The sequence below is a fragment of the Strix aluco genome, chromosome W, assembly GCF_031877795.1.
Source record: "Strix aluco isolate bStrAlu1 chromosome W, bStrAlu1.hap1, whole genome shotgun sequence".
Taxonomy (NCBI): domain Eukaryota; kingdom Metazoa; phylum Chordata; class Aves; order Strigiformes; family Strigidae; genus Strix; species Strix aluco.
This window is the reverse complement of record NC_133970.1, coordinates 41,247,084-41,391,262: the sequence shown is the minus strand read 5'-3', so window position 1 is coordinate 41,391,262 and position 144,179 is coordinate 41,247,084. Positions and strand designations below refer to the sequence as shown.

Here is a 144,179-nt window from a genome sequence, read left to right as displayed (position 1 = left end):
ATGAATCTGGCCCCTTTATTACTGCTTCAGTCTCAATACCCTTATTTTTGTGCTTTTCAGTTGGCACAAGGAAATGCAGCTTGTCTTTTTTCTGTGAAGCACCCTGCAGAAATACCCTTTCTTGTAAATGAGATGTTTTATACCCCTAAAGAGATACAATTTTAACATAAATTTGCCCTGGTACAGCACCAGAAATTTTGTTTCAGGGTTTACAGTTCACAGAGCTCAGCCTGCCAATTTTAAGGGCAAATATTCTACTTTTTAAAAAAAAAAAAAAAAATGTGGCATTAAGGAATTGAGTTTTAGATCTCTTTTCTGAAGGTTTTTGTTTCTTTGTTTTGTTTTTCTTTTTTTTAATGAAATTCAGAGAAAAATGTGAGACAAAACACAAAGGAGCTAGAAAATGAAAGTGTTACAGGTGAATGTTTCTTAAAATTCATCAAAGACTGTAACAGACAGATCTGCCTGCTTTATGAAAAGCTTGACTAGATGAATAAAATGTTAGCTGTGTTGCTAGAGTTTTGGATTTGTGAACCCCAACATCTTGAATAAAAGGACTATGGCCATTTTCTCAACCAGTTATTCTATAGGAAACCTATATAGTCCCATGCACAAGTATAGCATGAGTTTTATTATGCTACTAGACACCTGCTACATTTCTCTTTACAAGCAGACGCTTCACAGAAGCTAAGAGGTTCTCAGTGTACCAGCCTGGAAGCTATCAGAGATAATGATTACTTAGAGACTATGCCAGATGCAAGGTTAATTAGGAGTTGAGAACTTCAACATAAATTACATAGTGAACTCATCAGTTGCAGCTGTTCATTGTCAATAAATGAACTGCAGCTGCAGTCCCTTCATTTAAAACTGCTGGTCTATAGGGAGTGCATCTTGTGAGGTTTTGTGGTTGTTGTAATTGTTCTATTGTGGTGGTTTGACCTTGGCTAAATGCCAGGTACCCACCAAGTTGCTCCATCACTTCCCCCCCTTTCCCCTTTTTTTCTCAATAGGGCAAAGAAGGGAAAGAAAATAAGATAGGAAAACAAAACAACCCTTGTGGGTAAAACAACAGCAGTTTTAATATAAGCAAAGCGAAGCAAAGGTCCGCACGCGGAAGCAAAAAAAAGAAAACAGATGTATTCTCTACTTCCCATGAACAGGCGATGTCGGGCCTTCTCAGGAAGCAGGGCTCCCATACGCGTAGCGGTTGCCTCGGAGGACCAAGGGTGACCCCACCCCCTTCCTCCTTTCTCCCAGCTTTATACTGAGCAGACGTCATATGGTCTGGAATATCCCTTTGGTCAGTTGGGGTCAGCTGTCCTGGTTGTGTCCCCTCCCAAGATCTTGCCCACCCCGTCCCACTGTGGGGGGGGGGAAATGTCGGAAAGAGCCTTGGTGCTGTGTAAGCACTACTCAGCAGTAGCCACAACACCAGTGTGCTATCAACACCCTGCCAGCTCCCAGCATAAAACACAGCACCATGAGGGCTGCTACAGGGGAAAACCAATTCTGGCTCAGCCAGACCCGATACAGTCTCCACCCCTTATTCCATACCATTTACGTCATGCCCAGGTCCCACATAACACTCATTTATTCATTCCGTAAGCTTTCTTCACTCCTCCAGATGTTCAGTGACTTGGCTGCCATCTGTCAAGATGGATGTTCAGGACAGGAGCAGTATGTTTGACTGTTGGACTCCAGCACCGGCTAGGTTTGGGTCATCATCGCATGTATCTGGTTCACTCTTCGTCGTTCCTACTTCCTCCATCACTTCCTGCAACATACAACTCACCCCACAGATTATTTCCCCCCCAAGGTTAAATCTCCTTGAGGCACACACTGAGTAGCCCCATTCTCCCGCATTACCCACCAAGTACATCCAGGTCCCTGAGCAAAAACAATCCCACGAGTGGGCTTGCCTTTTCCCAAGGGAGGAGCAATCCACACTGCCTTCCCCAGCCATTTCCCTGTGTGTACTACAGGGACCTTATCTCCTCCCACAGTATGAAGGGGTTTTGTTTGGGCAGGACCAGGACGGTTAACAGATCCTCTGGTATTAATTAGCCAAGTGGCTTCTGCTAAATTTATATCCCAGTGCTTCCATCCCCCATTGTCCAATGCTCTCAACATAGTCTTCAACAGTCCATTGTATCTTTCAATCTTTCCAGACGCTTGTGGGTAATAAGGGATGTGATACACCCACTCAATGCCATGTTTCTTTGCCCAGGAGTTTATGAGATTATTTCGAAAATGGGTTCCATTGTCTGATTCGATTCTTTCAGGAGTACCATGTCGCCATAAAATTTGCCTTTCAAGACCTAAGATGGTATTTCGGGCAGTGGCATGATTTACAGGGTACGTTTCGAGCCAACCAGTAGTTGCTTCCACCATGGTGAGTATGTAGCGCTTGCCTTGGCGTGTTCGTGGCAATGGTCCAATATAGTCAATTTGCCAGGCCTCACCATATCGAAAACTCAGCCATCGCCCTCTGTTCCAGGGAGACTTTACTCGTGTGGCTCGCTTGATTGCAGCACATGTTTCGCATTCATGAGTGACCTGTGAGATGGCCTCCATGGTCAGGTCCACCCCTCGATCACGAGCCCATCTGTACGTTGCATCTCTCCCGAGATGCCCGGATGTTTCGTGGGCCCATCGAGCTACAAATAGCTCACCCTTGCGCTCCCAGTCCAGGTCCAGCTGAGCTACTTCAATTTTAGCAGCCTTGTCTACTTGCTCATTGTTTTGATGTTCTTCGGTGGCACGGCTTTTGGGCACGTGGGCATCTACATGACGTACCTTTAGAGCCACGTTTTCCACTCGGGCAGCGATGTCCTGCCACAGTGCAGCAGCCCAGATGGGTTTACCTCTGCGCTGCCAATTGGTCTTCTTCCACTCCTGTAGCCACCCAGGGACAGGCCGCCTCAGGGCACATTTTGGTATTCTCTCACCCAAAATTTGCTTTCTCTTACACCAAAAACCTAACGAGCTCCACACAGCCCACAATAGGCGAATAGCATTAATGAACAGTATCAAAGAGCTAACATAAGGATTAATAAGTACTTCGGGAGCCTGCAGAATAAAACCACTCATGATGTTCCCAATTTCTTCCAGCATGTTCCCGAGCTTAGCAAAATAAAGATAAGCAGAGCAATAAACAAACCCGTGACCAGCACAAGAGCTTGTCGCTTACTAACTGCTATAGCTATAGCACAATTAATATAAAACTGCCGTTGTCGAGCCCCACGTTGGGCGCCAAAATAGACTGTGGTGGTTTGACCTTGGCTAAATGCCAGGTACCCACCAAGTCGCTCTATCACTTCCCCCCCTTTCCCCTTTTTTTCTCAATAGGGCAAAGAAGGGAAAGAAAATAAGATAGGAAAACAAAACAACCCTTGTGGGTAAAACAACAGCAGTTTTAATATAAGCAAAGCGAAGCAAAGGGCCGCGCGCGGAAGCAAAAAAAGAAAACAGATTTATTCTCTACTTCCCATGAACAGGCGATGTCGGGCCTTCTCAGGAAGCAGGGCTCCAATACGCGTAGCGGTTGCCTCGGAGGACCAAGGGTGACCCCACCCCCTTCCTCCTTTCTCCCAGCTTTATACTGAGCAGACGTCATATGGTATGGAATATCCCTTTGGTCAGTTGGGGTCAGCTGTCCTGGTTGTGTCCCCTCCCAAGATCTTGCCCACCCCGTCCCACTGTGGGGGGGGGGGAAATGTCGGAAAGAGCCTTGGTGCTGTGTAAGCACTACTCAGCAGTAGCCACAACACCAGTGTGCTATCAACACCCTGCCAGCTCCCAACATAAAACACAGCACCATGAGGGCTGCTACAGGGGAAAACCAATTCTGGCTCAGCCAGACCCGATACATCTATATAATGTCTTCTCTTTCTATTATTTCTAGGTGGTTGTTTTTTTTTTTTCTTAAAACGATGATGAGGGTGTTTATTATGCTAATTAAGATCTGTAGTCCACATATATCAAGCACTGCATACTTATCTTTTGGAGAATGTTCCTTATTCCAGAGATCCTGCAACTGGTAGTAGAAAACAACAGGTTATTACAACTAAGAAGTGAAATGTATAGAAGGAACCAATGGGATTATTTTGATTAATGTAATCAAGACTGGGAAAGCATTGTTTGGATTTTGTTTAGGCCACTTCAAAATTTATATTTTAGTAGTATGTGCTTATTTTTTTTCTTTAAGCACAGCCCCCTTAGTATCTCAATTTGATATTTTCAGAGTTGATCACTATACTGCATCTTTCAGCAGATCTGTTTGGTTTTTTTTTAAAAAAGGACAATATAAAGAAGTAGAAATAAACAAATATGTACTTTAAGTTTACATGTACTTCTTTGTTTAAATTTAAAGAAATGCACTCTTGTTCAAAAATTGCTTAAAAATGCATTCAGTGTATTTGTGATTTAGTCTAGCTGTTTAATTTGTTTTTTAGAAGTGTTCACTGGTTTTGGTTATGATTTCAATGAATGGTAGTATTTATTACATTTCAGATTTGTGGACAAGCAAAGGGTAAGTGAATCTGACCTCTTTTTCTCTCTCTCACTGCATTAGAAGGGTTTCTGTTTGTATGAATGGCCTTTTAAGATAAATGTTTTCCCCATTTTTTTCCAGTATTCATGCTTAGCCACTTGAAACTATTGATGTCAAGGTTATAAAGAAATGGTAAACATCATATCATGATGGGAATACAATTGTGTCTGGAGTCCCCGGTTTGGTCTCAGTCTCCTCTGAGCTATACCCAGACCAAACACATAATATGGCACCAAGGAGTGTGAGGTGGCACCAAGGAGTTTACAGCTGAAGTAGAATTTACTATTGCTAGACCTTATCCAAAGGCCATCAATTTCTACAGGCACAAATCTTTGATATAAAAGGGTTTAGATCAGGATTTCAATAAGAATTTACAATTACAAGCTTTCCTTTTGTGAAAAGTCTGTGCCATGTGGAGCCTCAAGAATATATTTTCAAAGTACTAAAGCTTAGACTGAAGAGGGGAAAAAAATTTGAAGGGTGATGAATGTTATCAACAATTTTTTATTCAGTTTTGTTTAAATGTCTCAGGATTTTCAGTAGCACTGGAAAACACTTGAATCGGTTTCTCCTTCTTTCTATCCCGTTTCACTTTATAAGCCTTCAGGGGGTAAATTTTCTGAGGACTAAGGCACACTCAGTGTGTTCCTGAAAAATAAACAACTAGTTTAAATCTGAGAACTTCTGCCTGAGATTACCTATGCTGCACCAATCTGATCTGAAACCCTTTGAATTGCCTTGAAGAGAACAGGATTATGCTGGGTTTGTGTGGCAGGGTTTTTTGATAGAGGGGGAGGGGGCTAGAATGGTGGACCCCTGTGAGAAGCTTCTCGAATGGTCCCCTGGCTCCAAGTCGGACCTGCCTCTGGCCAAGCCAATTAGCAACAGTGGCTGCACCTCTGCAATAACTTATTTAAGAAGGGAAACCTGAGGGAGGGTTGGGACTTTGAGGAGGAGTTATGAGAAGGATACCTATGTGAACACCGAGGTCAGTGGAAGGAAGGAGGAGGCATGGGATGAGGTGCACTGGAGCAGAGACCCCCCCTGTATCCCATGGTGAGATGGCAGGGCTGCCCCCCCTGCCACTCATGGAGGTCACTGGAGAAGCAGAGATTCACCTGCAACCTGTGGAGGACCCCCAGGACTCTGTGTGGGAAGAAGCAGCCCCCGCTGTTGTAGTTTGGCACTGGGAGGACTGCAACATGTGGAGGTGACCCATGCCGGAGCATCTCAAGAAGAATGAATCCTATGGGGAGGACTCACAGCAGAGAGAGTTTGTGGAGGACTGTCTCCTGTGAGAGGGACGCCACGTGGAGCAGGGGGAAGAATGCAGAAGAGTGCTTCCCCCCACCTTGGAGGAAGAAGTGGTGGACTGATTGCACCCCCCATCCCCTGCCCCTGTGCCGCTGGGGGAGGAGGTAGAGATATTGGGAACAAAACTGAGCCAGGGAAGAAGGAAGGGGTGGGGGGAGGTGTTTTTTTTTAAGATATGATATGGCTTCTCACTGTCCCATTCTGTCTGTTAAGTGTTGGTTTTGTTAGTGTTTGAATTAAAGTGATCTTGTTTTTTTTTAGTTCCCCTAACAGATCTGTCTTTTGCCTGTGGCTGTTAAATGGCTGAGCGACCCCTCTCTGTCCTTATATCGATTCCTGAGCTTTTTGATTCTTTTTTTTTCCTTCCCAGCCCTGGAGGGGAAGGGGTGAGTGAATGGCTGCATGGTCCTCAATTGCCCTCTGGGCTCAAACCATGACAGTGATGAAACCATATACACTTCAGCAAAAATTTGCCTAGAATGTTCAATTTTATGTGCTCTCCAAATAAATAAGAGAAAGCTTTATAATAGTATTTTTCTTTTTTATTTATTTTAACACATCATTCACTTTATAAAATGCGAGAGCATCTAAGAACAGTCTGTACAGGGGATTGTGGAACTACTTCTATTAATCTTAAATTTGATTTTAAAATATATTAGAAAATAATAACAAAATAATTGAATTACAATAATTTGACAAAGTTTCTTTTACAAAGATTAACTTTTATTGGCAGTAGCAGGTACTATAACAAGCAGAACAGCTTCAAGGTGAAGTCGGGCAGTTCGGGCTGGACAGTGGGGAAAATGTCCTCTACTGGGGATTGTGCAGCCCTGGAGCAAATCAGCCAGGAAATTGAAGGAGACTCCATCCTTGGATGCTTTCAAGACCAGGTAGATAAAGCTGTGCCTGACCTAATACAATGCTGGCAACTGTCCTACTTCAAATAGGCAGCCAAACTAGAGACCTCAAAAGATGTTTCCCAACCAATATTGTTATGATTCTGTAAGTAGATAAATAATTGTAACATGTAATGGACCACATCTTTTTTCAAATTAATTCTGTTAATCAAGGCCCACTAAGTGATCCAAAATGATACATAAGAACACCATAATTTGTATATTAAAGACTCTAAGCTTTTTCAATTCAGTACTCCATCTCTTATATTGCTTCATAGAAAGCATCAATATTTTTTCTGATCAATTACTAAATAATTTGGATTTACAAGGAATTTTTAACACCAGTAAAAAAACTTTTTATAGAATCATTATGTTGGAAAAGACCTTTAAGTTTGTTGAGTCCAACAATAAACCTAACACTGCCAAGTCCACTAATAAACCATCTTTTAAATACCTCCAAGGATGGTGACTCAACCACTTCCCTGGGCAGTCTGTTCCAGTGCTTGATAACTCTTTCAGTGAAGAAATTTTTCCTAATATCCAAACTAAATTTCCCCTGGTGCAACTTGAGGCCATTTCCTCTTGTCCTATCACTTGTTACTTTTACATGTGTTTGGTTTATTATATTTTGGTTTTACAAAAAAAAAATTGTTGTCTGAATAAAAATAAAGTTTTAGTGTTAATTTTATTATGATACCATATTTTGACATACTTGAGAATGAAACATTATGGCTTTCCATTTCCAAAATATCATTTTCTGTAATTCCCTCTGAAGATTAATCTTCTCCTTCCTGCTGTGTCTTCAAATGAAAGAAAGTTTAATGTTTTCATTTGAATATTTTCTTCAATCTTCAGTTTGCAGTTCTTTTTGGTTTGTGTATGTATATGTGAATGAAAATAATGAAAACAGTTTCACACTGATACTTTTTCATCCTTTCCAACTCTGTAGTTTTCTATTTCAACCTTCAAGTAAAAAACAGAATAATGCGTATTCTTACTTTTTTACCAATCAGTTACTGACTGTGTTAATCCAAAATACTACTTATTGACCTAAATTTCACAAAGACTAGTTTCTTTACCAGATCGACTTGGAAAGTGACCTTTAAGCATCTGTATCCATCTTTAAAAACAAAAAAATTTTATACTTTCCCAGCAGAATCTTACAAAATTTTCTATGTATAGAATGCTTAATACTATATTGAGTTATTTCTAATTTACAGCAGTAAGACTCCTAAATACTTTTACTGTTATTGATAGAGATATTGAAAAACTAACTAAAAGACTAATAATATAGGGATATGGAGAAACTAAAATGACTAATAATATTAGGCCTAAGAATTGTATGTTTAACCAAAGAATTGCTGAACCTTAAAGAACAGAGATAGAGGCACCAAGGACGAAGGAGGTGAAACCATGGCAATGGAAGATAATGGACAATTTATTATGCAGAGGACTAAGACTGGGCCCAAGGATGCACCACATTCTACAGATAAGGAGGCTAATGAGCAATTTGACCAGAAAGAACTGATTCTGTGACCTGGTGATGTTGCAACTGGGGGAAAGGTGATGAGGAAGACTGCTGGCCTTCCTCCCGGAGACCCCTGAAGATGACCACCAGGAGGCAATGTGCAGGCACAAGGATGACACAAACATTTTAAAACTGCTGACACAAGTCTTTTGAATTAACCCCACCTTAGTTGGTCATATGTATGTTTGTATTGTGTAACTCTATGAATATGTATAAGATACCTGCATTTAAGAAGTAAGCTAAGGAGCTTGTGTGTGCATGATAGGTGGAGCTATCCCCCGTGCACCCAGCACTGCAATAAAGAATGCCTGCTTTCTAAAACTCTAAAACTTTGAGTCTTAGAGAGTTCTTCGACTGGCTTTTTTGGTTTCATTATTTACACCACTGTTGCCGAGTTCTGAATCACAGCCATGGCTATATTTATGGTTTACACAGTCCCTGTGGTTGTATGTAATTTTTACAGTTGAATAAAAATAGCAGATCTCTACTTAAAGGACCTTATCATAGATCCTTAATTACAGCTATGTTAAAGTAAACTCCATGGTAGCCCATGAGCCAAAGTAATAATAAATAAAAGGGACTGTAAAGTGAGTAGTTTCTTCCAAAGGGAAATGTCAACCTGCACATGGAAATGTCACCAGTGCAATAACATTTCCTGCTGCAGCACAGGGCACTGAGTGGAAACTGAGCAGAAAGAAGAGCTGGTGTCTTTGTGAAGGGTGTACAAGGTGAGAGGCTGTGGACAGAGCGAGCTGTCTGTCCTCTGGGCAAAGGAGGAGAAGCTGCCAGGTGGGTGATCAGAGCTACCCATGGAGGAAATGGATTTTCAGAGTGAGCCAAACTGCAGACCCTGGGCTTGATTGCTGGAATAAGGCTATTGCGCTGCTTTGACATCAATGCCCCTTTTAGGAACTATTTATTTTAATTTAGATCCTGCACCCTCTTCTCTGGAAGCAGGAGAGCTTTTCTTTCCCCAGATGATTTCCTGTTTCTGCAGCAGTTGCCTCAGTGCTGTCAATCAAAAGAGAGTGGATTTACAAGAACTTCACATCCCTCTGTCTTCTGGTTTAGGTGGTCTCAGACAGTTTTGTTTGGTAGGATGAGAATACAGTAGCAGAAACTTCCTGCAGTGGAAGCCTTGTACAAAAAAAAGGAGCAGGAAACCTCATTTTCCTGCAAGCAGTGAGTGTATCTGCATTATTTTGTTTCTTTCTAAAACCCTCCTTGCATCCCCTATAAACTCTGAATGGTGACTTTGATTTTGCTTTGGATCCACTTTGGTTTTGCCCAGCCTCCAGACACATCGGCTGCACACACAGCCCTTTGGTCCTGGATTTGCAGAACACCACCCTGGGCCAGTCAGCTTCCCCCTTTTGCCTCTCATGCATCCACCTCTTGGGACTTCAGATCTCTAATCCCTTGTTATTTTTATTGCAGAAAGAGGTCTTCTTGCCTCATTTGTTGAATCTGAAAGACCATGCCTAAAGCAGTGTCTGCCTTTAATGAACTTGGTGATTATCTCTGTTCTGAGAGCAACTGTAAGAGCTCTTGGTATAGTAATACCAATGTACAGACCACTCAAACCTCAAAGACAAAGGGAATCTGCTGATTCTAAGCATTCATTAAACTTTAGTACCTGTAAAAAGCAGTAGCAAGGCAGGTGAAATTTAGGTAACCATCTATGATGTGGACTGAAACATGCTAAGCCACAACCCTAGGGATGTTTGTTAGTTTAGCTAGTATGGGGGAGTAGGACTTACACAAGGATTTCCAGGCTGAAGATGTGAATCTGCATAGTGAAACCTAAACTGTATTGCATTATATATTGCATGTAAATGACAAATAACACACCCCAACCTCTGAGCAACTGCATAAGGCATATGATTCTCTCTGCAGATGGTTTTAGCAGCAAGTGTGAAAACGTTTGCTGGGCCTTTCTTTCCCTCCACTAGCTGAACTGGTTCAAAGGTGTAGTGAGAATCAGACCCTGTGCTTAAGGGGAAACCAAACCCAGCAAATGTTTTTGGCCCTACTCCTCCAGTCTGTACCACATCATGTTACTAAAAGATCCCACATTATATCTGAGAAGAACTAACCTTCTAATGTTGCTCACAGATGATATCTGCTACCAATGATGTTGTTTACCAATTTTAACTGCCAGACTCCTAAATCAGAAAAAAAGGGTTTCGTTTTCCCAGCAGAAGTGAAACTTTTTTTTTCCCTTCCTCCTCCTCCTCCCCACCCCCAACCCCGCCCCCGTCCCCCCCGCCCCCGCCAGCTCCTTTGCATCTTTTCAATTTACAGAATGCTTTGGGATCATTCTGGGAGAAAAGCTCCATGCAGTATAACCACTTAGCTTGTAAAGCAAACAGAAAAAAATGGCCTGTTGGTCATAAACGAGCTGTCTGCAAATTTGTCATATGCAATCTATGCACTGAATCTTATTCAGGACTGCAAGATGTGGTGGTTTGTTTTATACTGATGGGCACTGTTGCCAGGGATTCCATCCCAATATAAATGTTTGTAAGACACATCATGTGTCAGCCTCTTCAGTCAGTTGTCAGTAATAGAATTTGAAAGGCATATAGTGACAGTATAAATGCACATGGTATATCTGACTATTTTGTTAGAAGACTGATGGGTCCTGGCTGCTTAGGATGCTACACGGACTCCCAAGCAACCTGCATTTTTAAAAGCTCTTTCTCCCAAACTGGAAACAGAGACTAGCCGTACTGAGCTTCCTTTATTGTCAGCTGAGAGAAATATGGAAGGCAATTCATCTGACCTATCTTTGACATTTACTTTAGAATGGGATGAACTTCTTCCTGTATTTCTCTCCACTGACTATGCAAACAAGCCTCAGGTGATTAGCTTAACACTTAGAGTTCAATTCAGTTGCTTAACCATAGGCCCTGGGGTATTCTGGCTGACCTCTAGCTTCTGGGTGCAGCATCCCTTTAATCCTATATGGTATCTGCCAGCCTTTTTTAACTGTCTCAAATAGTCTAGAACATCTCAAGTGGCATTAGATACATGTGCATGGGCACCTGAAAGTATTAGGACTCATCTAGGCTAAACTCAGTGACTGGGGGACTTTTTTCAGTAGACCACAAACAGGCAGTTAGTGTCACCTGAGTTGTGGTAGGGCATGACAGAATCACAGAATCACAGAATCATCTAGTTTGGAAGGGACCTTGAAGATCATCTAGTCCAACCGTTAACCTAGCACTGACAGTTCCCAACTACACCATATCCCTAAGTGCTATGTCAACCCGCCTCTTAAACACCTCCAGGGATGGGGACTCCACCACCTCCCTGGGCAGCCCATTCCAACACCTAACAACCCGTTCTGTAAAGAAATACTTCCTAATATCCAGTCTAAACCTTCCCTGGCCCAACTTGAGGCTATTGCCTCTTTGTCCTATCACTTGTTACTTGATTAAAGAGTCTCATCCCCAGCTTTCTGCAACCTCCCTTCAGGTAGTTGTAGAGGGCGATGAGGTCTCCCCTCAGCCTCCTCTTCTCTACACTAAACAACCCCAGTTCCCTCAGCCGCTCCTCGTACGACATGTGCTCCAGACCCTTCACCAGCTTCGTTGCCCTTCTCTGGACACGCTCGAGTAATTCAATGTCCTTTTTGTAGTGAGGGGCCCAAAACTGAACACAGTCATCGAGGTGCGGCCTCACCAGTGCCAAGTACAGGGGTAAGATCACTTTCCTGTCCCTGCTGGCCACGCTATTGCTGATACAAGCCAGGATGCCATTGGCCTTCTTGGCCACCTGGGCACACTGCTGGCTCATGTTCAGGCAGCTGTCAATCAACACCCCCAGGTCCCTCTCTGACTGGCAGCTCTCCAGCCACTCCTCCCCAAGCCTGTAGCGCTGCTGGGGGTTGTTGTGGCCCAAGTGCAGCACCCGGCATTTGGCCTTATTGAAGCTCATCCAGTTGGCCTTAGCCCATCGCTCCAGCCTGTCCAGGTCTCTCTGCAGAGCCTCCCTACCCTCGAGCAGATCAACACTCCCACCCAACTTGGTGTCATCTGCAAACTTACTGAGGGTGCACTCGATCCCCTCGTCTAGGTCATCAATAAAGATGTTAAACAGGAGTGGCCCCAAAACCGAGCCCTGGGGGACACCACTCGTGACTGGCCGCCAAGTGGATTTAACTCCGTTCACCACAACTCTTTGGGCCCGGCCATCCAGCCAGTTTTTTACCCAGCGAAGCGTGTGCCCATCCAAGCTGTGAGCAGCCAGTTTTGCCAGGAGAATGCTGTGGGAAACGGTGTCAAAGGCCTTACTGAAGTCGAGGTAAACTACATCCACAGCCTTTCCCTCATCCAGTAAGCAGGTCACCCTGTCATAGATGCCAGCAAAAAAGACGGATGCCTCCTGGAACCCTCGCCAGCGGGATCAGTGCATAAACCCAGACCAGTGATCTGTATTTCCCCATTCCCTCTATCTCCCTCTTTTCCCTTTCCTATTAAGCAATGCAAGGCTGTCGGGGGAGGCAGCGGGTCTGCCTCTAGTCTAACTGAAGAAGAATTTAACCTTGATGAGATTCCAGTGTATCCATGAGAGGCCAGAAAGTCCCGAGAAGTGCCATGGAAACAAGATTAGAGAACTAAGATAAGAAGAACTGTCCTGACGATTCAGGCAAGAAACTATCACCCAATCGTGAAGTCTTAGTTACTAAAGTAAACCAATCCTGTATGAACACCTACTTTGAAGAAGGTTATAAAAAGGCTTGAATACGGCATAGGAGTCTGTGTAAATAAATACTGGTTCTGTAGTCTTAGTTTCTTTAACAACCATGCTCCATACCGCTGTTAACTCTCCCACATGAGCACTTCCCTCACCCTCTGTTATGATTCGGTCCCCCGAGTCAACATGCAGTGCTACTGCTCGGTATTTCTATACCTTTTCTTCTCTTCTAGAAGATGCATCGGTGAACCATACATTCTTTAGATGGGTTTCAAATGGGGGAGCAGGTTTTATGTATGAGGGACGGGGTTCAGGGTGATTGGAGGGTGGATCTTGTATTTTGAGCACTTTGGGTGCCCCCTCCTCTATCTGATACATGTGGCAATAATGATCTAATTGTGTATACCACTTCCTCACTGTGTCTCGCTGTGTAACCCCCACAGGAGGGGGGGTTCTGGACAATACTGGTTTCAGGACCTTAAAGGGTCCTCGTAGAATGATTAGTTGCTGCCTTATGATTTTTTCAGCTTCCTGCAAAGCTAGGGTAACCACAAAAAGACCCTTCTCCCAGATCGAGTAACGCTTTTCTGTATCTTTGAAACTGCGCGAATGAAACCCTATAGGGTGGGTGGTACCCTCCGGCCCACGTTGCCACATATGTATGGATAGTCCATGAATTGCAAAACCCCACTCAATTTGGAATGGATCTGTTGGATGTATCGGCCCTAAAGCCTGATATACTCCAGCCTCAAAGATTAACAGCTTTAAGGTTTCTTCATGGACAGGAGTCCAGTCCCAAACAGACCTTTTGTGTGAAATCATATAAAGGATGAGCTATGATGGAAAAATAGGGGGTATGTTTCCTCCAAAATACTAGCAAGCCTAAGGCATATTGCAGCTCCTTCTTATTTTCAGGGCTCTTTACTTCTTCCAGGGTAGTTAAAGTTTTGGGGGGAATACACACTGTTCCTCCCTGCCACCAAATACCCAGATACTTTACCTCGGAGGATGGGAGTTGTACCTTTTCAGCTGGAATTTGGAGCCCTAAATTTTCTAGGTGGGTGATTATCTCTGTCTGGGTCTGTCCCACTGCAGCAGCATCAGAGCCACCAATCAGAACATCGTCAATATATTGATATACCATGACCCCTTCCCTTGGAGGGATTTGAGCAAGCTCCTGTGCTAGTGCATAATGAGCGATGGTCGGCGAATGGCAGTATCCATGGGGGAGACGTGTAAAAGTAAATTGCACGCCTTCCCATGTAAAGGCAAAGCGATCTCTGTCTGCCTCCTGTATGGGGACCATAAAGAACATATCTTTCACATCAGTAGTTGCTAAGATCTGGTGGGCTTGTTCCTGTATGGTTGCAATCAGTTCAGCTATGTTAGGCATTGCAGCTGTTAGAGGACCTGTATTGGCATTTAATCGCCGATAGTGAATTGTCAGATACCACTTTCCGTTAGGTTTACGGACTGGCCACACTGGGGAATTATAGGGTGAGTGAGTTGGAACGATTATCCCTTGCTCCCGCAGCTCTGCTATTACCAGAGCGATCCCCTCCCTTTCACCTAACGGTAAGGCGTAAGGTTTCACATTAACAGTTTTAGAAGGAGGAAGCGCAGGTGCTTTCTGTAAAAGTCTTATAGAGGCAGTTGGGGACCCAAATTTCCATTCCCTTCCTTTTGAATCCACCCAGGCTTGTCCCTTCAATAGGTCAAGTCCCAGGATATTTGTGGGGAAATTTCCCAGGATCATCATAGCCTCTGTTGCAGTTTCATTCCTGGGTAACCAGCATTTCACCCGAGCAGTCGGCTGTGGCTTAGAGTCCCCGAAAACATCTGTAACCCAGATCTGCTTTTTGTCAGCAATTATGCCATTGCGCTTGGCAACATCAGCTTGGAGTGCTGAAATCTGAGCACCCGTATCTACTAGAAATGTAACTGGAGTTTTAAAGGGACCGAGCAGAAAGGTAATCAACAAGTCTCCTTTAGTATTCTCTGTGAGCCTCCTTAAGTGGACCCACCCGCCATCCCCCGGCTCACTTACTGGGGATGGCGCATCCAGTTTCCCGACCCTAAATCAATCAAGTCCTCCTCAGGGGCAGTTGGTGTTTGAGAAGCAATTACCACCATCTCGTTAGTTTCCAGCTCTGTCCCTCCCTTTGCCCGAAAGGTCCACTCGGTTGGGGAGGGCAGCTTTCTTTTGTCTTTCCAGGCTCGAATGAGCTTTTCTAAAACTGTAGCAGGCATACCATCCATTAACTCTCGGGGAATCCCCTGTCCAATTCCCTCGGTCCACAAGAGGTTTCTCTTTGCTTTTAAAACTTGCGGAGGGGAAGGAGGCGGATTTTCCTGCTGTTCCACTCTGCGTACCGAGGGCTTAGGTTTACCCGTTCCCCTGGTAAGGCCCATTCTCCCATCATATTTTATTAAGTCCTGAGCTATCTCTCCCCAGGTCATGGCTTCTCCCCCCGCCCGTCTCCCCCCTCACGGGGCTAATGCATTCCGCAAACGATCTTGTAATTGTACTGCATGTGATTTCAAAGAGTCCAGCAAGCCCCGAATTAGGGGAGTCATTTGATCAGGGTTAGTAATTAATAGCATCGAGGAAGGCTGCTGCGGAACCAAACGCCTGTCATGCATTAATTGGAGACAAGCAGCCTTCTGCAGACTTTCAGTCAAATGATTTATGGTTGGGGTCTCAATACATACTGGATCCCCCCTTTCCAAGGGGTCCAGACCCCCAGCCCAATAAGCAGCTCGTTGAGTTAATGACCACGGCTCTCTCTGGTCATCAGTAACTAAGAAAACCCCTGGCCCCCAGTACCCCTGGGCCTCATCTTCTGATAACAAAATTCGGTCGCCACCAGTCAAAGATACCCTCCACACGTATTCAGTCTCAGTTTTCTGAGCTCGTCTGGTATATTTCTCCTGAATTTTCACAAGCTCAGTCGCTGGATATGGTGTAGTTCGAATGGTGACCTGCGGAGCTCTTCCACCCTGACCCTCGGTGGTCTCCGTTTTAATTAATGGTCTTAAATTTGCCCCTGCATTTTTGGGGTAAAAACTTTCTCGGCTTATCTCTAAATCCTTTGTTGGATACAAGGGTCTGGCTGCTGTTTTTGCCAGACTCGTAACTCCCTGTTCACTATCCGGAACAGAGCCGAGATCTGTCCGGTTGCAGGTTTCTTGTTCATTCCCTTCTTTTTCGGACCGTGAGATATTTTTCGATCCAAGGCATCTAACAGAGCCGTGTAAAGTCGCTGAGAGGTGCTACGCTCATCAGCTAATTGGCTTTTCAGAACTTCAGTTTGCTCTTGCCAGAGTTTAGCTTTTTTTTCAGTAACTTTACGTTCCTCAACCAATTGATCCTGGAGAGCTTTTACCAGATCTTGTAAGGATTTGATCATTTCCCCTTCTAATTGTTTCTTAACATGTTTCTCTTTTTGGGCTGCCGTCAGTGCTGCCCCTAATACAGCGCACACTACAGCTTTTCCTTTGCCTGGTCACGACCCTTGCACCCCCGCAAGTGCACTGATATAGCTTGCCACTGCTTCTGGATTATGCCAATTATCGTGGGCCCAAACCTCTACTAAAGGAGGAGGACAAGCCTTATACTCCTTCAGTTTCTCAAAAATAGGGGAGCAGTCAAGCACCGACATTTCCTGGCCAGTCATGGCTTGCCACTGCTTGAACCTCTCCTGGCTTAGAGTTGAGAGGTCACTTCCCAATTCTCCCTGTCCTTATCGGATAGAGAATCGGTATCCCTCCAACCCTTTCCCAGCATATAGCTGAGGGGCCAATTCCCAGTTCTCCCTGTCCGAGTTTGTCGGATAGAGAACCACTATCTCATAAGACTTTCCGATACCGAAGGGGATCCTGCCGACTACGCCAATTTTAATGTCACGTCCCGCTCAGACGAGGGGGACAAGTGACTCAGATTCGCAAATCCCCAATGGAGCGGACAACAAGTCTCCAAGTCTAAACATTTATTAACTACCCACAATGTACTAATTGAACACACGATAGTTGGCTAAGTATATAGCAAGTTGTGGCAAGCAATATAATATGCCTTGCATTGCTTAATAGGAAAGGGAAAAGAGGGAGATAGAGGGAATGGGGAAATACAGATCACCGGTCTGGGTTTCTGCGCTGATCCTGCCGACGAGGGTTCCGGGAGGCACAGGAGACATCCATCTTTTTCACTGGCATCCATCTTCTTCGCTTCATTGCACTCTCTCTTGGGCCCCGGCCCCCCCCCCCCCTTCTTGATTTATACCCACTTTCCTTGGGTCCGTCCCCTAGGTCAACCCACATACCTACGTATCCCATGTACGGGGAGGGGTAGGGTGTTTCATGGGATGATGTAATTAGCATGATCATGTTAGCCCTCGTTAGCATATTGAGGGGTGTTAACTTTAATATGCATTTCATGGATAATGAAGCAAAGGGCATTCACCGGACAGATGGCCCTTGAATTTTTGGCCAGGTGCACCAGAGTAGAGACGTCCTGTCTCCACAGGGCTCTCTCCTCCAGTCCCATCTTGTGTTATTCGGGCAGCCTTATCAGCTTCGACCTCCACAGAATACACCTTGTGACTCATAGTTTTGTCTTGCGAGTGTTTGAGGCATTTCTTTGATCAGCCTCAACTTTTGCTTTCTCAGGCTGTTTTTCTTAGTTTCTCGCAGGCCTGGTTTCTCGTCTCTCACATCCTACCCCATGACTCAAACACTCCAAGTTCTTCTTTGACTGTTGTGATCTCAAAAGGTATAGGGAAAAGGAAGACAGAAGGTGAGAGAGCATATAGTTAATTGCTGCAAGGTATAATATTAAAAGTAAAAATTTGCATAATATAACAATACTAGTATTTAAAAGCCATCTTTCCCACCCTGTGAGTCCTGAGGATCCCAGTGATGTGACCCATGACCCAGGGTTCCATCCATCAAACTAGTCCATCAGTCAAAAAAAAGTTTCTCACTTCTTGTTGGTGATCATCTTCATCATGGCACGGTCTCCTCTATAGAGGTGGTGGCATTGTGGATGGTGATGTAGCATTCTCCCTCAGTTAGATTCAGCACACCGCACAGTCCATGTTCCTTCAGCAATGCTAGCCGGATTCTGCAACGCCATCTTAGATGCTTGTTGGGTCTGTACCTTTAATTCCTTAAAGGTATACCTTGTTAATATATATAATTGCCAAGTTAAATTTTCTAAAACTTAAGTGGTCTTTTAACTGATGTTGATAGTGTCAGACATGCTACGTTACAAAATAGAGCTACGATTGATTTTGTGCTTCTAGCGCAAGGACATGGCTGTGCTGAATTTGGAGGAATGTGTTGTATGAATCTATCCGATCATTCAGAATCTATTTTTAAAAGCATTCAGCAATTGAAGGATGGAGTCAAACGCTTAACAGAAGATGATGGCTTGGACTGGCTGACAAGGATGTTTAAAGGTTGGGGATTATCTGGTGGGTTGAAAATGTTAATCAAAACTGTCGGAGTAGTCCTTTTGAGTGTAGTGACTGTGCTCTCAACGTTGCCTTGCCTTATAGGCCTTCTGCAAAGGGCCCTGCAGAGGACTGTCGGTGCAATGTTTTTAGCACAGGAACACAGGGGGATCTGGATCACTCAAAAACAAAAAGGGGGATTTGTGGAATCGCTGGAGAACAATGAACATGTTGTGAGCGATCCAGACCAAGGGGCCTCACTGTAACAGCAAGCTGCAGCTGTGTTCAAGGACATAAGCAAGGCCGAGATAGATTTAGAAACTACATTCCTGGCCAAAAGATAAAGAAGTTGGACTGTTGAAAACAGGATGCCTACCTAGTGGGAGAGCAGCGCGTGGACACCACACCGGGACCAATCATAGAGGGCAGAAGGGCGCGTGAACAAGTAGCTTTAGCCTATTAGCAATAAGATAGCAGTGCGTGAAGCTTTGTGATAGTGTATAAATTACTGTGTATCCTTTAATAAAGTGGCATCAACTTGATCACATTGGTCGTCTAAGTTGTGTCCGGGACTTCCACGTCAGCAGGGACTTGCCCATGCTTACCGTGTCATCTTTAACGCTACTCACTGCCCTCAAGGGGGAGAAAGGGCTGCAGGATCTGAAAGTGAACTTACTGGTACAGCAACTGGGCCAGGGGGACAGGCAGTGCCAGTATCAGTCGCCCTGATACAGAAAACCAAATACACCAAAAAGTCAGCTCGCATAGTAAGGGATGGTGATGAGCCAGGCCCAGCACGAGAACAGGAGGAAGAGCCAGAGGTGATCACCTGATCTCTATCCCTGAGTGAGTTGCGAGATATGCAGAAGGATTTCAGCCGCCTTCCAGGAGAGCAGATTTTCACCTGGCTGCTCCGATGCTGGGATAGTGGAGCTGGTGTTTTGGAATTGGAGGGGAGAGAGGCCAAGCAGCTAGGATCTTTGTCCAGGGAGGCTGGTATTGACGAGGCAATAGGGAGACAGACTCAAACCCTCAGCCTTTGGAGGCGACTCCTGCTCGCTGTGAGGGAGAGGTACCCCTACAAGGATGATGTCCTATGTCGGTTAGGCAAGTGGACCAACATGGAGAAAGGCATTCAGAACCTCAGGGAATTGGCTGTGTTTGATATGGTTTATGGTGATCTGAATGATGAGCAGTCACCAATGGATCCAGACCAGGCCCCTTGCACACAGTTGATGTGGCGGAAGTTCCTGCAAAGTGCAACAGAAGCACATTCCAAAGCATTAGCAGTAGCGTGGCGAGACACCCAGACTCAGACAGTGGATGAAGTGGCTGGCCAGCTCCGGCAATATGAGGGAAATCTCCCTTCCTCCCAACATGCCTGGGTTTCAGCTGTAAGGGAACTGTCTCAGAGGCTCCACAAAGTGGAAGAGGACATGTCCTACATTCCACCTGCACAGGCTGATGTCTCAGCCATTATGTTGGGAATGGCACTCGGAAGATCTCGCGATGTACGGAAAGAGTAGTTACAACCTCCCCTCCTTTCCTTTGTTACTAAATAAGGTAATAGGTAATCCTGTAATGCCGAAGGCACACCCACGGAGGAGGTACTTAGTGAATGTATATAGGTAAGATACACAGTTCAATAAACGGACATTTTGTAACCACCACATTGGTGTCTGTACTGATGTCCCCGAGAAGGTCTTAACCCCCTGCGGTATCTGGCCCTGCGACCGGAGCGCCACCAACAGGTGGATAGGCAGGCTTAAAGATGCAGAGCCAGCTACAATAAGTGGTGACCCCGACGTGATCTACAGTTACTATCGTCGGTGCCCAGCAGGGGGTGAAGGAGCTCCATGCAGGACGGGAGACTCCGCGGTGCGCCATGGATGCCATAATTAAGGTACTGAAAAGATGGGGCAAGCAACATAAGACTTCTATGAAGTCGAAGACACTGAAAGCTATGCTACAAAATTTGATAGGGCTCGGCATGTTGCCGGAGCCAATAGACTGCATGAAGCCGGAGCTCTGGCCACAGATAGAGGCGGTGCTGATGGAACAGGCGAAGCTAGGAAGGCCCTAGCACTTAGTGGCTTGGGGGAAGGCAAACGCGATGATGATAGCTATCCGGGAGGAGCAACAGGCGTGGCGGGATGTGAAGAAGGGTCTGCGGGGTCTTGCGGAGGAGACCACCCAAACGGAGGAGCTCACGGAGAGCTCCGACGATGAGGAGGGGGAAGACATAGTAGGGAAGCTAGAGGCGTGGCCCATAGAAGGCAAACCATCGGGGGGAGACGGTGGCGGAGAACAGAGGAAGAAAGGTGCGATCCTGTCTGCGCCCCTGGCACCCCCCCCCCGTGTACCCTTGGGACGAGATGCAGAGGGTGGAAACCGACGTGCGTAAACAAGAATCAGCAGAAAAGGGGTGCGCGAACATGCAGCGTTCGGGGGTGGATATGGGGGCGGTCCGGCAACCACAAGAGCAGGGGCAAGTCGCCCAAGGGCCGGGCCAAGGAGGGCAACCTGGGCAGGACCCGCTCCTTGATTGGTTGCCGGGCGCTCCTCAAAGCCCTGTGGGTGCTGCGCCATGGAGTGCAGTGAAGCCGGCAGAGCCTCGCCATATAAGGGAACCGAGCGACCCGTTCACTCATTGGTGGGAGCCAAGGACCCGGATAGGGTCGGATGGCGAATCGGAGAGCAACGAAGCAGAACATGACCAAAAATGGAAGCATGAGAGAGGTTGGGGGGGCACGGCCCAACCAGCGGGAGGTCCACCCACCGTTAGAGCCGCCTGCGGAGGGAATGAAAGGGCTGATGACGGAACTCGCTAGGGCGGTGCAGGAACTATCCGCTGCAGTTAGAGAGAACAGGCGGCTGGTGGGGGGGGGCTTGGCGCCATCCCCTGCACCGAGGACACCCACAGATTGGCAACTTATAGCCAAGGAGTGCATTATGTCGGGGGTGAAGCTTGAGCCTGCAGCAATACATGCCTACCCAGTCAGGGTTACCCCCACAGGGCAGCAGGAGTGGTATCCACTTGATGCGAAAGCCGTGCAAACCCTATTTAAGGCAGTTGCTGAACACGGCTTAGGACACCCAGAAACAACTTTGCTATTAGAAACCATTTTAGCATTGCCACTGACCCCCTCTGACATGCGACAGCTGGCGAAAGCGGTGTTAAAACCAGCAATGTATTTGCTGTGGAAGGAGGCATGGGGAAGCCGAGTTAATGCTGCAGTCCATGCGGCCGCCAATCAACAGCACCCCTTACGTGGGACTACCCATGACCGCCTATTAGGGCGGGGCGCCTTTACAACGATGCCGGCTCAGTTACAACTGCGGCCCAGAGAATTCACGGCCACTACCGAAGCTGGCAAACAGGCCTTTATGGACGTAGCCAAATTGGAGAAGAAGGAGCCCGCTTGGACCTCCATCAAGCAGGGGCAGAATGAGCCATTCTTGCAGTTTGTCGACAGGCTTCACGCTGCGGTTTTAGAGTCAGATCTACCTGATGGTGCAAAAGAGGCCGTGCTAGTGGAGTGTATAAGGCAACAATCCAATCTGTTAATCAAAGGCATTGTAAAGGAAAGTCCCCTAAACACACCCGTCGCCACCCTCCTCCGGCAAGTAGTACAAAAGGAGGCCTTAGTACATTCCCCAGGGGACATTCATTTCACCGAAAGACCCGTATCCCATAGGAAAGGCAATATGCCAGGCGCCGATAAAAAGCCTCAGCAGGCAAACCGACAGGGGCAGCGGTCCTCAGGGATAGGGCCATGCTGGGTGTGCGGAAAACCTGGTCACTGGGCATGAGACTGCTGGCATAAGCGGCTACAGCCGGGAAACGGGAGCGGGGGAGCCAGGGATGGGGGCAGGGCTCCTCCTATGCGTTACAGACAGCCCCCACAGAACAAAGGCAACTCCTTTTATACTCCCTGAGTGATGGTGAGATATACCCAGGGATACCCTCCGGAGAGCGACCCAGGGAGGGCCCCTCAAGCGATGGGTACACCAGAGCAGGAACAGTGGCTCTGGTCTTAGACTGTAGTGACAAACCCATGGTCACCGTTTGGATAAGTCAGCCCCGCCCCGAAGGAACCGAAGAGATAGTAGTGCAGGCCATGATTGATTCAGGAGCTGACGTGACAGTTGTGGGCTAGAGATGGTGGCCAGGACAGTGGAAAACCACGTTTGGAGGGTTTGTGACAGGAGTAGGAGGGGAAAAGCCGGTGTACAGAGCCATTACCGTGACAGTATTTAAGGTTCGAGACCAGAACAAAGGGACCCTAACCGCGACACTAAAGCCCATTGTATTGACAGAATTCCACGGGGTCCTGCTAGGCCATGATTGTATGCAGCAAATGAAAACTGGCATCACAAATTTAGGGTAAGGGCCACTGCCGAGCACATACCGCCTCTAAGGCTTATGTGGTTGACAGCCACACCAGTATGGGTCGAGCAGTGGCCACTTAACTCAGAAAAATTAAACGCACTCTGTCAGTTAGTGGAAAGAGAAGCGCAGGCGGGTCACTTAGAACCCTCTACAAGTCCCTGGAATACTCCCGTGTTTGTCATCCAAAAGAAGGATAGAACCAAGTGGCGCTTACTTCACGACCTCAGGGCCGTGAACCAACAGATGCAGGCGATGGGTGCCTTACAGCCGGGGTTACCCTGGGGCTCCGCTACACCAAAAGACTGGCCCATTGTGATCATTGATATCAAAGATTGTTTTTTCAGCATTCCCTTACACCCTGCCGACAAACAGAGATTTGCCTTTACCGTGCCATCCGTGAACATTACTCAACCAGCTCAGCGCTGGCAATGGACCGTGCTACCACAGGGTATGAAGAACTCGCCTGTCATTTGCCAGCTATACGTGGCCAGGGCCATCGCACCCTTGAGAGAAGGTGAGCCTAACCACCATGTAATACACTATATGGACGACATACTGCTAGCGGCACCTACAGAACAGCAGGTAGAACACCTGTTTCAACGCGCCAAGGCCTTACTTCAACGACATAATCTGAGCATTGCCGAAGCAAAAATTCAACGTGGTACGCGATTACAATACCTGGGCATGACGTTGACAGGGAACAACATAAGTCCGCAGCCAGTGGCTCTCACCCCGAGCGTTGCCACTCTCCATGACGCTCAGAAATTAGTTGGGGCCTTACAGTGGCTCTGCATCTTTGTCTGCATCCCCTTGGGATTTATGAAACCCTTTTATGAACTACTAAAAGGCGAACACCTGTGGGAGCCCAGAACACTCATGAAAGAATGTCAAAACAAATTGGAACTCATACAGGCTATCTTACGACAGCAGCAGCTGTTGCAGCGATGGGACCCGACACAGTCAGTCGCAGCAGGCTGCTTCATTTCTGAACATGGGACAGTAGGCATCCTTTTCCAAGGCACAGATGGTAAGCCCGTGCCCTTAGCCTGGGCTTACCAAAATACCAACAAAGCTGCTTTTGTCACCATTGTTGCTGTTTTGGCAGACCTCATAGGACGCTTACGCAACATGGCTGTTACACTTTGGAAAGGAACCTGATACGATCCTCGTCCCCTGGAAGCAACAGGTATGGGAAAATATGGTTGCTCGTTCTGAAGATTTACAATGTGCCATCTTTGACTTTCCGGGCTCCATAACAACAGGAAAAGGCCTACAATGGATTACCCACCTGAAAACGATCCAATTACAACTTACCCTACCTCTATCAATGCGCCCTCTCCAAGGCACAACATATTTTACAGACGCCTCGTCGCCATCTCAGACAGCTGCAGTTGTGTGGAAGACTGAGGGACGCTGGGAAAAGAGGACGTGGACCCAGACCGACAAGTCTGTACAGTGGCTGGAAGCCAAAGCGGTCCAAATGGCACTCCAACAGGAGCCAGAAAACCCTATTAATGTTGTTACAGACTCTTTGTATGTCTATAAGCTCGTGCACAAAATGACAACAGCGGGGTTCGTGCAAACGGAAGCCTCGACTCTACTTTATGAGGCTCTACAACAACGCACAGGACAGGCCTTTATTACCCATGTAAACAGTCACCAATCCCTACCGGGTCCAATTATAGAAGGCAACCATCAGGCAGATCAGGCGGCGCAGGGTGTGTGGTCAATAGACGCCGCAAAGAACCTACATGCCTTCCTACACCTTGGAGCGAAAGCCCTAGCAAAAACATGCCAGATTCCCCTGTCACAAGCAAAGAACATAGTGGCACTTTGCCCCTATTGCCAAAAAGGCCCACTGTGGGAGGCAGGCATCAACCCGCGAGGCCTCTCCTCTAACCAGATTTGGCAAACCGACATAACGGAATGTGACTTGTTAAAGCCAAATAAATACCTTATAGTAACTATTGACACCTTTAGTTTAGTTCCACAATACTAGCCACGATGAGTCGTAAACAGACAGCCAGACACGTCATTGTTCATTGGGAGGGCGTTATTGCATTATTAGGAAAACCACAGGAAATCAAGACAGACAATGGCCCTTGCTTCATTGCTAAGCACACAAAAGAATGGTGCGTGTTATGGGACATTAAGTTAGTACACGGCCTCCCTTACAATAGTCAAGGTCAAGCCATAGTGGAGCGTGCACATCGCACCCTAAAAACGAAACTCCAACAGCTTGGGGAGGGGGAAGGCCACAGAGGAACAATACCTGTAGACCGCCAACAAGCTCTCTTGTCACGCGCCCTGTATACTCTAAATCATTTCGTTAGGGGTGAGGAATCCACACCTCCCCTGTGGAAACACTTTATGCCAACGCAGGAGACGAAAAACTATCCCTGAGTCCAAATCAGGGAACCAGGCTCGATAACTTGGGAGACGGGGTGGTCGCTGAGAGTGCTTGGGCGTGGGTACGCGGCAGTGGAAAAAGATGGTATAATTAAGTGGGTACCTGCACGGTGTGTAAAACCTCATCTAACATGAGATGGAGCTTTGTTTTACAGCATTGGTGGTGGATCACCCTCCTTGGCTGTGCATTGCTGAGTCACGCAGGATACTGGAGGGAGTGGGCGCGAGCACATCACCGCGAAGACGTCTGCTTTCCCATAGATACGGGAGCGGAATCCTGCTATGTCTTCATCACAGCCGCCTTTCATAACGGGTCTAGAGAGCCAGTGCCCATATCCGAATCTAAGTATGTAACCGAACTCATGCATAAGGATGTACAAGAGCTGTGGTGGTTTGACCTTGGCTAAATGCCAGGTACCCACCAAGTCACTCTATCACTTCCCCCCCTTTCCCCTTTTTTTCTCAATAGGGCAAGGAAGGGAAAGAAAATAAGATAGGAAAACAAAACAACCCTTGTGGGTAAAACAACAGCAGTTTTAATATAAGCAAAGCGAAGCAAAGGGCCGCGCGCAGAAGCAAAAAAAAGAAAACAGATTTATTCTCTACTTCCCATGAACAGGCGATGTCGGGCCTTCTCAGGAAGCAGGGCTCCAATACGCGTAGTGGTTGCCTCGGAGGACCAAGGGTGACCCCGCCCCCTTCCTCCTTTCTCCCAGCTTTATACGGAGCAGATGTCATATGGTCTGGAATATCCCTTTGGTCAGTTCGGGTCAGCTGTCCTGGTTGTGTCCCCTCCCAAGATCTTGCCCACCCCGTCCCACTGTGGGGGGGAAATGTCAGAAAGAGCCTTGGTGCTGTGATAGCACTACTCAGCAGTAGCCACAACACCAGTGTGCTATCAACACCCTGCCAGCTCCCAGCATAAAACACAGCACCATGAGGGCTGCTACAGGGGAAAACCAATTCCAGTTCAGCCAGACCTGATACAGTCTCCACCCCTTATTCCATACCATTTACGTCATGCCCAGGTCCCACATAACACTCATTTATCCATTCCGTAAGCTTTCTTCATTCCTCCAGATGTTCAGTGACTTGGCTCCCATCTGTCAAGATGGATGTTCAGGACAGGAGCAGTATGTTTGACTGTTGGACTCCAGCACCGGCTAGGTTTGGGTCATCATCGCATGTATCTGGTTCACTCTTCGTCGTTCCTACTTCCTCCATCACTTCCTGCAACATACAACTCAGCCCACAGATTATTTTCCCCCCAAGGTTAAATCTCCTTGAGGCACACACTGAGTAGCCCCATTCTCCCGCATTACCCACCAAGTACATCCAGGTCCCTGAGCAAAAACAATCCCACGAGTGGGCTTGCCTTTTCCCAAGGGAGGAGCAATCCACACTGCCTTCCCCAGCCATTTCCCTGTGTGTACTACAGGGACCTTATCTCCTCCCACAGTATGAAGGGGTTTTGTTTGGGCAGGACCAGGACGGTTAACAGATCCTCTGGTGTTAATTAGCCAAGGGGCTTCTGCTAAATTTATATCCCAGTGCTTCCATCCCCCATTGTCCAATGCTCTCAACATAGTCTTCAACAGTCCATTGTATCTTTCAATCTTTCCAGACGCTTGTGGGTAATAAGGGATGTGATACACCCACTCAATGCCATGTTTCTTTGCCCAGGAGTTTATGAGATTATTTCGAAAATGGGTTCCATTGTCTGATTCGATTCTTTCAGGAGTACCATGTCGCCATAAAATTTGCCTTTCAAGACCTAAGATGGTATTTCGGGCAGTGGCATGATTTACAGGGTACGTTTCGAGCCAACCAGTAGTTGCTTCCACCATGGTGAGTATGTAGCGCTTGCCTTGGCGTGTTCGTGGCAATGGTCCAATATAGTCAATTTGCCAGGCCTCACCATATCGAAAACTCAGCCATCGCCCTCTGTTCCAGGGAGACTTTACTCGTGTGGCTCGCTTGATTGCAGCACATGTTTCGCATTCATGAGTGACCTGTGAGATGGCCTCCATGGTCAGGTCCACCCCTCGATCACGAGCCCATCTGTACGTTGCATCTCTCCCGAGATGCCCGGATGTTTCGTGGGCCCATCGAGGTACAAATAGCTCACCCTTGCGCTCCCAGTCCAGGTCCAGCTGAGCTACTTCAATTTTAGCAGCCTTGTCTACTTGCTCATTGTTTTGATGTTCTTCGGTGGCACGGCTTTTGGGCACGTGGGCATCTACATGACGTACCTTTAGAGCCACGTTTTCCACTCGGGCAGCGATGTCCTGCCACAGTGCAGCAGCCCAGATGGGTTTACCTCTGCGCTGCCAATTGGTCTTCTTCCACTCCTGTAGCCACCCCCACAGGGCGTTAGCCACCATCCAGGAGTCAGTGTAGAGATACAGTACTGGCCACTTTTCTCGTTCAGCAATCTCTAGGTCTAGCTGGATTGCTTTTACTTCTGCAAACTGACTTGACTCGCCCTCTCCTTCAGTGGCCTCAACGACTTGTCTTGTGGGGCTCCACACAGCAGCTTTCCACTTTCGATGGTTTCCTACCACACGACAGGATCCATCAGTAAACAGAGCATACCGCCTTTCATCTTCTGGTAACTCGTTATATGGCGGTGCTTCTTGGGCACGAGCCACCTCCTCAGGCAGTGCTCCAAAATCTCTACCTTCTGGCCAGTCCATGATCTCTTCCAGGATCCCTGGACGGTTGGGTTTTCCTAGTCGAGCTCGTTGCGCGATTAACGCTACCCATTTACTCCAGGTAGCACTGGTTGCATGGTGTGTAGAAGGGATGTTTCCTTTGAACATCCAATGTAGTACAGGCAATCGCGGTGCCAAGAGGAGCTGTGCTTCTGTACCAACAACTTCTGAAGCGGCTCGAATCCCCTCATATGCTGCCAGTATCTCCTTTTCAGTCGGAGTGTAGTGGGCTTCTGATCCTCGATATCCCCGGCTCCAAAATCCTAATGGTCGACCCCGAGTTTCACCTGGTATCTTCTGCCAGAGGCTCCATGTGAGGCCATGCTCCCCAGTTGATGTGTAAAGTACATTTTGCACACCTGGTCCTGTCCGAACAGGCCCAAGAGCTACCGCCCGAGCTATCTCCTGTTTGATGTGCTCAAAGGCTTGTTGTTGCTCAAGACCCCACTCAAAATTGTTCTTCTTTCGGGTTACTTGATAGAGAGGGCTCACCAGCTGACTGTAACCTGGCATGTGCATCCTCCAAAATCCCACAAGTCCTAAGAAAGCTTGTGTTTCCTTCTTGTTGGTCGGTGGAGACATAGCTGCTATCTTGTTGACAACCTCCATAGGCACATGGCGGCATCCATCTTGCCATTTTATTCCCAAGAACTGAATCTCCTGTGCTGGTCCCTTGACCTTGCTTTTCTTTATGGCAAACCCAGCTCTCAGAAGAATCTCAATTACTTTTTGTCCTTTCTTGAACACTTCTTCTGCCTTGTTGCCCCACACAATGATGTCATCGATGTATTGTAGATGTTCAGGGGCATCACCCTTTTCCAGTGCAGTTTGAATTAGTCCATGACAAATAGTGGGGCTGTGCTTCCACCCCTGGGGTAGTCGATTCCAGGTATATTGGACACCCCTCCATGTGAAAGCAAACTGTGGCCTGCACTCTTCTGCCAAAGGAATTGAAAAGAATGCATTGGCGATGTCGATTGTGGCGTACCACTTCGCTGCCTTTGACTCTAGTTCATACTGGAGCTCTAACATATCTGGTACAGCAGCACTCAGTGGTGGCGTCACTTCGTTCAGGCCACGATAGTCTACTGTCAACCTCCACCCTCCGTCAGACTTTCGCACTGGCCATATTGGGCTATTAAAAGGCGAATGTGTCTTACTGATGACACCTTGGGTCTCCAGTTGACGGATCAGTTCTTGGATGGGAGCCAGAGAGTCTCGGTTCGTGCGATACTGCCGTCGGTGCAGGGTCCTCGTAGCAATTGGCACCTGTTGTTCTTCAACTCGCAACAGTCCTACAACAAAAGGATCTCCTGAGAGGCCAGGCAGATTAGACAACTGTTTGACCTTCTCTGTGTTCACACTGGCCACACCAAAAGCCCATCGGTATCCTTTTGGGTCTTTGAAATACCCCCTCTTGAGGTAGTCAATGCCCAAGATACAAGGGGCTTCTGGGCCAGTTACAATGGGATGTTTTTCCCACTTATCCCCAGTCAAGCTAACCTCGGCCTCCAGTACTGACAGTTCTTGACATCCGCCTGTCACTCCTGAGATCCAGATAGGTTCTGCCCCTCTATAACTTGATGGCATTAATGTACACTGTGCCCCGGTATCGATTAAAGCCTGGTACTTCTGTGGATTTGATGTGCCAGGCCATCGAATCCACACTGTCCAATACACCCGATCATCCCTTTCCTCCTCCTGGCTGGAGGCAGGGGCCCTCTATTCCTGTTCTTGGTCAGAGTATTCACTGTCTGACCCTTGCTGTGCCAGGCCGGAAACTCCTTCATCAGGGCCAAGGGAGGTGATCTCAGTCTTCCTGTATCTGGGAGATCGCTGATTACTTTCTTGTGGTTTCACGCCAGCTACATTAACAACCTTCTTGGATGTCTTCTTCTTGGCAGGGGACTTTCCTCGCAATTCATGTACACGAACTTCCAATTTGAAGGTGGGTTGACCATCCCACTTCCTCATGTCCTCCCCCTGGTCACGCAGGAAGAACCAAAGTTTGCCACGTGTCATGCGCCTACGTTTCCCTTTCCCTCTGACTGGGGTGGAAGAGAACTGATTTCTTGGGGTGCTCCTGACATCTAAGGCACTCTCCCGTAGAGATGAGGAGGTTCCAAGACTCTCTTCAAAGTTCTGAAGCCAGGAAGAGACTGCCTCCACAGTTGGCGTACATCTTAGTCCTCCCATATCCATTTCTGGATAGTACATCGCAGCCAAGCCCGCAGAATACGAGGATGGTGCACCTTTAATCACCTTCCTCCACATGGCCCGTGTGCACAGGACATCCTCTGGATTTTTAGGGGCTTCATCATTATCTGGATCACTATAGATGACTTCCAGCACTGCTAATTCTCTCAGGTACTGGACACCTTCATCCGCAGTAGTCCACTTCCCTGGGGGGTTGTCCGTAAGATCTTCCTTGAAAGGATATCTTGCTTTAACACTTGAAAGGAGCCGTCTCCACAGACTGCAAATTCCTGTTTCTTTTCCAATTCCCCTTTCAATTCCTCAATCTCTAGCAAGGGAACCCAGCTGTTGGGCTTCCTTACCTTCCAGCTGCTGAGCATCAGCCCCATTATCCCAGCATCGAAGCAGCCAGGCAGCAATCCGCTCACCCGGCTGGCGGCTATAGTCTTTCCACAGATCTCGCAGTTCTGATGACGTCAGGGACCGGGTAGTTTCTGCCTCCTGTTTGAGTTCCGTTATTCCCTCTTCTGACCCCTTTGCTGAAGGACCTACTTCTTCCTCTTCTTTCTCCTCCCTTATTAATCGAGGGTATGGGCCTGTTGTTCTCCTTGTCCACTGTTTCTTTTTTACTACTGGGGCAATCTCTGCTGTTGTTGTTTTTGTTTGAGTCCCCATCTCTACCACAGTCCTTTGAGAGCACTGAACTGCAGCTCGATAAGCATAGGCCAGGCCCCAGTACAGCGCTAGGAGTTGCTGATTTTCATCGGGATAGACAAGGCACCCTTCTATCAGGTGTTGTGTCAGTTTTGCAGGGTTGCTTGCCTGTTCAGGGGTAAGATCCCAGGCTACAGGAGGTGATAACCATCCTAGGAATCTGCCCGAATCCTTCCACTCCCCCTGCCACCCAGGGACAGGCCGCCTCAGGGCACATTTTGGTATTCTCTCACCCAAAATTTGCCTTCTCTTACACCAAAAACCTAACGAGCTCCACACAGCCCACAATAGGCGAATAGCATTAAATGAACAGTATCAAAGAGCTAACATAAGGATTAATAAGTACTTCGGGAGCTTGCAGAATAAAACAACTCATGATGTTCCCAATTTCTTCCAGCATGTTCCCGAGCTTAGCAAAATAAAGATAAGCAGAGCAATAAACAAACCCGTGACCAGCACAAGAGCTTGTCGCTTACTAACTGCTATAGCTATAGCACAATTAATATAAAACTGCCGTTGTCCCGCCCCGCGTTGGGCGCCAAAATAGACTGTGGTGGTTTGACCTTGGCTAAATGCCAGGTACCCACCAAGTCGCTCTATCACTTCCCCCCCTTTCCCCTTTTTTCTCAATAGGGCAAAGAAGGGAAAGAAAATAAGATAGGAAAACAAAACAACCCTTGTGGGTAAAACAACAGCAGTTTTAATATAAGCAAAGCGAAGCAAAGTTCCGCGCGCGGAAGCAAAAAAAAAAAACAGATTTATTCTCTACTTCCCATTAACAGGCGATGTCGGGCCTTCTCAGGAAGCAGGGCTCCAATACGCGTAGTGGTTGCCTCGGAGGACCAAGGGTGACCCCGCCCCCTTCCTCCTTTCTCCCAGCTTTATACTGAGCAGATGTCATATGGTCTGGAATATCCCTTTGGTCAGTTCGGGTCAGCTGTCCTGGTTGTGTCCCCTCCCAAGATCTTGCCCACCCCGTCCCACTGTGGGGGGGAAATGTCAGAAAGAGCCTTGGTGCTGTGATAGCACTACTCAGCAGTAGCCACAACACCAGTGTGCTATCAACACCCTGCCAGCTCCCAGCATAAAACACAGCACCATGAGGGCTGCTACAGGGGAAAACCAATTCTGGCTCAGCCAGACCCGGTACCAAAAAACGCAGTATGTCTTAGAGACCATTAACATGCTGATTGACATAACTGCGCAGGGAGGCTGTAAAAGTGTGATGTTTAGAAACCTAACCTTTTGTTGCATACAAGACAAAGATTATGATAAATTTGGGAGACAAAATGTACTAATTACACAGCTGTTGGAGAACATCAAGAAAACAGCTACCTTTATGAAACCTGAATGGTTTGGGCAGCTTGACAACGTGTGGGCTTGGTTCACTGGTTGGTTTAGTTGGGATTGGCTCATTTGGGGAGTCATTGGGGTATGTAGCATACTCCTTGTTATTTGCATTGCTTTTACCTGTATTAGCGCTATGGTTTGTAAGTTGTTTAAGAAGGTTAACATTTTATTAAAAAGATAATGTTATAAAGCATGGGGGGGGAAGCGTAGGGAGTGGCACTCGGAAGATCTCGCGATGTACGGAAAGAGTAGTTATAACCTCCCCTCCTTTCCTTTGTTACTAAATAAGGTAATAGGTAAGCCTGTAATGGCGAAGACACACCCACGGAGGAGGTACTTAGCGAGCATATATATGCAAGTTGCGCAGTTCAATAAACGGACATTTTGTAACCACCACATTGGTGTCTGTACTGATGTCCCCGAGAAGGTCTTAACCCCCTGTGGTATCTGGCCCTGCGACCAGAGCGCCACCAACAGGTGGATAGGCAGGCTTAAAGATGCAGAGCCAGCTATAATACCATTAGAAGCAGACGCTTCCCCACCCAAGAGAAGGACAGTGGAAGGTACACACCACAGGGCACCCTGTGGTTCTTCCTCTGCGACCATGGGGAAAACATGAGGAGGTGGCATGGACAGCACACTTAGGCCCTAGCTGCATGAGTATAGCAGCTGAAAGGGAAGACCACCATGAAAGGGGAGTCTTCCAAGAGAAACGAAGCTCCCGTGTCCAGTCGGAAATCCCCCAGACAGAATAGAATGGCCAACATTATGCTTGACCCTCTTGAGGGGACCAGGAAGTCATTCTTGCAGGAGTCACTCTTAGATCAAGTGAGTGATGGTGAGCAGGATTAGAGGGGCCCTGCCTCCAGCCAGGTGGAGGAAAGGGATAATCGGATTTACTGGAAGGTGTGGATCCGATGGCCTGGCACATCGGACCCACAAGAATATAAGGCCTTGGTAGACACTGGCGCACAGTGCACCCTGATGCCATCAAGCTACAGTGGGATTGAACCCATCTGTATCTCTGGAGTGACAGGGGGATCCCAACCTCTGACCCTATTAGAAGCTGAAGTAAGCTTAACTGGGAAGGACTGGCATAAGCACCCCATTGTGACTGGCCCAGATGCCCTGTGCATTCTAGGTATAGACTATCTCAGGAGAGGGTACTTTAAAGACCCAAAAGGGTACCGGTGGGCCTTTGGTATAGCTGCCCTGGAGGAGGTTGAGCAATTGTCCACCTTACCCGGCTTCTCAGAGGAACCCTCAGTGGTGGGGTTGCTTAAGGTTGAAGAGCAGCGAGTGCCAACTGCTACCAAGACGGTGCACCGGCGGCAGTACCGCACTAACCGAGATTCCCTGGTCCCCATCCATCAGCTGATCCATTGACTAGAAAGCCAGGAGGTGATCAGCAAGACTCACTCACCTTTCAACAGCCCTATATGGCCAGTGAGAAAACCTAATGGCGAATGGAGACTGACCGTGGACTACCGTGGCCTGAATGAAGTTACGCCAGTGATGAGTGCTGCCGTGCCGGACATGCTAGAGCTCCAGTATGAGCTGGAGTCGAAGGCAGCCAAGTGGTACGCCACGACTGACATCGCTAACGCGTTCTTCTCCATCCCAATAGCACCAGAGTGCAGGCCACAGTTTGCATTCACTTGGAGGGGTATCCAGTACACCTGGAATCGATTGCCCCAGGGGTGGAAACACAGCTCCACCATTTGCCATAGACTGGTCCATACTGCACTGCAGAAAGGTGGGGCTCCAGAACACCTGCAGTTCATTGATGATATCATTGTATGGGGGGACACAGCTGAGGAAGTCTTTGAGAAAGGAAAGAAGATAATTGAAATCCTCCTGAAGGCTGGTTTTGCCATCAAGCAACAGAAAGTTAAGGGGCCTGGAAGGGAGATTCAGTTCCTAGGAATAAAATGGCAAGATGGGCGTCGCCACATCCCAATGGAGGTGATAAACAAGATAACAGCCATGGCCCCACCAACCACTAAAATGGAGACTCAGTCCTTCCTGGGCGCTGTGGGGTTCTGGAGGATGCACATCCCAAACTACAGCCTGATTGTGAGCCCTCTCTACCACGTAACGGGCAAGAAGAACGATTTTGAATGGGGCCCAGAGCAACAACAAGCCTTTGAACAAATTAAGCATGAGATTGCCCAGGCAGTAGCCCTTGGGCCAGTCCGGGCAGGGCAGGAGGTTAAGAACGTGCTCTACACTGCAGCCAGGGAGAATGGCCCTACCTGGAGTCTTTGGCAGAAAGCACCTGGGGAATCCCGAGGCCGACCTCTAGGCTTTTGGAGCCGGGGATACAAAGGCTCTGAAGCTAACTATACCCTGACTGAGAAGGAGATACTGGCAGCGTACGAAGGAGTTCGAGCTGCCTCAGAAGTGGTCGGCACTGAGACACAGCTCCTCCTGGCACCCCGACTGCCGGTGCTGGGATGGATGTTCAAAGGAAAGGCTCCCTCCACACATCATGCAACAGATGCCATGTGGAGTAAATGGGTTGCGTTGATAACACAACAGGCTCGAATAGGGAACCTCGACCCCCAGGATTAGTAGAAATGATCATAAACTGGCCAGAGAGCAAAGATGCTGGGTTATCACCAGAACAGGAGGTGAAACGTACTGAGGAGGCCCCACCATATAACGAGCTGCCAGAGGAAGAAAAACAATATGCCCTGTTCACTGATGGGTCTTGCCGCATTGTGGGAAAACATCGACGATGGAAGGCTGCAGTGTGGAGTCCCACATGATGAGTCACTGAAGTTTCTGAGGGATAAGGTGAATCGAGCCAGTTTGCAGAGGTGAAAGCTACCCAATTGGCTATGGAGATTGCTGAGCGAGAAAAGTGGCCGAGGCTCTATCTCTACACTGACTCGTGGGTGGTGGCAAGTGCCCTGTGGAAGTGGCTGCAGCAATGGAAACAGAGCAACTCGCAACGCAAGGGTAAACCCATCTGGGCTGCTGAAGTATGGCAGGATATTGCAGGCCAGGTGGAGAACCTCGTTGTGAAGGTGCGCCATGTGGACGCCCATATACCCAAGAGTCGGGCCACTGATGAACATCAACACAACCAGCAGTCGGACCAGGCTGCTAAGATCGAAGTGGCTTAGGTGGACTTGGACTGGCAGCGTAAAGGTGAACTGTTCATAGCCCCGTGGGCCCATGAGACCTCGGGCCACCAAGGCAGAGATGCAACATACAGGTGGGCTCGAGATCGAGGGGTGGACCTCACCATTGACACCATCGCAGAGATCATCCACGGATGTGAGACGTGTGCTGCAATCAAACAAGCCAAGCGGGTGAAGCCCCAGCGGAATGGAGATCGATGCCTGAAATATAAATATGATGAGGCCTGGCAGATCGACTACATCACACTGCCACAGACCCGCCAAGGCAAGCGCCACGTGCTCACAATGGTGGAAGCAACCACTGGATGGCTCGAAACTTATCCAGTGTCCCACACCACCGCCCAGAACACCATTCTGGGCCTTGAAGACTGAGTCCTGTGGCGACACGGCACCCCAGAGAGGATTGAGTCGGACAATGGGACTCACTTCCGAAATAACCTCATAGATGCCTGGGCAGAGGAACACGGCATCGAGTGGGTCTACCACATCCCCTACCACGTACCAGCCTCTGGGAAGATCGAGTGCTACAATGGACTGTTAAAAACTACGTTGAAAGCAATGGGAGGTGGAACCTTCAAACACTGGGACACACATCTGACAAAGGCCACTTGGTTAGTCAACACAAGAGGATCTGCCAATCGAGCTGGCCCAGCTCAGTCAAGACTTCCACGTGCTGTAGACGGGGATAATGTCCCTGTGGTGCACATGAGGGACCTGCTGGGAAAAATGGTCTGGGTTAGTCCTGCGCTGGGCAAAGGCAAACCCATCCACGGGATTGCTTTTGCTCAAGGACCTGGGTGCACCTGGTGGGTGATGCAGGAGGATGGAGCGGTCAGATGGGTACCACAAGGGGACTTGATTGTGGGTGAGAACATACCGTGAATTATACTGTGCTTTTGTTAATTGTTTTTTGTTATTGTTAATTGCTAAATGGCAGCTGGGCATGACGCACATGGTATAGAATAAAGGGGTGGATTATGTCCTGGTTCAGCTAGGATAGGGTTAACTTTCCCCAGCAGTGGGGGGAAGCTCTAGCCGGGTTATTTGATACCATGCTGACGTCAGGTCCGGGCGCCCAAGCGCGGGAAGAGCAGGAATGACTTTTGTCCGGGTTGGTCCCCTCAGTGCTGTATCCGTGCAGTATATCTCTTGTTCTGTTCATTGTTATTACTGTTATTGTTATTGTTATTGTTGTTGTTCAGTTTGTGTGGGAGACCGCGGCCTGTCAGCCTTACACAGCCTCTGAGAAACAGCCAGGCTTTGATGAAAAACAGGCCTTGGGAGAAAGTTAAGAAACTGTCGAGTTGTGCCAAGGTGGCAGGGAAAAACAACGGCCAGCTGCAACACTGAACTGAGAAAAGTACTGAACTGTGAGAAGTTACTGCTGCGTGAACAGCGCGTGAACAAGAAGTTGATTGGTCTGCACAGCGCGTGTTAGAGTGGCCTTATGCTGATAGGAGAAAAGGTTGATAGCTGTCTAATTGCTGATTTGCTAATTATGAAGTAAGAGCTTTGGCGAGAGCATAAGTATGTACTATTGGAAAAATAAACGGCTTTGCTTGTTATAACTCTCATAGAGTTGTGCAAGTCTGATATCCTTCTGCAACAGGTTTGTTGTTGTTACACTGTTGTATTAAATTTTTCCTTATCTCAACCGTGGGGTTTGTATTTCACTCCCTGCCCCGTCCGGTTTGAGGGTGGGTGAGGGGCAGCAGCAACGTGGTCTCGGGTCCTGGCAGGGCCTAAACCACCACAGATGCCTTTAGTTTGCTGTGGTAATTTTTTGTACTTCTTTATTTGTCCCAAAAAACATATTCATCTTTTTGATAGAGATGGAAGAAGGTAAAATATGAAAGTACTGAAAAACCCTATCCCTAATGCTCAAACATGTACAAAACCATGTAAGTAGTAGTCTGAATAGGCATTAATTATAACTCTTTGAAATGTTTGCATGGCATGTTTCTTCTTTCCCTATGTGCGTACATGTGCATATTTATATTTATATGCATATATTTGTATATATACACACAAAAATATGTACATGCATATAAATAAGTACAGATTGAATGTGCATCAATCTGATATTTGTCTCCTCTCCCTGTTTCTGCATGAACTATTGGGAAATTCTAACTTTTCTTGGTTAAAATTACCTCTATTTATTTATTACTTAAATGTATATTCTGATATGAGTAGACAAACATCTGTTTTCCTGAGTGAACTTTTATTACTTATGCTTCTCAGATTGCTCAGGGAAGACTATAAAACCTGGGTGTCTTCCAAACTGTCCTGGTCCATATGAAGGGCTGTCCACATTGGCAAAGTAACAAGTGAAAGGATATGAAATGGGCAGTGAGACAACAGGCACAGAAAGTATCTATCATTTTACTTTACAGAGTGTCTCTTGATATTTTTCCTCTTTACATTCTCAATCTTACCATGGTTTGAATTTTGTGGAAAAACCTATGCAAAGTGGGATCTTGCAGCATAGATCATGTAATAAATGGGATGCCTCTCAGGAAAATAAATCTGTGCTGGTTCATCCTGATGCAGAATTGGTGTTGATGCTAACATGTCATTTTTCCAAATGCTTCAGAGTCCTTTAGGCTTGCCATGAAGGTAAGGATTTATCTTCTAATCTCAGAACCACTTTTCTCTGTCTGGATTAGCCATGAGCAGAAAAGTCATTAACATTGATGAACTGGGGACTAATACCACTCCAGAGCATATTATGTGGTCTGTTTATACCCTGCCCAGCCCCTTAACCTATGTCTCAGGTAGAAAAAAAAAAATGGTAGCACAAGCCCCTACTCACTTGGAAACAACTGAATCACAAAATAGCTGAGGTTGTGAAGTGCTAAGGCTTGGACAATAGGCCCAAGCCAGAGTTGACCTATAGATGAATCCTGTACATTTTATAACTGATAACCATTGTGCTAATAGGTATTATACTAAGTTATAACAAACCAACTATTCTGATGTAAAAGGTGGGAATACTGAAGCCTGAGCAACAGGCCCTGAACCAAAACTGCTAACTCCGTATGTAGTCATTAGTGAAATATGCATAGAAGACGTAGCTTAAACATCATAAAACATGTCTATCTTGAATGTATCCTTATCTTTCTTTATGTGTGAGCAAGATAACAAGGCCACAGAAACAGTTGTCTGGCCTTGTGACCTTGCTCATAAATCAACTAGATAAGCAGGGAAACTCCCTTAGCTTCTCCCTTGAGCCCTGGCCAGGCTCTGGGGGAACCTAATGTGAGAGTGAAACCAGATATTTCTGCTCAAAACAAAGGTGCCAGCTATTCTGGCTTACTGATTTTTAGGTATATAAGGCTGGACCCGCTCACAGCGACTTTGGAAGCCTCACCTACGGGTGGACGCACCGCGTAGGATTTCCCACTTGCCGGGACAGGCTCTCCAAATCCTCGCTGTAACCGGGGCTGCCCAGCGCCTGCGGATCTGGATGATGGTAACGTATGCAAGTGGTGATGGATCTTTCTTAATCACTATTCTCTCTCTCTCTCAGGTAGTAATGATTTGATGCATTACCCTGTATTTTCCTATTTGTTTAAGTGCACTGTTCTGTCTTTTCTTACTGTATGTTTTCTGTATTATTCTGTTATATTATTTAGTTATTTCTAGTAAAATACGCCTGCTCTTTTCACTCTGGTGTCTGAGTTTAATTGATATCCCTGATCAGCAAAACATAAATTGGTGTCAGAAGTGGGATACAACAAAAAATGCCATTATTTAAATTTAAAGGTAATTTCTCAAGTCCACCAGAAAATCCTCCCTATAGTTCACTGGCTCAGGAGTGGGCTAGGGTCGGAGGACCTTCCGAACAATGGGAGAGCTGGCTGAAAGTAGCCGAGCCATTAGATGTTTTAAATTGTATGAAAAAGATACCTATTGAAAAAGGAAAAGAAACTACAAATTCCATTAAACAGGGATGGGTTTTGTTAACTGCATATAGAAAACAGCACCAGAGTAAAGAGAGGCTGTTGTTAGAGCGCTCCCAGATGGAGTGACAGATGTGTGATTTACAGAGTCAAATAGTGATGTTGCAATGCCAGAATAAGTTGCTTGCTGATAAGCTGGATACTTATCAGACAGTGGTGGAGAAAGCTGCAGTGCGAGTAGCACAATATAAGTATAGGAAAAGGAGAGGGCAAGTGAAGCATAAGAAAGTGCATGCAGTGATTGCAGATGCAGGTGTGCAATGGGACCCAGAGAAATGGGATGGTGATATTTGGGATTCTATGGATTCTGACAAGGCTGGTTCCACAGATGAATTCATAGATGCGAAACCTGTGTGGAGGCGAAAGATAGAAGTGGATCCTAATAGTATGCAACCTGTGAGGAAGGATACCATAGAGGATTATACAGAGCATTAAGTAAATTATATAATTGAGAGATTTAAGCAGAAACCGGGGGAACCCCTGCTCGCTTGGATGGTGCGTTTGCATGATCAGGGAGCTGCAGGGATAATCCTAGATGACAGAGATGCTAAAAAGTTTTTGATTTTAAGTTCAGATTCATTTGTGCAAGATGTATTTCAAAACAATAATCAGGATATCAATTTGTTAGCACTGGCTGCTCTGGGATGTAATACCAAATATCCTCCAGAGAATGATTGGCTGGCATCTGACCGTCAGTGGTATACTTTGCGAGATTGTATACAGCGAATGAAAGAGGAAGGGATGAAAGCAGCTATATTTTTAGGAAACACTGACCTTTTCATGCAGTATCCTTTGTCGTTCACTATGAGAAACAGAGTGATTAAAACTGCTCCACCAGCATGTAAAAAATGTCATTATGACCCTCCTCATTAATGAAACGGGGAGTCCCCTCACTGAAGTTGTGGGAGGCATTGGCCTGCCAGCCTTGCACAGCCTGTGAGAAAGTGCTAGGCTTTGATGAAAAACAGGCCTTGGAAGAAAGATAAGAGGCTGTTGAGTTATGCCAAGGTGGCAGGGAAAAACAACGGACAGCTGCAACACTAAACTGTGGAAAAGTACTGAACTGTGAGAAGATGCTACCGCAAGAACAGCGCGTGAACAAGCAGGTGATTGGTCGGCACAGCGCGTGTTAGAGTGGCCTTATGCTGATAGGAGAAAAGGTTGATAACTGTCTAATTGCTGATTTGTTAACTATGAAGTAAGAGCTTTTCCGACAGCATCCGAGAGCATAAGTATGTATCATTGTAACAATAAACTCTCTCTTTCTCTCTGGATTTCTTCGGGAGTCCGTGCCTCAGTTGCCACAGAAGTAATTGAAAAGGTGCAACAATTGCATGACCTTGGAGAATGGGTCCCCCAAGGGAGTGCAGGGAATCGGGACATTCGAGGCAGCCCCAAGAGCAGTGAAAACAGGATTTCTTGTAAGGAAATGTTTACTGCTTTACTAAGAGATGGTATGTCCGTGATAAAATAGATGGAATTTCGACTCCAGAAATGTGGAAAATATATAAACAGAGAGGGTTGAATAAACCCGGCAAAAAGGTGCAATATTCACAGGCCAAGAAGGCAGGGACAACTCAGCCTACGGCGCCACCTCTCGACCCTCAACGGGACCTTCCATCTGCTCACAGAGGGCCCCCCGTGAGTGGATCATCGGTTCCGGGGGCGAAAGAGGATTGGGCACCATTCTCTGACTTGTACCCTTTACAGGAGGCAAGGGAGGTGAGTCAACATTATGATCAGCACAAATGAATTAATGGCCAAGCTCCAGTGCGGTGCATACGGAAGGACCGACGGCCCCATGTGGAGCTTAAAATTTTCTGGAACAACCGGTCCCCGCAAACAGTAAATGCCCTAATTGACACTGGAGGGGAGGCCTCTTTAATATTTGGAAACCCAAAGAAGTATAGGGGACAACCTGTAGTTATTACTGGGTTGGGAGGAAAACAAATTGAAGCAGTGCAAACACAAATAGAAATGAAAATAGGGAACCTTCCAAAGCGATTGTATCTGGTAATGATTGTTCCTATTCCTGAATATATAATCGGTATAGACATTTTGAAAGGACTGACTTTAAATCTCTCTGATGGTCAGTATCAATTTGGAATCAGATCCTACATTAGTGCCAGACCTGTTATGGTTGGCAAAGTAAAAATGCCTCCTGTGCAGATCCCGGCTGCAACTAAGTTGGTTACAATGAAGCAGTATAGAATTCCAGGAGGACATGAAGAGATATCACAGACAATTAAAGATTTATTAGATGTAGGAGTTTTAAAACCAACCACCACTGCTTGGAACAATCTGATATGGCCTGTCAAGAAAAGTGATGGATCCTGGAGAATGACGGTGGATTTTAGAGAGTTAAATAAACACACTCCACCGCTCACAGCAGCTGTGCCAGACACTGTCACTTTAATAGAAAGGGTGCAGAAACATCCAGGAACTTGGTACGCTGTAATAGATTTAGCTAATGCATTTTTTACTATCCCAATTGCAGAAGAGCACTGGGACCAGTTTGCTTTCACGTGGCAGGGCCGGCCATACACTTTTACCAGATTACCACAAGGGTGTTTGCACAGCCCCACCATCTGTCATAGAATTATAGTTGAACACTTAGATGAAATACAGCTGCCTCCTCACACACAATTAAGTCACTACATAGATGATATTTTGATTCAAGGAAATAATGAGGAGGAAGTACAACAAGTTCTTGAATTAATAGTAGATCATATGAAACAAAAGGGGTGGGAAATTAACCCTGAAAAAAATCCAAGGACCGTCTCAGACAGTGAAGTTTCTGGGAATTCAGTGGCATTGCGGGCATCGAGAAATACTGCCTAAAGCCCGACAAAAGATTTTGGATTTTGCTGTACCACAAAATAAAAAAGAAGCTCAAGATTTATTGGGTTATTCGGTTTCTGGAGGCAACATATTCCCCATTTAGGACAAATTTTAACCCCTTTGTATAAGGTGACAAGGAAAAAATATGAATTTGAATGGGGAAATGAACAGCAAGCTGCTTTTGAGTTAGCTAAAGAAGCCATTCAAAAGGCTTTAGATTTATGGCCCCTGCAGGAAGGGGAGATAGAATTGAATGTGTCAGTAAACAAATCACACGCTAACTGGAGTCTGTGGCAGAAACAGGGAAAGAAAAAGGTTCCTTTAGGATTTTGGGGCAGAAAGCTGCCAGAGGCAGGAAACAATTATACTCCTTTTGAGAAACAATTATTAGCATGTTATTGGGCATTAGTTGAAACAGAACAGCTCACAATAGGCCATGAAGTGGCTCTCCGTCCTGAGATTCCTATCATGCAATGGGTAAAAAGTTCTCCAAAAACTCATCGACTTGGGCATGCTCAGGAATCAAGCATTATAAAGTGGAAACGGTATATACAAGATAGAGCTAAGGTAGGAGTGGGTGGAGTAGCCACCCTCCATGAGCGAGTGGCTACTATTCCCACAAAGGATCAGGAAATAAATTCTGATTTTACAGCTGATCAGGAATCCCCAGTACAGTGGGGAAAGGCTTTGGACCAATTAGAACCCTCTGCAAAGGAACATGCCTGGTTTACTGATGGATCAGCAAAGTACATAGGAGGGAAAAGGTTTTGGAAAGCAGTAGCCTATCATCCTCATTCAGAAAAATCTTTAGAAACCACAGGAGAAGGGAAAAGCAGTCAGTATGCTGAATTGTATGCAGTGTATATGGCTTTGAGACAAGAAGACCTAGGTGAATGTCATCTATATACTGACTCTTGGTCAGTAGCTAATGGATTAACAACTTGGCTGCCGACGTGGGTAGCAAAGGACTGGAAAATATATTCCAAAGAAGTTTGGGGAAAAGAACTGTGGAAAGATATTTGGGAAATAATACAAAGAACTAAGGTTACTGTGTTTCACGTGGATGCTCATAGTAACACTGACACTCTAGAAAGACTTTATAACTCTGTTACAGACAACCGGGCAAAGATTTCCCAAGATGGATTGGAATTGTTACCGAAAACTCGGAATAAAGCTTATCAACACCAATTTGATGCAGATAAGCAGACACTTCTTTACTGACGGCCGGGTGCGCGGGTGAATGTTTTCACTAACGACGCATACCAAGCACCAAAATCATACATCTTATATTGAACTTATTCATACATATTCGTTAAGTATTCATGCATAAACATAACAATTCCTGGAAATCATTATCATACTCTCCTCCTATTTCCAATTCTGCGCAGTAGAGTCCAGAAGCCTCTGGAAATGGGTCTGGGGTGTAATGTGAGTCGGTGGTCAATGAGTCGGTGGTCGTGATCTCCCCCTGCCGGAATTACCTATTGCCTGAGGACACTGTTTCTTGGCTTAAACTTGCATGTTGCTTCAGTCGATTTCCCCATTTTCTCATTAATCTGGATTCTGACATCTCTCTGCATTCTTTTAAGTTATAAAATACCTTATAAGTAAACGCTATATCCAAATTATCTTGAATCTTAAGCCTGTTATCTATAGTTCTAAATGTTCCTACTAGGTGATTCTGACCAATTCCTTCGGCCTTGGTACAGGGCTGTACAGGGGAGTTCGTAGTAGCCTCGGTTCCTGTATAATGTGGAAATGCAGCATATGATTTCTACTAAATATCTCCTATAATTCTATATTCTTATTAAAATTAAACAAAATTTATTCTAATCAATAACAAATCAGTAACAGAATTCCCTCAGAAGGAGGATCATGAAGACTTGGTGAAATGGGCACACCAAAAGTGTGGGCACCTCAGAGAAAAAGCCACTTAGAGGTGGGCTCAAGATCGTGGCATAGTAATGTCACTTGATATGATTAAAACCATAATTGCTCAGTGCCCTGTGTGCCAGCACACTCATAAACATCCGGTACCACATGTGATAAAGGGACAACTGGGGAGAGGGAAGTTGCCAGGACAAATTTGGCAAATGGATTATGTTGGACCCCTACCCCAAGATCGAGGGTGCAAATACATTTGCACAGCTGTAGATACTTACTCTGGATATTTGATTGCTCATCCCTGTAAGAGGGCCACCCACCATAGCACTATAGACCTAATAATCTTATACTATGGAATTCCACTGCAAATTCAAACTGACAATGGCTCTCATTTTCGAAACAAGTTTGTACAGCAATATGCTGAACAACAAAACATTCAATGAGTTTTCCATATACCATATTGCCCACAAGCTGCTGGATTGATCGAGCTAATGAATGGGTTGCTAAAAGACCAATTGAGAAAATTGGAGGATGGGAACCTATCCCGATGGAGGACCCATCTCACAGATGCATTGCACATTCTCAACAACAGGCCTATTGGGGAGATGGAAACCCCCTTAATGCGTATGACTACACCCAATCTGCAAATAAAACCTTTGACAGTAAATGAGACTTTAACTTACTGGGAAATTGTCCCAGGTGCCCTGGCCCCTTATCGGGCCACTCCAGAAGCTGCAGGGTTAGATCTTTATGCATTAAAATTGACAAAAGTGACCCCGAAACAGATAAGGGTCATAGATACCGGTGTAGGAATTCAGATTCCTACTGGACATTTTGGACTAATAACAGCTCACTCGAGCCTAGCCCTGAAAGGTGTTCAAGTCATGGGAGGGGTGATTGATGCAGATTATCAAGGTGAAATTAAAGTAATCTTGTTGAACAACGGTGATCAAGATTTGACTATTCAACCCCGTGACCGAGTAGCACAATTGTTGATACTACCTGTTTGCAAGCAGGGGTAAAGAAAGGGGATCCACTCCCAGTCACCACAGTCCAAGGAAGTAAGGGGTTTGGATTGACAGATATTAACAATGGAGCCAAAGTATGGGTCCAAAGGCCAAGCGGCCCCCCTGAAGCGGCTGAAGTAATAGCCATGGGGAAAGACAATACCATTCTGATTATGAAACCTGGGCAAGAAAAATGGGAATATGTCCCTGCAACAAAATGTTATTTGCGAGAATAACTAGATGGTATAGAATTTTGTTTTATAGATTCTACACATTGAATCTACCTGTCTACTGCAACGGCCCCTTCAGGAGAAGATGTTATCCACGTAACCTGATCTAAGAAACTGATCTTCGAAGAACAGAGGATATAAGGACAATGAAATTGTTGTTGGTATTACTAATTAGATGCTGTTATTGTCATCAAATTGCAAATTGGGAAAACATGCTCTTGTCCCTCGGAGAAACAATAGCAAAAATATTCGACCTGCACAACTGTTGGGTCTGCGGGAGCCCAGGCGGATTTGAGGATTGGCTTTGGACAGCCCAACCAGTGTCACTTAGATGGTGGATCAGCACACGAAGCGACATACACGAAACAACAGGATTTTGGACTGATGACAGCGACCCTTGGCGACTGCATTTTCCCGGAAAAGGTCTTTTCTGTCTCAATCAGACATGAGAACATGGGGTTCAAATGGGGAAAAGTGTTTGTGAATGGACCTTGTCTCTTGGGTTTGATTGTTGGACTCCTAATTGTCCTCCTTATGATTGTTTTAAATATCGGAACAGATGGAATCAAACACATGTTAAACTCACTAATGGTAGCTGGGTAAGATGTTCTTACCACAAGTATAAGCAAGATTTTGAAGGTTGTAAAGCTGTAGGACAGGACAGTTTCTTTGACCACCTATTTCTAAGCTGTCCCAGAGATAACTCTACAAGTAAAGCCCATGTTGTCCGAGATTATCAGTGGAAGTGGCAACACCAAAATGGCACCCGAGCTCATTTTAATACATTCTGGTCCAAATCTAACAAAACATCTCGGGGATGCAATTGTAAATGGAAATCCCCTGTGGGAGCCTGGAGATGCACCTATTGTGATTCTTATGGTGCATCAGCTGTGGTCGGAGGACCACTAGGCCCTGGAAACACATTATATTTTGACCCACCAATTGATGACGAAACCTGGGAAGGTCCCTTTGCCAATGGAACTTGGGCTTTAAAGGGACATTATTGGATTTGTGGCCAACATACTTATCGGAGGCTACCCCCAAATTGGTCAGGAATATGCTATATAGGATACATCCGACCCCTATTCTTTCTACTGTCACAAGATCAGGGAAAGGGGCTTGGAGTCAAAGTATATGATGATTTGGTTAGAGAAAAACGGTCCATTGACACTTCCCTAACCAGGGGAAGTGCTCAAAAATGGGGACAGGATGAATGGCCACCTGAAAGAATCACAGAAAATTATGGACCAGCTTCTTGGAATCCTAACGAAATAATTGCAGGTGCCAGGGAACCCATTTATAACTTAAATCGGATAATTCGGTTACAAGCCGTTTTAGAAATAATAACTAATCAAACAGCTATGGCTCTTGACCTTCTGGCTGACCAATCCACTCAAATGAGGAATGCGATTTTTCAGCATCGCATGGTCTTAGATTATCTGTTAGCAGAAGAAGGTGGGGTTTGTGGGAAATTAAATGAATCCAATTGCTGTTTACAAATTGATGATAATGGGAAAGTAGTAAAACAAATAACTCAAGAGATGAGAAAACTAGCTCATGTACTGATCCAAACATGGAAAGGCTTGGACCTGGATCCGTTCTCATGGCTGCCAGGGGGTCCCTGGATCAAACTCGCCCTTTTCTTTTTCCTTTGTGCTGTCACTAGCCTAGTGTTTATTCCTTGCTTAATCCCTTGTGGTATACAGTTGATTAAGCGCGCAGTAACAGAAATGCAATTTGTAGTTGTACCTGACAAGACATCATCAACTGATGAACGAAAACTAATGTCACTAACCATAGAGATGGTTTGAGAACCATGATTCACCTATAGGTCAAAGGACCGATTGAAGTGCTAAGGCTTGGACAATAAGCCCAAGCCAGAGTTGACATATAGATGAATCCTGTACATTTTATAACTGATAACCATTGTGCTAATAGGTATTATACTAAGTTATAGCAAACCAACTATTCTGATGTAAAAGGTGGGAATACTGAAGCCTGAGCAACAGGCCCTGAACTGAAACTGCTAACTCTGTATGTAGTCATTAGTGAAATATGCATAGAAGATGTAGCTTAAACATCATAAAACATGTCTATGTTGAATGTATCTTTATCTTTCTTTATGTGTGAGCAAGATAACAGGGCCACAGAAACAGTTGTCTGGCCTTGTGACCTTGCTCATAAATCAACTAGATAAGCAGGGAAACTCCCTTAGCTTCTCCCTTGAGCCCTGGCCAGGCTCTGGGGGAACCTAATGTGAGAGTGAAACCAGATATTTCTGCTCAAAACAAAGGTGCCAGCTATTCTGGCTTACTGATTTTTAGGTATATAAGGCTGGACCCGCTCACAGCGACTTTGGATGCCTCACCTACGGGTGGACGCACCGCGTAGGATTTCCCACTTGCCGGGACAGGCTCTCCAAATCCTCGCTGTAACCGGGGCTGCCCAGCGACTGCAGATCTGGATGATGGTAACGTATGCAAGTGGTGATGGATCTTTCTTAATCACTATTCTCTCTCTCAGGTAGTAATGATTTGATGCATTACCCTGTATTTTCCTGTTTGTTTAAGTGCACTGTTCTGTCTTTTCTTACTGTATGTTTTCTGTATTATTCTGTTATATTATTTAGTTATTTCTAGTAAAATACGCCTGCTCTTTTCACTCTGGTGTCTGAGTGTAATTGGTATCCCTGATCAGCAAAATAGGTTGGAAGGGATCTCGAGAGATTGCTCAGTCCAACTCCCCTGATCAAATAAGGGTCACCTATAGCAAGTTTCTTAGAACCATGTCCAGAGGGTATTTGAGTATGTCCATGGATGGACACTACGCAAACTCTCTGGGCAATTTATTGCAGTGTTTGATCACCCTCATGGTTAAAAAGTTTCTTCTTATGTTTAAATGGAAGTTCTTGTATTTCCATTTGTGCCCATTGCCTATCACGTGCAAACTTGCTGAGGGTGCATTGTCCCATCAGTCAATATACAGTTTAAAATACAGATTTTAAACAGTATTGACCCTCGTTATAGACTCTTGGGATACACCACTAGTAACTGGCCTCCATGGACTTTGCTGATCACAAACCCTTTAAGAACAGCTGTTAGGCAGTTTTCAGACCACATCACTATTTAACCAGCCCATATTTCATCAGCTTGTCAATGGGAGTCGTTGTCATAAGCCTTGCTACAGTCAAGAGAAACAAGATCCTGTGAGAGACTGAAATGTCCTATGACTGTCTCAAAGCTTACTTGTGTCTGTGAAAACCTCCAAGGCAAGCTGCTGAGGCCTGTGAATTGGTCTGGGGGATGTCAATTGGTCTGGGGAATGTCGCCCAGGGAATCTGGAGTGTATTGAAGGATGCACCTCCCCACTTCTTTGCGGCTGCATTGTCGTACTCCTTAGACAAGCCTCAAAGAGGCAGACATGTACTGAGCTGGCCCCATCCTGTAGACATTTGTGGCTCTATTGTGTAGGCCAGACCCCATACATGCATTGCTAATGAACTGACAAGAGGCAAAGGTTCCTGCCCTGAAGCCAGATGCAACAAAACCTGTTGGACCAGAGAAAAAAAAACTAAAGGCGAGCAGATATGGTAATCAGCGGATACGATGAACTTAAAAAGGCAGCAGAAAATTTTGCTCAGTGTGCATCCACCATCGAAGCCAGATCCATGTGCACCCACCGCCGAAGAACTGAAGACTGAGGACCAATGGGACGCCACTGGATCCATGGTGGTGACTATTCTTGCAGCCCTATCCTGCATCCTTGCTTTATTTCTGTCTTTTCCTTCCATTCTGTCCTATCGCTACCCCTCTTCACTTCTTTAATAATAATAAAAAACATTTTGGGTGTATGGCATTTGACCTCATTTGTGTCTTAATCTCGCTCTTGGGATCATATCGAAACCTCCCCCGACATTGGATCAGGATACAAATATAGACTAGTTTCTGGTCCTATTTGCTAATGTGTGAATCCAAAATCATTACAAAGTAGTTTTGTATTATTCCAACTGAGGTCAGAATCAGGATCACGTAGGAGGTGTGAATAACGCATGGCCTCTTGTACTCTGAGACTCTTTCTTGTTCTGCCTGCTCTATTGGCTGAGGATAGGAGTGACATTTTCATTTGTATTTAGTATGTACTAAATGGTAAAACTAAATCTAGCTGAGGTTTCTGAAACTGACACTGTTACCTGGCAATTCACACAGTTGTCATCTGGCATTGTACACTTTTAATGACAGGGTAACAGCAGTCTGATCTCTGTTATACAGCACCAAGCAGAGTGTAGGGTCTAGTCCAGAAGAACAGCACTGGGTACTCAGGAATACAAGTAATGTAAAGCTTGTTGAATTTTGGGAAGAACTATAACAAGAGAAGAACCAAAATAAAATACACAGAACCCTTCCTGTCCTATATTCTTATTAAAAAAAAAATCTTTCTCACTTTTATCCTTTCTTTGCATTTCTGTGCTGAAGAAACAGAATATATACCTGGTAGCTGGACGGTGAGCTTCCTCTCACCAGAACTTCGTTCTGTTCTAAGACTCATGAGATGAATCCTCTGGTGGCACCTGTTTTTCTCCACAGATCACAAAGATAGTCCTAGATACTTTCTTAGAACTATTCATGTCTAACAGTAGGTGACATGAACCCTATTTCATGTATCTACAAAATTGTCCACTCATATTTTCACCAATCTACTTTTAGAAGTAGAGCCTGGCTGTAAATGTATTTTCTGTTTCACAGGCAATTACATTATTTCCATAGTTTTCACTCTTTTTAACTGGATAATTGTCGTGGTTTAACCCCATCTGGCAACTAAGCCCCACACAGCCACTCGCTCACTCCCTCCTGCTGGGATGGGGGAGAGAATCGAAAGGGTAAAAGTGAGAAAACTCATGGGTTGAGATAAAACCAGTTTAATAGGTAAAGCAAAATCCACTCATGCAAGCAAAGCAAGACAAGGAATTCATTCACCACTTCCTATCGGCAGGCAGGGGTTCAGCCATCCCCAGGAAAGCAGGGCTACATCACGCGTAACAGTTACTTGGGAAGACAAATGCCATCGCTCCGAACGTCCCTCCTTCCTTCTTCTTCTCCCAGCTTTATTTGCTGAGCACGATGTCATATTGTATGGAATATCCCTTTGGTCAGTTTGGGTCAGCTGACCCAGCTGTGTCCCCTCCCAAATTCTTGTGGACCCCCATCCCATTCGTTGGTGGGGTGATGTGAGAAGCAGAAAAGGCCTTGACTCTGTGTAAGCACTGCTCAGCAGTGACTAAAACATCCCTGAATTATCAACAGTGTTTCCAGCACAAATCCAAAACATAGCCCCATACTAGCTACTATGAAGAAAATTAACTCTATCCCAGACAAAACCAGCACATTCTCCACTGGTGGTTCCACTGGAGCTCGAACCCAGGACCTTCTGTGTGGAAAGCAGATGACAATAATAATAATAGAACAAATGTGAAATTTACTCAGGAATGAGAGTCTGAAATAAAATAATAATGTTTTTTATTTTAAACTTGCTTTTTCAAAGAAAGTGAAATGATTCATTGCAATGCTCATGCTTGATTTTATACACTATAAGCAGCTTTAAAATGATTCAAAAAAGGTTGTACTGGAATGGAAACATTTAAACATTCTGTTCCATTACAAGCTCATCAGAACAATCTTCTCAGATTTCTTCATAATGAAATTTTATTAGAATTGATAGATTTTCACACAAGCATGCAGTTTTGACAAGCATTTTCTGAAAGAAAGAAAAAAAGGTTAGTAGAGGACATCCTGCTAGCTTTATTTAAAAATCTTTGCATTATATTAAAATAAAAAATAAAAAATAAAAAAGCAACCCCACCAAAAAATAGCTAATCAGTTCACTTGGGTTCTCTCTAGAGACTTATCTACTATGGTTCTTCCACAGAAAGATTTAATTACTTTGTATCTAAAGAATATTTTTTAATTCAAGAATCTTTAACTTACATACAAACTTTTATTCTCAAAACAGCTCCAAAGGGTAATCTAATATAGATGTTCTTATTTTCCCATTCATATACTAAGATATAGAGATTTTAAATGATTTGCAAAACTGAAACTTGAGTTTGATGCAAAATCCACATTGAGGTATTGCCACATTAGACTCCACTAGGCACCCCTCCCTCTCTTTTTTAAAAATAAAATATAAGAAAATTCATATTCTGTGGATAAATGTTACAGCTCAGCCATATGCAGTATGAAGGGAGAGGTTGCTCTATCATGTTGAAGAATCAAAGAGTTATGAAGAAAACAAAAAATAGTGGAACATCTCACTTTTGCTTTTCCTGCATAAATAATGCAACCCAAGGAGAATTAGCATTTGGACAGTGGTTTCTTGTCATATGAAGCACCACTTCAGAAGCTTAATAATATAGACAAGTCCCTATTACGGTGGAAAACACAGTGGGACAAAGGAAAATATTTCGTTTCACTAGGTAAAATCCTTTATTTAAAGGCCAGCTACAAAGAGACAATGATCTTTGCTCCTGGACACCTACTAGCCATTAATGGGAAAGTTCCTCTGAAAACATAAACATGCACTTACAACTTGGGCTCTAATAAGGACTTTGCTGTTTGATGATGACACATCTGGCATGCTTTCAGAACTCTGCAGTCCCAATTATAAAGCTGTCCAGCAGGAAAACCCGCTACAGATCTGAGCTGCCAGACCTTTGAAATGAGGTTGAAGAAAAAAAAAAAAAAAGAGGCAAATAAAAGGGGTTAAAGATAAAAAAAAAAAAAAAGGAAGAAAAGAAAGGAAAGGAAGTCTTGATTTGGGAAAAAAAAAGAAAAAAATAAGAAAAAGGTAAAATGCCTTTAAAGAAAAGTTGTTCCTAGAGTTCCCTATAATGTGACAGAGCTAATTTGTGCCTTCAAAGATCTAGAGCCTGCTAGCTGTAGGTGGCAAAGAGGTTACTTCTGGTATGGACTGTGGGCATCAGATAACATAACACAGAAAATGTCTGTCCCCCATGGAAAAGTTAATGATGAGATCAACTCTTTTAGGATCCCCTAAAAGAGTTCCTTCAACCTCACCGCATCCACATCTCATTCTTGCAGCCAAACAAAGTGTCTGGTTGAGTTTAGTTGACCAACCAATGCTTTGATAGCTGGGGTTTTTTACTTGCCCCTGGGGTTACTCAGTGTAGCAGACTTAGGCCAGCCTATTGAAACATGAAGGTCAATTTTCATCTATTTTTTTGTTTTGTTTTGGAGGGTGTGTGTGCATTTTTATTGCTATTGAAAATCTAGGTTTGATAATAAATTTCCATAAATAGCAAATCTTTTAAATCTGTCAGCTTTCTCAGTGTGAAGTCCCATCATTCTTAGTGAGGTCCAAACATTCTCCAAGCTATCTCTAAGCAAAGTAGACATAGAATGAGAAGTGGTACATCTGTTTCACAATGTGGTATTGTCTAATTTATGTATGTAAGAGACACAGCTTCAGTGTTATAGGACTCAACTATTACGTCCACAATGCATTAAACATGCAAGGTATGGATGTGGGGGGATGACTGCATTGCATGGAACTGTGCCAAGATACCCTTTTTGTAGTACATGTATCAAACAGTAGTCTCCGCACAGAAAAACTGTACAAATATTCAGCAAATTTATTCCACATTCCAGAGGCCACAATACTGGTCTCTTGTCACAGAACAACAAAAGATCAGATATATAAAGCTAGAAGGAGTCTACATAACCTTAAATATTGGTCTCATGTAGAACTGCTATCTCAGTAGTGTCTTTTAGCATACTGATCACTGGGACAGTTGGTCTTCCCACTACTAGTTTATGTCTGTAGCTTGAGCTCAAAGCATATAAATTGACTAAAAAAGTCTGAACTCAGGACATGCACGGAAAGGATGGGTTGCAGGGCATTTGGTCCCGACTGCATCTTTTCTGTTCAGCCAATGTGTCTTCCTAGAGCTTGCTTTGAGAGAACAAAATATTCTTGGATGCTCCCTAACATCCAAGTTAGGGAAGTTGGAAGTGTGGGAAAAGCAAAACAGTGAAAAAACTGCAAAACACACATTTCCTTAACACATGGTGCCCAGAACAAACACAGGACCGGATGGAGATCCAGTGATTTGTGTTGCCATGGCACCAAGGAAGAATGCAAAGCGAGGCGAAGGCCGCGCGGTCCCATTCTGCCACTTTTCTCAAGGAACATTTGACATGACTATGCAGATTTATCTCCTGCTCTTCCTCTTCTCTCAAGGACTGTTTTGCAGTACTTTGCAGACCTTATCTCTCATTCTTCCTCTTCTCCTACAAAAACAGTGCACACCTTGCACCAAGGAATGTGCTGTGTCATTACTCAAGAAACAATGGCTTGACCACAGTCCCACCCACTCACACATACATACTTAGATAAATACTACCCCGAGTTTGTATCTAACTTGGAGGGACAATAATCCAATACCAAATAGGAGGGACAGATCGATAGGTTTGTGCTCCTCACTCCCCTCACCTCCAGAAGGGACGTCTTCTGGTAAGATTTGGGCCCTTGACTATGCCGAGTGATTACCCGGGAATTAAGTGTGTGTGATTGCAATGGGTTTTTTGTGTGTAGTGCTATATAAAACCTGCAGTTTGTGCATTTATTGTAGGCAATCTCAAAGAATCTGTAGATGTTGCATAAGAATAAACTGTACTATTTGTGAACCTGAGTGCTTCTCTCGAATGCAACTGGACCTACAGCACACGGGCTGTTTGTGCATCTGGTGTCAGGCCTATAGTCACAGCCATAATTGGCATAGCTATTAAGAGATAAATCCAGCCACCCCTGCCCCTCCAATCTCTGAGGACTGGCTAGAATGCAAGGGGATTCATCTCTTACCAAATTAATTCATTACCTTAAATACAACACATGGGAACTGCAGACCTTGGCCTCATTCCATGCCTGCATGGAGTCCATATGTAAAATAGAAAATCTGGATTAGAACCCAGCCTTTCCCAGCAGAGGACTATAGGTATCTTTGTGTGAGTCTCAGGAACTGAAGCAAGTTCTCTGATGTACCAGCCTCATGATCAGAAGACAATCTTTCTTGTTGAAGTAATCACTCCAGGTGAAATGCTCAGCTGTCTAGATTCTCTGTAGCTCCTTTCACAAACTCTGCTTTTCCCTGGCCTGCGTGAGTCATTCCCCTCCCTGTTCTGTACATCTTCCAGACAGAGAGGATTATTTTACCCCTTTACCCATCTCTATCATCATTTATCCAAGCCATTCGCCCCTCTGTCAATGGGGCTAAGGGAAATTACCCCTCAGTGTGGGAGACCTGAGAGTTTAATCTCTCCTCTTTTACCTCTTAGGATAATGTGAAAACGTTTTCCTTCATAAAACATGTTTATACAGCATCAGCATCAAAAAGCCATTTTCTTGTTTTCCCTAATGACTTTATCAGACACACAGCAACACAGTGAAAGATGTTGTTGTTATTCCTTTTCCTTTCCTTGATCATTATTTTTTCATGGAAACATCATTAGTGAAGATAATAGTTGTGCCACAATATATTTAACACATAGGCCTGACACTCTCATTCTAATGTATTGCCAAGATTTTTTTTTTCCTTTTTAAGCTCCCTGTCATTCATCAAAGGCCCTTTCAGAAGCAGAAACCCTGGGTTACCCTTCTGCCATCTTTTAGAGGGGAAGATGTGAGAGACTTCCCCTTCACCTTTCTGTGTTGTGGGACTGGTATTTGCATAGACTGGTAGCATCTGAAATATCAGAGACTTGAATTCAGTTTCTTGCTCTTTCTTCAACCTGCTTTGTGGATTCCTTTCTTTCTGGAGACTGCTGACTACCAGTATGATGAAATATGATCTCCAAGTGCTGGCAGAAACCTCTACTATAATTAAAAATTACATAAACACCCAAAAAACCAACCAAACAAATTAAAAACCCCTAAATTCCACTATCTGTCTTGATATCTGTCCTGGTTAACCTGGTCCTTTTATTAGCAAAGCTTTCTGCACCCAGGTATGGTGATTACAGTATGTCAATCTAAGTCCCAGCTTTTCTAAAGTAAAAACATCCATAACTAGGAACACTTTGCTGAGAGGTGCCACTGCCTTTCCTATGCTACCTACCAGCTGCTGAAGAAAGCATGACTTTAGTCTCACTGAACAGTCATTTTTCAGGGAATTATATACCAGTTTTGGCCTTCTATATCTCCATTTCTCTGTGAGATGTTATCAAAGAATGACTACAGGAAAATCAATATGCAAAGAAGACAAGCAAGCTCAGCTGTGAGGCAGAGACAGCCCATGTCCCCAAGAATTTAGAGACCCCTTAGACAGTGGAGACAGAGAGTAAATAAGGACATAAGGTTACACACAGAGTAGACTCAGGAAGAACTCACTTGCCTGACTCTCAATGCAACACTGCTTTTGTATATAGCACTTAGGGCATGTCTTCAGAGAATAAACTTCTGTTAGTTTTTATTTGGAAGCTGTATAACTTAAACTTTGTGTGAAAGAGTCCAAGTAGATAAGCTTTACTTTTCAGGGCTTGCTAGCTTGCAGTCAGTGTTAGGTTGTGGCTCAGCAGAGTGGGTTTATTCCTTTTTGGATTGTCACACAGGGAGGAAGCACATACAAGTTTCAGCCATCAACTGTTGTATCATCTTCCCAGCCACAGACTCTCTCTGATCTCTGAGGGTACCCACTCAGCCATACTCCTTGGTTATATGCTAGTGAGCATGTATATATGGAATGGGAATGGCTGACTGTCATTTGAGCTTGCTGCAGTAGGTCTCTATTCCCTTAACTTTACAGGTTAGTTTGCAGAGAATTATGTATTTGGGGGGGGGGGCATTATTTTCTCAAAGGAAAAGTCTAGAAATGCACATTAGCACATTATTTTTTGAACACTTTCTCAGCTGGTCTCTTAAGAAGAGACTCCTTCAAGTGTTCCCCTCAGCAGTGAGTCTTTCTGTATATCACTGGAGTCCCCTGTTCACAGTTCATCTAGAAGAGAGTGAACTGCTCAGCCTCACTTCATAGCTCTCAGGTCCCAAATGATATCTATTCATGAGATGCTCTACAGTACAAATCAAGGGACCCTTAAGGTGCTGTATAAATTCCTAACAAGGAATAATCTGTTCTCAGTGTTGCATGCAACAGCACTTTAAAAAAAAAAAGAAAACTGTAGAAAACATTGGGGGAAGGCAGAACCACAGGGGGACCACAGAATGGTGTGACAGAAACACAAAATCCTCCTACCCCCAGTGCTGTCAGGGTCCCTGAGCACTAGGCAGCAGAGGCAGGAGATGGGCAGTCTCCTTCACAGAAGGGGAATGGAGGCACTGCGGGGCAGTGGGTGGGATCCATCCACTTGGTCCGAGGATGTGCCCATGTGAGGAGTGGGATTGTCCTAGGTTTTCTTTAGAGATAATGGTAGGACTTGAGAGTCCAGTCCAGACCTGGACCACCTTCCAGAGGTTTCTCTCTCTCCCTGTGTTAGGTTTTGGGGATATAAGGTAGGTAATCATCTAAAGAAGACAAAACAAATATCTAAAATTAAACAGGATAAGGTAGGCCCTAGAGTATTACCCAAAATTAAGAAGAAAAACTGTGATAACCCTCAAATTATGCCACAGTTTATCAGTCTCTGGAGTAGACCCTAATTCATGTTTTGGTTATAGCCATTTGCCTCCTCCTGCCCTTCTCTTCTGTGTTGTAACAGAGAAATAATAAAACCCAGTAATGTAACTGGATCTTGGGACATAGCAAAGTGACTGGAAAGTCACCTTGTGCAAAGGAATCCTGAAGCAGTTTAAGACAGGTAGAGCTAGGTTTATACCTCATACAGACACCTGTCTCAGATATTGGAAACAATTGATTTTCACTGAGGAATGGTTAAGAAATGCTGGTCCTTCCACTGTGTGGAAGTCATTAAACAGTCCTTGTATGATGAATTTGTCTGGAATAAACAGGACTGGCTCCAAGGCTCTTCTAACCTGCCCCTGCAGCCAAAAGACTTTTGTGATAGCCCACACACTAGTGAATCTGTCTGAGACAGAAAACCTCCAATTCCTTGCTCTTACACTAATGCTTAGTGCAGCACTTTCAATGTGTCCACTATTAATGTGTTACATCTCTGACCATAGCAGGTAGAAAAACTGGTCATGGACTAAGACTGCATACCACCAAGTGTTAGTCAGTATTTCAAAATATGGAAGATTTTGTGTGTGTGTGTGCTTAAAATGTCTCACAGCTTGAGTTTATTAAGCAGTCGATATCCAGACTTGCTCAACTGTCTTTACCTGGACTGAATTTTGGCAGTTTAATGACAGCACTACCTCATGAAATTTCCAAGAGTTTTGAAATTTATCTAGGAATGTAAGCTCTAAGAATTATTTCTCTTGTGTGTTACCATTATTTCTCTTTTCAGTTCTGACAAAAGAGGTGTGGAAAACAAGATGCTTGCTCACCCCCACGTGAGGGGAGGGAGAATTGGAGAGATAAAGGTAGGCAGACTCGTAGGTTGAGATAAAAACAGTTTAATAATTGAAATACAATAAAATGATAATAACAGTAATAGGAAGTACAAACACGTAACACACAATGTGATTGCTCACCACCTGCAGGCTGATACCCAGCCTATTCCTGGCTAGCGATCCTGAAGAAAACCAAGATCCCGAAACCACAATCCCAGAAGCAAGAGAGAATCCCTCCTTCCCGGCTGACCCTCCTTTATATACTGAGCATGACATTACATGATATGGAATATTCCATTGGCCAGTTTGGGTCTGTTGCTGTGGATGTGCTCCCTCCCGGCTTCTTGTACACCTACACATGGGCAGGACATGGGGAGTTGGAGAGTCCTTGATCTCTTAGCAACAACTGAAAACATCAGTGTATTATCAGCATTCTTCTCATACCAAATCCCATACTGAATCCAAAGCACAGCACTATTCTAGCTACTAAGAAGAAAAATTAACTCTATCCCAGCTGAAACCAGGGCACCTAACATATTTGAACCACCCAAAAATCTCAAAACTAATTGGATCCATACAACAAAAAAACACAAATAAACATTGATATTGGAATGCCATGCAGTAATCTTCAAATTATTATGAAATTGAATTAAAAACAATATTTTTTCTCATTAAAAAGAGAAATATATAGAGTTTCTGCTTTTTGCACAATCATTAAGTATTTAAGTTAATAATAAAAACATAAATAGGTGTTGCCCAGATTCCACAAGTTGTAGATTCATCAAGAACTACAGAAAGTGAGAACTGAAATCAGCAATGGGGAACAGACTTCATTACCACTCTAAAAGCTTTTGTAGCTCCTAAGAGATAAGGAGCTTTAGGTATAAGCAAGCAGGTTATATGTGGTGCTGGCAAAATAGGGGAATCAACACTGGAGAACTTATCAAAAGTCCACTGAATTCCATGGAAAAACTACTAACTTCAGTGGGCTTTGAATTAGGCTTTGAGTTCAAGTGCTTTGACAGGGCTGCAGGGAAAGGATGAAAGAGAGCACAATAATAAAGAATAAAGCAGTACTGGGATGAATGACGTAGACTCCAATAGCAAGAAATAGCAAGGAAGTTGGGCTGTAGCAGGCAGCAGGGCTGTGAGGTGACTGCAGAACTGTGTGTGTGAATTCATACAACATCCATTCACGCCATTTCTCAGATGCTCACTTTTCTGAGAAGTAAATTCACTCAGCTTTTTTTTTTGTTTTTAAATGTATATTATTTATTTTTAGGAAAAGAAAAGCATATTGTTGAATATTGGTGGCTCAAGGATGCTGAGTGGGAAGATAATGATTTATAATACATTATAGGAATGGGCATGATAAAAGTCTGCAAAAAGATTCTATTGCTCTGCAGCCTCTGGTCTCTGCATAACTTAAGCAACAAGGTGTCTCTTGCAGACTGCATGGTTTTAACTGAAGCTATTACCAGCATTTGAGATAACATATTGTTTAATCCTTCTAACTTCAACATGAATCATTCAGAGGAATGAGGGGAGGAGGGGAAAGACTGAGGGGAGGGAAAGAAAAGGACTCTTGTAAGAATTATGAGAAGTGTGAGCTGCAGGATCTGATGATAAGGCAGAAAGAGCTGCTGAGCCATCTGTGTAGGGAAGGTAGGATACTACGTGAGAGCTCTTGGGGATCTGTGAGCACACCTACCAGGCTGGGAGATGAGGAGCATACAGTGGCTTGCCCCTGGGCTTCTCTCTCTGTCAAGAGATACCTGCCCAATGATGTCTCTTTTTTGAAGCCATTTATTTTCCTTCAGCAATGACCGCTGCTGATGTCATTGGAGCACTGGAGTCTTTTCTCCATGGTGGGTCCATCTGCATGGTGAATCTCTCATTACTGCCAGTCAGGGCCACATCAGAGCCGAGCATGCGTCTCACCTCTCATACCCTGCCTCTGGGATTAGACAGCCTTTGGGGCCTTGCAGTGCTTTTCAGGGCTGAGCTGAGACCTCAGGGACCACAGGCAGGTAAACTCTTGGGGCAGACTATTTACATGCAATATCCACAGGCTTTCCTAAAGCAGTATAGGGCCAAAAATAAAAGTCAGTTGCCTTAGTCAAAACTATATGTCCAGTACTCTGGGAAGCTCTCTGTGCAAGAAGCACTGTCTCTCTGCTTTTTCTTGGGCTCACTTTCACAGCTTCTTGGCTTACTTCTTCCTGTTTCAAGAGCACTATAGATTGCAACTCTTGGTACTCTTTTTACCTACAGGGAAGCCTCCATCTTACATATTCCTAACCTGTCAAGTACTCTAGTTTCAGGGCTTTGACACAATCCAGCTGTTTTACTGAAAAGAACAGCTTGTTTCCTCTCTTTGCTGAGCCTGAAGGATATTTTTTGGCCAAAACATTAGCTTTAATACATCAATACATTTAAGGAGATTTATATCTGCATCCAAAATTCACCTCTGGTGACCTTTCAGCTTTTCAGTCAGGTGTTGGCAGGCTTGCACTCTTGACTATTTGTTTGAAATTCAAGCTCATAAAGAGTGGTTCTACCCATTAAGGTGACATGAATTAAATATTCCCTTGGAGTTAACTTGTATATAACCAAGAAAATGCATTTTTTTCCTGAAGACAGGAGAAACAAGCAGCAGCAAGTAGTTGGGTATCAGACATACAGTCTCTCTCTTCTTGGTCCTATCTGTGGCTTCAGAATGGAAATAAGACCAGCATTTTTATTTAATCCCAAATCAAGATGATTTTACTCAATTGATCCATTTTTTTAAATTGCAGTGCAGAGGAATCCTTGAAACCAAGAGATCTCTACTTTCTAAGTGACTTAGGTACAGATAAAACTTGCATATAAGATGTTTCTGTTCATTTTGTAACACCTAAATCTGGGTGTATGAATACTGAGCCTAACTGCCACCTATACTCTCTTGGAATGAACAAAATATTACTTTGGGTAGCCAATCTCATGGAGATCTATTTTTCTGGGTTAGGAGAAGGAAATACACAATTCCATGCTGGTTTCCCATCTTCCTTTCTGTCATTATTTCTCCTTCCATTTCTGTAATGATATTTTCAAGGAAAAGAAAAGCATCAAAGTTTTGAACACAGGCTCATTTTAGCTCCATTATGATTGTTATTATTACTACCAGTAGTACTACTCAGCTTTTTATAGCTCTTTTTCTTGCATATTTCTTAGAGAACTTCATAAAACAAGGAAATGTTCTTATCCTGGCTTTCCTGAGGCACTGAAGCACACAGAAAAAATAAATAATTTGCCAACAGTTAAAATGGAGGTTAGTGGTGTGGCTGGAAATAAACCATAGATCAGATGAGGAATGGTTCAATGGCCAACATGGTAGAATAGCAGTTTCCAGGGTAAATTTGTCAAATGTCTGGAAAAGTGCCTCATTTTATATTGTGAATTGTTCTTTAATCTAGAAATCTTTGTTTCAGATGAGAAGAAAGAATATGGGGCAATGGGTGAAGGGAAAGTGTCATACTAACAAGTAGGAAGAGAAAAGACTCTGGACCTAAGGGAAAGACAGAAGTGGTTGGAGAAATTAAGTCAGATACAAGCAAAAAAATCTGAGAAGCAACATTCTAGGTGATGTTATCTCTCATTAGAAAGGGGAATTCTGTTCCATTTTTCAGAGGATGGAGAAAAATATTTACACATGACTCTTCAGCCCCTTTACAGACACATAAACATTGTTTTTAATTAGTCTGAAACTAGGATTTTCTCTAAGCATATTTCAGTCCCTGAATCTCTGGTTCCTTTTTCATTCCCAGATATATTTAACAAAAAATAAAAAGGGGAAAAAGAAAAAGAAAAACCTCTGCACACTGCCAACTCCATTGGTATCAGTCACAAATGCTTACAAGGATTACAGTGCAGTAATGAGCTTTTGCACTAATGGTACATCTTTTAATAACTGCTATCTGCACTTCCAGTTGTAAATGATAAGTGAGTCTATATTGTTGATGACAAAATGCTTCAACTTTTCCCTCCCCCTCCCCTGATACTTCATCTTTCTCTGAATTCCTCAGCTGAAGGTTGGAGAGGAATTAGAGTTAATTCTGAAGCTGTTGCCTGAGACCTGATGCCACTGTATGTGGCTGGTGTCTCCCAGATGATCATGGGACTGAGCTCCTGCTCTGCTGTGTCCCTCTGGGCTGTGGCATTGGGCACTCGCAGTGGAACGTGGTGAGGATGCCCAAATGAAAAACAGTGAAATGCTTCCTTTCGTGGCAGTGACTGATAACAGAAGGGAAGAAGAAAATGTGATAATAATAGTTTTGTTTCAGAGGAAAAGAGAGCTGTGAAGGGACAGGAGGATCAGAGGGTGGAAGTTAGGCAAAAATGGCTTCAGCTTTCTGCTCTGCCTTCCTGTGTGATGTTGGCCAAGATGTTTATTTTTCAGTGCCCCCTGTAAAGCAAGGCTAACAGCATTTCCCCATCTCACATGAAGGATTGGAAGGGAAAGGGAATAGGGATACAATCATTCAGTGAATGTCAGGTCATTACTTATTGTGATGGAGATGTAATGTTGTGAAACTTTGTTGCTCTGGAACTTTTTAAGAGATTAAACAGAGTCAGAGACAGACTGCATTGCTCATCCTCCCTTGGGTGCAGCTAGGTCTGTGTCCTGTGATTCTGTAGCTGCAGCTTCATCTTTGTTTAAGCTTTAACTTCCCTCTCAGCACCCCTTTTCTTTTTTCTTTTTTTTTTTTTTTTTTTTTCTTTTCTGAAAGGAGAAAGATTTAATTTCCATGGAGCTTTACAGAGGAGAGGAGAAAGAGCCAACTCACATTGCATGCTTGCTTAGTCTCTGTTCATCTGGACGTATCTGTCTCTGACAGCAGTCAGTATTGAGACAGGCTCTCTGGGGTCTCAGTCTATGACTGTATCCCCTCTCCTAGCACAATCTATAGTATGTACCCGTATAATCTGTGCCATCCTGTTTTGTTTTGGTTTTTTTTCCTGATCTCTCTTGAGTACAGGAACATTTCTATTCAAGGCTCAGAGGTCAAAGAGATTCTGGAGTATTGTCTGGGAACCTCATTGAGCAATGTCCTCTAACCTGGGGCTCTAGTCTGGCTCAGCACAGCTCCACAGTACCAGCAAACTTGGTCCACAGCATGGCAAATTGCATGAGTGGCAAAGGTGGAATGGATTTACTTAGAAAGACTAAGAACAAAAATATAAATACAAATAAGAAAGTATTTGGCTTCTACACAGAGTTGGTAATGATAAGAAGAAGAATGAAACCTTCTGGAAAGGAATTTTCATGGGTATCAAGTGAAGGTGCCACCCATATTTGTACCAGTTAAGCAGTTAATTTTCTTATCATGCTTTATAATCAAGGAAAAAGAAAGAATTAATAAACATCCTTTAGTCTTTAAGTGATATATACAGCAGGCCAGAAAGTGGAATTTTCAGAAAGATTCCAAGTCTTAAATGCCTTTTTTTTTTTTTTAGTTTTAATTTAGAATAAAATGTAGTCTGGAATTTCATGCAAAAGAGAATATTTGCAGAGGGAAATGTCAGAAGCACAGTAAACACATCTATCACTACCACCTGGAACTGTTTAGAAAAATTGCCATGGAGAATTTTATCAAAATTAGCACATTCCAGAAACATTTTGGTTTTGCTTAAATGGCATTTTCAAGCAGAAAAAAGTTATATAAAAATAGTTTGAGCAGTTGTATTGCTTATTTTATTTTATTATTTTTTCAGTAAACCCATTTTCTTGTATTTTTAAAACCAGAGATAGAAGAAAATCACTAGACAATGTAAGTGTGGCTAATAATCCTACCCTGGAAGAGAAATGGAATATTTTAATAATGTGATGCCCTTATGATCTCTGCCTGCTAAGATTATATGGTAATAATATTTTTTGATACAGAAACAAGTGTAAAGTCTTTACTGCATAAAATGTTATGGCGGAGAAACAGTGCCATATGATATCAATACAAGACTTGAAAAAAACATTTAGGAATGCCCCCCTACAAATATCCATAAACATACTTGCTTCAAGTCTGTCAAAGCATTTTGTTTAAAAATATATATATAATTCTGTTCATGTGTGTATTTATGTACTTTATATGAAATAATTTTCTTCGTTCAACTGCATTTTGAAATGTTAAATATAAATATTCCATTAAGATGATCAAACAGAACATGCAATGCTCAAAGTTTCTCCTAATGTACTTCAAGCAAAATTTTTCAGCAGTATTATTTAATACAGATGTACATGCATATACACACACACAGACACACAGAGTATTTCTATTGAAACAATGTTTCTGATGGAAATTGGTTTTAAACATTTTTTTCTGATCAGTTCCACTGAAGAGCTAGAGGGCGAGAAACGTTGCATGAGAAGAGGGTAAGCATGTAGTGCTATTTCTCCAGAATATTCCCCAAGGAATTCTTGTTTCAGGCTGTTCCTGGTCCAAAAGCAGTATCTTTGGGCATAAAAACACTCAATGGATTTTTATCTCATTCCATATCTTTTATAAACCCATAGGAATTTTAGCATATACAACATCCCGTGGCAACGAGTTCCAAGAAGTACTTCCTTTTGTTCATTTATAAATTCCCATCTGCCAGTTTCATTTCATGCCTTAGTTCATATTTTGATCCAGTGAACAATGTTTTCATAGACCCTTATCATATTTTCTCTCAGTCATCTCTTTTTTTTTTAGGCTTCAGAGTTTCATGCATGGATTCTATTTTATACCTGTGATCTTGTTGCCTTTTTTCTGTACCTTCTCTAGTTCTCTTACTTGATTTAAGAGAAGAGGAAAAGTAGAACTTCACACAGCACTGTGTGCAGAGGCACTGTAGACATGCAGTACTTTTCTCTCTCTTGCATTCCTAAATTTAACTACGGGTGAGCTGGTATTTTCTTAGCACTATCTTTTATCATCCCAAGACATTATTTCTAAATAGTTCTGAGCCCATCATGGCATAAATAAAGTGAAGATTTCTGTTCCCATGTTCATCAGTGAAACCTGGGACTGAGTTCTTTATGTGAAGAAAAAGGAAAATAAGGGACAAGAAGTTCTAGGATATAGTAATACCTCCAGATAATAATCCTACGCAATAGGTTCAGGGTGAAGACCCTCATAGAAAGCTGTTATCTACAAGAAAGAATGAGTGAGCTGAAAAATGAAGAGCCTGATGCCAAGGGTATAAATTGTCAGAGAATAAAAGATGGAGAAAGGTTGAAAAAGGAATTTAAAAAGATTAGCATTGTTTGGAATCATATGTCTAGAAAGCAGTCTGCTAAAGGAGAGCATTATGGTGAAAAAGCATTCAACGTAAAGTCTGCTTACCCAGGGAAAAAGAAGAAACTGAGGCAAAAAAAAAAGTGCCCAAAGCTAGACACTGTCATCTCTACTACAGAACTGGCAGTTCATTTAATAACTTTCAAGCCTATGTCTTGGTATTTCAAGCTTTAAAACCTCCAGCTGAAAACAATCACTATTAATAACCCCCCTGCTTTGCAATTTGAAAGCAGCAGGTACAACAGTGAGACACCTATAATCCCCCCATGTTAGACAGCAGCAGAACAGTACTCAGCCAACCATGGAGGAGAATCCTATAAAAATACCTAAATCCACCTCTCCATGATGGATGGTCTTTGTACAAGAACTTTAATGCCACTGTCTATTGATGCTGAGCTACTAAGTAATCTGAGGGAAACTAGGAAGCAATTGCCATGATAAAAATTAAAATGGATTGGGGATAAAGCTGGAATTTCATCAAAACCATCATGATCAGAACAATATTGCCTGAGAAATGGGGAGCTTTATATCTGTCAACATGTCAGTGTTTGGAGAGGAAACCAAAGATCTGGAGATTGTTGTCAGAAGAGGGATCTTTTTCTTCCATAAGCACCATGCATGTACCAACATGAAATACAAATGCAATCTTGTTGACTAGAATTCATGACAAGTATCTCCTGTGAGAACAGTCAGAAACCAGTAAGACTGCTCAGATATTCCTGGAAGACATCTCATATATTCACTAAGCATTTGTTCAGCCTTTACTCATGAAATGCATTCTGATAATTCATAGGACTCTTTTCTGAATAATTCAGGATTTATTTCTGAGTTTCAAGTTGAGCCAAATCCTGCATACCTTGCGTGAACTAATGAGAAGGAACCATTAATGCTGAGAGAATAACTCACAGGCAACAGATAGGATCAAGCCCTACACAAGTATTAAGACTAAAATTCTGATAGCATTAGTAGGATCTAAAGCTGACTGAAAGAAGAATTAAAAAACAAAAACAAAAAATCAGAAAAGATGACACTGTGATTTTGAGAAAGAAAAACTGTCAGCAAAGTCACATAGGAAAAAGCTGACTAGTTGTTATTTGACAGCTGGGGGCCACCATATTTCTGAACAGTATGGGCAAAGGCATGAATGTCCAAGGACAGAATCAACCATTCTGGAGTAATTAATAGCATGATGCCAGGAAATAAAAGTGGACTGAAATCTAATTCCTCTCTGCATGTGTGGTAGGGATTTAAAGCAGGGAAGAATAATAAAGTCACAGAACAGGTGAGGTTGGAAGGCACCTCTGGAGTTCCTCTAGCCAACCCCCAGCTCAGAGCAGTGTCACCTTGAGCAGGTTGTTCAGGACAATGTCCGTTTGAGATTCGAGCATCTTCAAGGATGGAGACTCTACAACCTCTCTGGGCAACTTGGTGCAGTGTTTGACCACCCTCACAGTTAAAGAGTTTCTTCTTATGTTTGAATAGAATTTCCTGTGTTTCCATTTCTGCCTATTGCCTCTTGTCCTGTCACTGGGTCTTCTTTACTACCCCTCCTAAGGTATTTATACACATTGATATAAGATCCTCCTGAGCCTTCACTTCTCCAGGCTGAACAGTCCCAGCTGTCTCAGCTTCTCTTCATATACCAAATGCTCCACCATCTTGGTGGACCTTTGCTGGACTTGCTCCGGTATGTCCATGTCTCTGTATTGGGGAACCCAGAACTGAACCCAGCACTCCAGATGTGAGCCTGCTTCCTTTTTCTGCACTAGAATCACATTAGTTATCTGAACAGGAAAAAAACAGTGGAGCAAGATTCATAGGTTTTTTCAGGATGATTTAAAATAATTCAATAGAACCACTGGGAAGAAATTGACAGCTAAATAGAAAGTGAAAGCCACATGAGCAACTCTTATATCAACAAGGGGAAACAGTGTCTGCTTTCCATTAAAATGTTTTTGAAAAGAAGTTGATTGAAAACACAAGATTTCTGATGCTTCCAGGTTTTTGAAGTCTACAGAGGGACGCTCATGAGCAGTAAGCCTAGAGTTTAGCTGCTGTGAACAGGATCATTTGCTGGAGATAGGTCCAGTGCCTTACATGAGAGTATTGTCTGTCTAAACTCACATAAGAGGGTAGCCTTACAGGGTAGCCTTAGCACCTTTAGCAGTTAAAAAAATTTGGGGGGATGGGGAATATATCTCTAGGCTGAAATGCATCTCGCTCTCTGAGCTGAATAGATTTTTTTTGTTCACAAAATGCTTTAAAATCTCTAGGTTTGAGTTATCTGTGGCTGGGGAATTGCAAGTACTTTTCATGCCCACAGACCATTTCAGATGCTTTGCTTGTGCACAAATAATTCAATGTTTGGGAAAGGAAAAACTTGGCATGGAGATCATCTGCAGTGAGGAGCAAGAGACCAGCTTCTTAAGGAAAGGAATAAAAGGACTAGCAATAACAAAAATAGAAATATTAAGGCCACAGGACTGGATAGCTTGTTTATCCTAGAGGATGTCGTGACTTAAAGGATGAGACACAAGCTCAGATAAGATGAATGCCAAGAATTATAAGTATTTGCCAACTACCATCTTTGAGGATATTTTCTTGGGGTCAGGTTATTCAGTAACCTGGAACAGCCTTTTTTATTTGGGTTTGGGCTTATTTTTGTTTGTTTGTTTGTTTCTTTGTTTTATTTTCTGTCTTGTGTTGATGCTTATGCTTTTTCTTTGAGGCAGGCAAGCTTCTTGTCATGGGAGACAGGACACTGAACCCATTAACTGTTGTCCTGATCCAGCAGGATGAATCCTGTGTTCCTTTATTACACGTTATCTATTTTTGTTCATATGGATCATCTAAATATAGCCAATGCATGGAAAAGCATGTACAATCATCTGTGCTCTGCAGGTGGAACAGGGCATATTTTCGTAGTTGGATTCAGGTCACGTAGCTTTTTCACATTTAAATTCCATCTTTAAGATGGCTCATCTAGGTTCTGCCAGTACTCACTAGAGGTAAGTACGCAGTGATATATAGGTTAAATCTTGTACAGTGGTGTTGTCATGGTTTGAACTTGGTCGGCAGCCAATCACCACGTGGCCAGTTGTTTACTTCCCCCACCCCCCTCCCCGGTGAAATAGGGGAGGGACAAAAAAAGAGAAATTCGTAGGTTGAATAAAAAAAAAAAATTAGTAATAGTAACAAAACAACAGTAACAATAGTAAGTCCAAACGGGTAATATATAATGCAGTTGCTCAGCGACTGGAGACCCGTACGCAGCCCACCCCCAGGAGCGATCCCAACTCCACCAAAAATCCTGCCGTGCCGACTGGGAAACCGGAAATGAGAAAGCACACATCTCCTTTACATACTGAGCATGACGTCACATGATATGGAATACTCCAATGACCAATCCGGGCCCGGCCCTCTAGCTGTGCTCCCTCTCAGCCCAAGGAAAGTTAACTCTATCCTGGCTGAAACCAGGGCAGGTGTCAACCTAGGTTGAATTCTCTATTGCTCTTTTCCTGTTCCTTCCATTGATATCATCATTGCTTAAGTGATTAGCACAAACTAAATCACTAGTGACATGAAATCCACCCCAAAACTTGGTGTATAACTAAGAATGCCTTCATACTGGAGGGTGATAAGAAATCTAGCTGCTTTCTGGAATGCCTGAGAGTGAGAGGAAAGGGAAATAAGAACCAGGGACGAAGAAGAATTTATTAGGTTAAAGGATAATTTTGACACAAGAGTATCCAGAGGTAATTTGGCAATGAGTAAATGTGGAATGCAAAGGGAAAGAAAATTCCAAATGTAAAAAAAGTTATTTTTAGTTGATGGTCAGAACATGGATCTTCCAACTTTGTAATATGAGAATCAGGAAAAGGAAACCTAATTATCTTTTAATTCAATATATAATGAAAGCAATTTTCTGAGGTAGTACCTGAACTATGTGACCAGAAAGTCCCTACTTTCCTGTGGCACTGATAGTGCAAGCAGAATTCAGTTCACATAAATTTATTTCAATGTGTTTCACACATCTTAATGGAATTAATCCTTTTTTTCTTCATTAGTGTGAATATTCATTACATATTGCTTTTATTTCCCTTTTAAAATGTTTATATAATTGCAACAAAGTCAGTCAGAGTATCATATTACATTAAGTGAAGTAAAAATTTTCACTGAATTTGTAAAGAGTTTAAATTAAGTAAGTGAGAAATTTAGCATTTAAAATCAGGAGCCTCAGTGTGTACAAGCCATTGGGGCTACCAAGCCAATTGAAAGCTCCACCTTTCCTTATAGAAGGATCTGGATAACTGTCCTACCCTATGCCATCTGACCATTGCCCTTGAGGGTCTCCAGGCCTGCAGGGAGAAGATTTAATGAAAAAAAGAAAATCAGGTTGCGGATTCATTTCTAAAAAGCTTTGGGCTTGTATGACTCAAAGTATCATGGGTTATGTCTTAGTGCCACTCTTAAGAAATAAGCTCTGTCAGGAAAGCTTTGCATTGAACTTCAAGGTACGATGGAGATAAGGTGGGGTGTTTCACATACCTCAAATTGGTTAAGCTTGATTTAAGCTTGATCCTACATATCAGTGTAGAGATCTTACATGATACAATATGAAGAAATGAGATCAGCAAAGTAGATCCAAGCAAACAATTTTGCTTTGTGATGTGCATGTTAAAGTCACTGGGAAAAGAAAAATTCTTAATTCTCTTTTATGCATATCAATTTTGTAGGTTTATAATTGCATTACTTTGAATTTATTATGATTTGGATGTTGATCTTTATAATGTTTTCAACCGCTATTTGTTTTAGACCAGAGTTTGAATACTAAGTACACAACACTGCAGAAACCATAGCAAGATCAGTCTGTGTAACTATCATGTACAGGAAATTAGGATAGTGTTTTCATAATTTGTGGGCTTGCATACAAATCTCCAGTTTCTGGAACGCAGACAGCACTTCCCTCCCTCAGAGCTGAAGATAAAAGCCTGTGAGTGATCCTGAGGTGCTAAAATATGAGGGAGACAAGGACCAGATAAGAATCTTGATAGATAGGATAGACAGATATAAACACTAACCCTGGATAAGATTTCAAGCAATAATCTAATCAATAAACATATGGGCAAATGAAAATGCAAATGAGCCGCAGAGATATAAATGTTCAGGAAGAAAGAAAGATTTCTGTAATACTTACCTGTATTGCATTGACTTGAACTAGCCCTTAAGTGGAACTGACGGTATTAGAAACACAATAAGCACTCTAGACAAACTGGAATAACAATCACTTCAGGAGCCTGGAAACATTCACAATTCTGCTGTTTTCAACTCTTTCAGTGGCTTTAATTTTCAGTGGTAAGCATAACTCCTATATAGTGTTGTCAAAACTGCAATGAAGTTATGTCATTGAATATTAAAGAGCTCGCCTGCAGAATGCCAAACACACAGATTTGAATTTCATGCTCTCTACTAAATATCAAGACAAATATGTCTAATTTCATAAAAACCTCACCAGCTGAGAAAGGCTGACAATCAGGCCCAGTGTTACCACTTTTCCAGCTGAAGCAGGAGTTTCTATTGTAAAAAAGCTCTTCCCAGGAGGTCAGAGGAGAGGAGAAGCAGCATGGGGTTAGGATTCATGGATGCAGCATGAGATCAAAGCATAAAGAGTTTGGGGTACGAAGGGTACAATTCATCACTGAACAGAAAATGCACGTTTGTGTATGAAAATATTCTCCTTGTGCTGTTCAAAGAAGTTGGGAGGCGATTCAAGAAGAACATAAGGAAATTGGGATATTTACCCCAAAAGACAGGAGTGTCATTTGCTGTAGAGCTTTCCTGATTCCAGACTTGATTTGTGAGCCATGACGGTTACTTGTTCAACAGGACAAGCAACACACTTGTGCTCCTCACCAAAATCCAGAGGGTTGTTGCCTCCCTTGTCCTTTCTCCCAATTCTACCTTATGCTCCAAGACATACTCAGGGCCCCTGTCTTTCCTTGTCTTCCCACGTCTTCATGAGACTAGAGATAACTTGTGGTAATCTTTTGGGAGCCTGTAGTGTCTCTGTTAAATCTACAGATATGTGCTGATATGTGCTTTTCCCTTTGGGGTAGGTTTTATTCTGTGTGCTAGATTACAAACAGTAGTGAAGGGCTGTGACCACTGGAAAGACTTGGGAGGCCATATGAACATGAACTTCGTGGTAATCTCTAGAATAGCAAGGCAGTTTTCTTCTGGGATGTTTTATAAAAATGATTGGTTTGACCTTGAAAGTAAAACTTTGTACCTGCTTCTATTGGATGAAATGCATTTGTTCAAGGAATAGATGCCCAAATCTTACCAATTATACTCAGATGCTCAAAATAGTCTGGACACTGATATTCTGGGCAGAAGTATTCCTGGCAGACAACAAAATAGAGAAAATTAATTGCTCAGTCTTATTTGATCTACAGTTTATAGATAGCACTGTGGAAAGAAGTGTTCACTGTGCTGGGTTTGTGCTCTGTGACCTCTCCAGTCTGTGAATGACTGAAATCCACCAAACTCTTTTCACCTAGGTATCCTAAAGCTTTGAAAATGAAAAATCATTAATTACCCTGATTGTAGTTTTAGTGACTAACAAATAGTCAACAATTATAATAATTAATGGGATTTTTTTTGTTGTTCCATAGAGCACCAAAAGCATATTGGAAACACAGCATTTCTCCTAAAGTTACATTGGTTTCAAGATATTTCCCTCTGATTATTTCATTTCCTGGGGGGGCATCTCTATGTTCACAGAAATCTTTTAGATGCTCTGTTTTACCAGTGCTTATGCCCTCTGAGATCTTGCATTATTAATAATACTAATTATTTCAATTATTTATTATTAGATGAAGGATGAGACAGCTTCCAGCAATTCACAAAGCACGGAAGAGGATGTAAGCCTTATCCTGCAGGGGCTGTGGTTGAACTTTCAGACCCCTGTGTAGTGAGAAGCCCCTGACAGAGAGGAATTGTACTTAGCAAGAACAGTTGCTAAATGGACACAGAAAATAAATAAATAAATATAAAGACCCCATACATTGCTGGACTTCTTATTCAAAAGGTCACAACAGGGGGGCTGATAAAAAAAAAAGTATAGTAGATGGTATAATAATCCAGAATATAGATCAGTATCTGTAGAGGTTGATTAACATCTGATAATTTCATGAGGTATACTTTAATTTTCTGTAGGAGATGTCCTTTATCTCTTCTGGAGGACAGAGAAATGTCTGGTCACAAAGAGGCAGGTGTACTGAATGAATGACCATAGCTCATAGTGTGCACTGTTATACAAGTTTCCTGAGTGTTTTGCTGATCAGGGATATCAATTAAACTCAGACACCAGAGTGAAAAGAGCAGGCGTATTTTACTAGAAATAACTAAGTAATATAACAGAATAATACAGAAAACATACAGTAAGAAAAGACAGAATAGTGCACTTAAACAGATAGGAAAATATAGGGTAATGCATCAAATCATTACTACTTGATAGAGAGAGAGAATAGTGATTAAGAAAGATCCATCACCACTTGCATACGTTACCATCATCCAGACCCGCAGTCGCTGGGCAGCCCCGGTTACAGCGAGGATTTGGAGAGCCTGTCCCGGCAAGTGGGAAATCCTACGCGGTGCGTCCACCCGTAGGTGAGGCTTCCAAAGTCGCTGTGAGCGGGTCCAGCCTTATATACTAGAGATCAGCAAGACAGAATAGCTGGCACCTTTGTTTTGAGCGGAAAGTATCTGGTTTTCATCTCACGTTAGGTTCCCCCAGAGCCTGGCCAGGGCTCAAGGGAGAAGCTAAGGGAGTTTCCCTGCTTATCTAGTTGATTTATGAGCAAGGTCACAAGGCCAGACAACTGTTTCTGTGGCCTTGTTATCTTGCTCACACATAAAGAAAGATAAGGATACATTCAAGATAGACATGTTTTATGATGTTTAAGCTACGTCTTCTATGCATATTTCACTAATGACTACATACAGAGTTAGCAGTTTCAGTTCAGGGCCTGTTGCTCAGGCTTCAGTATTCCCACCTTTTACATCAGAATAGTTGGTTTGCTATAACTTAGTATAATACCTATTAGCACAATGGTTATCAGTTATAAAATGTACAGGATTCATCTATAGGTCAACTCTGGCTTGGGCCTATTGTCCAAGCCTTAGCACTTCATTCGGTCCTTTGACCTATAGGTGAATCATGGCTCTCAAACCATCTCTATGGTTAGTGACATTAGTTTTCGTTCATCAGTTGATGATGTCTTGTCAGGCGTGTCCTGATCCAATATCAGGGAGGGTTCTTAAACGATCTCAGTAGTGATCTTAAGACACAAACGAGGTTAGATACCATGCAACCTTGCAAACTCTATTTCCTGTAACAAGCAATAATAGCGATAGGACAGAGGGAAGAAGAAAGAAAAAGTCAGAATACCTAAGCAAGCAAACAGAAGAGATGCAGCAAAATCAGTTACCACCACGAATCCAGTGATGTCCTGTTGGTTCAGTCTCTCCTGAAATCCCAGCTCTGAGCCCTGAGAGAGGAGTACGCAGTCTTTTTATTGTCCAAGTCCCCACAATTTCTCCAAAGAGTCCGCCCATTTCCACGGAGCTCATTGTCATACGTGCCGCGCCGTGTTCCTCCAGGTGCGCATGTCCAGGTGTTCACAGTGGTCGTGCTGGAGGGGGGGTGTCGGCCTGTGGCGTCTTCAGCTTCCGCACGCCTTCCTCACCCTGATTTCTTCTCCACCTGGCTCGTGCGCAAGCGCAGCTTGGCAGGCACTGCCAAGGATGATGTCGTTCTGGCTTCAGGCAGATATGGTGGTTTCTTCGGGGACAATTCATCTCCTTCAGAGCGTACTCCTTCACGGGACAGGATGTTGAGGTCAGGTAGTGGTAGTGGTGCAGCAGCAATGTCGAGGCAATACAGTCTCTCACACTGCCCCATGGCTTGACATTGCTGTCCTCGTGGTGGCACAAAGGATAGAGATATAAAGAGAGAGAGAAAGAAAGGACAGAAATAGCGTGCAACATGACAACTAACGATATTTCTGGCTAACATATAACTAATAACATCTTTAACAGATATATACATTTTCCATTAATAAACATGTAACTAACAATATAGTTAACAAATACGAATATCGTCAGTTAACAAGCATATAGCTAACAACATCTCTAACAAACATGTCATGCTCAAAATTAACTAACTCTACAAAACCAAAACATTCTACAAACCGATTTTAAGGTTGCGAGGAATCAGTAGAAGAACACAATGGCAGTTTACATGATTGACATTCACAGGGACAAAAAAGATGTATTATAAGAACAAATAAGAAAATGATTATCAAGGCTAAGGCTATAAAGTGAATTGAAATTATTACTAACATATTATCCATTATTTTTCCGTGGTTCTGGTAATATACCACTGAGTGTTTGTGACTCTGGTAGCCCACGCGGTCTGTTGCCCTGGTCTGCCGAAGTTGGGGTCAGCATACGCAGCAGGAAAATCTCTTTCCACGCCCCTTTATCCTAAAGCGCATGTGTCATCTGGGCCTAGAAACTTCTATCCCAGATTTAAACAAAGGTAAATGAGCAATAACACTACAAATAACAAATAAAACAATATTAACACTGACAATGGTTAACAACATCCTAACCAAACATATAATAAAGGTAACAGTGACAATAACAATGTCAATTAACAATATTTTAACCAAACATATTTAACTAAAATGTGTCCCACGCTGGGCCTAATGGATGTACTCCCGGTCCTTGGGGACTGGGGGAAGAAGGTGGTTGTCTGCATGAACAAGTACAATTACAGGATGTTTTACATGGACACTTATAAGACCAACACATACATATCACAAGGGAAAATATTCTGGTTGTTGTTGTCAATTGTGGAGCTGAAGATGGTCTGGCTCGCTGGAGCTGGGGTCTGCCTTTGCAGCAGGAAAATGGATTTCCATGCCCCCAGCCCAGAGTGCATGTGTGGTTTAGGCCTTGATACCTCCACCTCGCCTTCATGGGCCCAGTAATGACTTTTTAAAGCCCAGGCCCCATTAGCAAAGGGACCTTCCCCTGATTTGGTGTCTGTTGTTTGCTCATAATACTGGTAACAGAATGACTTAAACCCACAAATTCGTTTTCCTCCCATTCTTGGTTAACACTTAGGAAGCCGGAGCTTCCCCCAGAACCAAGGGAGAGGGGAACAGTCACCCAAAGCAATTTTTGCAATGATAGACAATACATCTTAGAAATATTAATAAGACAATGAACATCAACACTGTACAAAAATTTAAATTCACATAAGGATCCCCCGTCGTGACTCAGGATATCTTTCTCCGGGGGGTTTTACCTGCAAGAAAAAGGAAAGAAAAGCTTCTCGGTTCATTTTGAGAACCGCAAGTGGGTTATAATTAGAAAGATGGGGTAATCCACCTTGTATTAATTTTGTGCTCCTTTCCATGAGCATCTTTGGCTTTCCAGGTCTACTTGTTTATTGGGGTATCCAATACCAATGGTACTGCTCCCACCGTGGGGAGTTCGACTAAGACAGGTTGTCCTGGAAAATAAGATGGATTTCTGGGGTGGTCAGGGCCATGTGGGGCTGGCTTGATGCCCGCAATGCCACTGAATTCCCAGAAACTTCACTGTCTCAGACGGTCCTTGGATTTTTGCAGAGTTAATTTCCCAACCTTTCTGTTTCATATGATCTACCACTAATTCAAGAACTTGTTGTATTTCCTCCTCATCATTTCCTTGAATCAAAATATCATCTATATAGTGGCTTAATTGTGTGTGAGGAGGCAGCTGTATTTCATCTAAGTGTTCAGCTACAATTCTGTAACAGATAGTGGGGCTGTGCAACCATCCTTGTGAAAGCAAATGCTTTTCTGCAATTGGGATAGTAAAAAATGCACTAGTTAAATCTATTACAGTTCCTGGATGTTTCTGAACTTCTTCTATTAAAGTGACAGTGTCTGGCACAGCTGCTGCAAGCGGTGCAGTATGTTTGTTTACTTCTCTAAAATCCACTGTCATTCTCTAGGATCCATCACTTTTCTTGACAGGCCACACCAGACTGCCACCTCAAAACTTCTACATCTAATAAATCTCTAATTGCCTGTTATACCTCTTCATGTCATCCCAGAATTCTATATTGCCTCATTGTAACTAACTTAGTTGCAGCCAGGATCTGCACAGGAGGCGTTTTTTTACTTTGCTGACCGTAACAGGTCTGGTACTAATACAGGGTTTAACTCCAAATTGATACTGACTATCAGAAAGATTTAAAGTTAGTCTTTTTAGAATGTCTATATTGATTTTATATTCAGGAATGGGGACAATCGTGACTGAATATAATAATTTTTGGAGGTTTCCTGTTTTCATTTCCATTTGTGTTTGTACAGCTTTAATTTATTTTCCTCCCAAACCTGTAATAATTACAGGTTGTCCGTTAAACTTCCTGGGATTCCCATATATTCAGGAGGCCTCTTCTCCAGTTTCAATTAGGGTATTTATAGTTTGTGGGGACCGGTTGTCCTCAATAAAAAACAAACAACAACAAAAGGAGAAAAAAAACAAAACCAAAACCAAACAACTTTAAGTTCTACATGGGGCCATCGGTCCTTCTGCACTCACTGCCCTGGAACTTGGCCATTAATTCATATGTGCTGATTATAATATTGATTCACCTCACTTGCCTCCTGCAAAGGGTACAAGTCAGAAAATGCTGCCCAATCCTCTTTCACCCCCGGAACCGGTGATCCACTCACGGGGGGCCCTCCGTGGGCAGATGGAGGGTCCCGTTGAGGTTCGAGAAGGGGTGCCGTAGGCTGAGTTGTCCCTGGATTCTTAGTTTTAGTACTCTGCACTCTCTCGCTAGGTTTATTCAGCCCTCTCTTTGTATATATTCGCCACGGCTCGTTAGTTGGAACACCATAAATTTTTTCATGAGACATGCTGTCTTTTAACAAAGCCGTAAACATTTCCTTATGAGAAATCCTGTTTTCACTGCCTTTAGGGCTGTCTCGAGTATCTCGATTCCCTGCACTCCCTCGGGGGCTCCACTCTTCAAGGTCACGTAACTGTTGCACTTTTTCTATTACTTCATCGAGGGGATCCCCCATTTCATTAATGCAAAGGGGCATAATTACATTTTTATATGCTGGTGGAACGGTTTTAATCACTCTGTTTCTCATAGTGACCGACAAAGGATGCCACACCATAAAGTCAGCGTCTCCTACAAAAATAGCTGCTTTCATCCCTTCCTCTTTCATTCGCTGTATACAATCTCGCAAAGTATACCACTGCCGGTCAGATGCCAGCCAATCATTCTCTGGAGGATATTTGGTATTACATCCCAGAGCAGCTAGTGTTAACAAATTAATATCCTGAGTGTTGTTTTGAAATGCATCCTGCACAAAAGCATTTGAACTTAAAATCAAAAACTTTTTAGAATCTCCTGTGTCTAGGGTTACCCCTGCCACTCCCTGATCCTGCAAACGCACCATCCAAGAGAGCAAGGATTCCCCCGGTCTCTGCTTAAATCTTTCAATTATATCATTTACTTCATACTGTGTATGATCCTCTATCATATCCTTCCTCACAGCTTGCCCACTATTAGGATCTCTACCAGGATCCCACTGCACACCCACTTCTGTAATCACCGCATGAACTTTCTTACACTTTCTCCTTTTCCTATACTTATATTGTGCTACTCGCACCGCAGCTTTCTCCGCCACTGTCTGATAAGTATCCAGCTTATCAGCAAACACCTTATTCTGGCATTGCAACATCACTATTTGACTCTTCAAATCACATCTCTGTCGCTCCATCTGGGAGCGCTCTAACAACAGCCTCTCTTTACTCTGGGGTTGTTTTCTACATGCAGTTAACAAAATCCACCCTCGTTTACTTGAATTTGTAGTTTCTTTTCCTTTTTCAATAGGTACCTTTTCATACAATTTAAAACATCCAATGGTCACTTTAAATAATGGCATTTTTGTCGTATCCCACTTCTGACACCAATTTATGTTTTGCTGATCAGGGATATCAATTAAACTCAGACACCAGAGTGAAAAGAGCAGGCGTATTTTACTAGAAATAACTAAGTAATATAACAGAATAATACAGAAAACATACAGTAAGAAAAGACAGAATAGTGCACTTAAACAAATAGGAAAATACAGGGTAATGCATCAAATCATTACTACTTGATAGAGAGAGAGAATAGTGATTAAGAAAGATCCATCACCACTTGCATACGTTACCATCATCCAGATCCGCAGGCGCTGGGCAGCCCCGGTTACAGCGAGGATTTGGAGAGCCTGTCCCGGCAAGTGGGAAATCCTACGCGGTGCGTCCACCCGTAGGTGAGGCTTCCAAAGTCGCTGTGAGCGGGCCCAGCCTTATATACCTAAAAATCAGTAAGCCAGAATAGCTGGCACCTTTGTTTTAAGCGGAAATATCTGGTTTTCATCTCACGTTAGGTTCCCCCCAGAGCCTGGCCATGGCTTAAGGGAGAAGCTAAGGGAGATTCCCTGCTTATCTAGTTGATTTATGAGCAAGGTCACAAGGCCAGACAACTGTTTCTGTGGCCTTGTTATCTTGCTCACACATAAAGAAAGATAAGGATACATTCAAGATAGACATGTTTTATGATGTTTAAGCTACATCTTCTATGCATATTTCACTAATGACTACATACAGAGTTAGCAGTTTCAGTTCAGGGCCTGTTGCTCAGGCTTCAGTACTCCCACCTTTTACATCAGAATAGTTGGTTTGCTATAACTTAGTATAATACCTATTAGCACAATGGTTATCAGTTATAAAATGTACAGGATTCATCTATAGGTCAACTCTGGCTTGGGCCTATTGTCCAAGCCTTAGCACTTCACTGAGCTAGAGAGACAATAAGAGAGAGATGCTATATCTTCAGATGCAGAATCAGAGCTCACAAGCCAATAGGAGAGACTGAGTTCAGATACCAAACAGCTTAGAGTAATGACCCAAGATAATGCAAGGTCACAGCATAGTCTGACCAGCACAACAGACTGTCCTAGTCAAAAGTAAATTTCACATCTTAGACTTGAAAGAAAGCCTTTTATTGTTATGTAGGATAATGAAAGCTCAGAAATGGAGGATGGCACTTTTTGAGTAAAATTATCTTCAGGGAGTTTAATGTTAAGGAGGGAGCATGCTCTCTGGAAGGCTGGCCCACCACATCTGTATTTTTTCAAGGAATAGAGAAGGACATCTGTTTTTTTCCTGTAACTTAAAAGTGGAGGCCTCTAACACATCTAGATCTAGACATACTTGCAAGTTTTTGCATTTATTTTCCTATTTCTCCCTTCTACTTGTTAAGCAGATATCTGTTCATCACTATATAACTCTGATTAGATAGTTTAAAAGAAAATGTATTGGTCTTCACACAGAACTGGAACACAACAGGTAGTTGATATAGATCAAATATTGTGTCTTCAGTTTGGTCTGAAGTTGGAGAAACACAAAATGCCACCTGGAAACTACAGAACACATTCAGTACACCTAAGCAAAGCATGTGAGGAGACCCAAGAGAGAACACAGACAAAATCATCTCTGTAACTGTGGTGGTTTGACCTTGGCTAAATGCCAGGTACCCACCAAGTCGCTCTATCACTTCCCCCCCCTTCCCCTTTTTTTCTCAACAGGGCAAAGAGGGGAAAGAAAATAAGATAGGAAAACAAAACAACCCTTGTGGGTAAAACAACAGCAGTTTTAATATAAGCAAAGCGAAGCAAAGGTCCGCGCGCGGAAGCAAAAAAAAGAAAACAGATTTGTTCTCTACTTCCCATGAACAGGCGATGTCGGGCCTGCTCAGGAAGCAGGGCTCCAATACGCGTAGTGGTTGCCTCGGAGGACCAAGGGTGACCCCACCCCCTTCCTCCTTTCTCCCAGCTTTATACTGAGCAGACGTCATATGGTATGGAATATCCCTTTGGTCAGTTCGGGTCAGCTGTCCTGGTTGTGTCCCCTCCCAAGATCTTGCCCACCCCGTCCCACTGTGGGGGGGAAATGTCGGAAAGAGCCTTGGTGCTGTGTAAGCACTACTCAGCAGTAGCCACAACACCAGTGTGCTATCAACACCCTGCCAGCTCCCAGCATAAAACACAGCACCATGAGGGCTGCTACAGGGGAAAACCAATTCCAGTTCAGCCAGACCCGGTACAGTAACTATCGCAGTGACGTTAGTGACTTGCAAACGATTTTAGGTATTATTACTCCCTTCAAAAGACAAGTGTGATTCCCCCATGCTTTTCTTTCTGACACATGCCTTCCTACCCAATGCATAGCAAGTGATTTTTATATCTGAAACATACTCTGTGGAATAAAGAACAGATGTACAATTGGAAACGGATCCAATCCAAAAGGTTGCTTCTGAACAACATCTGACTCAGGAACCTTTTTCTTTTTTTTTTTTTTTTTTTAAATTAAACCAATCCAGAAACTGAGGGTTTGGTTTGGTTTGGTTTTGTGGGTTTTTTTTCATGTGGACCTACTCCCAGTCCCCTGTATGCTGAAGGAGTCCTACTTTAGATTCCAAATGGCTTAATGCCAGCACAGTATGTATTATATACAATCACAGAAAATAGCATTGCAAAGGGTCTTAAGAGGATTTGTAATCCATGTAGTTCTTTCCCCAAGGCAGGATCAACTACTTAAGCCATTTGCAAGAGAAGATTGTCTATCTCTTGTTCTCAGTAATGACCAGTGATGTATTGCAAACCATGTACTTATATATATTACACCAGAATTTGGAGAGTACAGGTCAGATTGAAGTCTCACTTCCTGACACTGTGCAAACACATAAGAAGAAGCAATTCCAGTTCCAAACAGCTTTCAATCTCAGTAGACAAAGCAGCAAAGGGAAAGAGAAATAATATGTCATGATGTTTATTTTATATGGAAAGTCTAACTTTTTAGCATTAGCCTAATCCATCTTTTATAAGGCTAATACTAAACCTCCATCTGACCACAACTGGAGTTAACAAAAGGCACTACATATTGCACAAAGAATATGCAGAAAAGAAAAAAAATCTATATGGGACTCCTGTACAACCCAGACCTCTCACATCTCAAAATGGTGACAAAGACTTCCATACCTAGCACAAAAGTTTTCTCTCACTGCACATTTACAAAATAGAATGATAGCTTTCAAAATAAATAATAATAATAAAAAGCATAGCACATGATGGAGTTTTGCAAGAGATGAAAAAACAGGCCTGCGAAAAACACGGACTGAGAAAAACAGCCTGAGAAAGAGATAGAAGTTGAGGCCCTCCAATCTAAGGAATGCCTCAAACACTCGCAAGATGAAACTATAGTCACGGGGTGGATGGTGTGGAGGTTGAAGGTGATAAGGCTGCCTGAATAACACAGGATACAGCTGGAGGAGGGAGCCCTGTGGAGAGAGGATGGCTCTGCTCTGGTGCACCTGGCCAAATTTCAAGGGCCATCTGTCCGGTGAATGCCCTTTGCTTCATTATCCACGAAATGCATATTGAAGTTAATACCCCTCAATATGCTAACGAAGGCTAACATGATCATGCTAATTACATCACCCCATGAAACCCCTTACCCCACCCCATACATGGGATACGTAGGTATGTGAGTCGACCTAGGGGACGTACCTGTGGTGGTTTGACCGTACAGTACCCAAGGAAAGTGTGTATAAATCGAGGGGGAGGAAAGAAAGGGGGGGGTGCCTGTAGAGTGAAGTGAAGCGAAGAAGATGGATGCCTCCTGGAACCCTCACTGGTGGGATAGACGCAGAAACCCAGACCGGTGATCTCTATTCCTCTATTCCCTCTATCTCCCTCCTTTCCTTTTTCCCCTTTTTCCTTCACTACCATTAAGAAATGCAAGGCATACTGTATTGCTTGCCACAACTCGCTATATACTTAGCCAATTATCGTCTGTTCAATTAGTACATTGTGGGTAGTTAATAAATGTTTGGATGCTGAGACTTGTCTCACCGTTGTCCGCTCCATTGGGGATTTACAAATCTGAGTCACTTGTTTCCCTCATCTGAGCGGGACGTGACAGTTTTCCCAACACAGCATGCAGCTGTGGATCCAAACAAGTTTATCCACAGTCCCTGAGCAATGGTTTATGTTTTGACATTGACTAACTCATCCATGCTCAGGGCAAAACACTCAGAGAATCTCCATCACCAGTTTCCCATTAGAAATCTTGATCTCTGCTGAAAGGAGCTCAATTCCCTTCATTATTTCCCAGCCGACAGATGGCTTGAGAGGGAGGATATCACAAGTGTTAGTCTCTTTGCCTCCAGCCAGGCCGTGAATGACACAAGAAGGAGAGAAACAAATAAAAAATATCTCTGCTTATGTGACAACTTTTAAATGTGTTTGTCGTACCACTACGCTTCATTCGTTCTCCCAAAACTAGTTTACCAGGATTATATTCTTGGAAATCCTTCAGCAAGTGTTATCTCTCCCCCTTTTCTCTGAATTTTTGTTAGTTTCTTGTTATTTCACTGAAAGAATGCACTGCAATCCATCTTGAAGAGCTACTTTGTTATTAGAAGGAGTTATAGAGCTCTTCAAATTAATCATTGTATAAAATCTATCAAATATTTTTGAGAAGGGTGGTGTTTTCTTACTAAACAAGACAAAGAACAGTAAGATGAGTCTTAATGTAGAGTTTTCAATAAATATCTTTGGAAGGATCATTTTATTTGTATTAATAATTGCATTATTTTGGCAATGAGAGGTCAGGATCAAGATCTGTAAGTTAATGAGAATTGTCATTCCATTAACCGCAGTAGAGGTATGGTGCTTTGTGTTAAGAGTTAGTCATAAACATAGTGAAAGATAGTCCCTGACCTGAACAACTTACTTTTTGAAGGCAGAAAATAGTCAAAATTGAGAAAATGCATGAAGAGCAAAAGAAAGGGTGTTTTCCACTCAATACAATCAGTATCAGTCATTTGAGGATATGAGCTGGTTCTGAACATATGTGCAACTGTTTCCTCATTCTCTGCTCTCACCCCTGTGTGCTTGTGGGTATATCCCATAGTTTTCTGTGTGGAAGTACTCCAGAACTCTTCTTAGTCAATAGCATTAGAAGACTCTGTGGCTATGTCAATACAAGTAAATTAAACATTTATTGGTCCATTCCTTGATACTGAGTCTGAATGTCATGAAATGGCCCTCATCCATACCATATCACTTCCTTAGCTTTTAAAACAGGAGTTTAATTGTGGGAGTGTCAACTCTGCACAGCTGTGGGAGATTCAATACTTAAGAGCCAAATCGACATTGGCCAGTTGGCTCTGCTCAGGAGCTCTGTTTTGTATAGGCTTGGAGAAGTGCTGGTCAGTCCTGCACTGGCTTGGAGAAGTGCTAGCTCTGCTCTGCACAGGCCTGGAGAAGTAGTAAGGCTTTGAGGAAAAACAGGCCTTGGAAGAAAGATAAGTCAGCTCTGTGTAGGCCCGGAGAAGGAGAAATGTTCTGAGGAGAAACAGGCCTTGGAAGAGAGATAATGAAACTGCCAGGCTGTGCTAAGGTGGATGGAACTGTTTGTGGGAGAGAGGGTTGATGACTGTCTAGTTGCTGATTTGCTTATTATGAAGTAAGAGCTTGGATGAGAGCAAAAGTATGTATTATTGTATGAGTATGTATTATGTAAGAAGAAAAAGAGAGTGTAAAGAAAATAAACAACCCCTGCCCTGCAGAAAGAAAGAACACTGTGACGTGTGAATTATTTTGGCCGCTACAACTTATTACAACTTATTACAACTTACACCCACTTAATACAACATAATACAACTTATTAAAATTTAAGACATTTAATTGCCTATTAAGAATGGTCCCTGACCCATACTAGATGCCCAAACCATGCCAAGGAATAGCTTTGGAGACTGATTATTGTCATAAGTCAAAACCATATCAGAAACTGTTCTAACTATTCAGTAGTATCAATAATCTTGTTCTAGTGCCTGTGAATGTTCCCAGACAGTGTTTTATTCGTTAACGTAGCCATTCCATATCTGTCCCCTCAGGGGAGCTGCATGATGGCCAGTGAAAGAACACCAGCACACAGGTGAGTTTTATTAAATGTGTATGAGTAAGACCATCTGAGAAGAAAGATAATAAAAGATTGGTAGTGTGGGGATGTGACTAAGGTAGTTACAACCAAAGAGATTCTGTAGCCTCTGGAATATGAAAATATTAGTATGGACCACATAAAAAATTAAAACACTTTCCCTTAGCTGTTGACATTCACCATTTTGATTTCATTAAAAAAGTTTTCATTAAAAAGCTAATCTTTTTTGAATATATTAAAAAGACTCTAATAACAGGGAACAGAATCAAAACATCAACATTTTGGTATTAAAAGAAGGAGGAGAAAAAAAAATAAAGAATAATTGATAAGAGAAATGATGCAAAATAAAATAAGTCAAGGAAAGTGAAGGGAGGATGGCTGTAATGCCTCAAGAAATCTAGTAATGACCTGAGAGAGGATGGAGGAGAAGGAGGTGTGTTTTGCTTTATTGTGTATTTCTGTAGAGTGCAGTAAAAGAAAATTCTACCATCTGTCATCTTCAAGAAATTTGCATGCTATGACATTGGACAGGTTTGTTCATACTTCCAATCTGCTGCTCGCTCATTTCTGTTGAACATTTTTGTTCTCCACCTCTCTCACATAATTTTTACTTTTATTATTATTATTTGGAATTTGGATCATGTTCCATTATTTTTCTATAGCTTGAATTCTTCAAGCTAAAATAAAATAATAATAACAAAAAAGAACAATCTATCAAAATATCCTAGACTGCTTCCATTATGTGGCTTGCTCTTTCTTTTTGATTTATCCGGATGTGATTTAGGTATACTATTTTAGGTGATTAGGCTTCCCCAACCCACTGTTTGGGATACAATATTAAATGAAATGTGTCATAATGAACACTAATGTAACATTAATTTTTACTTATATTAAAATGCATAAGGCAATATATAGGAAATTTATGTAAGTAGGTTATATCTCCTATTAGGGAGAGTGTATTTCTTCAGGATATAGCAGGAAAATGTCTCTGTCAGAAGTTACGATTGCAAATCCAAAAGGCTGCTATATGTCACAGAATGGCCTAGTTCTGGGATTTACTTAACCCAGCTGGCCCAGCTGGGTGATATGTGGATATCAATTCTCAGCTGATCTCCCATCTTGGGAGATACCTGCCTCCTTTGTATGCTCCAAACGGAGGATGCTAAAGAAAAGACCCTAATGTTTCTCAATGAGAAACAGGAGGACGTAGACAACCATTTCAGGGTAGAGATCTACCTTTTAGACTGTAAATGTTAGAGTAGACAAATCTATTCTTAAGTTACATCAGGAGTGCCATGTTCCTAAATCTGCTAGGTCAGGGATTTGAAAGGGGAAAGCTTTAATATTGTGGCCTCATATTCCAAGATGTAGATTCAATTATTTCCTTGAGCACAAAACTATTATTTCAAAGAGCACAACAGGTCCTGAATAGAAAAAGAGGTCCTGAATAGGGAAAAAAGGAAAATAAAAAGCCTTTAATTCCAGCAGCTACAAAAGTTTTTCTTAGAATTCATCTTCCAGATTTCCAATGATTGGTACATCTTCAGATTTCAATCACAATTTAACTGAAAAGCAGACTTTAAGAATGTCCACATGTCTTTCAGCAGAAATCTTAGAATAAATGTGTAGCTTCAAGCTGTAAGAGAAGCTGGTGGCAGAGAACCACCCTGGCTGAACAGGGAGCTTTGGCTGCAACTCAGGGAGAAAAGGAGAGTTTACAGCCTTTGGAAGAAGGGGCTAGCCACTCACAGTGATTACAAAGATGCTGGGGGGCTATGCAGGGTGGAAATCAGGAGGTCTGAAGCCCAGCTGGAAATTAATCTGGCTTCAGCAGTCAAAGATAACAAGAAATGTTTCTATAAGTACTTCAACAGCAAAAGAAAGGCCAGGGAGAGCCTCCATCCCCTGCTAGATGCAGGAGGAAACATGGCAACGAGTGATGAGGAAAAGGCTGAGGTGCTTAATGCCTTCTTTGCCTCAGTCTTTAATAACAAGACTAGTTGTACTGAGGGAATCCAGCCTCCTCAGCCAGAAGACAGAGACTGGGAGAACGACCCTCCGCAATCGAGGAGGAGATAGTCAGTGACCTAATGCATCACGTAGACATACACAAGTCTATGGGACCGGATGGGATACACCCAAGGGTGCTGAAGGAGCTGGCTGGGGTGCTCGCCAAGCTGCTTTCCATCATTTACCAGCAGTCCTGGCTGACCGGGTGTCACGTCCCGCTCAGATGAGGGGGACAAGTGACTCAGATTCACAAATCCCCAATGGAGCGGACAACAAGTCTCCAAGTCTAAACATTTATTAACTACCCACAATGTACTAATTGAACACACGATAGTTGGCTAAGTATATAGCAAGTTGTGGCAAGCAATATAATATGCCTTGCATTTCTTAATAGGAAAGGGAAAAGAGGGAGATAGAGGGAATGGGAAATACAGATCACCGGTCTGGGTTTCTGCGCTGATCCTGCCAACGAGGGTTCCAGGAGGCACAGGAGACATCCGTCTTTTTCGCTGGCATCTGTCTTCTTCGCTTCGCTGCACTCTCTCTCCCGGGCCGCACCCCCCCCCCCCTTCTTGATTTATACCCACTTTCCTTGGGTCCATCCCCTAGGTCGACCCACATACCTACGTATCCCATGTACGGGGAGGGGTGAGGTGTTTCATGGGATGATGTAATTAGCATGATCATGTTAGCCCTCGTTAGCATATTGAGGGGTGTTAACTTTAATATGCATTTTGTGGATAATGAAGCAAAGGTCATTCACCGGACAGATGGCCCTTGAAGTTTTGGCCAGGTGCACCAGAGCAGAGCAGTCCTGTCTCCACAGGGCTCCCTCCTCCAGTCCCATCTTGTGTTATTCGGGCAGCCTTATCAGCTTCGACCTCCACAGAATGCACCCTGTGACTCATAGTTTTGTCTTGCGAGTGTTTGAGGCATTTCTTTGATCAGCCTCAACTTTTGCTTTCTCAGACTGTTTTTCTTAGTTTCTCGCAGGCCTGGTTTCTTGTCTCTCACAATGTACTTCTCGATTAAGCTAAGGAAGAAGGATGTTTTTATGACTAAACCACTGGGGACTCAGAAGCCCCAGGTTTTCTCTCTGCTCTACCAGTGGCTGATGAATCCAGAAGCATGTTTCCAGATCGCTGACAGTTCTGCATGGTCCCTTTGCACGACCTTTATTCTCCAAGGTGGGGCTACAAATTCCTTGTCTTGCCTTGTCCATTAAACTGTACAGTTTTTATGATAAGGAGTAGTGATTGAGACACTTCATACAGCTCTTACGGGGCCCTGTCCTTGAGCTTCTGGAGGCTGCTGGGGTACAGATATGTTTCTGGAAGTGCTGTAAACTGTGTCAAGTGCCATAACTGCAGGTGCACAGCCTACAGACCAGAAGAGCAGCTCCAGGACTAGATTTCAGAGCTCATTTGGGTGACTAGAGCATTCACCGGGATTGCCAGATCCTTAGATTTACTTAGATTTACTCTGGCTCTCACACAGAAAGGAGAATATTCATTCACTTGTCTGGACAACATGCTGACTGGTGTAATTATATTATAAGAGGTCAGATTTCTCCTGTAGTATCTGCTGGCTTTGATATCATTCTTAACTTCCCATCCTGAGCTGCTTTGTAGTATTGCTGTGTGTTTTAAATCATCTGAATCAGCCATGTATCTGCAGTGATGGTACCACAGCTGACTCATGCATTAGTGTACATACCTCAGCCCAATTAATCTTCCTCTGAGGAAACTGCATAAATAAGATCTTATGACTACATGTTATCCAGAACCTTTCATCCTAAAACATTTTAGGATGTCTTACTAGGCTATATGTATATGTACATACACATATATACATTTATGTATATACACACACAGCGAGAGAAGAAAGGTCAGTAATGCAATGTTTGGATCCAAATTTGGGTCATAGCTGTAAAAGACCCAGCTTCAGAGTATTCTGATTCTCTGTGCACTTATTTACGCTAACAGTTCACTTAACTGACTTCATCAGGATTCAGGAGGATTTAGATGCAATAAGGTTAATCTATAGAATAAATATGAGCCTATGGGTAAAATCCTAGGCTCCTTTGGAATCAATGTAGAAATTCCCAAAGGACTGAAAACTTCTTTCTGTCTAGGAATCATTCCCTTCGGCATGACAGTGCACCCCTCACTGGAGTGGGAAGCAGCTACAAAGCTTTAATGAATGAAAAAGAGTATAATATCCAGCTAAAACTAGAGTGGGAATTATAAGTAGGCAAATCAACCAGCAGTTACTCAAATTTACATCTATTGAGGATGTTGGGATTAATGACTAGTTTATGCACTACATTTCCTTCATTTTAATATCATTTTAATATCATTGTATATTATTCTAATTACATTCAATCTTAGTTTTTCTGTTACTTTATAGAGGAAGCACATTTGTGCTCGCTAGCTTGGAAAAAAAGCAAGAAGCAAATGTCAAACTTACACCACCACATGGGATCTAAAGCTTGGTTTAATTCTGGTTAAGAGAGATCTAAATTAAAACTACTTTCCTTTCCCTGCGGACCCCTTATTTAAAGATGACAAGTCCCTGAGTGTGTGTGTTTGTGAGATGTAGGAGTCTGGGCCGCGCTGGGAGAAAGTTAGTGCAGACAGAAGAATGCAAGGACGAAGACAAGGCCAGCAAAATAAGGCTGGCAAAAACACACAAGATAGCAGATAAGTGAGAAACACCTGTGGTCAGCAAAAGCACACAAGTCTGAGCAAAACAGGGTATGAGATAAGGGAGTTTTGGCAAGTTTTGGGCTTTACGTGCTAATTGCAATTAACCAATGCAAATGCTTGTAGAGGCGCGTGAACAGCGCGTGTAGATGACCTGTAGCCTATTAGAAGATAGATGAGTGCGTGTACGGAACTTAGTAGAGTATAAATGTAACCAGAAAAGGAATAGAATATAACAATAACTATAATAAAAAAGATGGACGACCTGATCATCACATTGGTGTTGCGTCGTTTCTGTTCCCGCACGGAGAAATAAGGACCCCGGCTAATGGTGACTCCGACAGTGAGACTAAATATGTTACTGAAGGATCATGAACAAAGCCCAAGAGACAAGTAGAGAAAAAGAACAGATAGATGTAATGGATGATTTCATATACTGAGTTTTGTTTGAGTTTCCCATCCTTTTGAAATGCATGTGTCACTCTTGTTCTGTGTGAGGATGTCTTTTACCTTTCAGTCTGCTTTGCAGAATAGCAAAGTAACTATAAGAATCACATAGGATATGGAGAATGATGGTATTCATGAAAAGAATCTACTGTAGAAGCATCTGGCCAAAAGTCTTTAAAATGTGTTTTCTGGTGTATGAAAAGGGAAAGCTCACATAGTTTTAGAAATTCACTACTATATTCTCCAAGGATTTACTTATTTAGCAATAGGGAAAGTGCAAAATATTCTAGAGACCCACAGAGAAAAAAATCTCAAATATTAGATCTTGGTTGCTAACTGCTAAAAAATACTGTTCAAATTTTGTTACATTTATAGAAATGTATGCCAGCAAGAACAAAATGGTTAAATAAATAAAGAAAAGATAAAATAGATGTGAATGCAGCTGTGAACATGAGGTTGTTTAAATCTCTAGAAACAACTGACAGCTTAGGAAAGAATATTTGGGTGAAGAGCTTGTGATTTGTGTTACCATAGCACCAAGGAGGAATGCAAAGTGAGGTGGAGGCTGCACGGTCCCATTCTTTCACTCCTCTAAAGAAATATTTGACACTACTATATAGATTTATCTCCTGCTCTTCTGCTTTTCTCAAGGAATGTTTTGCACAACTCTGTAGACATTATTTTCTGTTCTTCCTCTTTTCCCACAACAACTACACGCACTTGCACCAAGGAATGTGCTGTGTCGCTACTCAAGAAACAATGGCTTGACCACAGTCCCACCCACTCACACATACATACTTAGATAAATACTACCCCGAGTTTGTATCTAACTTGGAACAGAATCTGGTACCAAATCGGAGGGACAGATCGACAGATTTATGCTCCTCAACTTCCCTGAGAAGGGACGCCTTTTGGTAAGATTTGGGCCCTCGGTTATGCTGAGTGATTGCCCGGGAATTAAGTGTGTGATTGCAATTGGTTTTGTGTGCAGTGCTATATAGCCAACCTGCAGTTTGTGCATTTATTGTAGGCAATCTCAAAGAATCTGTAGATGTTGCATAAGAATAAACTGTACTATTCGTGAACCTGACTGCTTCTCTTGAATGCAACTGGACCTACATCACATGGGCTGTTCGTGCATCTGGTGTCAGGCCTATAGTCACAGCCATAATTGGCATAGCTATTAAGAGATAAATCCAGCCACCCCTAGCCCCTCTAATCTCTGAGGACCGGCTAGAATGCAGGGGGATTCATCTCTTACCAAATTAATTCATTACCTTAAATGCAACACTTCCTCAAGCTCATCATTACAGGAGGACACTCCTTTATCCCACTCCAGTCCTTTCTCCCACCCGCAGGTTGCTAATTCCTTCCCCTTTCCATCTACTTCTCAGCCACCTGTGGTTCCATCAAGGGAACCACAGGTCAGAGCACCTCTGTTAGTACCGCCCAACTCCTTAACAATATGAACTCTGCATCACAAAGCAAAGAAATACTGTAGGAGATTAAAACTTGGGATTTTTCCAACTGACATTGTTTCAAGCAGAACCTCCCACATTTTGGTTGATCCAGATTTATATACTTTCATACACCCATGGGAACATCTTTGTCATGATCTGGCATGCCGCAAGAAGAGATGAGTGAGTGTAACTGTCTTTATCTCCCTGTAGGTCCCCAGAATTGGGTAGGACAATATGGTACAAACTGTGTCTTATATCAAACAAGGACAGAAAAATTGGGACCTGTTTTGCTAAATAATAAGCTATATGTCATCACAAAAGAACCCTCAACCGGTAGATTCATAAGGATAATGACTTTCACATCAATAGATAATTCAGGACAAGGACTTACCAGGATAGTTGATATATCACAACAGAAAAAGAAATAGACCTAGCTGTCTGTAACCCAGGGTATGCTCAGGTCTTTGGATGATCCTTGCCCTCATACCAGGAGATCTCAGGGTCTGGGAGTCTTTAAAAATAATTCTAGCTTTCTGCAGGGCTCTAGAACTTCTAAGGATACAATCTCTGGAACGATGAGCACAGCAGGACATAGCTTTTACATGAAACTGCAGCATTCATTGAGGGTACAGGGTTTAATAATTTTAAATGAATATGTGAAGAAAGATGAATATTTGAGTTCATGTTCTCAGAGCAGGACACATGTAAAGTAGTCAGTAGATTTAAAGTTGCCCTTCTCAGGAAGACAGGTGCCTAATTCTGGATTGCCAGAATGATTGTCACCTTCTATTTGGTATTCAGAGCTGTAAATGCTCTTTCAAGTCAAGCCGAGTTTGTAACTATAAGTTTACTGTCACCTCAGTAGTTGGATCACAGTTTAGCTTCCCTCTGTGTTTATAGTGATTTAAATTCAGACCTCCTCAGCTGTGGATGACTGCAATAGCTTCAAGACATTATATTGTTTCATACATGGAAATGTTATATTTGTGCCCAGAATTTCTCAGAGGTGTTCATGAATGAGCTGAGAAAGTATTTTCATTTTATCTAGGTTGTCAAAGAAGAGGTATTAATGAAACTCCCTGGATAAACAGTAGTCCCACTGCCCTTTTTGGTACCTTCTTAGCCCCTTCAATATTTAAAAAAATCTGTACAAAATGAAACCACTTCTATCAGAGGACTTGAGCTCAAGCCTGTTCAGAGTGCCCAAAGCCATGTGGTTGGGCTATAGTCTGAGGAGATAAGTGTAGGACAGATTCTTAACTTATAGGCCTAAGTGTTATATGTCAGTGAATTTGGACCCAGGTGACTTAAGTGATAACTGGGCAAAGACTAACCACAAACTTCTTTCATTAATCTAACTCTGCATCAAGGAGCTGACCACTGAGCGCTGGAGGCTCTTAGCCTCTGTCCCTTAGACAAGAGCAAATGTATCAGTTGCCTGATACCTGGTTGCCGCTCTGGAAGAGAGCCAGAGTGGGATGGGGAAAGAGCAAATTATACAGCCACTAAATCAGGCAGGGCATCTTTCACTCTGGATAGATTGGAAGGCTGTGCTCCCAGGGCAAAGGCCCTAGGGAAAGATAATGCTTCCCTGTACCCCAGTCTTCCTGTCTCTAGATTTCTCGGTTATATTTCTTCCCCTCATTTTCCACACTCCCCCATGTTTGTTGGCATGGTCTAGTCCATGCGAAAACAAACTAAATGCCATAGAGTTTGTTAATTTTTGTTGTTGTTGGTTTTTTTTGTTGTTGCTTTTCTTCCTCAAGTCCCCAAAGAAACATCAAAGTACAAAGGAAAGAAAGCAATACTGAGAATAAGAGTGAAAGCCAAACAAAAAGACAGAGAAAATGAATAATAAAAGAAGCGAGTGATGGCCCTGCAGAACTTTCTTCAGGGGGGTTAGGCTTCCTTCAGAGAAAGTTTATGTATATATTTGGTTGTTTGCATTTTCAAATTGGGGCTGTTTGTGCACATTCAGAGGAGAACAAAAGCAATGCAAATTTCAGGGGAGGTGTTTAGTGTGGCAGGCTGCTGGCAGGGCCACCTGGCTACTGCAAGCAGCCCATTGCCCGCTGTGCTCACCTGCTTAAATATTAACAACAAGGGGGAAGGCAGAAATGTATCAATTAAACATCAGGAGTGTCTGAGCAGGGAGATGGATTGTTTTCAGAACACAATGCAGGCAGTCGAATACCCTGACCTCTGTTCCTGGCTACTTAACCCTCTGAATGTTAACCCATGTTAACATGTCTTCCCTCCCTCCCCACCCTTCCCTATGAAGACGTGATTGCGACACATAAAGGGAACAACATTCATTTTTGAAAATTGATGAATAGAGATTCAACATTAGTCCAGAAGCAGACTTGAGTTGACTGCAGCTCCAGACCAGAATCTGGCACTTTTCTTCTACAGAGTCTCCACCTGAGCTGTGAGGTGTTTTGTGCAAAGTAGAAGAGAGACACACAAAATAAGTCTTAGTGAGCAAAAATTAAACAACCTGACAGTTACTGAGGATCCTGCCTTTGCTGCGTGGCAAAGGAAACCCGTGCCAAAGACAGGAAGCAAACTCTAATCAGTCTAAACTGGAAGACTTTACCTAAAAGTCTCTAAAAATAATAACATATTGGACCAAAGTTAAGATCCATCAGCCCCAAATTCTGAGTGCTGCCAATAATGGGTGCCTAGGGGTAATTGTAAGAAAAGAATAAGTGTGTGTGTATATATATATGTTTTTTTCTGTACAGCCTCTTAGCCTCCTGAATGACATCCTGAATGTAAAGTGTTTTCTGTATATTTAGTAACTCTTAATTGATTTATTTTCCATGAACTTGTTTTTCCTTGAATGCATGTAAACTTCTGACTTCCATGACACCCTGTGACAAGGAGCTCCCCCATTTAACTATTCTAATTACACAGCTTAGTGACTTGCAGAAACAGACTCTACAACTCGAATAGAGTTCTAAAGCAGGTATGTTTACTCCAGTGCCAGGGTGCAAGGGGATTTCTCCACAAAGCTTGCACACCCACCGCACATTTTACCAAAAACTTATAGAGTGTGGATATACATATTCATTGGATTACATAACACAAACATACATATGCATGAGTGAGGCTGGGTTAGTTCAAAAGGCTGGTGTCAACAGTTTATGTTCTCTTTGCACCTGCGCATTGCCTCCTGGGGGGCGTCTCCGGGGGTGTTTGGGAGGAAGGCTCGCAGTCTTTCTCACCTTGTATTTTTCTCCTGAGCATGCGCAGATTCTCTTGGCCAATTTCTTGAACAACAAGAGTGTTTTCAGCCTGTTTACTCATTCTATCTTATCTAAAAGTACCAATGGAACTTCTACCATCCGTATATGGCTATCTTCATTCATTACCGAGGCCCAACTAGTTAGAGCACATCTGTTCCCCAAGGACAAAAACATGATATTTTGCTGAACACTGCAGTTCTTGGTAGATTTTCACAGTAAACTGCTTTGTTTTGATGGACACAGTAGTCCTTGGTAAAATTCCACAGAACAGTCTGGGCAAGCAGGATTCTTAGCAATATTCAAAAATACTATAAGTAATACTATAACTTGCTATAAGTAATTAAATAAGTTGCTAAGCAGTTTGCTATAAGTAAATAAGTCTCAAAACAAGTAATCATTTCTCTGTATCATTAGTTTAGCTGTCAGGTGTTAGATAACACATTAGATAAACCTGTGATCAGGTAACACAAGCACTTTAGGTAGCTGAACTCTTCCACCATATTCATATTGCCACATGCACCAAGTTTTGAAAAAATCTCCTTATGGGAGCTTACTCCAAGTTGTGGCGCATTTTGTGAATGGGCTTAAGAAGAGGATAATGTGGGAAGTCTAAAGCAAAGGAAGCTCATATACAGTGATCTGGATGGGTGATGGCTCGGAGTTGTGTTTGGTGCTACTCAGGCAGTGGGAAACATGCTTTCACCTACAGAGATTCACCCTCAAGCTTGGCAGTCATTATGGCAGATGGCCTGGTGGTCTTAATTTCCAAAAATTTTTTCAGTTCTTGCTAGAACCTCAATTTCATACTGGCCTCATTTTGGTTTGAATTTCAAGAGATTTAAACTGGAACATTTTTAACTCTTCAGCTGGGCCATTTAATATACTTGCTGATAGTTCAAATCTGCAGATAATTTACTCTCCCAGTATTTCTAAAAAGTAATTACCTGTGTGTATAAAATGATGAAATCTCATTATATTTTAAAAAATCCACCATGCATTTCATTACATTATTGAATTACTGCTGTGCTTGTACAGTATTATGTTACTGCCTGATCACAGGCAGTACTGTACAGATGTGTTATTTAAACAAATGCAACTAGCCATACAGAGCTATGTGTATACGGAACAAAGTTCGCAAGTACTGGCCATTGATACTGACTTCAGTTTAACCAGTGAAGGGTGAATTCAAGGCTTAGTTTTGCAGAAAGATTGGTCTTTCAGTTTCCACAAACTTTTTAGCAGCAGTGACTGCTTGGAGTTTCTTCAAATCAAAGCTAACAGTTTAAAGCTGGATAAAAGAATTTTGCCCCGAGTTAAAACCTAGAAGAATGTATTTAAAATTATCATTATTTGTCGTGGTTTGAGCCCAGAGGACAACTGAACACCACACAGCCCTTCACTCACCCCTTCCCCCCTCAGTGCAGGGAAGGAAAAAAAGGAATCAAAAAGCTCAGGAATGGAGATAAGGACAGAGAGGGGTCACTCAGCCTTTAACAGTCACAGGCAAAAAGACAAGCTCATTAGGGGAAGAAAAAGGACATCACTTTAATTCAAAACACTAACAACAACACTTAACAGACAGAATGGGACAGTGAAAAGCATTACCATATCTTAAGAAAACACCTCCCCCCATACCTCCCTTCTTCCTGGGCTCAGTTTTGTTCCCAATATCTCTATGACCTCCCCCAATGGCACAGGGGCAGGGGATGGGGGGCTGCTTCTTCCTCCAAGGTGGTGGGAAGCACTCTTCTGCATTCTTCCCCCTGCTCCACGTGGCGTCCCTCTCACAGGAGACAGTCCTCCACAAACTCTCTCTGCTGTAAGTCCTCCCCACGGGATGCATTCTTCTCAAGATGCTCTGGCATGAGTCACCTCCACATGTTGCAGTCCTCCCAGTGCCAAACTACAACATTTGGGGCTTCTTCTTTCCACAGAGTCCCGGGGTTCCTCCACAGGTCACAGGTGAATGTCTGCTCTTCTGGTGACTTCCATGGGTGGCAGGGAGGGCAGCCCTGCCGTTTCACCACAGGATAGAGGGGGGCTCTGCTCCTCTGGTACACCTCCCCCCCTTCCTTCCACTGACCTCGATGTTCACTGTCCTGGTTTAGCCAGGATAGGGTTAAGTTTCCCCAGCAGTGGGGGGGAGCTCTAGCTGGGTTATTCATATATCATGCGGACGTCTGTGGTGGTTTGACCTTGGCTAAATGCCAGGTACCCACCAAGTCACTCTATCACTTCCCCCCCTTTCCCCTTTTTTTCTCAATAGGGCAAAGAAGGGAAAGAAAATAAGATAGGAAAACAAAACAACCCTTGTGGGTAAAACAACAGCAGTTTTAATATAAGCAAAGCGAAGCAAAGGTCCGCGCGCGGAAGCAAAAAAAGAAAACAGATTTATTCTCTACTTCCCATGAACAGGCAATGTCGGGCCTTCTCAGGAAGCAGGGCTCCAATACGCGTAGTGGTTGCCTTGGAGGAACAAGGGTGACCCCACCCCCTTCCTCCTTTCTCCCAGCTTTATACTGAGCAGACGTCATATGGTATGGAATATCCCTTTGGTCAGTTCGGGTCAGCTGTCCTGGTTGTGTCCCCTCCCAAGATCTTGCCCACCCCGTCCCACTGTGGGGGGGAAATGTCAGAAAGAGCCTTGGTGCTGTGTAAGCACTACTCAGCAGTAGCCACAACACCAGTGTGCTATCAACACCCTGCCAGCTCCCAGCATAAAACACAGCACCATGAGGGCTGCTACAGGGGAAAACCAATTCTGGCTCAGCCAGACCTGATACAGTCTCCACCCCTTATTCCATACCATTTACGTCATGCCCTGGTCCCACATAACACTCATTTATTCATTCCGTAAGCTTTCTTCACTCCTCCAGATGTTCAGTGACTTGGCTGCCATCTGTCAAGATGGATGTTCAGGACAGGAGCAGTATGTTTGACTGTTGGACTCCAGCACCGGCTAGGTTTGGGTCATCATCGCATGTATCTGGTTCACTCTTCGTCGTTCCTACTTCCTCCATCACTTCCTGCAACATACAACTCAGCCCACAGATTATTTCCCCCCCAAGGTTAAATCTCCTTGAGGCACACACTGAGTAGCCCCATTGTCCCGCATTACCCACCAAGTACATCCAGGTCCCTGAGCAAAAACAATCCCACGAGTGGGCTTGCCTTTTCCCAAGGGAGGAGCAATCCACACTGCCTTCCCCAGCCATTTCCCTGTGTGTACTACAGGGACCTTATCTCCTCCCACAGTATGAAGGGGTTTTGTTTGGGCAGGACCAGGACGGTTAACAGATCCTCTGGTCTTAATTAGCCAAGGGGCTTCTGCTAAATTTATATCCCAGTGCTTCCATCCCCCATTGTCCAATGCTCTCAACATAGTCTTCAACAGTCCATTGTATCTTTCAATCTTTCCAGACGCTTGTGGGTAATAAGGGATGTGATACACCCACTCAATGCCATGTTTCTTTGCCCAGGAGTTTATGAGATTATTTCAAAAATGGGTCCCATTGTCTGATTCGATTCTTTCAGGAGTACCATGTCGCCATAAAATTTGCCTTTCAAGACCTAAGATGGTATTTCGGGCAGTGGCATGATTTACAGGGTACGTTTCGAGCCAACCAGTAGTTGCTTCCACCATGGTGAGTATGTAGCGCTTGCCTTGGCGTGTTCGTGGCAATGGTCCAATATAGTCAATTTGCCAGGCCTCACCATATCGAAAACTCAGCCATCGCCCTCTGTTCCAGGGAGACTTTACTCGTGTGGCTCGCTTGATTGCAGCACATGTTTCGCATTCATGAGTGACCTGTGAGATGGCCTCCATGGTCAGGTCCACCCCTCGATCACGAGCCCATCTGTACGTTGCATCTCTCCCGAGATGCCCGGATGTTTCGTGGGCCCATCGAGGTACAAATAGCTCACGCTTGCGCTCCCAGTCCAGGTCCAGCTGAGCTACTTCAATTTTAGCAGCCTTGTCTACTTGCTCATTGTTTTGATGTTCTTCGGTGGCACGGCTTTTGGGCACGTGGGCATCTACATGACGTACCTTTAGAGCCATGTTTTCCACTCGGGCAGCGATGTCCTGCCGCAATGCAGCAGCCCAGATGGGTTTACCTCTGCGCTGCCAATTGGTCTTCTTCCACTCCTGTAGCCACCCCCACAGGGCGTTAGCCACCATCCAGGAGTCAGTGTAGAGATACAGTACTGGCCACTTTTCTCGTTCAGCAATCTTTAGGGCTAGTTGGATCGCTTTTACTTCTGCAAACTGACTTGACTCGCCCTCTCCTTCAGTGGCCTCAACGACTTGTCTTGTGGGGCTCCACACAGCAGCTTTCTACTTTCGATGGTTTCCTACCACACGACAGGATCCATCAGTAAACAGAGCATACCGCCTTTCATCTTCTGGTAACTCGTTATATGGCGGTGCTTCTTGGGCACGAGCCACCTCCTCAGGCAGTGCTCCAAAATCTCTACCTTCTGGCCAGTCCATGATCTCTTCCAGGATTCCTGGAGGGTTGGGTTTTCCTAGTCGAGCTCGTTGCGTGATTAACGCTACCCATTTACTCCAGGTAGCACTGGTTGCATGGTGTGTAGAAGGGATGTTTCCTTTGAACATCCAATGTAGTACAGGCAATCGCGGTGCCAAGAGGAGCTGTGCTTCTGTACCAACAACTTCGGAAGCGGCTCGAATCCCCTCATATGCTGCCAGTATCTCCTTTTCAGTTGGAGTGTAGTGGGCTTCTGATCCTCGATATCCCCGGCTCCAAAATCCTAATGGTCGACCTCGAGTTTCACCTGGTATCTTCTGCCAGAGGCTCCATGTGAGGCCATGCTCCCCAGTTGATGTGTAAAGTACATTTTGCACAGCTGGTCCTGTCCGAACAGGCCCAAGAGCTACCGCCCGAGCTATCTCCTGTTTGATGTGCTCAAAGGCTTGTTGTTGCTCAAGACCCCACTCAGAATGGTTCTTCTTTTGGGTTACTTGATAGAGAGGGCTCACCAGCTGACTGTAACCTGGAATGTGCATCCTCCAAAATCCCACAAGTCCTAAGAAAGCTTGTGTTTCCTTCTTGTTGGTCGGTGGAGACATAGCTGCTATCTTGTTGACAACCTCCATAGGCACATGGCGGCGTCCATCTTGCCATTTTATTCCCAAGAACTGAATCTCCTGTGCTGGTCCCTTGACCTTGCTTTTCTTTATGGCAAACCCAGCTCTCAGAAGAATCTCAATTACTTTTTGTCCTTTCTTGAACACTTCTTCTGCCTTGTTGCCCCACACAATGATGTCATCGATGTACTGTAGATGTTCAGGGGCATCAGCCTTTTCCAGTGCAGTTTGAATTAGTCCATGACAAATAGTGGGGCTGTGCTTCCACCCCTGGGGTAGTCGATTCCAGGTATATTGGACACCCCTCCACGTGAAAGCAAACTGTGGCCTGCACTCTTCTGCCAAAGGAATTGAAAAGAATGCATTGGCGATGTCGATTGTGGCGTACCACTTGGCTGCCTTTGACTCCAGTTCATACTGGAGCTCTAACATATCTGGTGCAGCAGCACTCAGTGGTGGCATCACTTCGTTCAGGCCACGATAGTCTACTGTCAACCTCCACCCTCCGTCAGACTTTCGCACTGGCCATATTGGGCTATTAAAAGGGGAAGGTGTCTTACTGATGACACCTTGGGTCTCCAGTTGACGGATCAGTTCTTGGATGGGAGCCAGAGAGTCTCGGTTCGTGCGATACTGCCGTCGGTGCAGGGTCCTCATAGCAATTGGCACCTGTTGTTCTTTAACTCGCAACAGTCCCACACAAAAGGATCTTCTGAGAGGCCAGGCAGATTAGACAACTGTTTGACCTTCTCTGTGTTCACACTGGCCACACCAAAAGCCCATCGGTACCCTTTTGGGTCTTTGAAATACCCCCTCTTGAGGTAGTCAATGCCCAAGATACAAGGGGCTTCTGGGCCAGTTACAATGGGATGTTTTTCCCACTTGTCCCCAGTCAAGCTAACCTCGGCCTCCAGTACTGACAGTTCTTGACATCCGCCTGTCACTCCTGAGATCCAGATAGGTTCTGCCCCTCTATAACTTGATGGCATTAATGTACACTGTGCCCCGGTATCGATTAAAGCCTGGTACTTCTATGGATTTGATGTGCCACGCCATCGAATCCACACTGTCCAATACACCCGATCATCCCTTTCCTCCTCCTGGCTGGAGGCAGGGGCCCTCTATTCCTGTTCTTGGTCAGAGTATTCACTGTCTGACCCTTGCTGTGCCAGGCCGGAAACTCCTTCATCAGGGCCAAGGGAGGTGATCTCAGTCTTCCTGTATCTGGGAGATCGCTGATTACTTTCTTGCGGTTTCACGCCAGCTACATTAACAACCTTCTTGGATGTCTTCTTCTTGGCAGGTGTCTTTCCTCGCAATTCATGTACACGAGCTTCCAATTTGAAGGTGGGTTGACCATCCCACTTCCTCATGTCCTCCCCCTGGTCACGCAGGAAGAACCAAAGTTCGCCACGTGTCATGCGCCTGGGTTTCCCTTTCCCTCTGACTGGGGTGGAAGAGAACCGATTTCTTGGGGTGCTCCTGACATCTAAGGCACTCGCCCGTAGAGATGAGGAGGTTCCAAGACTCTCTTCAAAGTTCTGAAGCCAGGAAGAGACTGCCTCCACAGTTGGCGTACATCTTAGTCCTTCTCCCATATCCATTTCTGGGTACTACATCGCAGCCAAGCCCGCAGAATACGAAGATGGTGCACCTTTAATCACCTTCCTCCACATGGCCCGTGTGCACAGGACATCCTCTGGATTTTTAGGGGCTTCATCATTATCTGGATCACTATAGATGACTTCCAGCACTGCTAATTCTCTCAGGTACTGGACACCTTCATCCGCAGTAGCCCACTTCCCTGGGGAGTTGTCCGTAAGATCTTCCTTGAAAGGATATCTTGCTTTAACACTTGAAAGGAGCCGTCTCCACAGACTGCAAATTCCTGTTTCTTTTCCAATTCCCCTTTCAATTCCTCGATCTCTAGCAAGGGAACCCAGCTGTTGGGCTTCCTTACCTTCCAGCTGCTGAGCATCAGCCCCATTATCCCAGCATCGAAGCAGCCAGGCAGCAATCCGCTCACCCGGCTGGCGGCTATAGTCTTTCCGCAGATCTCGCAGTTCTGATGATGTCAGGGACCGGGTAGTTTCTGCCTCCTGTTTGAGTTCTGTTATTCCCTCTTCTGACCCCTTTGCTGAAGGACCCGCTTCTTCCTCCTCTTTTTCGTCCCTTATTAATCGAGGGTATGGACCTGTTGTTCTCCTTGTCCACTGTTTCTTTTTTACTACTGGGGCAATCTCTGCTGTTATTGTTTTTGTTTGAGTTCCCGTTTCCACCACAGTCCTTTGAGAGCACTGAACTGCAGCTCGATAAGCATAGGCCAGGCCCCAGTACAGCGCTAGGAGTTGTTGATTTTCACTGGGATAGGCAAGGCACCCTTCTATCAGGTGTTGTGTCAATTTTGTGGGGTTGCTTGCCTGTTCAGGTGTAAGATCCCAGGCTACGGGAGGTGATAACCGTCCTAGGAATCTGCCCAAATCCTTCCACTCCTCCTGCCACCCATGGACAGGCCGCCTCAGGGCACATTTTGGTATTCTCTCACCCAAAATTTGCTTTCTCTTACACCAAAAACCTAATGAGCTCCACACAGCCCACAATAGGCGAATAGCATTAATGAACAGTATCAAAGAGCTAACATAAGGATTAATAAGTACCTCGGGAGCTTGCAGAATAAAACCACTCATGATGTTCCAAATTTCTTCCAGCATGTTCCCGAGCTTAGCAAAATAAAGATAAGCAGAACAATAAACAAACCCGTGACCAGTACAAGAGCTTGTCGCTTACTAACTGCTATAGCTATAGCATAATTAATATAAAACTGCCGTTGTCCCGCCCCACGTTGGGCGCCAAAATAGACTGTGGTGGTTTGACCTTGGCTAAATGCCAGGTACCCACCAAGTCACTCTATCACTTCCCCCCCTTTCCCCTTTTTTTCTCAATAGGGCAAAGAAGGGAAAGAAAATAAGATAGGAAAACAAAACAACCCTTGTGGGTAAAACAAAAGCAGTTTAATATAAGCAAAGCGAAGCAAAGGTCCGCGCGTGGAAGCAAAAAAGAAGAAAACAGATTTATTCTCTACTTCCCATGAACAGGCGATGTCGGGCCTTCTCAGGAAGCAGGGCTCCAATATGCGTAGTGGTTGCCTCGGAGGACCAAGGGTGACCCCGCCCCCTTCCTCCTCTCTCCCAGCTTTATACTGAGCAGACGTCATATGGTCTGGAATATCCCTTTGGTCAGTTCGGGTCAGCTGTCCTGGTTGTGTCCCCTCCCAAGATCTTGCCCACCCCGTCCCACTGTGGGGGGGAAATGTCAGAAAGAGCCTTGGTGCTGTGTAAGCACTACTCAGCAGTAGCCACAACACCAGTGTGCTATCAACACCCTGCCAGCTCCCAGCATAAAACACAGCACCATGAGGGCTGCTACAGGGGAAAACCAATTCTGGCTCAGCCAGACCCGATACAACGTCACATCCTGGCGCCGAAGCGGGACAGTCGGTTACCGCGTGTACTGTGGGATTTGCTCTGTTCTCACTGCTGTATTGGTAGATATTTTGCTTTGTTCATTGTTATTACTGTTATTCTTATTGTTGTTGTTTGTTGCATTGCAGTTGCACTGTTGTATTAAACCTCTCCTTATCTGAGCCCCAGGGCTTTGTATTTCACTCCCTTTGTGGGGGAGGGGCAGCGGCCACGTGGTCTCAGACCCCGGCAGGGACTAAACCACCACATTCACATAGATATCCTTTTCTTAACCCCTCCTCACAAGTCACCCAACCCCCTTTCAGGTTTCCCTTCTTAAATACATTATCACAGAGGCGTGGCCCCCATCGATAATCGTCTCAGTCTTGGCCAAAGGCAGGTCTGACATTGAGCTAGGGGAGTTTGAGAAACTCCTCACAGGGGGCCACATCTGTAGCATCCCCCCCGCTACCAAAACCCCACCACACAAACCCAGCACATTATTATTTTTCTATTTGCAGTGGTGAAATCAGATGAAGTAAGGATGAATGAAAACATGAAGCAGAGACATCTGAACAGAGAAGATGAAAAACAATTGGAAAAGAGAAATGGAGCAAAGAATGACAAAATAAATGGCCAGGGACCCTCACGCTAAATCAGTTACCCAGGATATGGATGTCAGTTCTCTAGAGGCCCAGAATAGTGTTGTACCCTCTTGACCAAGGTAAAAACTTACAATAATCACATAGGACCAGCTCATCAACTGGGAAAAAAAATACTATTGAATTCCAAGAGAATTCTCTATTTTAGAACATCTGAGAAATTGGACAATAATATGTATTTGTAAAGAAAAACTATAAGATTTTTTAAAAGGGATTGATTAGCATTGAACACTTCCACTTATTTTCTCCTTGCAGGCAGATATCTTGGTCTTGCAGCTAGTCTTTTGCTGAAGGAGAAATCCATGACTCCATATAAGGGTCCAGCTCATATAATGTATGATATTATGTATGTTACTTGTTTATTAGAACTGATCAAATCAGAATCTGGACAATCCCACTTTCAGGAGCTTCAACCCACTTCCCTGAGTGCAATTCTGTGTTAAGTTAGAAAAACTATGATAGAAAAAAATCTTCCTGAGCCGTTTGCCACAGCTCCCAATAAAGGAACTGCAGCAAAGATCTAAGGATGATGCAGCATTTCTAAAAAGAGAAACTTGCCACTACTCCAGTGGTGTTGGCAATTCCTGAGGCTGTGTGTGAGTGCCATCTGCTGACCCCTGCCATGGAAAAACAAAGCAAAACCCACTGGTCTCCTCACTGTTCCTTTGGGTCTGCAAATGCTCCCCACCATACTGAGAGCAAATCTGTTACCTTTTGCTATAACGTAATACATTCTCTAAGGCAGCTGCTTTCCCAGTTATTCCCACTTACTGTCTTCCCCTAAGACCTCACAACTGTAGAATCAAGCACTCACTCTATGCTGCAATTGCTTTTTAATCTAAAAGCTTATTCCAACACCCAGCCTCTACTTACTGTCTTGACATGAGCCTGAAGATTTCTTTAGCTCCTATAAACACAATGTCTCCTAGAGCTTCCTGCAGCTAAGGCATACCTTCCAAGTACCACTTCTTCTTATGTCATATGGAAAAAATTCAGCACAGTGGGACACCAAAATCTATGCATCATTTAGATTTTGCTTATATACTATATTAATGATGTTACAGTAATAAATGCATCAACCTAGGATTGAACTACCTTCTCTGTACATCCTAGCTTTGCCACAGGTTGCTCATGTGTGTTACGGAGGCTCTCAAATAAACAACCAACCACCAAAAATTAAAAAATAAAAAATTTATTATAACTAGCTGTCCGTAAATTACAGGTTCGAATGTCTGTGAGAGGAGAACAGAGCAACTTTCTAGGGTTTAATGACAACCAAAAACGCTTCACAAAGCCCCACTCCCTAGGGTTTAACGGCAACCCAAAACGCTTTATCACTCACCTGATAAGTGAGGGCTCTCAACCTCGAGGACCTGCTCAGGGCAGCGTCCCGACCCAAGGCACCTCAAGGAGTTTCCTTGGGCAGCGTCCTGACCCAAGGGGAGAGTCCTCGACTGCAACGTGCTGCTTCAGGGGACGAGCTCAAAATGGCTCCCTCAGGGGACTCCATTTATACCCAGGCCGAATCTGACCTGTAGTCAATAGCGGCTCCCATTGGCCAAAGGTCCCAACTACCGCGAGACCTTGAGAACAAAGACAGCCAGAAGCTGCCACACTTCAGCAACCAAGAAGCTCTGCTTTCATTAGGCGGATGCACCTGCCACAGTGTGCCATTGGGCTTGTCACTGAATCATCCAGTGACTCGAGTCTCTATGTATAAAAGGGGGATAAGAATATTTCCTCTATGTAAGGGAAAGAATGTTGTTTTCGCATAATAAGCCTGATGGGAAGGGCAGGAGCGATTCACCAAAGCAATCAACAAGACCAATTCACAACCATTGAAATCCCTGGCTTAGGGCTAGAAGACAAGTGGTCTTTTTGTTAACTGTGATGACCCAGTACTTGGAACTGGCTTTAGATGGATGCAGATACCGAAAGACTTGGGGCGAACTTTTCTATCTTAGTAGGCTTGCGTGATGAACTCATGCATATTAACTTCTCCGCCCTGGAGAAAGTCAAGGTTCATTTCCATGAACATGCGACGTATGAACACATACATGAAGGGGCGTATCGGTAGGCGGTTCGGGAAGTCTGTACACCCTGTAGTACTCAGCCAATGAGGAATCAGGGGAGGGAACTGGCGGTTGGGAGAAAGGGATATAAACCATTGCACGATGGCTGTTAGGGGCGTCCACTTGATGGGGGCGCCCGGTCTTGCAAGAACGTAATAAAGAGTGCTTCACACCGCATCCTGTCTGAGCTGCTGATAATTGGCAACTGAGCATTTCTCACACTCTATTTGCCTGATCTGGGTAGATTGTGAGCTCATTAAGGCGGGCACTATTTCTTCTTATGCATTTCTTACAGAATCTTCCACAGCATGTTCCCTTTGTCATTGTGAGGACTGCACAGCTCCAGTACATACAAAAATATGGTAACACTAATTTAAAACTCTTTTGAGAACTCACATAATGCTGGGTTTGGATTTTCTGGGGTTTTTTTTTTTAAGTCTTCTTCACAGGGGAAATGTCACTGAAAAAGAACAATAGAGACCAAATTAAACTGTGAGACCATTGGGAGAGATTCAACCATTTCAAGTAACAGTATTGATATCTATATGCATGATCTAGCCACTGTGGTACAGGATTGGTGAATCAGGAAAAACAGAAAAATTGTCCTAACTTAGAGAAGCGGTAGCATTCCACCTTGCTCACAGTCTTTACTTCTCAGAGAAAATATTCCTTGTTCAGATTACCTTAATTTTTGGATAACCCTGAAATAAAAGAAATTGACTCAACAGTAAAGTTTTTTTTACTGTTAAGCAGTTATTCTTTATTAGCAGCGCTGGGGTCGCCCTGGGGATTCTCCACCATAAGGGCTCCCAAGAACTAGCAAGGGACATCAGTTTACATACACACAAATCATACATATTCATTAGATTTCCTGGAAAGGGGTGTCTTATGGTAATAAGTTCCCAGAGTTCATTTACATAGTCCAAGCATGCGTAGTAAACATAGAGTGAGGGTCTTTGGTGGTCGAGGGAAGAAGTAAATAGTCTTCTTTTGGTGTTTGCTAATTGACCTTCTTTCCAGAGCATGCGCTGTGAAGTAAAGTCCAGGTGCCTTCTTCCTAAATCAGCAAAATCATCTGACCTATAATAGGGTCTCTGTGTCCTTTTCTTCAAGTCCATCTTATCTTAGTTTGCCCATTCTAGGAGTTCTCCAAGTGTCCACTGAAGGCTTTGAGACTCTGCTGTTGTCACCAAAATGGGATAAAAGAACTTATCAACACCAATGTGATGTAGATAAGCAGACACTCCTTTATTAACAGCTGGGTGTGTAGGGGAGTCGTCTCACCAACACCGCACACATAACTCGTGTAGCATGCTGATTATATTGGATACAATTATACATATTAATCAAGTTCTCATACATAAACATGCTAATTCCTGTAACTCATTTTCTTATTCCCACCCCTTTCCGGTCACGTGTACTTGAGTCCTGAAATGAGTCAGGGGGCTGCTTTTGCGACCACCATGGACTACTGACCTAAAAGAAAGACCCTTCAATGTCCTTGACTCAAGGACTTTGGCTCACATTGCAATTTTAACATGCTTCGAGGCCCTTTCACAATGCAACTTTTAGAACACCCGGTCTACAGGACAATAAATTGTCCTTACCGAACAGTCTAACAATGGTACCTCGTCTAGCAGCATAACTGGTTGTATGGTTACTTTAAACTAAATACAATATCTCTATGACTACTTAAAACATTACACCTTATCTTTTATAAAAAAACAATATTCCTGTGAAATTTCATTTAATCAATTAGTCCTAATCATTCCTTATCAAAATCACCAATAATCATCAACTCAAATTAATAACAAATCAGTAACAATCAGTAACGCTATCAGTGATTTACATAGGGAGCATTTTAATCTTGTCTAAACAGACAAAGAGGCCTAGGGAAACAGTTAAGGAGTCCTTGGGAAACAAACGAAGCAAAACACAAGCAAAGGTTTCATGAATCACAGTTTAGTCTTAATCAATAATTGTCAGAAATTCTTTTGTTTGAGACCTTTCACTCAGACCCTTCCCCAGAAATCTTAGGGTGTAAACCAGAGCAGGGATTTGCTATTCTTGTTCCACAGACAGGAGTTAAAGGCCAGAGAACTGAAAGCACCTGTCCAAGACTGCAAATACAGTTGAGCTGCCAAGAATGGGAATTGAACCTAGACCTTCCCAGATTACACTGCAAAGAGACACACAGGCACTCTGAGCCAGCAGTATTTATATCTGTTGGTCCTCTAATACCATGTGATTGTGTTTGCACAGAGCTGAGCCCAGGTGAATAGGCAGTGCCTCTTGGCTGGGCCTGAAGGCTCGGGCCTGCTGATGCATGATGTGTATTTATACAGGTTTTAGTTGGCCCAGAATATATGTAGCTACAGTGCTTGCCGCAACTCTCAGCGTACAACATATATGCATCCCAACTCTTAAACTTTGGCAACAAGAACAGCTTTTAAGAATTTGTTTCTTTAAGGTAGAAGAGAAAGTCAAATAATACATTTCTCCCTAAAAGCCACAGAACAAAGTGAGAAAGAAAGAAAAAAACCTAACCCTCCCTCCCCCACCACCTCCAAACAGCAACAAATTCCCAACTCTGTAGGCGCCACATTTCCAGCCTTTAAATAAATAACAACAGCAAGGCCAAACTTTTTATCTCCCCTATGTAAGAGGAGAAACATTCTGGCTTTGCCACATGCTCTGTTCACAGGGGTATCATCTGCCGGGGTCCTTACTTCTCCGTGCGGGAACAGGAACGACACAACACCAATATGATGATCGGATCGTCCGTTCATTTCCCAATCCTGGTTACATTTATATTCTACTAAGTTCCGTACACGCGCTCATCTATCTTCTAATAGGCTACAGGTTATCTGCACGCGCTGTTCATGCGCCTCTACAAGCATTTGCATTGGTTAATTGCAATTAGCACGTAAAGCCCAAAATTTGCCAAAACTCCCTTATCTCATACCCTGTTTTGCTCAGACTTGTGTGCTTTTGCTGACCACAGGTGTTTCTCACTTATCTGCTATCTTGTGTGTTTTTGCCAGCCTTATTTTGCTGGCCTTGTCTTCGTCCTTGCATTCTTCTGTCTGCACTAACTTTCTCCCAGCGCGGCCCAGACTCCTACATCTCCCCCCTTTTTTTTTTTTTCTTTATTTGCTCAACCAAACTTTGCAGCATCCGCTGCAAACATTGGAACAAGCAAGGAAGAATCAACATCAAAAGCAGCAATACTATCAATACCATCAATGCTCCTTTGACCAATGTTTGTAACCAACCTCTCAGTCCGAGACCAACGAGCCAATCTGAAAAGGGACCATGTCCCGCTGTAATATGCTTCATGTTATCTTGCATTTTCGCTAATCGTTGGTGTATGCTCTGCGAATGGTCAGACAAATTAAAGCAACACATTCCTTCAAAATCTTCACATCTATGCCCATGTGCCAATAATAAAAATCTACAGCAGCACGATTTTGCAAAGTAGCATGCCTAACACTATCAACATCGGTAAGCAGCGCACTCAGCATTTGCGAAGTTAGATTAAATTGCTTTTCACTCCAACATGCTAATCTACGTATATATTTTTGCATTTATGGCAGCCATTCCTTGCAGAAAGAAGAAAGAAGTAGCTATAACAGTGGCTAATGAAGGTAGCTGTACGTTGTCGTTGCAGGTGTCGTCAAAGGTTCGAATAGATCTGCGTGATCTTGACTCATGTCTCCTACTGGCATTCAATAACTCTCTCATGTGCAGAGTAAACAATGTTAGCCGCCCAAGGTAGCATGGACCACCAACAGGTCGTACAGGAATACCAGGCCATGCTCTATCTCCACAAATCAGAAACACTCCGGGTGGAGGTTTAAAACCTCCTTTGGTGTTTACGGTAAACCCTCCTGTTTTCAAATCATTCCAAGGAGAATGCCCTGTTACATTTTGACAACCTATAAACAAGCCTTGTTGTCCACTCCGTGCCAACCAAACGTACCATGGGCCATCGAACCAAACCACTCCTGTGCCATTCACTGGCTGGAGTTGAGGAACTGTATCATTACAGTCCTGCATATCAGTTGCAGTAACATCAACATACTCGACAGGCACAACGCTAGCTAGCAAGTCCAGCTCCTGCAAAGGTAAATGAGCTGATTGATTTAAATTTTCGATGACTGTCTTCTGCCAGGCCGCACTACGCATAGTGGGCCAAACATAGATGCCATTTGGACTTAAATAAGTTTCACTTTCGCTACTAGTCAGGTCCACCCTCTGTTGTTTCCAGTACCCATCAAAGTCAGTTTCATTTTCCTGCAACGGAATGCCAATCAAACAGGTTCGAAAAGGATTATCCACCTGTTGCAAACTCAAACAAAAATCTGACATCCCAGCTGTATTTGTCCACGTTACCCAAATATTTTTGTTCTGGGTGTAATGTCGAAAATCCCTTCACTACCTGCTATAAAACAAATCAAAATAAACATCGCCCACGTTTGACACATCGCCATCGTTTTACCTCTCTTTTCCAGTTATCCTTGTGCACCTGCCAACTTCGAGGAACATTTATTCCAACACCACAGCTCCTATCTACTACCTTATTATTTTGCCTAATACATTGCAAAGCTAAGCGCTTACAAAGCTCAAAACTAATTTCTGCTAAAACTCTTTGCCCAAGATCTTCAATTAAGCTTAAAGCCCTAGAAAACTGCTGTTGTTCTCTAAAACTCTAATCTGTCCTTCTGTACCAACAGCTAATCGCTGATATACTGACCTACCTATAAAACCAGACAACCAATCTGCTTCAGTGTAAAAGATAATCCAGTCAGCACACAAGTGACATTTATACACACTTTCCCGATCACGTTGCACGCGTGACTCTCCAAGTTCCCCTGTCACACCATGCACAATGTATAAAAACCCAAGGTCGACAGTTTAGACCATGTTCCGTACAAGCTGTGTCATGTTCTTCAAGCTGTTTTATGGTGAGTGGCTGTGTTCGAATAGCCACATAAAATGACTGCAGGTTTGGTAAAAGACACAGAACTTCACTGTTCGCTGGATGTAGTGCTGTTAACAACGGTGTCAGGACCAAGTTCAATCGATGTTGGTGTCTCTGAAGTGCCTCAGGACACAGGGTTGGTGTCGTCATTCTTTGCGATCCATGGTTTCACCCACTTTGCGGGGGTCCACTTGGGTGGATCACTACCTGTAGAAACACAAGCATAACCCCTTCCCCAAGTTAACAACTGCATAGGTCCCTCCCATTACCCAGATTGAGGGGAATACAATTGCACTTGAATTTTTTGAAAAGAATAATCATGCTTGTGTGTTTGCATATGTATTCGCGCAGGCGGTTCATCTTGCCCTCCCCGTATATTAAGCCAATTTAAAACAAATAATGTTTTTGCCAATATCTCATGAGGGGAACCCCCTGTCTCCCCCTGTTTTTTCAAAATAACAAGGTGATATTTCAATATACGATGGGCGCGCTCAACGATTGCTTGCCCAGTAGAGTTGTGTGGTACTCCATGGAGAAGCTGAATTCCCCAATGTTGTAAAAAGGCAGTGGTGGAGGCTGCCCGATATGCGGGACCATTATCAGTTTTAATTTTCTTTGGACACCCCATAACCGCCATCGCTTGCGTCCAATGTTGATGAGCTGCTACTGCCAAGGCAGAAGCATGAGCAGAGGCCCATGTAAATGAGGAACAGGCATCCACTGACACATGTAAGTAGCGAAGACGCCCAAAAGGCAGAAATACAGTGATATCAGTTTGCCAAACTTCCCGTGGCTGTAAGCCACGAGGATTCGCACCACCGTCCTGTAGCGGTGTGAGAGTGGCACAGTCTGGACAAGCAGCCACTATCGCCTGTGCTTGGGTCTTAGGGATGTTAAATTGCTTACGTAATGCAGTTGCAGACTGGTGAAAAAAGGCATGAGATTTATAGGCTTCTTGAACAATGTTATGCGTGTCTGCTAAAGCGGCAACCAACTGATCAGCTCGAGCATTGCCTTCTACAAGACCTCCAGGGAGCCTAGTATGGCTCTTTATATGCATGATAAAAACCCGATGCGTGCGATGATTAACAGTATTTCGTAAGTCGACAAAAGCCTGAAATAGGGTGGGATTGTTTACATGTCCTAACAAGGCCCTTTCGATTCGTTGTACTACACCTGCCACATATAAAGAATCAGTCACAATGTTTAAATCTTGAATGTTCCAGTGGTTAAGCACAGCAATCACCGCTTTAAGCTCCAGAATCTGTACAGATGTATCGCGAACAAAACGTTCTGATTGCCATATTCCATTCTCCTTCCAAACAAATCCTGCCGTTTTGGTCTTGCTGCTGGCATCTGTAAATACTGTTAAAGCCTGTAAAGGTTGTCAACTAATGACAGGAACAGCAGTCATTGTTAAAGCAGTTTTAAATAGTGGATGCTTTGGATAATGGTTGTCAATTTGATAGGATTTGTTCATCACAGCCAGTGAGAAGGACATAGATGATTCACACATAGCCTGAATTAGGTCCAGTGCATACGGCACAACTACTCGATCCGGTTCCTTTCCAGCAATAGATATTGCTCGCTGAACACCTTTTCGGATAATACTTGCTATCGCATCCACACGTGATGTTATTGTTCTATGTCCCCTGGCCGATAAAAATAACCATTCAATAATTCTGAGGGGATTAGACTATTGTTCACACCATTGTCCTAAAAAAGCTGATACTTCTGACTCTGTATTATATACAAACAGTTGTAATGCTTGAACAGGGTCAATACGAGCTGCAGAATTAACACTCAATTTCAGGGAAATATTATCCAGAGCGTGTTTAGCTGACGCTGTTAGAGACCTAGGTTCTTGAGGATTACAATTTCCTTGCAACAACTTAAATAAAGGCTGTAAATCTGTGTTAGTAATGCCACAAATACTGCGGATCCACTGAATATCTCCCACCAATTTCTGTAGATCATTTAATGTTTCCACTTTCTGTACTGTTGATAGCTTCTGTGGCCTAACAGTAGATTCAGTTAAAGTCATCCCTAGGTATTTCCATGGCTCAGTCCATTGTACCTTTTCAGGGGCCACAACAAGTCCCATTATATTTAGAACTTCTATCAGTTCTTGAATCAATTCTTCAGAGATGGGTGTTTTTTGGCAAAGCAACAAAACATCCATATAGTGATGCAAAATACAGTCGATATGATGTTCTCGAAAGGGTCGTAGAGCTAAATCCACATACCATTGACATATTGTGGGAGAATTTTTCATGCCCTGTGGTAACACTACCCAATGATATCTCTCAGAAGGTTTTGCTCTATTTGTAGAAGGGACAGAGAAGGCAAATTTTTCATAATCCTCCAGATGTAAAGGTATTGTAAAAAAAAACCCCAATCTTTCAAATCAATAACCACAGTGTCCCAGCCCTGAGGGAGCATGGATGGATTGGGTAATCCTGGCTGAAGTGCTCCCATGTCCTGCAGAACTGCATTAACTGCTCGCAGATCTTGTAACAGTCTCCATTTTCCAGACTTCTTTTTGATGGTAAACACAGGTGTATTCCACGGACTGGTAGAAGGGACAAGGTGTCCAGCATTCAATTGTTCTTGCACGAGATCCCTTAAATGAGCGAGCTTCTCAGTTGGTAGCGGCCATTGCTCCACCCATACAGGAGTATCAGTTAACCAGTTCAGTTTTAAAACAGGACGGGGGTCGCTCGCTACAATGGCTGCCCCTAAAAAGGTGTTTGTAATACACATCCCCACTGAGACAAGACATCTCGCCCTAATAACCAGAGTGTCATATGCAGTACATATGGTTTCACTTGTGCTCTGAGACCTTCTTTGTCATCTATAATGGTGACAAAATGTGCACTTTGCTGTGTAGGGGATGCTCCTCCAATTCCTACAACCATGTTGGATGCCATAATCAAAGGCCAAGAAGGTGGCCATGCAGCATATGGTATAATGGTGACATCGGCTCCAGTGTCAAGCATGACTTGTTCAGAGCGGATCTTAACTCCATCATTCCCAAGTATTGTGACTGTTCTCATAGGCTTATTGTTGGTGATCAATTGTGAAAAGGCAACAGTCACTGGTCCAGTAGACCCAAATCCTTGATCGCCTCTTTCGCGATCTTGACTCTTAATAACATGTGCTCGAAACGGAATTAATTGAGCAATACGGTCACCTTTATGCAATGTGGCTGGAGGGTTTAGAATTCTCACCATTATCCCAATTTGTCCAGTATAATCAGAATCAATGAATCCAGGAATAATCATAATTCCTTGCTTCGATGCCGAGGATCTTCCTATCAATAATGCACTAAGTCCATGTCCTAACGGTCCTGTAACTGCGGAAGGAACTACATGCACTGAATCATCTACTATTGTGATGTCGACTCCCACGGCCAAATCGAGGCCTGCACTTCCTCGGGTGGCTGCTGAAAGCTCGTCGAGGCAGCCGCCACTTGGGGGAATTTGAGTGTCTTGGCGCCCCCCGGAAAGGCGCTCTGCGAGGAGTTTCCCGGCAAGGGGCTCCCGTCTTTCTTGAATTTTGATCGACACTCGCTGGCCTTATGCCCAAATTTATCACATCGGTTACAGGTACCGGCAAATGGCGCTGTTATGGTAGCTTTCTTTGCCTGAGGACATTGTCGCTTAAAATGATCAGGTTTACCACATGAAAAACATCCTTCCTTTTTCCTAGCATTTTTAAGTCCAGGATCTCCTTTTCCCTGACTTGTAACAGGTCTTAAAGCTGCAGCAAGGGCTCTTGCGTGGATAGTAGCCTTTTCTTGCTCCTCCAATAATGGTGGCAATCATGAACATGCCTCAACCATCTGTGTCAGGCTAGCACCTCGTGGGAGACTGGCAATCACTTGTTGGCATCTTTGATTTGCATTTTGATATGCCAAATCTTTCCCCACCGCTGTTTTAGCATCAGGTGTAAGATTAGGTGCAGTATCCAGTGCCTCTTTCAATCGATCAATAAATTGCATATATGGCTCCTCTGGCTTTTGCTTCACTTGATGATAAGGCAGTCTCGGTTTTCCAATTTGAGGCAGCTCTTGAAGCGCCTCTAAGGCCAGTGCCTGAGAGTGTTGTGTTATACGAGGGTGCAAGGCTGCCTGTGCTGCTCCGTTACAATACTGTCCTGTCCCCATAAGTTGATCAAGTGTAACAAATCTTAAAGGATCATGTCCATCCAACTGATGGAGGTTGTTTACCATTGAAATCTCACATTTTTCATGCCATCTATCTTTAAACATCATAAAAGCAGTAGGGGGAAGAATAATCTCCAAAAGTGCTCTGATATCAGTTGGCACTAAATCTTGATTGCGAAAAAAAGATTGTATCACAGTCATAACTTGTTTGTTATCATACCCAAAGTCCATGACTGTTCTTTGTAACTGAGTCACAGTCTTCCAGTCAAATGGATGCCACACCCGCTGGTTCCCTTGCACGACAACTGGCATTGCCATGACACTAGGTGGCAGCATCTGCCCTTCTATAACTGCATGTTCAATCACCCCCTTCCATCTCTGCCCGACAGTATAATTAGGGTCCTGCGGGGGGGCGCGGATCAGGCGCGGGAGGACTGGATGCCGAAGAAGCGGCATTGTTTTCATGTCCTTTTCTTTCGTCTTTGCCCTGAAGCCATCCAGCAACCCGTTTTAATGGAGTCGTTGAACTAACTTCCCCTTCTCCGTTCTCTGACTGTTTATATTTTGTGTATGCTCTCCGTTCCTTTGATGTAAGCCCATTTCCAAATTTACCTCTCAGATAACTATCCGCCTCTTCTGGAGTCATCTCTCCGTCCTCTAACAGCTGCATTACCCAAGCTCTGGCTCTTTTTTCCTTCTCTCTCAATTCCTCCTCAGTAATCTGAGTCTCTTGTGGGGGTCTCTCAGAATTATTTTGCCCACCGGGTGCACCCCTAGCTTCTGGCGCACAGACGCTCTCTTCGACTGCTTTCAAACCATCCCTTATGGCTTGATGAGCCTTTCTATACGCCTCACGAATAGCCTGTTTGGCTGACCCACGATCTAGCCGTTGCATTTCATCCAAAAGGTCAGACATTGCTTTCTCTTGTTGTTTTAACAGACTAGCAAGGTGTTCAGAATGAGGTTTAGGATAGACTGCCCGAGACGACTCATCATCCACATCCATAGGGAGCGGCACTTTAACTGGGTCTATGGAATTTGACAAAGTACCAGGAGGAGGTGAACCAGGCAAAGGTGGGGCAGAGGGCATTGTTGGCGGCACCCAGGGTTCGATCTCAATCCTAGGACCTGCCCAAAATTCCCTTTCTGACACAGGACACACAACTTTAGAGGACGCAGGCACACCATCAAATAACAAGTTCTTTTCCTCCTTCTCTTTCTCCTCCTTGTCACTCTCCTTCCACTCAGCGGCAGCAATCGCGCGAGCAGCGGCAGCAGCAACACAAGCCCGACCTTTCATTGCTTCCAATATCACTCGCACCTTTCGATAAGTAGGTGCTAATTTTCTCGCTTCCTTTTTCCCTGCTTGAATCGATTCCCACAAATCAGTCCCAATAGATTTCCAAACTTCTTCATCATACAACTGATCAGTATTAGTGATTAATGTCCTACGTCTACACCAGAGAAGCAGCGTGGCTAAATCCCCTTCCTTGAGATCCACCTCTGTCTCCTCTGCGAGCTGCATCAAACTTCGAACTGCAGCCTTTTCTGTCGCTGATGCAGCGAGCCCCATGCTGTTGGTATCTAAGCCCCTACTTTCCCAGCTTAGCGCGGATCCGCTCCTGCCTCTCTCGGGCAGCCCGGCTTACCTCCGATAACGCCGACCGACAGCCCCCGCCTTCCTCCGGCTTCTGTTCAGGCGATTCTATCAGAATCAGCAACGATTCTATCACGTCGTAAATCACATCGATAGTAAATCACTCACATTGATAGCAGGTCACATCGGCATGCCGGCACATCAGCACTTCGGCACGTTGGCACGTCGGGGTCACCATTTGTCGGAGTCACCATTAGCCGGGGTCCTTATTTCTCCGTGCGGGAACAGAAACGACGCAACACCAATGTGATGATCAGGTCGTCCATCTTTTTTATTATTATATTATCTATATTCTATTCCTTTTCTGGTTACATTTATACTCTACTAAGTTCCGTACACGCACTCATCTATCTTCTAATAGGCTACAGGTCATCTACACGCGCTGTTCACGCGCCTCTACAAGCATTTGCATTGGTTAATTGCAATTAGCACGTAAAGCCCAAAACTTGCCAAAACTCCCTTATCTCATACCCTGTTTTGCTCAGACTTGTGTGCTTTTGCTGACCACAGGTGTTTCTCACTTATCTGCTATCTTGTGTGTTTTTGCCAGCCTTATTTTGCTGGCCTTGTCTTCGTCCTTGCATTCTTCTGTCTGCACTAACTTTCTCCCAGCGCGGCCCAGACTCCTACATACGAGAGCAGAATTACTATCACAATTGATCATACAAGGTAGAAATAGAATTATTGAGATCTCAGGCACAGATCCCCAAACTATTGTTGTTCCCCTGGTACAAGAATATTTAGAATGGCTGCTCAGACATTCGGAAGTGTTGCAAATTGCTCTTGAAGATTACACTGGTCAGCTGTCCAATGTCTACCCAGCCCATCATCTATTACCATTATTAATGAACCAAACAATTGAAACTTTTCCAATGCAATCAGAAATACCAGTTCAAGGGCTAACAGTTTTTACAGATGCTGGAAAAAGTTCAAGGCGAGCTGCATGTACCTGGTTAGAAGAAAAGGAATGGAAATATCATATTATTCAGGGCCAGCAAGAAGATTCTTTACAAACGTTACAACTCCAAGCGGTTTTGTGGGTATTTTTATCCTGGCCAGAGATAGGATTAAATGTAGTATCTGACTCACTATATGTAGTGGGAATAGTGAAGCGAATTGAACGTGGCCAAGTAAAGGAAGTAAAAAATGAATGTTTGGGGAAACTGCTTCAACAGTTAGCTCACACTCTTAATCAGAGAGAAGTTTTCTATTTTATGACTCATATCAGAAGTCACCAATCTAAGGAGGGGTTAGGCTATGGGAATGACTTAGCTGATCAATTTGTTGCTCCAGCCTGGTTTGGACCTTCTCCAGATTTGTTTGCACAAGCTAGAGAATCTCACAACTTTTTTCATCAGTCAGCAAAAATGTTACATAGACAATTCAAAATCCCTCTTGTAGACGCGAAAGGAATTGTTGTCTCCTGCCCGTCCTGTCAAGAAATAGGGTTTGGCCTCGGAACAGGGGTCAGCCCACGGGGCCTGTCACCTTTGCAATTATGGCAAATGGATGTCACTCAGATACCTGAATTTGGTAGATTAAAATATGCACATGTTGTTATTGATACCTTTTCTATGGCCGTTTGGGCTACAGCCCAAACTGGAGAAACAGCAAAACATGTCGAGAAACATTTATATAGTTCCTTTGCAGTGCTTGGGGTACCACGAGAGATCAAAACAGACAATGGTCCTGCATATATTTCTAGTCGCTTTCAACATTTTTGTATTTTATGGGGTATCAAACACTACACAGGAATTCCACATTCTCCCACTGGACAGGCAATCATTGAATGTGTCCATCAAACTCTGAAGCAATTGCTTCAAAAACAAAAAGAGGGAATGTCAGGAATGATGCCAGCTGAACGTTTAAACAAAGCTTTGTATGTTTTAAATTTTCTGCGACTTACAGGAACGCGTCAAGAACCTCCAATGATGATTCATAGTTTAGCACTAAAGGGTGATGCCGAACAACCTATGGGCACACAGCAGCCGCTGGTCATGTTCAAAGATTTAAACACAGGCCAATGGGAGGGACCTGCTAAAGTACAATTAACTGGCAGAGGTTATATGTGTTTGCTTACAGATCATGGCTTGCGGTGGGTTCCATCTCGCTGGGTACGGCCTTGGAAAGGAGATCAAGTTTGTGACTCTAAGCCTCGTGATGGTTCTGACAGTGATTGATGCTCATCCAGCGAACATATAGGCTCAAAGATGTGGCTTAGACAAAATGTAGTTATTAATAAGGATGAAATGCTATAAGAATGTCTGTATTCAATTTCCTTGTTTAGCAGTATTAAGAAGTAAGACCTCAAGTGTTTAACCTTATTAGAAACTCCCTTGGTTTTCCCCCTTGAGTGATGGCCAGACTCTGGGTGGAACCCAACAGGAGAATGAGATCAGATGTTTCCGCTCAAAGAAAGTTGCCAGTTATTTTGGCCTGTTGATTTAGAGGCTGGACCTGCTTGCAGCGACTTTGGATGCCTCACCTACGGATGGACGCATCGCGTAGGACTTTCCAGTTTGTGAGGAAGGGTACTCTAAATTCTCGCTGCATCCAGGGTTCCCCAGCAATTGTGGATCTGAATGTTAGTACCCATTACGGGATGGTTGAAGGAATTGTTAAAAGGAGTAATCATTGTAATTATTGTGATTAGTGTGCTTGCTGTTATTTTGCCATGCTTAAATTTTCACATTGGACAATCGTTGCAGAAAAGCTTGCAAGGAGTTTGGATTGCTCAAAAACAAAAAGAGGGATCTGTGGGGATTCTAAAGGATTTCCTGCTGGGAAATCGGCATGTGAGCAATCCTGCATATGAGCAAGACTGGCAAAGCCTCAGCTTTGGCGAGGATGTGACGAGGAGATGACCCTGGAAGAATGAGGAAGAACCCAGGAAGTTAAACAACTCCAGGGTGTTGGTCTGGGCAGAGAAGAAGTTTGTACAATGTCGATGTGGCAGTTCTCAGCCAATCAGAAGAGAGCTTAAGGAGCATGTGCAAAGCTAACTGTCCAATCTGAAAGAATTGTACCATGTGATTGTATCCTGTGATTTTCACCTGCATTATAAAAGGCTTGCTCCACCATAATAAAGTAGGCATTGCTTAATCACTGTGTGATCATCCGCATGTCTGTAGCTCCCGCAGTTCTCGTGCTGCATTATGGCTTCAAGCTCACCCTGTTTGTTGCTCATACTGCGTGCATTGGTGTAGATGCACTTGAGATGAGCTAATGAATCCAACACCCTCTTGTGAGCACGGGCCCCATTCCCTACCAGACCCTTCTCAGGTGCTTCCACAGTTCCTGAACATCTTTCCCTTCTCTCAAATGAAGTGGCAGAGGGAGAGCCCTCACCAGTCCACCATCCTTCAAGCTTTGGCACGTTTCCCTTAAGCTTGTTCGTAAATGCCCAGTTATCTCCCCATCCCCCATCATATCTAGTTTAAAGCCCTGACAATAAGCCCTGCTAACTCCAATAAGCCCCTGCTACCTCCTGCCGTCAGAAGACATCTTTGACATATTTTGGTGGACAATATGTTTGTGTTCAAGCGGGATGCTCAAATCATACACAGAGTAGTGACAAGAATCTAAAAAGGTTGAAAGCATGTGAAACCTCATTAAATAATGTTTCTAATTATAAGTGGATATTATTTATCAGAAATTCCAAAAGTTTTTAAATTAAATTTGAGGACTACAAGGGTCAGATGACATGCACAAATTAGTTTAATCTTAATTCTAATACGAGTTGGGGCACGTGTGTGGGGACGAGATCCCGTGCAGGCCACAGGAGACAAGACCACAGACAATCAATATGATTGGAAGTCAAGCTCAAACGTTATTAGCAAGCAAGCCCTTATATACTCTTGTGCCTTCTAAAAATAGCAGCAAGCCCTTATATACTCTTGTGCCTTCTAAGAATAGCAGCAAGCCTTTATATATTGTTGTGCATTCTAAAAGTAGCTCCCCTCGGTACTTTCCACAAACATTGCTACCCGCACATAGCCAGTAGATAAGTTCCTGCTTTTGCAATTCCAAAAGGTCCCTTCTTTATCAGTTTCTTCCTTAATGAGCACATTCTTTTCTTCTGGCCTTCTTGTAACTATTTCTTGTTTTCAGACGTCGTTAATCTTCTGCCCGGAGTGCTGGTTGTACTTTTCCATTGTCAGTGTGGGCAGAAAGTTCAGTAAGCCAGCATGCACACCCACATACGTGGTCCAGGAACTCTGACTGCTGCGGCAAAGCTATTAAATGGGGAATTTGTGGAGGGGGGCAAAGGAAATTTTCACTCTCCCAGCAGAAACACCAGGGAAATTGTTCCCTGGGCAGGTCAGAAAATATTTTGTGAGGTCCAGCTCTGAAAGGCACTGTGAGGTACTGAGATAACTTCCCATCCCTAATACTGAAAGGTGAAAGTACAAGTGTGCAATTGCTTATTCTCCTGGCATGCTTATGGGTTGGGCAAGATTCATTTTGGGAGGATCCCTAGGACATGTGCATGCTGGAGGCTGTGTTGCACAGCTCAGCAGGCCTCCTGTATCTTCAGTGAGCATCACCAAGCTTGCCCTAATGCAGGCTGGAGCTGGTCAGGGTTAAGATTTGTGAAATTCCACACAGCATGCCCCAATTTATTGATTTATTTTTCATGCAGAGGAGATTTTTTACCAGCTTCTCTTGGCTATGAAGGGAGCTGGGGCCAGTGGATGCCTAGTCCATAGCTAACATTGGGAATGGGGTTAGTGCCCATGGTACAGGGGATAAATGAGACTAAGGTCTGTGCCACGATATATTTTAGCTGAAGCATTGATGCTTGTGAGGAAAGGGAAGGGAGAGAAAAAAGAGGGAGCATTTTGCCAGACCTCCTTCTGTGTTTCATTTGCCAAGGGTTGGAGACGTGTTCAGCTTGGGCTTGGTCGCGGATGAAAGTATTGACACGGTAATGATTTAGTAAGAAATCTAGATTTATTAATAACTAACAGCAATTTATTATTATTACAAAATAATTCAGAAATGCTGAAAGAAAGGAAAGCGACTTATTCACAGATTCTAAAATGACAAGATTCACACTAACTTACTTAACGGTACCTTAATTTATACATATATACATGCGCATACACAAAACGTACAAACACACACACAGAGACAAAAGTATTTGGATCCAGTAGAATGAACACAAAACATACACACACACACACAGAAACGAAAGTATCTGGATCCAGTAGAATGAAGTACGTACCCACACACCAATAAGCAGAGAAAGAGCGGGTGAAAGAGAAGCTAGCTCAAAGGAAAATTTCCCTCTCGAGTTTAGAGTAAATACTCACAATTCCTTGGCATTCCTCAATGGGCGATAATTGAGACTCGAGCGGGTGGACTTCGCCCCGGCCTTCCGTCAGCTCTGGCAGCAGATGACACCTTAAGGGTTTGGTACCTGAGAGGCGTCCCAGCTCAGGGGAGATGCTGGTCACAGGCCCGCTGCGATCCAGGAGAGCTCAAAGGGTCTCCCTGGTGGTCGCCATTTATAGGGTCCAAGATAATTGACTTTTGTCAGATACCATCTGGTGCCTTCTAGCAGTTGCACAAGAATTTGATGAATGTGCAACTCTGTTATTGTTCCCATTTGACCACATCCCAGGCACAGGTGTGCCAGGCCCTTAGGAGATGATGGGCTATTTTAACCATTTCTGAGCAATCAGGAGGGGCAGGAGTCAGGCTCGTTAACGTTATCAGTCCTTATCTCCACAGATTGGTGTATAGCTCGGGGGATGTGGGTGGAATCACACGTAGCACCAAGCAGCCCAAAAGGAGGGGCGGGGAGGGGTAAGAATTGCACCACCACAGGCTTCCAGAGAAGAAAGATTAGAGAGCCAGGATTACGTCACTGTTTGACTCATCCAGAGGAAAGGGAAGGAGGGAGTGTGAGTTAGGGACCGGATTAGAGTTGGGGTCTGTGAAACAGGGAAGCGGAGCCAAAGTCATAGACAGTTTCTGCAATTCACACTTAGTTATTCAAGTGGAAAGAGGTGGAAATGTGGTATTGGTGTCTCTGTGTGATGTATCCCAAATTTCATCCTGTGTATGAATAACACCGGCTTCACTCTCACAGCTGGGTGGGTGAGCCAGTTTGGGACTCACCTTTAGGCTGAGCAGTGTGCATTGCCTGAGGTTTAAGGTTAGTTGTAGGTGCAGAAGTGATTTGGAAGAACATGGAGGCAGGTCTTGGGAATTTAAAATTTAAATTAATTTGTTAAAGTTTCTTTTAATTTTTATGAATATTGGCATTTTAGAATTTGTTCGGGCTAGATATGTTCATGATTTGTGCAGGTTTTTTTAAAAAAATGCTGTATTCCTAATTTTGGTTAGCAGTATGAGCATGTAAGAAGCTAGTGTTCAGGTGGGGTTATGATCATGAAAAGAATTGCTGCAGAATGATGGTTAGAGCTGAATTTTGTTGACCCTGTGGAGGAAAGCTGTGTGTTGCTCTCAGTTGCTTTGGTTGCCTACTCTGAATTTTTGCTCAATACATATTCCTGGCACAGGCTGGGCTTAGACTAGGGATAGCCTCTATGAAACTGGTGACTACAGAGCTACAGTTATTTTCAAATTTGCAAGTTCTGTGATGGAGAGCATTGATATCACTTTATTTGAATACCTTAAAATCAAGTTTCTTGTGGTGCTTTATGCCTTTCTGATTCCCTATATTATTGTTCAAGTTACTTTTACAGGATTTCAAAGATGCATTTCAGACCCAAGCTTATATCTGAACTTTGGCACATCGGTAAAGGAAAATACAGAGCTTGCATCAGCTTGTTTTACTCATAGTAAATTTTCACACAGAGGAATAGGCCTTATCTATAGCCAAGGTTAGGTTTAGTGCTAGGTTCTACTGTAGTGCTCAAAATGCAACATTTTATTTCAGTGAAGGCTTCTGGTTATGTGGAAGAAACATCTAACTAGTGTCAGATTATTTAAACACCATACTCTTAGGCTTGTGTGGCCTTGAGTGCCTTCTCCATGGCCAGTGCTTGGGTAATACAGGGTTTATGAGACTAAAGAATGCATAACGAGGCTTATGATATAAATTTGCCAGTTGTACTGAGTCCAGTGCAAAGGTAGGGATTAGTTTGGAGGGTCATGAAAAGTTGAACTGGAAAGCCAGAGGTCTGGCTGAAGTTTGACAACTGCAAAGAGAAGAGATGAGGGCTGCTTCCACTTGCTTTGAATCCCTTAGTCTGAACGCCTCATCTGAGGCCAAAGTCGGGGTTAGACTTGGGGTCAAGATGCACCCAGGGGTCCTTGTTAGGGACCAAAATACCTCTCTACAAGGCTGCTCTAGGATTTCCTGTGTTTCTGGGAATAGTTGAAATGCTATGGTGACACAGTCAATGAAAGAAACATACTAAATAATGTTGCCTTTGACATCAGATATGTCATCTCAGGGTCATGGTTTATGTTTTCCATAGCTACAGTATAAGCAAAATCCCATGGCTGATCCCCATGCCCCACTGTGAGTAAATACTGCTTTCTAGGCAGACTGCTGTGAGTTCATGTCCCAATCCCTTCCCCTTTTGCCATTAGGGATGATAAAATCAAAGTTACCTCAGAAGCTACCTGTCTCATCCCACACAGTGGGTTATGAGGGGGGTGAATCTTTTGACTTCCCCAAGAGCCTGCTTGCTGGTAGAAGAGCCGGTCTCTGCTTGGCAGAGCCACAGGGTGGGCCGAGTCACCACAATGACTCAGAGGAACAATTGTGCTGGTGACTTTATTAACTGACCACTTTAGTAAGTGAATGGAGACAATTTGGCAACATTCAACTGATAACCGTCCCAGGAACGAATAAAGGCACTTTGGCGATGAGACTATTTCCCTAATAACCTGTCAACTATCAACCTATCGCCATTCAATTCATACAAAATTTATACACATGAATATATGTAAGAAAGAGAGGGAGAACAGAAAGAGGAAAGAGAAAAGAGAGGAGGAGGGGAGAGGAAAAGGGGAATCCCCACCCTTGGATCCCGCGTTGTCAGAGTAGCCAGCTTGGTCCATAGATGGTGGGTTGACAAAGACACACGTGGGGTGTTGCCTTTATATAGTCTTTCTTACGCATGTGCAGTAGGTTGTTCCAGAAGGTTCTCATTTTCTCTGGCTTGTACCTGCGCAGTTCAGCAAGTTGTGTCTCTGGGCAACAACAGGAGGGAGGGGGAGAGAATTGGCTCTCTGCCCCACCTCTGCAGAGCTCACTCCGCTTCTCCCCCACAGTGCATCCCACTTGAGTTCTTTGAGACATCCTCTTTATGAACAGTTCCTTGGTTATGAACAGCTCGTGACACCACCCCGTGGCTCAAACAACGAGAGTCAGTGGAGTATCTTCAAGATCTTACCTCTATACTCAGCACTGGTGAGGCCGCACCTCGATTACTGTGTTCAGTTTTGGGCCCATCACTACAAAAAGGACATTGAATTACTCGAGCGTGTCCAAAGAAGGGCAATGAAGCTGGTGAAGGGTCTGGAGGACATTTTGTAACAACCTCTCAAAACCCAAGACATGTTGCAAGAATGTTTATTTTGTCTTGTCTGTCAGAATTCCTTAAGGCCTTTTGTTCAAACTTTTCTTCATTCTTTTAGTTCACAAGACTCAAGGGTAGAGCTGAAAGATTTTAAAATTAGACATTTCAGTGATCTTTTCAACTGATACTTTGAATTTCAGCTTTAGAAGTCAGCATTTCTTTAATTGTTTCCTTTTTTTCCTGACAAGATGTATAACAGGCAGAAGCTTTGTGTTTCAGCACAGAAATTAGGACATCATTTTCACTGAAGTGCTGACTTTCTCCTACAGCTACAAGCAAGGAAATCTATAAACTGCTCTGGGAACCAAATTTGTCATAAAAGAATAGGCTTCATCTGAGATTATACAGGGAGAACAAAGCATTTTTTCCACTGATAGTATCTACACAACAGGACACGAGATGTTGCTTTTGAAATGCCAAATAGTTTGTGGTTTTTTCTTTTATTAGAACCAGCTTAATGACCTTATAGGACTCAAATGCAGCTTCTTGAAAAATTCTAGTCTTTAAATTGAAGTTTTGTAAACTGTGTGATGTCCACTGCTACTTGGAGGTTGACCATAAGAGCTATTCAGCTCACTTATACCAGAAAAGCTCAGCTGGAAGCAGCAGAACACAGGCCATTTCCATCAAGGACAGGACCTGGCCATTCACTCTCTTCCACAAGCTTTCTGGGCCCCATAAAAACCAGATATGATCTTGCCAATATGTTCCCACGAAGTCATTCATGCAGGACACCCACTTCAAGTGGAAGTAAGGCAGTCTGGAAATGTCCTGAGGAAAGCAGATCTGGTGAAGTTTATATCCTGGGTTCTACAGCCAAGAACTTTGGGAAAAGTCATGGTATCTCAAGTTCTGCATGTTTTTTAGTGTTCAGTCTCTAAATATTTTGAAGGTGACCCAAAATATTTACATGCTAAATCATGCTTCTTAAGAACTAAGCTCAGTTTTCAGAAAATGCCATATGATTTTGGGTGGTACCTGGGAAACACACAGTAACATCAGTCTCATTGACGTAAGCAGGAACACCAGTCAAGGTCTGGGTCGTGCTTGACAATACCTTTCACAGCTCTATTACAGTGGTCACTTCATCTTACACTCTGTCAGGCTCCATATGTCCTAAGGACTCCTCATTCCCCCAAAATAGTGTCTAACATTGTAGTAAATATTTTATATCATTCTTCATGGAATATTTTCCATCCTCTTTGATCACCTCTTCTGCTTTATTTCTCTTCTAGAACCATCTTCTGGTATCCTTCAAACTATTTAACACACAACAAGCAAATTACATAATTTCCAACTCCCTCTTACCTCATCAAGATGGGAGTTTTTTTATACCATCTAGAGTTCTCCAAAGATCTTCATGTGGCATTCCCAAAATTCTGTTTCTTATTAGATTTTTGTACAGAATAAGAAGCCAGATCACCTTTCTCCATCTGTGCCTAAATGCTGTACTGGATGCATTTCTTCATTGACTCCCTGAACTCAGAGTAGCTAGCAGAGCACTTGCACACTAGCCAACTGTCCTGAGAAAAGGGTGTGGAGGTTATACCATCTATGAATGGATGTGATAGTTGTTGCAAAAAGATGAACAGCATTCTGCAACTATTTGTCTCATGCAGACTAATATATTAAGGTATTCACTACCTGATGTTTCTAAAAGGAATGTAATCAGCTTGCATTTACCAGAGCTTATGATCAAAGTGTTAGGCTGTTTCACTACTATAATTGTTATGAACAACTTATACTTGTTTCTCTTCTCTTCTCAGTCCAATTCTGTCCAGTGCTTTGGGATCCATTTTCAATAAATGGGACCTTCCTGTTTTCACTCTGCCCTTCAACATTGCCATGACTTTGTACTTGGTAGCCACAGGACGCTACAACCTCTTCTTCCCTACAACCCTCATCAAGCCCAATATCACCTGGTCTGCAATCAACGTGCCACTGGTAAGCTTCACTCCAACGAGTTTATGACATTTCTGTAAGAAGGTGAGCATGAAGGCACTCAGCTCAGCATAACAATTTCACATGGGTCAGAATGGCTATACAATATGTATAGCCAGTAGCAATTCTCAGAAATATGTGGCTCGGTTCAGTCCGTAGAGGACAGTGCCATAAAAGCCCCACAGACAGTCCTGTCTGATCCAGCAGAAAGGCTGATTGAACCTGAGGGAACAGATGCTGAACCTCTCACTCCACCTAAAGTTGGACTGCCCCAAAACAAGTCTTGAGTGCTGTCAATACAGAAGCACATCTGGAAATGCATTCCCACTGTCCAGATGTGGTTAAAAGGACATCATCAAAACAGTCAGTGACAATATGAAAAGACAGAAGAAACATCATTATCCTAAGGACAGAAACTCATTTATACCCAGTCCCCTCAGTTCAGCTCTAGCACTGGAGGGTGACCTTCCCAAAGCAGCAAAAGTGTAACTGATATGCTTCATATAACATATAATAAACTCAAATCAGCCAGCCCCACCGTAGTATCACTGCCTAGGAAGGTTACAGTTTTTCTCCTTCACTAAAGTCACCAAAAAAATCCCAAACCCTCCACCACTCCCCATCCACCATATTACCATCCCAAAAGAAATAAAAGTCCATCTTGGACTGATGAAGTTCAAACCAAAGAATGAACTAACTCTGGTTTGAAGGGCATGAGTGCCCACATTTACCCAGCAGTCCAACTCAGAACCAGAGTTCCTTCCTTTCCTTTTCAACCAATAACTTGGACAAAATAACTGCTGTGTCCTTCTGAATACAGAGATACAATAACATGCCTTTTTCTACTGGCTGCTGCAGCTCTTGCAGTCCATCGCAGTTGGTGTTTGGTCAAGTGTATGGTTGTGAAAATCCCTGGACTGGAAGCATCATCCTTGATGCTTTACTTATCTCCTCCCCACTTATTTGTTTACATGCTGCAATCGGATCAACAGTGGGGATGTTTGCAGGTAAGAAATATTTGCCAGTCATTTTTTTAACTAGGGTATCTTAACTCAAGCCATTATATGACTCTGTCCAGACTTTACAGTTGCATGGGTTTGGGACAACACTCTCATTTCTGAAACTGTCTCTAAATTTGAAAGGTCTTACTAAAGGTCGCACAACATGGTGAAGGCAAGAACAGAAGCATATTTTCTTTAAGCTTTGAATTTGTTATTACGTTTGTAACTCAGGCAGGTGGTTTGTTCCACCTTGCTTAACCCTCCTGCCACTGGATGTGATGAATCCCATGGAGACGATGATAAAGAAACCTGGAGAAATAGTTTCAGAACTGATCTTTTGCCACCACAAGTGTTTTAAATTACCACCACAAGCAGATGTCTGCCTCAGAGCTGATCAGTCAATGAAAAGAAACAGACTTTTCTAGGATGCAGTTCATTCTATCCTGCTGCAGATTTTTAAAAATAACTAAATGAATGCCACTCAGAATGGCCTGTCTCTCCACTAACCAGAGAAACAATCTTAAGAGATGAATCTGACCCTTGAAGTCAGACAAGATTAATGCTACTTATGTGACCGAATGTAATAAAAAAATATGATGGAATAAGTGTAGTCTGAGATAACAACCTTGGAAAAGGCAGCGTCATCCAACAATAAGTTCTCTGTGCTCTGAAGCACTTTGTACAAGATGTGAAATGCCATATATTTGTGTTTTTAAACAAAACTATTCACAATTTGTATGGTTAAGAGCATTTGGCAAGTTTTGTACAGGTCTGACATTTAATCTAGAAGAGAAAGGTCAGGGGAATGTATCTGGGGATAAGCATGGCGATGAAACAGAAGACAAATGAGGACATTATAGCAGGAAATGTATTAATCTTAAGAGTGACATGAAGGTGGCCTGTGCACTCCATATTGTGCTCTCCTTTTTACTGGTACTCCTGAAGATGAGAAAATGAGAAATCCTGCAGAAGCACCTGTGAGGTCAGATTTGGAGCAGACCCTCAGCTCTCATCCCAGTGGAGAATTTCCACAGCACTGATGGAGTAACCACCTCTAATAACTAGACCACATCTAGCAAAGGTCTCGTGGCTTGGATGGGCATACGCTTCGCTGGATAAAAAACTGGCTGGATGGCCGGGCCCAAAGAGTTGTGGTGAACGGAGTTAAATCCGGTTGGCGGCCAGTCACAAATGGTGTCCCCAGGGCTTGGTTTTGGGGCCAATCCTGTTTAACATCTTTATTGATGATCTAGACAAGCAGATCGAGTGCACCCTCAGTAAGTTTGCAGATGACACCAAGTTGGGTGGGAGTATTGATCTGCTCGAGGGTAGGGAGGCTCTGCAGAGAGACCTGGATAGGCTGGAGCGATGGGCTAAGGCCAACTGTAGGAGTTTTAATAAGACCAAATGCCAGGTGCTGCACTTCGGCCACAACAACCCCCAGCAGCACTACAGGCTTGGGGAGGAGTGGCTGGAGAGCTGCCAGTCAGAGAGGGGCCTGGGGGTGTTGATTGATAGCCAGATGAACATGAGCCAGCAGTGTGCCCAGGTGGCCAAGAAGGCCAATGGCATCCTGGCTTCTATCAGCAATAGCGTGGCCAGCAGGGACAGGGAAGTGATCTTACCCCTGTACTCGGCACTGGTGAGGCCACACCTCTAATACTGTGTTCAGTTTTGGGTGCCTCATTACAGGAAAGACATTGAGGTGCTGGAGCATCTCCAAAGAAGGGCAATGAAGCTGGTGAAGGGTCTGGAGCACATGTCATATGAGGAACGGCTGAGGGAACTGGGGTTGCTTAGTCTGGAGAAGAGGAGGCTGAGGGGAGACCTCATCGCCCTCTACAACTACCTGAAAGGAGGTTGCAGAGAGGTGGGGTTGAGTCTCTTTAACCAAGTAACAAGGGATAGGACAAGAGGGAATGGCCTCAAGTTGTGCCGGGGAAGGTTTAGACTGGATATTAGGAAGCATTTCTTTACAGAAGGGGTTGTTAGGCGTTGGAATGGGCTGCCCAGGGCAGTGGTGGAGTCCCCATCCCTGGAGGTGTTTAAGAGTCGGGTTGACATAGTGCTTAGGGATATGGTGTAGTTGGGAACGGTCAGTGTTAGGTTAAGGGTTGGACTAGATGATCTTCAAGGTCTTTCCCAACCTAGATGATTCTGTGAAGGTCACTAGGAAGAGATGGAAAACTCTTCTTACTCCCACAAAAGACACTCATCTGTGCCTCTGATATTCAAGATCAGAGTATGTATGAGGTTTAAGCAGTACATGTGAGCACAGCTTTTTGAAAGGACACCCAGGTGAGAAGGTCCTCCTACACTCTGGTTGGATCCTCCATCTGGTCATCTGGGGGAGTAACTACAACACACTCAGTGCATACACAGAAAGTTTTGCCTGAAAGAAACCTTTGCGACGGCCAAATTCCAACCCTAGGGACATTATCAGAGCTCCAAAATAATGAGCTTCATTTGATATCATCCTTTTTCTGCATGTGCATGCTATGCAAGGGTGAGCATGGTTAAATTTGTCTAGATGTCATAGGGAAGAGACAACAGAGTCACAGCAAGTGGTGGGTCCTCCTGCAGATACCTCTCATACCTGACCTCACAGCATTGCCGTTTGTCTTTCAGCACTAAGCATTGCATCATCATTTGACAACATCTACCTTGGCTTACACAGTTACAACTGCGCACTCGCGTGCATTGCGATTGGGGGCATGTTCTATGCCCTGACCTGGCAGACTCATTTGCTGTCACTTGCCTGTGGTATGTATCTTTTACATAAAGGGAAGACAAAACTTTATGCAGCCAGGCAGTCCATGAGTAGTACACATTTAGAGTCAACTATTGCTCTGCTGCAAAACTAGGTACTATGCAAGAGCTATTTCTGGGATGGCATCAGAGTTGAGCTTGGTTGTACAAGCTGCAAGTGCAGAGAGAAGGGCCATTAGGCCCTGGTAACATAAAAACATCTAGAAAGGGTGGAAGTACTGTTTGTGAAAGGAGCACAAGCTATGCCATGAACAGAAGTTTAAAAATTAGCAACTCAGCAGATTCATAGAAGCAACCTTTTCATAAGTATATATATCATTAGAGGAAGTGTGTCATAAGAAGAGAGCTGTTGCACAAGGTCAGTTTAAAACCCATTGTGGTGGCTTGACCTTGGCTAAATGCCAGGTACCCACCAAGTCGCTCTATCACTTCCCCCCCTTCCCCCTTTTTTCTCAACAGGGCAAAGAGGGGAAAGAAAATAAGATAGGAAAAAAAACCCAACCCTTGCAGGTAAAACAACAGCAGTTTTAATATAAGCAAAGCGAAGCAAAGGTCCGCACGCGGAAGCAAAAAAAAAAAAAAAAACCAGATTTATTCTCTACTTCCCATGAACAGGCGATGTCGGGCCTTCTCAGGAAGCAGGACTCCAATACGCGTAGTGGTTGCCTCGGAGGACCAAGGGTGACCCCACCCCCTTCCTCCTTTCTCCCAGCTTTATACTGAGCAGACGTCATATGGTCTGGAATATCCCTTTGGTCAGTTCGGGTCAGCTGTCCTGGTTGTGTCCCCTCCCAAGATCTTGCCCACCCCGTCCCACTGTGGGGGGAAATGTCGGAAAGAGCCTTGGTGCTGTGTAAGCACTACTCAGCAGTAGCCACGACACCAGTGTGCTATCAACACCCTGCCAGCTCCCAACATAAAACACAGCACCATGAGGGCTGCTACAGGGGAAAACCAATTCCGGCTCAGCCAGACCCAGTACAGTGTCTTACCTCCTGTTTGCTACCTCTGACATCCTGGGGCCAGGGAGGCCCACTGCTACCTGCTTGGGGTTTGAAGCCACAGGACAGACACTGGTGCAGAATTTCGGTAATCTCCCACTGCACACAGGTCCAGTTGTGCCAACTGATAAAAGAAATACCATCATCACCTACTCTTGACAAAACCACATTATTCATTCACCAGCCATATCTACACAGCAGATAGATAGGACCAAATATAGTCCACGTGGCCAGATGCAGCATTGAGGCATTTTAACTAATTGTTGAATTCTAACACTAATCCTCACATCAGGTAGCTAGGAGAATACTTCACAGTGCATTTGGACAATATTACGATTTCTGATAATTTCTTTGGAGAAATGAGCAAGATTTTCTTCACCTTGAGCTGTCTTTGGTCTTCTTTTCTCAGCATTATTTTGTGCCTACTCCAGAGCAGCTCTTGCTAATGCCCTATCTGTGGTAAGTTTGGGGGTTTTTGTGGGATTTTTTGTTTTTTTGTTTTAACTGTATTTTGATTTGTTCTGATATAATGCTAAGGAAGTGCCACAAAATTCTCCATGTCAGTTTTGACAGCATTGAAGAGAGAATGCTGCAGCCAGTGGCAGGTCTTGTACAAATTCTGTGTCAGTTGAATTGTGCACTTGCAGACTCTATAGCATATAATAAGATTTCAAAGACCTTTGGAGCATGTTATCTGCAGCAGGACTGTGCATGTATATGTGAATTCCAGCAACACCGTATGGTTTGAGATGCAATACTTAGTTTCAGGCTATATTTTTGAACAATTCCCAATGGTCTGAATTTTTACTTGCTTCTTCCAAGGTCTTTCTCCCACCCTACCCACAGATATTATTTAAGTTTGATTTGGATATGAGAACTAAAATGAGGGGGAGACTGTTCTCTTAAATACAAAATCATCATACCTGGACAGATCAAGAAAGAGGTGAAGCCAGAAATGCCAAGCTTTGTTTCTTCTTTAAGATCTGAGAGATTAAATCCAAACCATATTTTAATAAAATGTATTTGTTAAAATATTTCAATATATATAATTAAAAATATTGTATATTTTATATTTATATAAAAATATTTTTAATATATTTTAATTAAATGTATTCATCTGGCATCCACTCAGTACCACGTAGGTCCGTGCAGATGGGTTGCTTTGTTAAGCACACCTGCTTTTGTGATGCATCAGAACAAAAGAACATTTACTTTTTCTCCTTGTGATCTTGTTTTTGGCAGACCCCAAGTCAGGTCAAGAGGTGGGGTCACAGAGCAGGACTGAGGATTGGATGCAATGCCAGTAAAACATGGGCATTGAGGATGGTGAATATCTGTGACTAGTGCTCTCATTACATGGCATTTTACGAGACAGTGAGGGTAGGATTCAGCTTATTTATTAGAGAATTTAAATGTTTGTGTGAGCTGGGTGTCTCAGCTTTCATTACAGTCAGCAGAGCTCTGGAGCCTGATTCAGTTGCTTCAATATTGGTGCCAAGTGCCTTTCTGGCCAACATCTGCTTCTCCAAAAGGACTGAGGTCTCCAATGCGGGATGCCTTACATAGACCTGTACATTTCAGATAAACTAGATACCTCTGTGTGAGCCGCTGAATTGACATTTGGTAGCAGACGAGCTTCCCAGAACTCCAGTGACCAGCAAGAACCTAGTTCACATGTAGTCCCCACCATGTAGGCACCTGCATCTAGGCATCCTTCTCTGGATCCAAATGGGGGATCCTGTATGGGGGGGTTCAGGAAGGCATGTCCTATGTGTTAAAGGATTTCACCAGACTGTGGGTATCTCTAGGCTTGCTTTATTAACAACTCGTAGTTGGGCCATCACCTCAGTGAGTGGCAACAGCTAACAAATAAGCGCCCTCTCTATATATCATATAACATGCAATACAAAGAGTCTTTGGTGATTTTCCAGGAACTTTCAGCTCTTAATTCATCATCCATTTCAAAAGTCCATTGTATTCCACAGTTTGGGCTAGTTCTTATCGTTCCGTTCCAATTCCTCTTCGGACACCACCGTTCACTGATGCAGTCTTTGGTCATCATGGTTAATTATCTTCTGAACAATCTTCATCATAATTCACTTTTAGACCTCTGAGAAAAGACTCAAAATGTTCTATTTAACATATACTTAATCTATGTCTAGCTTTTCATTACCTAGCTTTTCTAAGTTGCTTAAACTGTCAGTATTGTTCCTAGAGCACCTGTGCATACTGCATTGAACTGTCAGTATTGTTCCTAGAGCACCTGTGCTCTATTAATTAAACCTATAAAACAATATCTATTTATTAATTATTCCTGCTAATAATAATATCCTAAGAGAAAAGAGTTTTCTAAAGCTTGTTCCTTTTATACTATGTCACACTATCCTCAGGGAAAGCTCAGGCTCTCCCAACTTCTCAAATGCAAGAATGTAGCAACAGGCAGAAGTAAGCAAAGGGAACATGCAAAAAGAGGTACCAAAGGCACCGGTCTGTCTGTCCTTTCCCCTTCCAGCTTGGGCTGTGACAGCACCTGGACTTTTTGCCTCTCTGCACTTTTATTTTTGCTGATAAATTCAGACAACCCAGCCATCTAGAAAATCCCCCTCTGCAAAGTCACCTACCCAGAAGCCAACCGGATCTACTACCTGAGAATGAGAAGAAGAGCATCAGAGAGCAAGAGAGAAGAGCAGAAACAAAAGGAGCAGAAACCCTCTGGCAACTCAAAAATAAGCATAGGAGGCACCCCTCTGTGCACCCCCAAAGAATGCCACACTTACTGATTTCAAATTTCCACAAGTGTACAGTTTTGGGGAGGTTTTCCAGATGCTATCCAAGCACACTACAGCCACAAACACCACCTTCAGCAGTGGTCTGCAGGCTGGCGATTCAGCATCCCATACTCCGGAGGAAATACGATTTGCCCTTGAGCTAAGCTTTCCAAGAAGCACTTGGGTAACATAATAATGGCTGCCTTACCAATCCACATGCTGTTAACTCGAAAGTCACCTCTTATCAATACTAATTATAAGAATAGGCAGAAGAAAATTAAAGCTGACAAGAGACTGTATTTAATTTCAGACATGTAATTTAACAAAATAAATATGCTGAGAAGGCATTGGTATCTAATAATAATAAATAATGTAAGAACTACATCAAGAGCTGCACTTCAAATTAAGAACATGTATATTTGAAAGTGGAACAAACAGACTGATCTCTTCCTTTCTTGTGTCCCATCAATGTCTAACCCTCTTAATCCATTTCAACACCTACAATATACACAGGTAAATATTCTTACAAAGTGCATGCTATATTTGGTGCCATCTCCTGACTCCTCGTTAAGTGCCAAGACAATGAAGGTATGAATATATATGCCTTAATCAGACTAGATAAGTGACTAGCTAGCAATGATCAAATATTTTTCTTTTCCTTGCTGTTTTGTCCCACGCGGTGGGTTACGAGGGGGGTGAATCTTTTGAATTTCCCAAGAGCCTACATGCTGGTGGAAGAGCCAGTCTCTGCTCGGAAGAGCCGCAGGGCGGGCCGAGTCACCACAATAATTCAAGAGGAACAATTGTGTTGGTGACTTTATTAACTGACCACATTAGTAAGTGAATGGAGACAATTTGACAACAATCAACTGATAACCGTCTGGGGAATGAATAAAGGCACGTAGACGATGAGACTATTTTCCTCAACAATGAGAGTCAGTGGAGTGTCTTCAAGGTCATCTTCTAGGTCGGTGGAGTGTTTTCAACGTCATCTTCTAGGGTGGTGATACGAACATAGTGGACAGCAGGAGAAAGGAGAGAAGAAATAGAAGCAAGTAGACATGTAATCATACATCGTATAACAGCTATGCCAGTTATCAAGAACAAAAAACAAACCGATAAAGTTATTCCAATTTGTGTTAACCACTTCCCCCACCCCGTGAGTCCCCAGGACTGCAGGAGAGAGCCGAACCAAGATCCAGTGAACCAGTCCTTTGGCTGGAGTGACTGGAAGATTTTGGCAGTTTGATTAGCAATTTCTTTCATTTTGGCCTGCGTTTCCTCTACAGAAGTACTGGTATTATGGATAGTTACACAACATTCTCCATCACTTAAATTTAACATATCACATATCCCTTGCTCTTTTAACAATATCATATCTAAAGCTAAACATTTTTGAAATGTCATCTTTGATACTTGTTGGACTTGTAAATTCAGTTCTCTTAAAGCATACCTTGTCTAGTTTACTTAGGTGTACTTGCCAGGTGACGTTTTCTAGAACAAACTGATGTCACGTCAGGATTACAGATGTAGCAAAGACCGTTTTCCATTAGAACATCCCCATGCTTGTCCCAGGGGAGCTGGGTATATACTAGTTTTACAAGTCCAGGTATCATTATAATCCATAAAATATACTTCAGGTTTTGCAGTGAGTGGCAGGCTCTTCAAAGGGTAGTGTGTATGGGGTATACTTGACTTGCGGAGAAAAATAACTCTACAACTTTGGAGTTGTAAAGCAGGTATGTTTATTCAGCGCTGGGCGCATGGGGGATCGCTCCACCACAAGCATGCTCGCCCATCTGCAGCTATTGTCTTGCTTATATGATACAAAGTATTGTATATTCATAAGATGCCTATACATATTCATAGTCTATCCCCGCCTCTCCTCGCTTCTCATGGTAATCAGGTCTCCTCCTCTTGCGTCTGCGCATTGAGCTCCTCAAGTCCTGGGCAGTGGTCGTAAATTCCTGGGCAGGGGTCGTATAGATGAAGTATCTCCTCTTCCTCACTGATGAACTTTTCACCCTGTCGTTCTGCGCAGCCTCAGTTGTTCCCTGTTCCCTGGCCAAACCACCAGGCCAGTTTGTGCCGGAATCTGGGGTAATCTGTTGCTGACACATACATTTCCAAGGGTAGAGGAAGCTTCTGCTCGGACCAGAAGATAGTATCCTAGCAACACTATCAGCACCTGGTATGTTTCTACACATATCCCCCCTCATCTTTGCGCAAGTTCTTCTGTCTTGCGCCATCTAACTACAATTGTTTATATTCCCTATTTCATCCCCCCCTTTCCTTCCTACTTAGTAAATTCTTTTACTACTTGGCTAGTTCATAATCTACTTTTCTAACCTTTTAATATGTTAGTACTACCCTACAAATTAGTAAGTTTGTTGCTTAAAGCTCGGATTGTGATATAAAGCATCATACATAACCTGCAAGCGTTTTGTAAGTCTCCAGTTCCATATGTATATAGCTATAGTGAGGATTAACAGCAGCACTACAGACATCAATAGCACTATTACTGGGTGAAGTGTCATGTTAAAAATTCCGGTGGTCGTTGGTGACCATCCTAGGAGGGTGTCCCACCAATGATGTTCTCCCACCTTCTGTACTTTCATCAAAATTTCATGAATCTGTTCTGTATCATGTCTTACTACAACTAACATTTCTTTCCCTTTTTCTCTTACCTCCTTTAGGACGGAGAGTAAGTATTCGTGCTGTAGCATTTCTTTTACTCTTTCCAAGTTCATGCCTATGGGGGTGTGAAGTGCTAAGGCTTGGACAATAAGCCCAAGCCAGAGTTGACCTATAGATGAATCCTGTACATTTTATAACTGATAACCATTGTGCTATTAGGTATTATACTAAGTTATAGCAAACCAACTGTTCTGATATAAAAGGTGGGAATACTGAAGCCTGAGCAACAGGCCCTGAACTGAAACTGCTAACTCCGCATGTAGTCATTAGTGAAATATGCATAGAAGATATAGCTTAAACATCATAAAACATGTCTATCCTGAATGTATCCTTATATTTCTTTATGTGTGAGCAAGATAACAAGGCCACAGAAACAGTTGTCTGGCCTTGTGACCTTGCTCATAAATTAACTAGATAAGCAGGGAAACTCCCTTAGCTTCTCCCTTAAGCCCTGGCCAGGCTCTGGGGGGAACCTAACGTGAGATGAAAACCAGACATTTCCGCTTAAAACAAAGGTGTCAGCTATTCTGGCTTACTGATTTTTAGGTATATAAGGCTGGGCCCGCTCACAGCGACTTTGGAAGCCTCACCTACGGGTGGACGCACCGCGTAGGATTTCCCACTTGCAGGGAAAGGTTCTCCAAATCCTCGCTGTAACCGGGGCTCCCCAGCGACTGCGGATCTGGATGATGGTAACGTATGCAAGTGGTGATGTATCTTTCTTAATCACTATTCTCTCTCTCTCTCAAGTAGTAATGATTTGATGCATTACCCTGTATTTTCCTATTTGTTTAAGTGCACTATTCTGTCTTTTCTTACTGTATGTTTTCTGTATTATTCTGTTACATTATTTAGTTATTTCTAGTAAAATATGCCTACTCTTTTCACTCTGGTGTCTGAGTTTAATTGATATCCCTGATCAGCAAAACATAAATTGGTGTCAGAAGTGGGATCCAACAAAAATGCCATTATTTAAAGTAACCATTGGATGTTTTAAATTGTATGAAAACGTACCTATTGAAAAAGGAAAAGAAACTACAAATTCAAGTAAACGAGGGTGGATTTTGTTAACTGCATGTAGAAAACAACACCAGAGTAAAGAGAGGCTGTTGTTAGAGCGCTCCCAGATGGAGCGACAGAGATGTGATTTGAAGAGTCAAATAGTGATGTTGCCATGCCAGAATAAGTTGTTTGCTGATAAGCTGGATACTTATCAGACAGTGGCAGAGAAAGCTGCGGTGCGAGTAGCACAATATAAGTATAGGAAAAGGAGAAAGTGTAAGAAAGTTCATGCAGTGATTGCAGAAGCGAGTGTGCAGTGGGATCCTGGTAGAGATCCTAATATTGGGCAAGCTGTGAGGAAGGATATGATAGAGGATTATACACAGTATCAAGTAAATGATATAATTGAAAGATTTAAGCAGAGACCGGGGGAATCCTTGCTCTCTTGGATGGTGCATGTGCAGGATCAGGGAGTGGCAGGGGTAACCCTAGACGCAGGAGATTCTAAAAAGTTTTTGATTTTAAGTTCAAATGCTTTTGTGCAGGATGCATTTCAAAACAACACTCAGGATATTAATTTGTTAGCACTGGCTGCTCTGGGATGTAATACCAAATATCCTACAGAGAATGACTGGCTGGCATCTGACCGTCAGTGGTATACTTTGCGAGATTGTATACAGCAAATGAAAGAGGAAGGGATGAAAGCAGCTATTTTTGTAGGAGACGCTGACTTTATGATGTGGCATCCTTTGCCGGTCACTATGAGAAACAGAGTGATTAAAACCATTCCACTGGCATATAAAAATGTAATTATGCCCCTTTGCATTAATGAAATGGGGGATCCCCTCGATGAAGTAATAGAAAAAGTGCAACAGTTACGTGACCTTGAAGAGTGGAGCCCCCGAGGGAGTGCAGGGAATCGAGATACTCGAGACAGCCCTAAAGGCAGTGAAAACAGGATTTCTCGTACGGAAATGTTTACGGCTTTGTTAAAAGACAGCATGTCTCATGAAAAAATTTATGGTGTTCCAACTAACGAGCCGTGGCGAATATATACACAGAGAGGGCTGAATAAACCTAGCAAGAGAGTGCAGAGTGCTAAAACTAAGGATCCAGGGACAACTCAGCCTATGGCACCCCTTCTCGAACCTCAACGGGACCCTCCATCTGCCCACGGAGGGCCCCCCGTGAGTGGATCACCGGTTCCGGGGGTGAAAGAGGATGGGGCAGCATTTTCTGACTTGTACCCTTTGCAGGAGGCAAGGGAGGGGAATCAATATTATAATCAGCACATATGAATTAATGGCCAAGTTCCAGGGCAGTGAGTGCAGAAGGACCGATGGCCCCATGTAGAACTTAAAGTTTTGGTTTGTTTTTTTTTTTATTTTTTTTATTTTGTTGTTGTTTGTTTGTTTTTTATCTAGAACAACCAGTTCCCACAAACTGTAAATACCCTAATTGAGGCTGGAGCAGAGGCCTCCTTAATATATGGGAATCCCAGGAAATCTAAAAGACAACCTGTAATTATTACAGGTTTGGGAGAAAAATAAATTAAAACTGTACAAACACAAATGGAAATGAAAACAGGAAACCTCCCAAAATTATTATATTCAGTCATGATTGTCCCCATTCCTGAATATAAAATCAATATAGACATTCTAAGAAGACTAACTTTAAATCTTTCTGATAGTCAGTATCAATTTGGAGTTAAACCCTGTATTAGTACCAGACCTGTTACAGTCAGCAAAGTAAAAAAAAAAAAAAAAAAAAAAATGCCTCCTGAGCAGATCCTGGCTGCAACTAAGTTAGTTACAATGAGGCAATATAGAATTCTGGGAGGACATGAAGAGATATCACAGACAATTAGAAATTTATTAGATGTAGAAGTTTTGAGGTGGCAGTCTGGTGTGGCCTGTCAAGAAAAGTGATGGATCCTAGAGAATGACAGTGGATTTTAGAGAAGTAAACAAACATACTGCACCGCTTGCAGCAGCTGTGCCAGACACTGTCACTTTAATAAAAGAAGTTCAGAAACATCCAGGAACTTGGTACGCTGTAATAAATTTAACTAGTGCATTTTTATTTTTTATTTTTACTATCCCAATTGCAGAAAAGCATTTGCTTTCTCAAGGGTGGCTGCAGAGCCCCACTATCTGTTATAGAATTGTAGCTGAACACTTAGATAAAATACAGCTGCCTTCTCACACACAATTAAGCCACTATATAGATGGTATTTTGATTCAAGGAAATGATGAGGAGGAAATACAACAAGTTCTTGAATTAGCAGTAGATCATATGAAACAGAAGGGTTGGGAAATTAACTCTGCAAAAATCCAAGGACCGTCTGAGACAGTGAAGTTTCTGGGAATTCAGTGGCATTGTGGGCATCAAGCCAGCCCCACATGGCCCTGACCACACCAGAAATCCATCCTATTTTACAGGACAACCTGTCTTAGTCAAATTCCCCATGGTGGGAGCAGTACTATTAGTATTGGATACCCAAATAAACAAGTATACCTGGAAAGCAAAGATGCTCATGGAAAGGAGCACGAAATTAATACAATGTGGATTATCCCATCTTTCTAATTATAACCCACTTCCGGTTCTCAAAATGAACCGAGAAGTTTTCTTTCCTTCTTCTTGCAGGTAACCCCCCCGGAGAAAGATATCCTGAGTCACGACGGGGGATCCTTATGTGAATTTAAATTTTTGTATAGTGTTGATGTTCATTGTCTTATTAATATTTCTAAGATGTATTGTCTATCATTGCAAAAATTGCTTTGGGTGACTGTTCCCCTCTCCCTTGGTTCTGGGGGAAGCACCGGCTTCCTAAGTGTTAACCAAGAATGGGAGGAAAACGAATTTGTGGATTTAAGTCAGTTACCAGTATTATGAGCAAACAACAGACACCAAATCAGGGGAAGGTCCCTTTGCTAATGGGGCCTGGGCTTTAAAAGGTCATTACTGGGCCCATGAAGGCAAGATGGAAATACCAAGACCTAAACCACACATGCACTCTGGGCTGGGAGCATGGAAATTCATTTTCCTGCTGCAAAGGCAGACCCCAGCTCCAGCGAGCCAGACCATCTTCAGCTCCACAATTGACAACAACAACCAGAATATTTTCCCTTGTGATATGTATGTGTTAGTCTTATAAGTGTCCATGTAAAACATCCTGTAATTGTACTTGTTCATGCAGACAACCACCTTCTTCCCCCAATCCCCAAGGACCGGGAGTACATCCATTAGGCCCAGCGTGGGACACATTTTAGTTAAATATGTTTGGTTAAAATATTGTTAATTGACATTGTTATTGTCACTGTTACCTTTATTATATGTTTGGTTAGGATGTTGTTAACCGTTGTCAGTGTTAATATTGTTTTATTTGTTATTTGTAGTGTTATTGCTCATTTACCTTTGTTTAAATCTGGGATAGAAGTTTCTAGGCCCAGATGACACATGCACTTTAGGATAAAGGGGCGTGGAAAGCCATTTTCCTGCTGTGTATGCTGACCCCAACTTTGGCAGACCAGGGCAACAGACTGCGTGGGCTACCAGAGCCACAAACACTCAGTGATATATTACCAGAACCATAGAAAAATAATGGATAATATGTTAGTAATAATTTCAATTCACTTTATAGCCTTAGCCTTGATAATAATTTTCTTATTTGTTCTTATAATACAACTTTTTTGTCCCTGTGAATGTCAATCACGTAAACTGCCGTTGTGTTCTTCTACTGATTCCTTGCAACCTTAAAATCGGTTTGTAGAATGTTTTGGTTTTGTAGAGTTAGTTAATTTTGAGCATGACATGTTTGTTAGAGATGTTGTTAGCTATGTGCTTGTTAACTGAAGATATTCGTATTTGTTAAAGATATTGTTAGTTACATGTTTATTAATGGAAAATTTATATATCTGTTAAAGATGTTATTAGTTATATGTTAGTCAGAAATATCGTTAGTTGTCATGTTGCACGCTATTTCTGTCCTTTCTTTCTCTTTCTCTTTATATCTCTATCCTTTGTGCCACCACGAGGACAGCAATGTCAAGCCATGGGGCAGTGTGAGAGACTGTATTGCCTTGACATTGCTGCTGCACCACTACCACTACCTGACCTCAACATCCTGTCGCCGTGAAGGAGTACGCTCTGAAGGAGATGAATTGTCCCCGAAGAAACCACCATATCTGCCTGAAGCCAGAACAACATCATCCTTGGTAGTGCCTGCCAAGCTGCGCTTGTGCACGAGCCAGGTGGAGAAGAAATCAGGGTGAGGAAGGCGTGCGGAAGCTGAAGACACCACAGGCCGACACCCCTCCTCCAGCACGACCACTGAGAACACCTGGATCTGTGCACCTGGAGGAACACGGAGCGGCACGTATGACAATGAGCTCCGTGGAAATGGGTGGACTCTTTGGAGAAATTGTGGGGACTTGGACAACAAAAAGACTGCGTACTCCTCTCTCAGGGCTCAGAGATGAGATTTCAGGAGAGACTGAACCAACAGGACATCACTGGATTCGTGGTGGTAACTGATTTTGCTGCATCTCTTCTGTTTGCTTGCTTAGGTATTCTGACTTTTTCTTTCTTCTTCCCTCTGTCCTATCGCTATTATTGCTTGTTACAGGAAATAGAGTTTACAAGGTTGCATGGTATCTAACCTCGTTTGTGTCTTAAGATCACTACTAAGATCATTTAAGAACCCTCCCTGATATTGGATCGGGACACGCCTGACAAAACATCATCAACTGATGAACGAAAACTAATGTCACTAACCATAGAGATGGTTTGAGAGCCATGATTCACCTATAGGTCAAAGGACCGAATGAAGTGCTAAGGCTTGGACAATAAGCCCAAGCCAGAGTTGACCTATAGATGAATCCTGTACATTTTATAACTGATAACCATTGTGCTATTAGGTATTATACTAAGTTATAGCAAACCAACTGTTCTGATATAAAAGGTGGGAATACTGAAGCCTGAGCAACAGGCCCTGAACTGAAACTGCTAACTCCGCATGTAGTCATTAGTGAAATATGCATAGAAGATATAGCTTAAACATCATAAAACATGTCTATCCTGAATGTATCCTTATATTTCTTTATGTGTGAGCAAGATAACAAGGCCACAGAAACAGTTGTCTGGCCTTGTGACCTTGCTCATAAATTAACTAGATAAGCAGGGAAACTCCCTTAGCTTCTCCCTTAAGCCCTGGCCAGGCTCTGGGGGGAACCTAACGTGAGATGAAAACCAGACATTTCCGCTTAAAACAAAGGTGTCAGCTATTCTGGCTTACTGATTTTTAGGTATATAAGGCTGGGCCCGCTCACAGCGACTTTGGAAGCCTCACCTACGGGTGGACGCACCGCGTAGGATTTCCCACTTGCAGGGAAAGGTTCTCCAAATCCTCGCTGTAACCGGGGCTCCCCAGCGACTGCGGATCTGGATGATGGTAACGTATGCAAGTGGTGATGTATCTTTCTTAATCACTATTCTCTCTCTCTCTCAAGTAGTAATGATTTGATGCATTACCCTGTATTTTCCTATTTGTTTAAGTGCACTATTCTGTCTTTTCTTACTGTATGTTTTCTGTATTATTCTGTTACATTATTTAGTTATTTCTAGTAAAATATGCCTACTCTTTTCACTCTGGTGTCTGAGTTTAATTGATATCCCTGATCAGCAAAACAGGGTGGAACATATTTTTCGAAGTAAATTGTACTCCGTTTCTATTACCTGGGAGCTTAGCACAGGGATGACATAGTTGAAGTCACACCCTTCAATTTTAGTGAAATTACACACACAATGATTAGAGTAGTTTCCTATCCCTTTTTCATAACCGTCGACTATCAAGCTCTTACAAGAAGTCTGTAGACAGATGCATCCTTCTCCTATGTATATTAGAACCGTGTGGTTGTTAGGAGAGGGTTGGACTTCAAAGTTACACTCTTTCTGATGGGTATCCAAGCACATATCTTGAGCCCCTATGGTGTTTCCTTCACAGACATATCCCTGGTGTCCCATGCTAGTACACAGATCTGTATCAATTGTCTGCCATTTATCCTCCTGCTGCCATGCCCATCCTTTATGTCCTATTGGATTGATTATTATCCCCTCATGATACGATCCTATGGCAGCGATAGGGTAGATTTTATATTGGGCAGCCCTTGATATGGTCAGCACAAAGGCAATTATCTTATCATTCACACCATCATATGTAAAGTTTACCATTTTCCACCAGGAT

At 43.5% G+C, this 144,179-nt stretch overlaps 1 pseudogene; it reads left to right on the top strand.

Annotated features, from left to right (window-relative positions):
- Positions 1 to 24,838: 24,838 nt before the first annotated feature.
- On the top strand, positions 24,839 to 134,248 carry LOC141917615 (urea transporter 2-like; annotated as a pseudogene).
- Positions 134,249 to 144,179: the final 9,931 nt, after the last annotated feature.